Source organism: Hermetia illucens, chromosome 3 (genome assembly GCF_905115235.1).
Source record: "Hermetia illucens chromosome 3, iHerIll2.2.curated.20191125, whole genome shotgun sequence".
Taxonomy (NCBI): domain Eukaryota; kingdom Metazoa; phylum Arthropoda; class Insecta; order Diptera; family Stratiomyidae; genus Hermetia; species Hermetia illucens.
The window spans coordinates 144,081,524-144,225,702 of record NC_051851.1 but is presented as its reverse complement, the minus strand read 5'-3'; positions in this window follow the sequence as shown (position 1 = coordinate 144,225,702).

Below are 144,179 nucleotides of genomic sequence, written 5' to 3'. Positions count from 1 at the left end.
ACTGATCGGGACAGACGTAGAGTATGCACCTTCGCCAGGAAGAGCCTACAATGTCCGGAGTTTAATTCCATTGACCTAGTCGTGGTCAAACTGGAGCAGGGGGAGTGGAGAACGTGCATATTTCCTCGACTTACATGTCTCACTATCGACCAGCTCCTCCAAAATAAGTGCATCATTTGACGTCCACTATTGCAAAAAAGATGGCCAACCTATTGATAGCCTGCATCAATGCAAGGCATACGTTTTGGGTCAGCTCGGAAAGCTTCGGACTGAAGTCATAGGTCGGGGCACCGGAAAAGTATCGTGCCCCGTTAAATAGGGTAAACCGATATCATGACCACCGAAACCTTAAACATAGCTTTAGGCAGGAAGTATAAGTATAAGTTTAGGTCAGGCGGCCCTGGTTGGACTATTGCCAGAACATTGAAAGCACCAGCAAATCTGCGGGATTCAATAACACTCTGCGGCAAGAACATAGGGGTTCACCCTTTCTTAAAAATTCGGAAGGCTTTTGGGGGGAATCTCCTGGTGAAACCCTAGAGTTGCTGGTTCAGACGCACTTCCCCGCCAGTAAGGGGGACTGTGAGTTAGAGTCTTGCTTAAATGGTATGCAGCCCAAATCGTGTAAGACTACAGTATCGATAATTGCAAGGATAAAATCGACTGGGCTATAGAAGCAAGAAAATGCTGTCGAGATTTAGCGGAGCTGTATCTCTTTTGGATATGTACTATACTCCTGGACACGGACACATTGTTTTCATACCGAAAGCGAGTAAGCGTGGGCATGAGTTCGGGATGGATTTGCCATCCTGTTTGATGTTGAAGAACCTAGAACGCCTTTTGGACATCGCCCAAGCCATACCCTAATGTTGAGAAGAAGCTTGTGCGTCCACCGGCCCTTCGAAGGCTCGTTGCCATGGATTATGCGAATCTGACCTTGCAGCATTCCCGCATTCCGTGTGCTCCTCCATACTTCTTGCATGGTATAGCACACTCATTTCTTTTACCAGAATGTCGACAAGGATCATGCCCGCCACCAGCAATACTGCCTCATCTGATGCGGTTCTTAAAGCACTACAAACCCTCAAAGCCATCAGCCAGTATAAGAAATTCACCTGCTTCCATCGTTGAGAGTTTGCGAACGCCCCCACCCATACAGGGATGGATCGCACCACTCCGGCTAGAAGCAGTCTTCTACAGTGGCGTGATACTAGCTGCCTATTGACAGGAATACTCTAAGTACTTCCGAAAACTTAGTTTGGCGTCAACTAGCATCCCCAGATACTCATAGCCGGCTTGCAGATAACCTTATATACACCGACTTCCACCTTTACGGTGTCTTTTTTCTACGGTTAGTTATTAAGACCGCATCCCTTTCTTCTTCCGCCAGGGTCAATCTGGCTTTTTCTACCCAACTCTTTACCGCCCTCACCATTTCGCTGCTGGGTGTTTTGCTGCAACAACTACAGCCAGGTCATTAACCTAGGCTACAGTCGTAGCCTTCTTTATGATGGTAAGCATAAGTACTCCATTATACATAATATTCCACATGAAGGGACCAATTACCGAGCCTGTGGTACCCCCACTATGACGATGTATTTTTTAGGACCCCCATCCGTCCCGTACCAAAGAGATAGGTAATTCCCGACCAGACTCGCCAAATATCTGGGAACACTATGTCAATCAATGTGCTTCGAATTGGGCCCAATTGGCGAAATTGAATAATTTTTTGACATCCAATATCACCAGAATTTAGTGCTTGTTTTGCCAGGCGCATCACCACGCTTATTACATCCGCCGTAGAGTGGCGGCATCGAAACCGATACTGGTGCTACGACAGGTCATTGTCGCTTTTGATGAAGGATGAGAGCCTTTTATATGCGACTCTTTCGATCACCTTCCTCATTGTATCCAATAGGCAGATCAAACGATACGACGCTGGCTTTCAAGGTGGCTTATTAGATTTGGGAAGCAACACCAACTTTCGCTTTTTCCACTGGACAGGGAATAATACTTCTTTTAGACACGCCTCGAAGGCGTTGGCGTAAAAGTCGGGCATAGTCTTTACTGCCAGCTTCATATTATATCTCAAACAAAAATCTAGCTTTAGCTTAGCTTAGGCTCAAACTATTGACGGTTTAAACTTGAATATAATTCCCACCCTTGTCGTGGTTTTGCAATTATATAAAGAAGCGTTTTCCACCTGTTGCCATTTTCGGTCACGCTGCTCCCAGGGCAGGGCAGGTGAGGCAGCGTCGAACGAGTTGTCTTTGTCCTGGACAAAACCGTTAGTAATTCTTTTTGAATACTTAGTATAGCGTTAGTATTTTTTTTGTATACTTGGGTGGATCCGTGGACCAAAAAAATTTAAAGTTCTGAGAGGAATATCATCCAAACCTGGGACCTCATTGTTACCAATCCTACCATGGGGGGTTAAGAAGGCCTATATCTATGCCTGCAAAAGGACCTTTGCAAGGAAATGAAGTCCCCGACCGAGGATGCTACTCTGGATGTACACAATCGTGGTACATCCCATCCTAACCTATCATCCTGGTGGAAGGCACTGAATAAAAAGTACAATAGAATAATATAATAACTAATAATAACTTAATGCAGGTGCCACAGGGGGTCTGCACTCCTACAAGGCAGACGTTCACAATGTACTCCTACATCTCCTTTCCCTAAACCACGACATTAAATACGCTGTAGCTTGAGATGCTGGCAGACTACGTGAGTGTGGACGTCCAACAGCAAAGACATATGGTCAAAGTAACATTCTAGGTGAAGTACCTCAAGAACTTTGAACATTCTTCACGAACTACAGCACACCCAAACGGAACTTCACAAGAAATTTTACTGTGGGCTTTCCAACTAGGGCAGAGAAGAAGACGAAGGCGAAGTGTTTCAAGGCTATGAAACAGTGTTCTTCACCGACGGATCAGTGATGATCTGTGGAGTTGATGCGGGAGTTTTCTAGGATACGTGTGGCCAGTGTATTCCAAGCGAAAGAACTGTCAAAGACTGCGACAATATAAACCTGAAGCGTAACAAAGTCATTTTAACCGAAGCATGTAGTCAGCGACGACGTCCTCCAGACAGGTAGGACAGTATAGAAACGAGCTGAGCAAACGTCATGATCCTCGGGGTCCTGGTTATACGAACATACAAGGGAATGAACGAGCGGCAGTTCTTTGCTAGGCAGAGTCGGTATCCCGCTGTGAAGGTTAAGGGTGGAATCTACTAGCACTACATAGCAGCCGCGGACCTCAGATGGTAAAGGCTCACTATGCGTGCCAAGTCAAAGAGGATTTGACCTGCCTACAACATACCCCGATCGCCAGAACCCTTGTTCTCTTCTTATCCCTCGTGAATGCTACGATCTGGCTGTAAAGAACTGTAAAGAACTGAGCCCGCTGGACTCTGTCCCCCTGAGTGTACCACAGCAGTCATGGCCTTAGGAGTTTGTTGCATCAAAACGGGCGACAATTGGACTCCTTGGGGCGGTTACTGATTCCTAATCACCTACCCCTAGAGTATAAATTTCTAGTTCCGTTAGTCACCTTTAGTGTAAGCAGGGAATACTTGAAAACTTAATCTTCACCTCATAGATGAATAATTCTTTTAATGGGGTAAGAATGAGATCAATTAACAGTAAAAGCCTCCCCTTCTCCCGGAGACACCTGGGTGTTCTATGTCTTTTCAGACCATACTAACTGCCCCCTTTCTCAAGTAGACTTCGGATAGTCTTTAGAGGAGTTGCTTTTGGTTCTGAAACAGAAAATATCAATCAATATAAAGTAGTTGCGGATCGGTTAATGTTGATAAGGTGTGTTTCCTTTTGCCGTATGCCATCCTACCCCTCAGCTGGATTTGAGTTACGGATTCCGTATTATTGAAATGGAAGTGTCTAGTTAATTTGTACCTATGTCAATTCAACAGGAAGAAACAACCGTGATGTAACAAAAGCCGGAAGAACATCTAGCTGAAATTACAGAATATTGTTAGGAGGACCAAATTTAGGAGGTTCTTCCTAACATGAAAGGTAACAATAATGGCTAAGTCCTCCGGAAAACGCCACTCAGTGATATAGAAGGAATTGATCCAAGAACTTCTAACGGAGGTAGGGGCCATGCTGATCTAGATAACCGTTTTTCTCTGTAGAATATCTTATTTGAATTATATTCTTAATCTTACTTTTTAACTATAACAAGCATTTACATAACAACGACTGATTCTTAAAATACTGAAGACGGAAGGATAGCTCTTGCTCTGAGAGGCCACAAGCGACTAAAAAATTTGATGTGTTTATTTAGTTTCACCGCAAATACCACTAGTTACCACGACTTGATAAGTTGAAAAGTCCAACTCTCCATGAGAAATGAACAACCTGAAATTTATTCGACTCTATCTGAAGAACGACTGCTATGACTGGTTGGCGGTGCGTATAGATACATCTATTGGATGAATGTACCTTTCACAACTCTACTTCACGAACAGGAAGACGGAGCCCAGAATTCCAAACAAAGCTGCATAAAAAACCAACCCACTTACATGTACACAGTGAACCGTCAAAGGCTGGCGTAAAGGCATTCAAGGAGAGTCATCGACAGGATTATATTCCAGTCAGATATTCAAGTGAGTTACACGCCAGGTACAGCAGTTGCGAAGGTTCCGTTTGAAATCCCGATTGATATAAGTTCAAGTATCGATCAAGTGTTCCGAACACCCAAGTGAATTTCCAAGGAAATTTACCAAATTTTTCCTCCGTGTCCGTGCCCAAGTTCGCAAGAAGCAAGTACAGAGTTCAGACTTTTCAACTGAACGTACATTATCTGCTTCTTTTGTATCGAACTCGGTCCTCCTTTCACGGGAAAATTTAAACTGGGAATTCTCATTGTGAATGAAGTAACGGGTGATGGAAGAAAGGAGGAATCCTTGGAGAGAAGTTGTTTCGTGTCTTTCTATTCACTAATTCAATTCAGTTTATTTTCAGGCGTTTCGAGGAAGCGTCTCCGATGGAAATCTGCGAGAAATTGGTATGGAGGAGGGATGGCTTATAAATCAGTAATAAAAAGAGTTACTTCCCTGCCTGACTTGAGAACGAACTGGACGGACCGATAAGTAAGGAGATGCCGACTATTGTACTATTTCAGATAATCATGAAAAGCTTGATAAGTAATTGACTTGAGGAATAAAGTGACTCTGAAGCCCTGACAGCGTCGCAATTTTGGAAAATTAAGGATGAGTGAAATAAACGAAATGGAAGCTGAACCCCCTCGATTTTGGTGTAATATTGATGGAGACGTGTGTATGACATTTTCAATAGTAACAAAATATATTGTTTGGAGGGGTAGCATTTAATTTTTCTTCACGGCTAAGCAATTTGATTCATCCTTTCGTAGCGATTGGCCAATTGTCTGGACACATTTCGATCCTGACTCCTCCGCTCTCATATATAAAAAAAACCACAATTACCAAACACACGTTAAGCACGAAGAAAGTAATTAAAGCTACTTTAATATTAGGCAACGAAGCAGCGGACGAACTAGCCAAGAAGGGAGCAGGGGCGCCTTTACACGGGCCAGAACCCTTCTATGGAATCGGAAACGGTTTCATGGCTATGAATCTAAGAAATGAAGAGGAACGGCTGAGGAACTATACTGGGCGGGCCTACCGGGGATGGAGCAGTCCAAGGGGCTTATTGGGGGATACGAACGAAAGGATTGCTTAAACCTCCGAATCATAGTGGGAATTCTCACTGGTTATTGCCGGCTGAACTATCACCTAGGGGAGCTAGGGATATCTACGGACCCTGCTGCAGGTCTTGTGAGGAGGAGGGCGAAACCTCTATACACGTCCTGAGACAGTGTCCGGCACTTGTGCAAAGTAGGTCGAGGCATCTGGGAAAACACTTACTACCAGATACAAGCTGAAAGATCTGCAAGTAGGGAACATACTAAAGTTCCTAACGGTTATAGGCCTGCTTGAGATACTATGATCACTAGATACACTATAACCAGTAAAAGGGGCACAATAGTTCTTCAAGGACGCGATGCGACTTTCCCTTAACAGAATAATAATAATACTTTAATATTATGGTCTCCAGCAAATATGCTGTTATTTTCTCCTACTCAATGTCATCGGTTGAAGATACTCTTTGCTTGTTAAGGTCTCAATACAATGAAAACGCCAGGTTTCCCAGAAAAAAACTCGCATTGGCAAGATGTAAACCCTCACATGGCCAAATGTCTATTTATTATACATACATTGAGTCACCTTTCCGAATTGTTGACATTCAAAGTCTTGAATTTGACAAATTTGACCCATTATAACTTTGTTAGTAATAGTGCGATTTACACCAAACTTGGTAGGATCATCATCATCAACGGCGCAACAACCGGTATCCGGTCTAGGCCTGCCTTAATAAGGAACTCCAGACATCCCGGTTTTGCACCGAGGTCCACCAATTCGATATCCCTAAAAGCTGTCTGGCGTCCTGACCCACGCCATCGCTCCATCTTAGGCAGGGTCTGCCTCGCCTTCTTTTTCTATCATAGATATTGCCCTTATAGACTTTCCGGGTGGGATCATCCTCATCCATACGGATTAAGTGACCCGCCCACCGTAACCTATTGAGCCGGATTTTATCCACAACCGGACGGTCATGGTATCGCTCATATATTTCGTCATTGTGTAGGCTACGGAATCGTCCATCCTCATGTAGGGGGCCAAAAATTCTTCGGAGGATTCTTCTCTCGAACGCCGCCAAGAGTTCGCAATTTTTCTTGCTAAGAACCCAAGTTTCCGAGTAATACATGAGAACTGGCAAGATCATAGTCTTGTACAGTAAGAGCTTTGACCCTATGGTGAAACGTTTTGAGCGGAACAGTCGGATTTCATCATCGTAGCTGTTATCGGTTGTGAATTTCGACCCTAGATAGAAGAAATTGTCAACGGTTTCAAAGTTGTATTCTCCTATCCTTATTCTTCTTCGTGTTTGACCAGTGCGGTTTGATGTTGATGGTTGATTCGTCTTCGGTGCTGACCTTCATTGATGGGCAGCCCAAGATCTCGCGCCGATCGTCGTCTGCTCGATCTGGATGAAGGCAGTTTGTACGTCTCGGGTGGTTCTTCCCATGATGTCGATATCGTCAGCATAGGCCAGTAGTTGGGTATACTTGAAGAGGATCGTACCTCTTGCATTTACCTCAGCATCACGGATCACTTTCTCGAGGGCCAAGTTAAAGAGACGCATGATAGGGCATCCCCTTGTCGTAGACCGTTCTTCATGTCGAATGTTCTTGAGAGTGATCCTGCTGCTTTTATCTGACCTTGCACATTAGTCAGGGTCAGCCTAGTCAGTCTTATTAATTTCGTCGGGATACCGAATTCCCTCATGGCCGTGTACAGTTTTACCCTGGCTATACTATCATAGGCGGCTTTATAGTCGATGAACAGATGTATATTATGTTGTCCATATTCCAACAGTTTTTCCATCGCTTGCCGCAGAGAGAAAATCTGATCTATTGCTGATTTACCTGGAGTGAAGCCTCTTTGGTATGGGCCAATGATGTTCTGGGCGTATGGGGCTATCCGGCCTAGCAAGATAGCGGAGAATATCTTATAGATGGTACTCAGCAACGTGATACCTCTATAATTGCTGTACTGTGTGATATCTCCCTTTTTATGTATGAGACAGACAATGCCTCGTTGCCAATCGTCAGGCATTGATTCGCTGTCCCATACCTCGACCACAAGTTGATGAACCACTTGGTGTAACTGGTCGCCTCCATATTTAAGCAATCCGGCTGTAATTCCATCGGCTGCTGACGACTTTTCTCCTAAACTTGGTGGTGGCAGTATTTGTCCGTGGTCTTCGGTTGGCGGGACCTCCAACTCGCCGATGTTCTGGTTGTTCAGTAGGATGCTGCTCTATATTATAGCCTACATTACTGCATTTCGTGGTACTAGGGTGAACGTCTTGCAGTCAACTACTGAAAATTATAGTAATTAACTGTTATTAACTTTATTTGAAAGGATATCGGTATGGGGCGTATTTCGAAGCCTAATCACCAGTATAGTGGCCCCCTCTTGATTTTTTCAGATTTTTCGGGTGGGTAGTTGCTGAGAATGGGTCCGTTTAATAAATGATCATTTTCGACCCGCCACACTCCCAACCTTTCTAGCAAATATGAAAACTAAGGCCGGCTTCGGGAAGTACTATTTGAAGCCTTTCAATTGATACCCCACATGACTATATTTGGTGAAAAAAAATTTGCGCTCTCCTGTTCCCCCCTTAAATTCGACGTAAAAATATGTAACTCGCTGGATGCATGAGCGTCGACAGTTCCCATCTTTCTACCAAATTTCATGTCAATCGCTACAACAGATTCCGATAAAAATGCGTGTGACGGACAGACAGGTGCGTTCTATTAGGGCGACGTTCTTTAAGGCTAAAGAGGACGCAAAAGCACGTGAAGAAGGTATTCTGGCGAAGAGCCAACGCAAAGTGATGGTTACCGTAGCAACACAAACTATGCTGAACACATCTCTACCCAAGAAGCTTTTTGACAAAGAAGGTATCCAAGGGACATCTCAGCAAAGCGCAATAAGTGACAAAGAGATTAAAACGAAAAGGTGCCATCACCCTTACGGACAGCAAAACAGATACCTTCCTGACTGAACTAAGTGGTAATGTCACGCGTATCAGACATACGCAGAAAGGCAACATTTGTTGCTGGAGCTTAAAGCGGGTGAAGATATAGGCGCAGACCTACGGAAATATCGGAATGTCATTAGGCGAGACTGCGGCCATCAAAATGAGCAGAGATTCAGTGGTGATAGAATGCAAGGACTTGGATGAAGTCGCTACAAAGTCCGAGATCTGTGAAGCCTTGGAATCTCAGTTAGGGCTACAATCAATAAGCTAGGCTAACGTGCTACGACTTAAGAAGGAATAGTACGTATTGAATGGGTGGTGCGGCGGATACGAGAGGAAAGTCAATTGCATAAATGTTTTTTGTGCTGGCAGTCTGTGCCGCAAGCGCGGAGAACAAGGCCATTTTGCGAAGGATTGCGAAGGAAAGGCCAAATGCGTGCTCTGTGTCGAGATGGAAAATAGCAACGACGCCCACATTGCAGGAAGAGGTAAATGCCCAGTGTTCAGAAAGGCGATCATAAATAAGTACAAATGAAATTTATGCAACTAAATCTGAATCACTGTCCAGCGACCCAAAAGCTGCTCTACCAGAGCGTGTTCGAAAATAATGTCGATATAGCCATTGTATGCGTACAATATGAAAATCTACATAGTGAAGTATGGGTAGCAGACAAAAACAGCAAAGCCACAATATGGAGCTGTGGAAGTTGAGCTATAGAAGATGTGAAAAAAACATCCAGAGGACGGATTTACATGTGCCAAGATAAGAGGTATATATATCTATAGCTACTACGCAGACCCGGGCCTCACGCTGGAGAAATTCACTTGTAGCGTCTTGCATTATTGTTAGATGCAACAAAATAATTACCGGCGATTTCAACTGTCAAACTCTACATGGCCATGAGAGAATTTGGTATCCCGACGAAATTAATAAGACTGACTAGGCTGACCCTGTCCAATGTGCGAGGCCAGATAAAAGCAGCAGGATCACTCTAAAACCATTCGACATCAACAACGGTCTAAGACAAGGGGATGCCCTATCATGCGTCCTCTTTAACTTAGCCCTCGAAAAAGTGATCCGTGATGCTGAGGTAAATGCAAGAGGTACGACCCCCTTTAAGTCCACCCAACTACTGGCCTATGTTGACGATATCATGAGAAGAACCACCCGAGACGTACAAACTGCCTTCATCCAGATCGAGCAGGCGGCGTAGGCCAGGACGCCAGACAGCTTTTAGGGATATCGAATTGGTGGACCTCGGCGCAAAACCCGGATGTCTGGAGTTCGTTATTAAGGCAGGCCTAAACCCGATACCGGTTGTTGCGCCGTTGATGATGATACTCATATACATATCTAATTAAATCCATCCAAGAGTGTATGGCCACTGAAATACCAACAAAGAAGCATAGTCCAGTCGGCTCTGACCTTCAGAGCCAGCCCGTGGCATTCACGAAGGAAATCATATCTCATCAAGGTCCTCAAAGGATAGTTTACCTAGTGTCCGTAGCCAGGATCTAGCTAGAGAAGGCAACCGCAAAGGAAGTGCCTAAGGGCTTCTCCCTCTTCTCCGCAGCTTCAGCATCCTTCTTAACTTGGCACAGTTAGTAAGACTTCACTATCTGTGTTCTGCAGGCACTAAGTAGTGTACGTAAGTTTCACTCTTAGCAGTCACTAGCAAAACACAGGGTGTGCCCACCGAAGGACTGCCAAGTGCCGAGCCCACCTGGCCCGTCTATTGGTCTGCTAATTCTATGTTCCTATAACCGAAAACCCAGAAGAGATTGACTTTAAGCTTACCGCTCAGGCTATTCAGCACGTTCCTGCACTGCCCTGCCAGCCTAGAGTACAAAGCCTTAATGGCCGCTTGGCCAGAATGGCAATGTTGCGCTTGGGGTCTAGATCATATCCCAATCAGCGACAGGTTTCCAGTATTGCCAGTACTTCCGCTACACTACACTACACTAGTGAATCTTGGGAGCCCGTACGTCTCAGATACACTGTATATATCCGAGAAAACTCCTTCGATCAAGAATACTATCTCATATCCTTGCACACGTCGCCGGACTTTCACTTCGCCCCGGTCGGACAACCCACGGGAAAGTTTCTCGTGAAACTCGGCCTGTTTGTGGAATAGCCCATGGAAATTGCTCTGATTTCCCGAGGTACTTGATCTAGGATGTTACTGTACCGCATCATAACTAGCAGTTTCAGGGTTTCAGCTGAAGATTACGTCCTGAAGCCTTGCAATTTTTTAAGAAAGATTGCGTTTATGGGTGTTTGAACGTATTTTGGCAGTCTTGATGGCCGATTCGTTAATGCTAAAGGTCTCGCTGGTCAGCTTTCTAAGGCTGAGCAGATCTTTATTCCACCACGATGGTAATGGCTTCTTGCTGTTTTTAGCAGGGCACACGATTTTGCAGGCCATTTCGAAGACCATTTCCAGGGCCTCGACCTTTGATTCTATTTCGTTCATGATAACTTGATGAAACTTCCTCCAATCGATCCTGGAGCCTCTAAATGGGTTGGAAACCTCTGCAGCGAGATCTTGACTGAAAGATCTCTGGTCAGAGACTCCCCAGTTCTTCACCCTAAGAATCCGTTTGTCAGTTAGTATAGTGATATCGAAGACATCCTCACAACCTTCACAATTCTCCGAGGTAGGAAAATGGAAGGTTGGTGTAGATTTGTGTTAATAAAAAATTATTGACTCACCTCTATCGTTGGTCGAAGAGGAGGTCGGTCTTTAGTATCGAGATTGTAAATATAATACCTTGGACACCTTCAGTTTCAATCAAAATCCCTACTCAGATGGGCAGATTTTGCCTAGATTACCAGTGAGACTAAAACACGAACTATTCAAAAAAGACGGTGAAAGAAAAAGAGGTGATGTCAGGCGCATAGTAGGAGGACGACCGGCTGACATACAGCCCAAAAGTAGTACGACGGAGGTCAGTTGTAACAAGCCTAACCTTAATCTAACGCCAAGGATCTCCGGCATTGAGTCAGCAGTAGCGATTTGCAGTCTGAAAGCCACTGTCGTCGAATTGCTCGAAATAAGTATCTGCACAGTATTGTCACCCCGAAATCGCCAACGTTTTTTCCCCGGGAACGAAGATACCAATATCAATATATTACCTGCAAATTTTGAGATTTTACTGCTTCCAAAAAGTCAACAACGCCTCTCACGCCGGTAACCTTTGGCAATCGAGAACAGCTTATGATTAATTTCTGGAATATGCGCACATTACTCGTCAACGGTAACTAGAGTCCCGCTTACGCCCGTTCTCCAGCGAGAATTCCGACAATGTAGGCTTAACATTCTGGGCTAAGATGGTGGGACTCTGGAGAAAACTCCTTTCCCTCTCGTGGCAATGTAGTCTGGAAAGCCAAGTAGTAGCAAACCTGAATCGGATGTCAGATTATCACTAGCGTCTACTAACGTCTTCTCTTAGTTTGTTAGCCGCCTTTTCACAGTATACTGGAGGACACATGTCGCAAACACTTGATGGGAAGCCACGGGGGCTCTGATGACTTGTAGGCCCATAGCAGCCCGAAGATACTACTTTGGGTATATACTGCAATAGTAAAGCCAATGATCAGCAGTAATTTAGACAGAAAGAACCGAACTCAGCACACAGGCCAAGGAATTACACAAGCTCCAAAGGCTGGCTTGCGTGTGTATCAGTGGCGCAATAAGGACATGCCCAACGGCATCCCCGGAGGTCCTTCTGGGATTCACCCCTCTCCATCTGCACAGATGCAGGCAAGGAGGGCAATATTCAGGATGGACATAAATCAGTGAGGCGGGGAGCTGCCTAAACCAAAGGAAGGTTGATATCATGCCAAAAGGGTTCACTTCGATAAAAAGTTTGAAAGACGTTGGAGTAACAAGGCAAACTGGGAGAGCGTGGCTGCGGCGTACGGCTTAAACCAGCAACTGATTACTTGGTACATTGACGGATCCCTCACAGAGGAAGCAGGTGCCGGTGTCATTAGTCCAAGGAAAATGTACTTCGAGCCAATGGGCAGATACACTAGCTTTCGTTTATTTTCGCTTGGGCGCAGTCTCCATCGCTTCATAGTCTGCAGAGCCACGCCTCCCTCAGTTCAACACTTACCGCTTATATGATCCAGGTGTCGCTCGACAATAGACGGCAGTTAATCCGGACGAGGATATCGATGAGAATTGGGCCACATCAAAAAAGCTACTTTATCAGGTGCTACTAAGTAGCCTGCCAAGTCCCGAAGGGGTTGCATAAGATCTGGTTGACTCTCCGCAGTCAACCAGATCTTATGCAACGGAAGAGATAAACTGAAGAGAATGAATCATTGCGAGTAATGGCGAGTGTGATGCGCACGAGCATTCCAACGTAATATGCGCCATGAAAAAATATGGTTGCCCTTCACCCTTTGGTAGAAAATAGCGCATCAACCGCAACCAACGCGCGATCGCAGTTACCTTAAATGCGCTTCTGTTGCCCCCACAACTTCCCGAGACGCTCACACTCCTCCTAAACTGTTCCGCGCCAAGTGCCTTTTGGACGATCCATCTTCCGACCAGCGCTGTTAACGTGTAGGGCATCTTCCAGTTTGGTGCCGCATTAGACAGAAACCAGTCATCCTAGATTACAAATTGATCGGCGCCGACGATACTGTGCCTGTTAACGCAGATAGGGAGGGTGCGATAATCCGTTAGACTGAAAACCTCGTTTTGTTGGTGTCTATCTTTAGTCCAACTTTACTTCTCTCCCCTTCCAAATCCAGGGCCAAGGTCAATGACCACGGAGAGAGCAAGCAGGTGACATTAGCCTAGTCGAGATGTTCGAGGAAAAATGTCATCGTCCATGGAATTGCTACACGTCTTTCCGAGCAAGACAGCACGAAAGACGTCAGCGATAACAAAAAGAAATAATATCGGTGGCAAAATGCAACCCCGGCAGACCACTTTGGACCTCAAAATCCTCCAAGATTTTACACCAGTACAGCACGTGATGTTTTGCTCATCACATGACTCTCTGATAAAAGCTATTGGTTTCTTCGGAAAGCCCCTCAGCACATGGAGCACTCCAGATACCCTCCCTATTTATCGAAAGCTTTCTCGAAGTCCATGGAGGAAAGAGGCAGCGAAGATATGAATTCCGCGCGATATTGCAAAATAGTCCCTGTGGTGAACGCAGGAGTATGCGGAGCGGAAACCAGACTGCTCTCTGTTTATCAAGATTTCTAGATGTTCCTTGATGCGTTGCAAGATTTGCGAAGCCAGGGAGCGCGCAGATACCCCTCTAATTGTCATACTCAAAATGGGTTCCCTTTTTTGGAATCTTAACGATCATCGCCTTCCTCCACTCTCTGGGAAAGGTCTAGGATTCTCAAGATTCCCGTACGAGTGGAAGTAACAGACCTGCAGTTACTGCAGGTGCAGAATCAAGTAATTCTTCGGGGAGACCGTCAAGCTCAGCGGCTTCACTTCATTTGAGTGCATTGGCAGCCCAGATGATACCTCTTTCTGCTTGGAGGAGCAGTCCGTATCCGCATGTTACGGTGACTAACCATTTCATCCACAAGAGGAGGAACCTCACCGGATGTAATATAGTCAAGAAACATGGTGAAGTGTTCTTTCCACCTATTAAGGTGTTCATCATCGTGAATGAATCGACCGTTGACGTCCTTCAAAGGGCCATCGAAAGATTTGCGGCCACATGCAAGCTCTTGATTATAATTGTTTGAGCGCAATAAGAAAACAAATACTTTTGACAGTAGTCCAGGAGTCACCAATATTTTCGGAAGAATTGAATTAGGCGATTGACGATCAGTAGCTCTGCGAACAGATGTAGTCCTTGGCGAACCTTTTCTAGGATGATATCAGTTCGTCTTCCTTCGTTACATACATTCAGAAGACAATTCCTAAAGACACTACTCTGTTTTCTGGCTGATGTAAAGTTTGGATTGCAGTTCCGCCTTCTTTCCGACAATATTTTACACCAAATCCCATCTGAGGACTTCATATGCTGAGAATTCATTACGACTCCTTGTCTTAATTCCAACTTTTCGGCCTGAATTTTGCGAAAGTGTTTCATTTCTTGAGAATTTTATCTTCCTCTAGCGCAACTTTAGAAATTAAATCCTTATAACAGTGACAGCAGACTCAGTGACAGTTGAAGCGATCCCCTCCTTTCGCTACTACTCCTAGTACCCCAATTTTGGATACCTTACAACCTCTACTTTGCATCCAGGGCAATCAGGTTCTTAAATTTTACCAGTCTAGACTGTCACTTTGAAGTCGTCCAAAGGAGCAATACCGCGTTCTGCGTTCATACATTTGTTACCTCACAAATTTTAATCACTCACGTCTTCGTCCTTAATTTTCCCACATTGTGTCGCACTCGCGAACTTTCGCAAGCATTCAGTCATAATGTAATGATATTTATCTTCATAAAGTGATAATCTGCCTACAAGGACACATCTCCTAATGATAAGGACTCCCGGTAGACCACGGCTTTAGTGGGACGGGGTGGTTTCATTAATTTACACAAGTTTAAGTGAAAATTACGTAATTTAATTATTTGAACTTTAAAGTGTGCTTGGGAGATAGACAGACAAGAGGATGCTGAGCTGAAATGGAACCAGAATTGGAATATATTGGGAGACAGTTATGAGGGTTTAATGCACGGTATCTTTCGAGTATTTATGGATCATTAGTGACGTCTCAAGTCGCAAAATGGTTCCATAAATTCACTTGACTCGTGTGAAAGTTTTATAATTACATAGTAAAAAATACACGACCGTTTAAGGGTTTTATTTCGGTAAAATGACCTTGGCCACAAAACCCTACTTGTCCTTAAAGTTCAATTAACTAAATGAAGGAAAGCCTTGATTCCTAAACCACTGCCGTCGAACTATGATAGATGTAGCGAATAGCAGTCACATTATTTCTACCTCGAAAGTGCCTACGTCAGGAGTCCCAAAGGAAAAAGGTCAGATCAACTCGGTTCCCGGAAGCTAGCAGAGAAACGGAGGTCCGCTGGCAGAAGGCCATCCATATTTTGAGCGGGATTGTAACGAATAACGGCGGCGAACGTAAAGTCGACGAGCGAAATGAAAGAGAACTCACTTAATACCAGGCTCCGGAGAAAGCAGCCGAAGGCAATTGATCTTAAGATAATGTCTAAAAAGGAAGCAAGATTAACAAAGTGTACAAGGAAAACAGAGGGAATACATCCCATCCCCCCCCCAGGATGATAAATCTGTCGAACACCAATTGCGCCTCAGCTAATCTGCTGGTTTTCCTCCGAGAGACATCGACACTGAATTAATACAATAGCTCTGAATTTGGCTAGGCCGAACAATCAAAGGGCTCCAAAGTAAATCTAACAATTTATTCCACAACAGCAAAGGCACTGACCAGGATAATTCAAGTGCATTGATCCAAGCTAGAAAGAGCCTGCAGACCTGTCCGTGTCCTGATCTAAGTTCCAGTGGCCTAATCGTGGTCAAACTGGAGCAGGCGGAAGCGTAAAACGTGCAAATCTCCTCGGCCTACAAAGGGTAAAACGTATGATAGGCTGCAGCGCCAATGCGCGGCATGCGCTTTGGTGCAGCTATGAAATTGCCGAAACAGGTAAGCCACTAATTGATTTTTTTATTAATCCATCAATGTGTACGTAGGTATTAGTGGCCGCTCCGAAGAGCCCAATCAGCGCTGTGGTGCGCCGTTTTGATGCCACAAATTCCTAAGACCATGACTACTGTGGTAAGAGCTAGGGGGTAGACCCAGCCGGCTCAGAACTTCTGAACCAGACCGTAGCATTCAGGAAGGAAAGTACCTTCCCCACCCTGCAGCTAGAGATCTCTCCGAGGCCTTCAAAGAATAGTTCATCCAGTGTCCGTAGATTGGCTCTAGCTAGAGCTGGGCAATCGAGAAGGAAGTGACTGAGGTTTTTTCCTTCTCCTCCGCAGTTTCAGTAATACGAATTGCAGGGTATGCCCTGTATAGGCTGGTGCCTTATGCAGACCGCCGCAACCGTGTATGCATTTGCACGTGTCTCACACAAGAGTCTCGCGATCATTTTGTTATAGGTGGAACAAATCCTTCTTGACTTGGCATAGGTGGTGAGTCTTCGCTATATTAAGTCCGCTTCTAAACAAGCTAGTAGCAGAGCTCCGTCTGTCAGCACGCTCATTCCTCACTATCTTCCTATGACCGGAAACCCAGAGGAGGATGACCTTCAATGTGCCACCAAGACTGTTCACCGCGTTTCTGCACTGTCTCACCAGCCTGGATGAGTACAACGCCTTAGTGGTGCTTAGGGTTTAGATCATGTTCCTGCTATTGACAAGCTTCCAATATCACCATTATTTCCCCTTGGAATCAGTATGTTACAGGGATAGTATACCAGCCTATCATTCAATAGCTGGGAGAACTATAACTGTGAGGAAGATGTCCTTGATATCACGCTACCTAATACCCTAACTAACAGTGGAACTTCCAAGGTGGAGAACTGGACATTGTCTAAATAGAGATCCTTCTCAAGTCACAGTTATAGTCTAAACTTCTCTAGTGCCCTGTAAAATATAGCAAAAAAACATTGCCACCAGGTTAAATGAAGGACTGCCCTATCTTAAGAGGCTGGCCAGCAAGCATAAATGCTGACCACCATACAAAGACTGAATGAAGAGGTACAAGTCGGCAATGAAGATTGTCAGGAAGTCGAATCGATGAACGAATGAGAACGGAAGACGGTTGGACTATTTAAGAGGCTGGAACCTTTGACTTGCTCCTTTTGAGAGAGAGCATCGCTGTGCTCACATCTTCGTCAAAGCATATTTTTGTACTAAGGATGGCAACTACCCCATCCGAATCCCGTGCCAGACAGTGTTCTAAGGCTTGGGAGACACCAAATAGAAGTTCCAAAGATTCGAACGGAACTTAGCTTCAAACTCCAGTGAAATTTCGAATCCCATTCATGTGAAAATACGAGGCCTTTTAGATCATGTTGAGAAAGGGAGGCTCTTCGAAGCCTCGGCACTTACCCACCTCGAGAACTAGATTAACAATGTGCAGTTGTGATCCAGCCAATGGCACTGATTATGAAAAACAGCGCCTCGGGTTCATAAAATGTCATCCGCGCATTGCAACAATGCATTCTGAATAAGCCAAATGAGATGTCAGTTTTTCATCTTCAAACGACGGTGACGCTCTCCTGAGACTTGATACAGTAGAAGATAGTATTATGCAATGCAGATGGATCAGATGTGGCCTGCACACTATGGTGCGATTTCCATGTCGTGCTCTAGCATGGAGAAGAAAAATGAGTTGAAATTCTCTTGACAAACCGAGCAGATGGACTGGGGCACTTATCGACAAGATAGGTCCTTTAACAATAATAATAATCTTTGGCACAACAGTCCATATTGGATCAGGGCCTTCAAGTGTGTTAGAGCACTTCATTCAAGACCGTAACGGTACACTGCAGAACACTGTAGGAGGCAATGTGGTCAGCATTGCGCTGGCCCGAGATTATCACCCTGATTTGACTCAGGTACTCATTCACAGCTGAGTCGACTGGTATCAGACGTCAAATCACGATACAAATCCCACTGCCACCAATGAGATTTGAACCGCGACCTTCCGTACGACCGCCTTGTGCTCTAACTACTCAGCTATCCGAACATAGGTCCTTTGCTGAATCGGAAACTTGATGCGAATGAACCAGCTTTCCAACGGTTTTCAGTCTTACCTTACCACTATCAGGGAGCACGTGGAAAGCTAGCAGATGGAGTTATGCGAACAAGATAAAGCTCGACCCGTAGAGGGACTGGATGAGAGATGGTTCCTTGAACTAACAACTCCCTTCGCCCTCTCCGAACCCGTGTGTTAAAGGGCTCCGGGCTAGTCTAGATTTTGGGTTGGGAGACGCTCAAGTCAAACCAAAAGGCAGTCTCCTCAAAATTACAAAAATTCAAAGTGAGCTACTGACGAGGGGAGGATCGAGTTCGAATCATGAGTTTTTTAGTGCATAATTGTACGGTACTTCTGAGATGGCAGCTGTGTGCCTCAGCACCATAAACCGCATTCACTACCTCCATAACAGTATCCACCATGGATTTCTCTGCTTTGAACCTAAACCACGTTGGCGATAAGTTGCCGATGGCATAGATGGCTTTTCGAACACTTTCCCAGCCTTGTCAAACATACACAGCAGATGGTACGCAGAGGGTAGCCCAGGATCCCTTTTTCCTTTGCTGATCAGCGTGAGCCTAGCTCCTGTGGCAAGGCTAAATGCTCTGTTTCAGGCAAGTGTTAAACGCCCTCAGCAACCAGTCTGACCGTTGGTGGAATATCAGCTTATAAACTTCCACTGGGATACCATCAGGACCTGGTTCACTTTTATTTTTCATGGTAAGAACTGCTTCTACGAGTTATGCCATTTCGAAAAGGGGCAGTACTCAACGTCTTTCGCACTATTAACGGCAGTCCGTCTGGTTGGTATTTAATCTGCAGGGTTTCTGATGGGTCCTCATTTACCTCATTGACTAAGTTCTGCCAGTGGCGAGCTTTGCTTTTTTTTATCGCGATGCAGAGTCTCCTCTTCGCTGATCTGTACTTTGCCTTTATGGCGCATACCTCCTTGCAGACGTGTAAACGTTGTGCCAAACGACGGAAATTTCTACCGTCCACCAGTGCATAGAAAGCTTGTTGCGGTTGTAGTCCATCCAGGGCATTGAAGCTTCACAGGCTATTATCAGGTTCATCATTGAATTTACAACAGTGTCAGCTGCAACGTTACCACCCTGCGAAGTGTCCTCCAGCGCGCCCTGCCTGTTCCAAGAGCTTCAGCGAATCGCCCGATGTTTACCCTCATGACATACGACATGCAAGGGAGGCGCCGGTTTGGTGCAAGCCGGCAAGTAGCGTCAATCACTTCGCAGAAGTCTTCAAGAGCTCACCAGCCATCCATAGACAGTACTAGAAATTCCGCCGCAAAATTTATTTCAGGGATGCTTCCTTCGCCATCTGGGCGTGGATCCGGTGGTTAAAACTACAAGCCCGGTTCTCGCCGCCATTTGCAGAATCCGTTTCCCTCTGGAGTCTGGGTAGGACATACCTCATTCAACGGCAATAGCATTAAAGCCACATCCTATCAAGCCTTGCCCCTCCGTCTCCTGAAACGACGTCCTCCAGAGCATTAAGTTTGCGTCGAAATCCCGGTATCGTTTCATTCGGAAATAAGTAAACGCTAAAAAAACGTTATCCGTGACCACCGAAAAGACAAACCCCTTTCCCTCGGCCTTAGGCAAGAACTCGAAATTGAATGTCGTCCAAAACCCGGACGGCAGCGGTAGCCGATAAGTCGAGATTCCATGAGGGTGGCTCCTTGTTCTGGTATTTCTTCCTGAATAGCACTAGGTCAGCGTTTTTCTCCGCAACGAATTGTGCTAGCCGCTCGTGAGCGATAACACTCCGGTACATACTGATTTGTGATGTGGATCATGCTAGTCGTGTCCTAGACCCTTCCAGTTCCATCCTGAAAACTGGACACCGCTCCGAACCCGCAGTGTGTGCTGCTCTCACTACAAGCGCCACGACCTTTGCAGATTTTCGCGATTTTTACTTTCGTTGAAGACCTTTGCATAGTGACCAACCTGACCACATCTGCGGCATGCTATCCTCCTCTCGAGTTGCTTGCAAGTTGTTGACGTGTGTTGACGTGTGTCCAGACATCTCTAATACTTGATGGCAGTTACCAGTTAGGATTAGTTGAGATTTGTGTTTTCTAAACATCACATAGGTTCTAGACTAGAAGCGAGAGCTTTTTCCTCCAATAGCCCCCTTGACCGTTTTTTAGAACGCACCCTTCTAGTCTTCTGGCCTAATTCAACGAGGATTCCGCCTCCCTTCTTGTTTCATATGGAAGACTCTTCTGCTCCACTGTCTTCCATTTTCATCTTTGAGCGGATTTCACTGAGGACCTCCGCAAATATCTTACCGTCTGCCGGTTTAATGAACAGCGTCGAAGTTCCTCTTCGTTTCCTCGTTTTTCTATTAGTGGATTTCTATATGAAGCCTTTGGACATACGGTTTTCTAAAAGCGTAACATGTTCTTGCCTTTCGTCCTTCTCCGCCTTTTTTGGACCCTGGAAACTGCTTGGATAAAGTATCTTTCAAGTGCATCTTCCTCTTTCCGCTTTTTCTCCAGTTCACTTTGCCATAAGTTACCGGTAATCCGTTTGGCGCTTACAAGGGCACTGTTCAATGTTCGCTTATATAAGGAATTGGGCTCCAGTGGTTACTCGTTTTTTACCCTTTCGCTGACGTTCTTCTGGAGGATCGTTTGCGATCGTATATGCTTCACCACTGTCGCACATTTTCTGATGAGCTTTCCTTCTTCAGCTCTAACTAGTACGGTTGGCCGCACTTCCCCACGGTTCATGTCCGAATCCGCCCACTTAGGTCTGACAATTTTGACTGGACTTCTTTCCGAAACAGGAACCGTCCTCGCTCCGGACACCGCGTCGCTTTGTGAGGCATCTTTTTTATTTGGGCGACCCGATGTGACAGCGGGTTTTTCAGCCCTCGCTGCCACTTTGGCCGGACGTTGCAGTTAAGTTTTCTTTCTTCCCTAATGTTCCTTGGATTTTTTTATTTCTTTTTACTTTTATTCTTTATGGTGATTTCACGAGCGCATCGTGGGGTAGGGAGCGGCCGCAATAATCGGAGGATTAGCGCTCACTCGGGGAAACGTGATCTATTAACACGAACTCAATGCACAATGTCCCCCTCGGACACCACCTTGTCGTGGTGGGGGAGTTTGTGGTAGTTAGTTAACTATTACACTAAGAGTATCCAAAAGCACATGAAGATGGAAACAAAGGATTGTAACTCTCCAAGTAGTAAGAAGTCACAGGTTTAGAATCCACTCGCAACTCTGATAAATGAGAAATCTGTGGAAGACAGGCTCTCCACTTCAATAGAAAACCTACACCCGGTGTCTACGACGCGGTCAGCTAAACAGGATAGTACAGTAACTCCCTTAATGAGAGGTGACACTGTTACCTAACTCTTCTAAAATACGGGGAAGGAAGGCTCGGCAGAAGGAAACTTCAGCCGCAAAGGAGAAGGAACTACAGGCTTGCCTGTGAGAACCTTCTCCTCCGCCTTTACCCGAAAAAACGGAAGAAAGGGAAACTGGTAATGTAGACGCAACTGGTCTAATGCCGGTATGCGAAAATAGATCCGTGCAGCCCCGACTCCGTGAACCTGGGGGGGCTTCTAGCAAGCCACTGCGAAAGAAGACGAAGTTTCTTGGGAATAAGGATATGGAAGTTTCTACATGGCTGGCGATATTCAGAGAAATCGGACGCAAGAATGCGGAACTTTCAGTGGAAGGTGAGGGTAAGCTGGTAACCCCAGTGAGATCCACACTGAACGCAGCAGACTTTTCAGTTAGTGGCGGTTTTCATATTATATTGCACTTATGACTACAAACATAAGAGTTAGTCAAATCAACCTGCAGCATGCCAAAGCTTCTTCCTATCTACTGGCGGCAAAGCTGGCAAAGCTGTAGGACTATCCTTATATATTTCTGGTTCAAGTGCCATGGGTTCATTTTAACAAAATGTGATATTGGATCAGTCAAGAGGACCAGGATCTTCTTCGATGGAAGATCCTCGAGACCGAGGGCCTGCGTTCTAATGTCAAAATTTTTAGAGGCAACCATGCTGAGACAATTCTGTTCCCAGGACCTTGTTGTCAACTTACAATTCCAGGTTAATGGTAAGAGGGGAAACGTTATAGTTGCCTCTGCCTACTTACCCTATGATTCTTTGCGCTCTCCCCAATGCAAGAACTAAGGGATCTGCTAGTGTATGCAGAATCAAGTAGCCTTGAACTTTAAATAAGTTGTGGTGCGAACGCTCAGCATATTTGTTGGTGCAGTAGCAAATGTAATCCTAGAGGAGAGAAGCTGTTTGATATTACTTCAGCTGGTCTGATGATCGTGAACGTAGGGTGCTTGCAAAAGTAATAAGAGCGAAGACTGGTTAAATTTCAGGTACTCACAGCGTGAATATAAGAGGCTCGTAAGTTGTTCGAAACGAGACTCCTTTAGAACGTACTGTGAGGAACTGGAAGGGGAAGGAGAGATTTCAAGGCCGTGCAGAGTCCTCAAAAGGGATGCCAAGTTGAACTCTCTTAGAAAACCCGACGGTACTATCACGAGCTCCAGACTGGATTCAGTACAGACCCTCCTGGAAGTGCACCACCCGGGAGAACGGGTGAGAGAAGTGGTAAGAGGAGAGTTGACGGTTCTTCCAACCCCTTCAACACGCAAGTACTGCAACACTGCGAAACCGGTTGTCACCAATGAAAAGGTGAGAGCTGCCATACTGTCCTCTGAACATTTCAAAGCACATGGCATAGATGGCATCTATCCGGCAATGCTAAAGGAGGGTATGGAGCACTGAGAGCGACCTCTAAGAAATATTTTTCGAGGATGTCTTGGTCTGGGCTACGTGCCTTCCTCTTGGAAGAAGGTTATGATAGTCTTCATACCGAAACCTGAAAAAGATGACTAATCTAATCCAAGGAACTTCAGATAGATCAGCTTGACTTCATTCATGCAGAAAGGTTGGTGGAGTGTCACATTCGTGGAGACGCGCTGAGGTCGCACCCGCTTAATGAAAACCAACATGTTTACCAGCATGGAAAGTCCTGTGAGTCTGCTCTTCATTCTTCGGTCACAAAGATAGAGGGTCCATCTTTGAATAGTGAGTACGCGATGGGGTGTTCGTGGACATTGAAGGGGCTTTTGACTGCGCACCTTTTCAAAAACTTTGTGATGCCGCCAGAGAGCATGGTGTTGATGATGCTTTAATTAAGTGGATCCATGCTATGCTAACGCAAAGATTTTTGTGCGCTGAGGTAGGGGTGGATCGCTACCTGACTACAGAAGCAACGAAGGTCTGCCCCCAAGGAGGCGTGCTTTCGCCGCTTCTGTGGAGTATGCTGATCGACTCACTGCTATGCGAACTGCAAAATTTGCCAATACACACTCAAGCTTATGCTGATGAGGTGGCTGTACTTGCTGTTGATCGGGATCTTGGAACGTTGTGTAGGAATATACAGCGTGCCGTTGATTTGATAGACAGCTGGTGCCTTAGACATGGTTTGTCAGTTAATCCAAATAAAACCACAATGGTTTTATTCACAAAAAGGAGAAAACTGGATGGACTTTGTCTCCCTGAGATGAGGGGTAATACCCTTCAACTCTCCGAAGAAGTGAAATATCTGGGGGTCACTCTAGATGAAAAACTTCTTTGGAACAAACATGTAGAGGTAAAAATGAAACGAGCTCTCACAGCTTATGGGCTGTGCAGACGGACCTTTGCCTCGACGTGGGGACTCAGGCCTCATGTGGTAATGTGGATATACGTTGCCATCATTAGGCCGATGTTCGTATATGCATCCGTAGTGTGGTGGGTTAAGGTGAGACAAAAAGGTTTTCACCGTAAACTAGACGCACTGCAAAGAACTGTTTGTCTGGGTATCACTGGTGCCATGAGCACGACATCCGGCGCAGCTCTGAATGCACTACTCAATTCACAGCCACTGGATATATTTATTCAAAGCACTGCAATGAGAACAGCTCATAGGCTAATTCGATTAGATCTATGGGAAAACAACGGATGTGGGGGGGGGGGGGGGCACAGAGCACTGGAAGAGTTACTGCGAGGACTGAATCCAGTTCTTACAATGCCTTCCGATTCTTGTGTCCCCATACATCTGTTTGGCAGAAGATATGTAGTTACCCTGAAGCGTAGAGAGAACTGGGAAGACCCAGAGGAATGCGTGGCAGGATATACGGAAGTCTTCTACACCGATGGCTCAAAAACAGAAGAGGATTCTGTAGCCGGAGTCTACCTCTCGAATAAAAACGAGAAGTGGGCTTTTCCTTTGGGACAATATGCAACGGTTTTTCAAGCCGAAGTTTATGCGATCCTAAGGGTGGCAAACTGGGTAATTGACGAGCGGTTGAAGGACAGGCGCATCGCAATCTGCAGTGACAGTCAAGCTGCACTGAGGGCATTGAGCAGTCCTTTGATCACCTAGAGGGGGGGAGGGGGGAGACGAGTGCAATGGGCCAACACGGCCTGAATGCTCAGAAGATATAGCTTCTCCCCCACCACATACACACACACACCCGTCCAGAGTCCAGAAGGGGCTGGCTCCAATACACACCGCAACTACCACCTTGGCAGAGCTAGGCTCACATCACACCATCGACGTTGACTGAGAGCTGTCGGTCGTCCGAGCACTCCCAGTGTGTCTCGACGTGTATCGGTCAATTGTTCTTCGCTTTTCACTTTTGGCTACTACCTAGGGTCCAGGTACCAGGTAGAGGGTCAGACCAACTTACTCGAGTACCTCGCCGCTCTGTTGATGACCGCAGACGACCCATGATGGAGACGCCCCTTCGAATCATAACGCCAAATTAGAAACCTACCCATAAGGTAAATGTGGCATGAAACAAGAGGAGGAGAGACCGGAGAGGGCTTGAATTGGTGAGAATCTCTCCTCTGTTTTAGCATAAAAGTTTGAGTTGAAGCAGCCATTTTTTCTGACCTACCTATCAAAAAAAGGCCCTCTAACGTTAGCATCCTATGGAGACATATTTAGCGGTGGCATAGTTTGAATAAAACACCCTGATCTCTATTTGTCTTGACCATGCCACCATGGCAAGAAGGACGACGTTTCCGCCTTATGAACCTGCCTGCAGGTACGAATTTCCTGAGATGATACAAACGCACCTCTCTCACATTAAAGCCTCACCCCTTAAGAATCGTGAAATCCTTCCATTCCAATGACATTACAAATTGCCATTCCCGGATCGAAAGATCGACTGGTTCGCAATTAATTTTGTGACGGTCTTTCAGTGAAAACTGTAACCAAGACGGCAGCCAGGCGGATAGCCTCCCAGCAAATGGGATTACTATTGCAATGGAGATTTCATTTCCAGCAGCGAAATGAAAATAATTTGACAAAGTGCGAAACTCGTTCTGTGCCATTTGACCTGTCAAAAGGAGTCTCTAATTAAATTTTAATTAAACCAAAGCATCGAGGACTGTTGGTGATTTTCTGTGCTGGATGCCATTTTGCTTTATTGGCTCCGGGGCTCGAGTCTTCTTGGATAGTTAATGGTAGTTAGTCAACACGGAAGGGTGGAATAAATTCCAAATATTTTCTGTCTAGATATCGTTGTCATTGAGAAAATGAATAATTGTTTGTGCTATCAAACATTTGTTGAGTCATCTTGCAGCTGTTGCTGGTAGGATAAGTCCTTCATCTGCTTTGATTCGTTCTTTGATCCGAGGGAGCCAGCCAGCGCTGTTCTTTGTACCATAGCTCCTTACTGCAGCTGCAGTTGCTAGATACTATTCAAAGCGTTTGCAAGGCTAATTACTTCCAGATGAACTTTCGAAGATATCAAACAGCTCAACTTCCAGAAATTCTTTGAAAATTGAGCTACATAATTTCCTATCTGATATCTATCGATCGACAAACTTTTCCGGAGGAGATTATTAAAAACAGATTAGATATTTTAATCTAGCCCAAATCCCTGATGAAGGGAGCAGCAGTTAGGTGGCCCGGAATTCCGCCTGTTAATGACCACCCCCGCCTTCTTCACAGCTAAGGAATAAGCTTCCGCTGTCTGTCCTGCTGAGTTTCCTCGGACAAAGGAAGCATTGAAATTTCTCAGCATCTCCCAGCAATTCGATAAGGAACATAAAGTTCGAGGACGAGTAGAACACAAAAATTCTGAACACAGACAAAATGAATGTCTGTGGGAGCGAGCAAGGATTTGCGGATGACGGGCACCACGGGGCTAGGTGACTATAACAAAAAGTTCAATTAGACGAAATCGTTTGGCTTTCATGATGGAAATTACTTTGGTGTATCAAAACTTCAGGAATTGCCTCGTACCCTGCCCTGGTTCCATTCGCTCTTCCTTGACTTGATCCGTCGTCTTAATTCGATTATTGGACGATACAGAAAGAAATGACTACAAGATAAATACAGACGGAGGAGGAGGAACCGTAAACTTGAAAATATGTGACCAACCACTGATAAGGCAAGAAGTTCCTCAACAGCAAGGAGACTGGGGACAAGTGAACAATTCAGAAGTTTTTAGAGCGTTAGTTACTGGTTTTGTGCCCACAAAGAAATAAGAAATCAATGGGAAAGCTCTCGTTGATTGAGTTCATTTCAGGAGTCCTTGTTGTCTTCTCGCTGGAGTTGTTTGGATTTGGGGCGGAATCGCCGAGCGAATCAATTTGATAATTATTGAAATAGCGATATTGAGGCTGTGTTGCCTTTAATTAGGATAACTTCGCCGAAATTAAAACGGAATTAAAGCCAGGGAGGGTGAGGCAATGACTATAATTAGCTGGAATGAAGTTATTACGCAACGGAATCGAATTAAAAGCAACCAAAAGCGTTTGGGGGATTTGCTAGCTAAAATTACTTTTTATAATGAAAAATAAAGAGATCTTATGGTTAGAATGGGATTTAGTGATTTTCAGAAAGTCTAGGTTGAATTTCATGTTCTGAGAGTGGAGGAAGTGAAGTGTAGGGAACATTACGTACCCTTAGGCTGATAGTATCATATAAATAGAGGCCATGGTAGATATCGCCTTCAAATTCCATATCTACATTGAATAAAGGCCTGGACACGCCAGCGTATGGAACTTTTACCCACTAAAACCCCAGTGACAGAATATATTCTCATGGTCCACAGGGAGTTCATCGCAATTTGGAAAATCAGGTGAGGTATCCAGTTTCAGCCGGTGGTATTGGTGATATCCTCCATGCCCCGTGAAAAACTCGGTTAGAGTGCAGTTGATCTCATGGTACCACCTCTCCAACTACTCCTTCATAACAGAGGTCAGCCCATGAGCCTACTAACTCCTTCCTAGGCGCTCCCATTGCTCTAGCCATCTTTTCACATATCGACGTTCGCTAACGGAGAAATTGACTTCGAATTGTATACTTCGTCATCTCATTTGCTTAGAGGCGTCATTGCCAAGATTACGACCGTGGAATCATCTGCGATAGTCCTGAAGACAGAAATCTCCCTTAGGGTTGTTCTTTAGTAGACTGCACTGAATTTGTTAGTGTTAAATATAACCTGGAATGCCTTTCCCTAATCTGGCGCTGCGTAGAGCAGAATCGAGCTCAATATCCTGACTATAAGCTACCTGTAATTATACCGTGGCACTCCCACGTTCGACATCATCCTTGCCCTTACCGTACTTGCGGTGGATGATCTGTTACAAACACACTTCATATGACTGAGTTTCCCGTCTGTCATCACTTCCATGATGATATGATTTCCAATTTGATTGCCGGTATAATTTCTTTTACAGCGCTTACTAATGTGGACCCCTTCTGATTTTTACTCCGGCAATGTCAGACAAGAACTCTCTAGCTAACTCTTAAAAGCACCGATTACTTCCCCTGAGTATAAATCGGCATCTTGGCGCTTTGCAACCGCGACAAGTGCTATGTCGCGCGTAAACAACGAACTCCTGAAATCCATCATCGGTTCCGTACAGGAAAATCCGTACTGCTAAATAACTATCGAAAATAACTGAGAGAGTCAGGAATACCAATCATCACCATTCTTCATGTCCAGGTACTGGTGCTGCATTTTCCGTGAATTCCCATTTCGGCCAAGCCAATGGTTAATCTGGCTTTACGCAATCCATACTGTCATGCCACCTTCGCTCTGAACAACCGGGCAGTACCCACTGCTGCAGCTTCCATATATATATGGTTGTCTTTCACTCCTTGGTGAGGTATAACGCGTCATCCACACATACTTGAAATGCCCTTCATCTCGCCCGCCCCCCCCCCCCCCCCCCCCTACACACACAACTTGTCGAGACGCTCGCACTCCTCTGCAACTGTTCTGCGCCAAACGTCCTTGGGATGACTCATAACATCGTGAGAGAGCAAATAGATATCATCACTGTATTCGAGCTGTTTGAGGAAAGATGCCATCGTCCATTGAATTCCTCCACATCTACGGGCAAGGCAACATGAAGAACATCACCGATAACAAGAAGAAATGATGTCGGTGACAGGATGCAACCTTTGCGAACTCTTCCTTCAAGCTCAAAGTCGTCCGCGATTTTGCCTCCATGCAGGACGTGCCATTTTGCGAAAGCATATGTCATTCTGATAACAGCTATTAGTTTCTCCGGAATGCCCCTCCTGATATATTCTCTGTTTACGCTGTCGAAAACCTCCTCGAAATCTGTGTAGGTGCAGCGAACATCTTAACTCCCCGCACTGTTCCAAAGGGATCCGTAAGGTGTTGATGTGCAGGAGAATCCGGAGCGGAAACTAGCCTGCTCTCTGTCAATCAAACTGTCGAGCCGTTCTTTGATGCGTTCCAGAATTATTTGAGCTATTGTCTTTGCAACGGAAGGGAAGCACGCAGATCATCATCATCAACGGCGCAACAACCGGTATCCGGTCTAGGCCTACCTTAATAAGGAACTCCAGACATCCCGGTTTTGCCACGGGGTCCACCAATTCGATATCCCTAAAAACTGTCTGGTGTCCTGGCTTACGCCATGGCTGCATCTTAGGCATGGTTTGCCTCGTCTTCTTTTTCTACCATAGATATTGCCCTTATAGACTTTCCGGGTGGGATCATCCTCATCCACATGGATTAAGTGACCCACCCACCATAACTTATTGAGCCAGATTTTATCCACAACCGGACGGTCATGGTATCGCTCATAGATTTCGTCATTGTGTAGGCTGCGGAATGGGCCATCCTCATGTAGGGGGCCAAAAATTCTTCGGAGGATTCTTCTCTCGAACGCGGCCAAGAGTTCGCAATTTTTCTTGCTAAAAATCCAAATCTTCGAGGAATACATGAGAACTGGCAAGATTATTGTCTTGTACAGTAAGAGCTTTGACCCTATGGTGAGATGTTTCGAGCGGAACAGTTTTTGTAAGCTGAAATAGGCTCTGTTGGCTGACAACAACCGTGCGCAGATACCCCTCCAGTTGTCACACTCATAACGGGTCGCCTTTTTTGGGATCTTGGCGATTATCCCCTTCTTCCACTCTCTGATAAAGGTTTCAAATTCCCAAGATTTCCATACGAGTGGAAGCAGCAGATATGCAGCGATAAATAACTCTACGGGAGACCATCCCGCCCAACGGCTTTACTTCATTTGAGTGCATTGATCGCGCGTTACAATGACTAGCCATTTCATCTAGAAGAGGAGGAACCTCACCGGATATAATAAAAGTTAAGGACCCTGGTAAAGTGTTCCCTCCACCTCTTCAAATGTTCATAATGATGGATGAAAAGTCGACCGTTGGCGTTCTTCCCAGGACCATCCAAAGATTTGCCATCACATGCGAGCTCTTTCATGATGCAGTATATAGTTCTGAAATCATTGCAATGTGCGGCATCTTCCGGTTCTATGATTAGCACAATAAGAAATCCTCTGTTGTCACGATCTGCACTGTTCTGCACTTATCATAATTTCACTCAATGTCGCAGCGGTCAGTAGAGCCTTCAACCCTTTCCGTTAATCGATCCGTTTCTACGATTCCGCAGTCAACTATACCTTATAGCAACCCTTCAAGACGTGGTCGACGACCTGTATAGCACCCGAAAAAGACGCATTTTTAATGGTGATATTCTCAGGCGCATTACTCCGTTTATCTACCTTCAGATCTGAAAGATAACTTTCCCTCTGTCGAGCGACAGCTGGGTCATACAAGCGGTCGATAATGAACTTCGAAAGTTGCAACTTCTCAACCCTGCAAAAAGTTGCGGACACAACATGCAAACGAACGTAAGCGGCCATCAGATGGTGATTCCTTTCGGGGTATATGCCAGCACCTCTCCTGTTACCCACATCCAGCAGACAACTCCTAAATCTGTTGCTGATTGCGAAGTTTTCGATCTGATTGCTCGTACGGCGTCGGTCAGTTGAAACCATACAGACCATATGTGAAGCTCTGTGCTCAAATAATGTGTCACCAATGACGAGCCAGTGGAAGTTGCAGAAAACGGTGGCCAAGACCGTGTTTCCCCATCACATGCCCCAGCAAGGTGTTGTCAGAATCCACCTTGGCGTTCAGATCACCCACCACGATCACAATATCACCTTAGGAAGCCTCCCCAGAACTGCGTTTGATTATGCGTATAAAGCATCATTCTCCACTACATCCGAAATCTCCATTGGTGCGTGGCACTTTACAATTATGGCGTTCCTTAACCTGGACCGGAATCCTGCCGAAGTCTGTCCGCAATCAGCTCCCAGGTTATGAGAGCGCGCGCTGTGGTAGCCGTCAGAAGCAAAAGATACCGGATCCACTACTACTTGGCTTTCTCGAGTACAAAAGCACATTGTCGCAAGAGAGTGAGGAATACAGGCACAGAATGTCCAGCTTGTATTGTGGGAATTCCGGCTAAAGTTGAAGAAATTGAGCATTCTGAGGACCCCCGCTGCCGCTGGTGAGAAGCGTGCACATATTCCTGAAACCAATCATGGTCCGTTTTCGATATCCAAAGGTCGTTGTGTCCAGATTGCTGAGTGGTAAGAGCGCAAGGCTGTCGTACGGAAGGTTGCTGTCAATGAGCACCTGAGTCAAATCAGGGTAATAAACCTGGGCGTGGCAATGCTGACCACATTGCCCCCGATAGTGTCCTGTAATCCTGTAGTGTATCGTTACAGTCTTGAATAAACTGCTCTAACAGACTTCAAGGCACTGTTCCAATTGGATTGTTGCAACAACGATTATTATTATTAAAGGTCGTTGCTTCTCGTAATTACAGTTAAGATCGAAGTGTAGCCGCTTCCTTACTACTGAAGGTATCTCCTCTGTCACACGTACTTAGAACAGCTCAGCGCCCACGTTCGGTCTGAATTTCGCGGCGTCCTTAAAGACCTTATCCGGTCCTCCATCTAGGTCCGGGGTTTTACTGCCGCCTATTCTACCGTAGGTTTCTAACAGCTCATCACTGATGACTTTGGGAATCGCCATCATTTTAAGCGATCGCTGCGCGCTGTCAGTATTTCGCTCTTACTGGGGCAAAAACCACTAGAAGATTTTCATTAAAAGGTTGGACATGTGATCTGCGGAGATGAACAGCCTCTGATTTGACCTACTAGGATTATCTAGGCGCTCCCGGACTGTTTTGTGAACTTTTTTATAGGCTCTGTCCTGACTCTGTCCTGATCGATCCTACCTACATATTCCTCTTCAAAATGGTCCTTGTTATTATTTTAGAAGCAGCTTTTGCAGGTGGAGGTTTACCTAGGGTATTTTATTTGCGGCAATTCAACATTAGAATATCGTAGTCCTCTTCCAAGGCATCCCCAAGATTCTATATAGTGACAGCCAGATCTTTTTAATGAGTACCACCTCCTTAGGCACTACTGTCATTTCAGTCTCAATAATCCTGACGAATCCTTTAGGTAAATATTCCGGTTTGATTTCTCCTTGGACAAGTGGACTATTATATTATCGAATCTGTAATACTTGTTGATTTTGATTACCTCCAGAGACTGTTTAGTAATCGCGACTGTGAGGTATTTGCAACGGTTAAAAATGGGACAAATTGTACCAACTGGTCCTCCAGGTTGGAGGTAGGGGTAGGGGTAGGGCTGACGATCCTACACGGAAAACCGACGTTACCAAGTTACGAAAAAAACCTGGAATGTGCGCTCCCTGAACAGACCGAACGCTGGTCAACAGCTAGCCGACACCCTGTCCAATTATAAGACTGATGTAAGAGCATTGAAAGAGGTGCGTTGGACAGGGACTAGTTTCGTGGAGAAGAATCTTATGTGCTCGGAGTAGGTTTCCAAGTAAGCCAACAAATTAAACAAATTAAATTAAATGATAGCTGTGTGATACATCCGAATAGATGAGTGGTTAGAGCACAAGCCTGTCGTACAAAAGGTCGCAGTTCGAATCTCACTGGTAGTAGTTGGGTTTGTATCGTGATTTGTGGTCGGATACTAGTCGACTTAGCTGCGTACCTGCGTCAAATCAGGATAATAATCTCGGGTGAACGCATTGTTGACCACGTTGCTTTCTACAGGGTATTGTAATCCTGTAGTGTGCCGTTATGGTCGTGAATAAAGTGCTCCAACACATTTCAGGGCCCTGATCAAAATGGATTGTTGCGTCAAAAATTATTATTATTATAATGATAGCATAGTCACGGTAAAACTGTACACGCCATGATACAATGATAAGACCGATTAGACTGATCCTGACCAATATGCGAAGCCATATAAAAGCAGCAGGATCACTCGCGAGACCATCCACCATCGGCAATGGCCTAAAATAAAGGGATACCCTATCATGTGTCCTCTTTAACCTGGTCCTAGAAAAAGGGATCCGCGATGCAGATATTAATGCAAGAGACACCATCCTCTTTAAGTCCACTCAACTACTGGCGTACGTTCACGATATTGACATTATGGAAGAACAACCCGAGATGTACAGTCTACCTTCATCCAGATCGAGCAGATAGCGCGAAAAAGGGTTGCACATTAATGAGGGCAAGACGAAGTACATGGTGGCAACGTCAGCCCCAAAAAACCAAAGAACAAATAACATCAAATCACAATGATCAAACGAAAACAATAAAGATAGGAGACTACAACTTTGAGACCGTTGAAAATTTCCCCTATCTAGGGTCAAAAATCACAACCGATAATAGCTAACAAATACGATGATGAAATTTGCGCACGGTTGTTGATAGCCAACAGGAGCGATACCATGACCGTCTAGTTGTGAATGAAATTCGGCTTAATAATCCGCATGGCTGAGGATGATCCCGCCAGGAAACTATGTAAGGGCAATATCTATGGTAGAAAAAGAAGACGAGGGGGACCCTGCCTGGGATAAGGCGTTGGCTTAGGTCAGGATGACACACAGCCCCGGAAGCTGATATCGGATTGGTGAACTCGACGCAATGCGGGATATCTGGAGTTCCTTATTAGGGCAGGCCTAGATCGGATATGGATTGTTGCGTCATTGATGATGATGATGCGCGCCCTTGGCAGCACATGCTGGCAGTTTAGTCCCTTTCCAGCATGTTAATTCAGTAGCGCGTACTCTAGCAGCAAGGTGGTCTATCGTTTGCATATCTACCCGACCGTAGGCTCCTCAATGATTCCTGCTCCTTACGAGTTATTTACATTATTTACATTTCTGGTCTAGAGAAGACATTTGATTGTTGCGTGCCACACGAGCTCATCTGGTATGCTCACGACAACACCTAGTGCCAGAAGAACTCATACGCTGGGGTCAATTGCTCTATCATGATCCGAAAAGAAAAGTTCAAAGTGTTTATCAACGAAGCGGCTTGTCATCACTCCTCTTTGTTCTGGTTATGGACACTGTCGCGTGGGATATCCAACGTCCAGCGCCCTATACACCGGTTTATGCAGGTGACGTTTTCCTACCGTCTAATAGCAAAAATGATCTCGAACAACCTGTCCAAAAACGGAATGATCGCCTCATGCAACACGGTTTCAGATCGAATCTGAATGAAACTGAATTTTTGGCGACCGATCCCCATGAAACAAGCACAATCATTGTCAGTGGCGGTGACCTGCCCAGAACTGAACGATTGAAATATCTGGGATCAATGCCATCAGCTCATGTTGAACTGCGTTATAAAATTGCTTCACGCATCAGCGCAAGGTGGATAAAGTGGCTTTCCACAACTGGTGTTTGTTATTGACGTATCAACGGACTTTACATGTCAAAAATTTACCGCAGTGTTGCCAGACCTATTCTCCCGCATGGTTCTGAGTGTTCTTCGATGTTGACAATGAAAGACAATGAACGACATCTCGCGGTAATAGAGGCGAAAATATTGCGTTAGACTAGTGGCATGACACATTTTGATTACATCCGAAATGAGGATATCCGCGGTCGATATGGGGTTGCAAAGATCTTGGAAAATTTGGGAGAAAGGTATCTTGCCTGAACATCTAAGTCGATGGCGTGATATGCTGGATGGTGATTTGAAAGCCTCTGGGACAAAGGTTGAACAAGAAGAAAAGACAAGTGAACGTTCGCTCCGGGAAGGATCTGAAGAAAACGGAAGAATAGCATACCCTTCGTAGCCTTTGCATACCTAACGCCGGGTCGCCTAACTCATACCTTCGGCTCTAGAATGTTCAGGTTTGGCAGCATTCCCATCCTGTGAGCTGCTCCCTGCAGCTACTCCTCTTTTTCGGTTCTGCGACTTAAAAGTTCTCCTGAATCTAAATCTAAGTCGCCTAAATTCAATAGCTGTAGGAAAAGTATAAATGGATAATTTTAAAGGATGTGCAGTCTGATATATTAAAGCCATAATGCATTTACATACTTGCTTCTAACTTTCGTTACTCTTCATTAGTCAACCTTTCATCCATTACAGTCGCCAAACGTAAGTATTATTCGCAGCCAGAGCCAGGATTCAATTACATTACACCTCATACAAAATCCCATCAAATCTGAATCTGAAAGAAATGCAATTTCAAATCCTATCAGCACTTCACCGATTTCTCCCTCATGCGACATCCACACTAACCGACATCCGAGGTTGATTCAATAAAGTGTCAAGTTGTTCCCAAAACTCACCTATACGTGCACAGACGACCCAGGTCCCAGGTCCCAGGTCTATTGCAGTAAAGACTGAAATGAGTGTTCACGTAAATACCCACTTTAATACAATAATCGAACACCGTCCAATAGCTCAGAGGCAGGAGAGCCCAAGGATATGTGACTGGGAGAAAGCGCTGTAAAAAAGCAAGCGAGGAAATAACAGGGAAAGTGCAAAAAACTTTTTCCATTTCTTCAATTTGAAAGCTGACACAGAAAGGGTACTAGTTTGTTGACGCTATTCAGTTGAACCAGCGCCTGGAAAGGACGTGTAAGTCTATCGTCCAATTCATCCTTGTGAGATCTAAGCAAACAGTACCGTGAAAAGAGGACGAACCTGGCGAAAAGAAGGAAAACTAAAGCGAAAGATACAAATTGAAGTGAAAGAGATAAAGTAGAATTGTCCGCACCGGGAATTCCTTTCAGGTTACCAGCATGTATGGAGAGCAAGCTGGCTGTGCTTCAGCAAGGTCCTCGTAATCTGACTAATCATTTTTTGTCACTTTTTCTTTAGTTTTCAGCTTTAGAAGAAAATCATGCACACCCTGCAAGACTGAATGAATCTCTCAGGATATTCTGGGAAAATAATTGGTATTCGCGTTAGTCTGAAGTTTCCCTCAATTGCAACCTATTCATATTTTCCGCAGGCTTCAGACAGGCCGTGACTTAATTGGAATTTTTCCAATACGCTACACGGAGCTTCGAAAAATTGTTGCGAATTTAAGCAATTCCTTCCGGAAGTTTCCATGGATTTCAATCATCGCATCGACGTTCGACCAAGCTCCTACTGAACTCTGTATGTCCCGGAAGGATTATACAATTGGTAACTAGCCTACATGCATATATTGACTTCGATCAAGCACCGTATCCTCTTACTCAGCAGGTTTGGCGCACATGGGCTAAATTTGCTTTAACTCTCCCTAGTTCCATGACTTCCTCTGAAAACGCTTCAACTCCCTCAACCCCCAATATTGGAGGCTATGAACGCATTCAGGCAAAGCTTACCTTTGAGCATTTAACACGAATGGTCATCCTTTCTCCATGCTTTCCGCCAGCAGGGAAATGCCAGGCCACCTTGTGGTGACTAGTCAGGAAAAATGTGGAATTCGAAAATCGAATTGCAAATGCAAGACCACAATTGATTGGCGTATCCGTTACAGTAAAGGACGTCGGCAATTTACTGCACGGAATGGAACCAGGCGACGATGAATAAATTTCCATGTGTCGTATGGGAGTACCTGGAAAAATGTGTGGTTTGTGGAGCTGCAAAAATAGCGAAGAGCACGGAAAAGTTCATTCAATAAATGCAGAATAGACGAATTTCCTAGTTTCCTAGATACATATTTTTTTGCAGGTATAATACTATCAACAGGACTAGCGCTTTTTATGTGGAGTATTACCGTAGAACGGAGCGTTTAGGTAATACAGTTTAGGCACATCACAGAATGTCGCTATACAGAGTTGGTCAGGGACAAAATTAGCACGCAAATATCCCCCGATTTAACCGCTTCAAAAAGAAATCCAGTGGGACAAGATATTTCCCAGTGAGACTTCCTCTCTCAGTGGATCCTGATCATCAGTAGATCAACATAGACTTTTTGGGGAATCTGCAGAAATTGTCATGAAAGAACTTAGTAATAAATCACGCGGCTTAGATAAATGCAGAAATAGGGCCCCAATTTCACAGTGTGATGGTCGACATAGTGAACCTCAGTTTCTAGAGCTGGTCATCGATATTTGGCGGGTTTTCGCTCAAATTTATAAAATATGGTAATATGCTTTAACAACTTTATTTAATCAGATATCAGAATGGAATGAATTTTAAGGTCAAGATTTCGTATGGATGCATCATTGTGACTTTTTCCAGATTTTTCGGTTGGATAAGTTCTGACAACCAAATCTGTTACACTTTTTGGAGCACACATTTTGAGCTCTCATTTCCCTGTATTTCAACCAGTATCAAAAACATTATCAGTTTCTAAAACTACTAATTGAGCCCTTGCATTTGATACTCCATATGACACATATTTTCTGAGAAACAGAGATTTAACACCCCCGTTTCACATGTATGGGGAGCCTCCCTTAAGTTCAGTGCAAAATAATGCGCCCATTGTTTGTAAAGGTATTTCCAAACCACACGTTCTCACCAAATTCCGCGACAATTGGTTCAGCCATTTCCGAGTAAGTGGGTGTATGACAGACAGACAGACTTGTGAGGAGCTGCCAGATCTCTCATCTGGCGTCACCCCCACCGGCGGATAGGGGCGTACCTATTGATGTGTAAATATTTGTTCATGCACTTTTCTTTTCTGACTATGCATGGGATAGTTTGTGATCATTTCTGGTGCGTGGACCAATATGGCTATGAGAAGGATACCCAGAGCATAAAACCACTATGGAAGACGTGAAAAGGAGGAAAGGAGGCTCGGAACCCCTGTACTGGCCACTTTTGGGGGTGAGCAAGCCGGCTACCGTGGCATATAATGCTACAAGTGTGTTAGATTTGGAGAAGGAAGTGTTTAAATGAAACAAAACTCTGCCAAGAACACCAATTGTAAAGACAAAGAATGAAGGGCTAAAAGGAGATAGCTAACCAAAAAATGCGATTTTGACACCCATCCTGCAGCAGGAAATAGATCCATTCAGGAGAAACTTATCAACTTTATGATCTCCTCCAACGCCAAAGACAGCAAAAGGGAAAGCTAATAAGAGGTCAGCAATTGAAAAGATATAGTAGTCTGTGAAAGGAGTAATCCGGCCAAGGCTCATCGAGAACAGACCAAGAAGAACTACCTTTCATGCAGCTTGGGGTTAAGATAGTTGAGCTGTCCGAAGTGATCAAGGACAAGCTAACGTGCACCAAGATCTTAAGAACATGGTGAGACCCATCAGAATGCTGCGCAGAATGGTCCGATCAATGTTGAAGATGTGAGGAGGAAGGACATAATGGCAATAGGGACCGCAAATGCATTTTGTTAACTGCAGTGAAAAATTGAAATGAATACAAATAAATCTCAATCATTGAAGGGTCACACAGGATTTGCTTGCGCAGATGACTTACTAAACCGCGATGGAGATTACCATCATAAATGAACTGTACAGAAACCTTAACGGTAGTGTTTGGGTCATAGATTCGACTGGTGGGGTGGCGATATGGTCATGTGGTCGTGAAGCCATACAGTATAGCATTGGTCAGGCGGCTAGTGACTTTTTGTTGGCAAAATAAGCGGTATATTCGTATATAGCTGCTCCACAGCACCGAGCCTCACACTGCCTGAGTTTGAAGACCTGTTAGACGATTTTCTTTGGGACGTGAAGAACGAGGTTCAGACGTGATAACCAGTGACTTAAATGCATGGGTCATCGAGTGGGGCAGCAAAGAGACTAACACAAGGGGGCGATATTTCTTAGAAGCATTCGCCCATTTGGGTGGCCAAGGAAGTTGATGCAAATACCAATTGAAAAGGCAGATCCGGTTCAATTTTAGATCTGACTTTTGTCAGCCCTTCGCTGGCACATCATATGTCCTGGCTAGTTAGCAAGGATTTCACGTACGGTGATCACCAGGCAATCAGCTTTAAACTAAGGACGAAACCACAGAGCAACCCAGCAAAGCAGATACCTCCACCAATAGAGCTCTCCATGCCACATGTGCCGCATCGATGCTTAGGAGATACTCATCCCCCCCTAGAAGACCAAATTATTGGTGGAATAGTGAACTGGCTAACCTTCAATCCATTTGCCACCGAGCAAGACGAATGGCTCGAAGGGCAATAGGTAAGATCGTTTAGGGGCAACAGTAGTATACCTATAGGGAAGTCCACAAGAACCTCAAGCTCGCCATCCAGCTGAGCAAAAAATTATGTTTTAATGAGCTCTGCTCGCAGGCGGATATAAATCCATGGGGTAGCGCCTATAAAATTGCGACAGCAAGATACAGAGGCGTTCATCTCCGCAGATCACGTACCCTATGCTCTTGTTAAACATAATTCAGGAGTTATTTCTCCAGCAAGGAGAGTACTGACACCTTCCGGGGAACCGTCCTCCTATAGATCCATATGTCTTCAGACACTATGTGAAAATGTTGGAGCGTGTAATTTATAATAGATTACTTCCAGTCGTCTAGAGGGAAGGAGGCCTTTCAGATCGGCAGTATGGGCTCCGTAAAGATAGATCAACCATCGACGGCATCAAAATGGTTACTGAATTGGTCGAAAATGCAATTCGCCGAAGAGGTTTTACCAGCAACTATCTCGAAGATGCTTATTCTCAAACGCAGAAATCAGTTCTGTTAAAGTTTGGTTAGGGAGTGCTGGACTAGCACTCCCGGAGTAATTACGGGTAAAATCCCACACTCCAGGGCCGTCCAGGCCGGAGTTGTTTAAGATTTTCACCTCCTTAAAATAAGACAGACAGACAGACATCGAAACAATTCTAATAATGTTTTGTTTAACTCAAAACCTTAAGAGTCAGTGCAATATGCTCCATAAAAGAAGCTAAGCTCAACCGCTCAATAATCTTGAACAAGAATAAGAGGATATTCTATCTATATATGCATACGAATTTTGACCTGTAGCAAGTGCGGAGGTTCGTTCACTTAGTATTTATTTGGAAAGCAGGTAGGTGAAATGAAAACAAACACGTGGGAATAAAAATGGCGCGACTGAGTAGAACCAGGCTCAAATTCAAAGGCAGCCCGTATCTTTCATGAAGGATAGCAGCACCTTTGTTAAATAACCAGGTATCCTTTCGAGACTCTCAAAAAATTGTGCTCCTAGTGTCCTTGGCATTCTAAGTAATTACAAAACAAGTGCTTGAGGGTTCATCTTTCCTCTCAGCGAAAAATGGCTACAACGCGAATGGTGTGGTATGCCGAGTCTGCCGCCATTGTTCCGTATAGGACAGTGCCCTATGCAAGACACCATTATATTGAACGTCTTTATGCCCACCTGGATCAAAGTCTCTTGTAAGCTTAGAAGATGTCGCCACTGAATAAAATAACTTAATGGCAGATTGGCTTTTGTCCAAAATGGTTCTGTTTCGTTTCTCCTTCTTTTTCTTCTTCAGCCTTTGTTCCACTAAGCGGGCTCTACTTGATATGTTTTACCATTTTGCTCTGTCAAAGGCTTGATCTGGATACAGACACCAGTCTTTCAAACCAGTATCCCACCTATTTTGATGTTCAAACCAACCTTGGCAAGTGAATTCTCGTCAGCGTTAATTACGTAACCAGACGTCTCTCTCGCATTTTTTCTATGATTGGTGCAACTTCACATCGATCGCAGATATCCTCATTTTGAATGTGACCATGACACGTTACGCAACTGGTTCATCAACATCTTCGCCTCTATTACCGCAAGGCGTTGTTCATTATCTTTAACAGTCGGTTAGCGCTCAGAACCATGGTGGGCGACAGCGCGAACGACATTGCAAGGAATTTTAGTTTTGAAGCGTTCGTTGGCACGTCGATCACAAAGAACTCCCGTTGTGGAACGTCACTTCATCCAGGTTGCACTAATACGTGGAGCAACTTCATAACGCAGTTCACCATAATTAAGGGGACCTGCTCTTTTACTGTCATCCTGTTTTATTTTCAAACACCATGAGAACGATGTGGGAGAGGATAGTAAATAACCGCCAATACAATTTTCGGCATAGAGTTTTCGCGTTCACCTGTGATGACCGATGATCACAACGGTCCAGGCATGTGAAAAATTTAAACCTATTTTCCTGAAGCGTCCGGGTGCTACCAGGTACCCACAGTAGCTTCATGGTAGTCAACCGGTTCAATTGGTTTCTACATTCTTGAACGATTCTCGAAGGGATCAACATCCTCAAGGCATTCAGTCCATTCGGTTGCACACCATACGAAGGTCCATTTCCTTAGTGTACAAAAATAATAAAATGGTGAAATAATGGGCGACTGGGGCAGTACAAAAATCCGTTAATCACTAGGGGCTGAAAGAGATAAGAGTCTCTAGGTTCTTATCTACAGCCAATTTGCTCTCTCAAAATCCGAGCTCTTCACTGCCTCCCAGAGAACATCGAAGTGGCCGAGATTATTAAGAGTGAATGTCCAGAGGAACCCAATGCCCGGATAGATATCAGCTCTGTGAATTTCTAGGTCGAAAGTCGCTGTAATGGAAGCTGCTGAGCAGCACGAACGAAACCTTTTAACAGTAAGAAAATCAGAATGGGGTGGGTATTATACAGAATAGAACTGCCTTCCGTGTGGGGATCGTGGCATCTTTTGGAAGCTTTGCCGCACTGCGGGTTCGGGCGGAGTCCCTGTTTAGAGCGGAATTAGAAAGGGTTAGGACGTAGTGCGGCGGCTTACAAGTTACTTGCATGGTTCGCTCCAGCAGCTAGCTAATGTAGCGAACAGTATCGGTGGAAAGACCCAAATTCATGGCATGCCGACTTAACGGATGCAGCAGCCTTCTGAGTTCGGGAAACACCAGACTTTGGTTTCTTCCCCAAGGTCGAGGGGATGGGTTGGTCTGAATTCGGTGTTTAAGAATAGCGTATTTTAGCGTTTATCTGAATGAGACAATGCCGGACTTTTGTGGCAGACCTGATGTTTTGGAAGAAACAGTTTTGTGAACGAAGAGGCAGATCCTGGTAAGAGGCGACTTGAATGCCAGAGGGCTTAAATGGAGAATGCCTCACCTAGATTTCGAAGGGAAGCAGATCGTGGTGTTGTAGTTTAACACACCGAACCCATGTCAACGTTCTAAACAGACTGCCCAGACTGACAAGGGAGCATCCCAAACGTAATTTTTCCTCTGGAATCACTTGTGCCGAAGATGCACGGGGCGAGCTCTAAATAACTTTTCGGCAAGTGACCATCAATATATCAGGGTCGAAGTGATTGGTACTATTTGCATACACAAGCCTGGTGCTTTTCCAGCACCTGAAACGTCGAAATTGTTGAAGCGGACAGAGCCGCACTGGAGTACCCAACCGTGCCAGGCCTTTTATGTATTGGGGGACCGCGCAAATTGTCGATTGTGAACCTAGCCGACAATGTGAATGGGGATCCGTGGCGACTTGGTTATAAACTTTTCAACCGGAAAAGCACAGGAATTTATCCCATGATCGAATCTCTGCAATGCTTCCAACGAAAGTCTGCTAAGACCCGATATGCCAGAAGAGTCCCACCTGGTTGATTAGATAGATAATGGCACGGCTGTTGATGTCGGACGCACTGTTGAGTATGTTCAAAGCATATTTGGCTGTCGGTGAAGGGCAAACGGGTGGTTTCCGCCCTACGCTAGAAAAAAACCGAAGTAGTCATATAGGTCCTCCATTGATGAGCTAGTTGAATAGAGAGTCAAAATAGACGGTTAAATACCTCGACTCGGGTATGGGCCTTTTCAAGCAAGTCGAAAAAACAAAAGCATTGGGGGTCCTACATCTGCCCAGGGACATCTTCTTATGAGCACAAGACAGACATATCCTAAGCGCCTTGCCCAAGTGCAAAGATGGAGGGTGACGTCTGCCTATCAAATTATCTCAGAACCGGCTCTGAAGGTGATCCCGGGAGTGGTGCCCATTGCTTTCCTTACTAAGGAACGTAAAGCTATCTACAATCACAGCGGAGAACACTCATGAATGAGTTGAAAGACTGTTGGTAAAAAATTCAATAGGCAAATGAACTATGCGAGTCATTGGCAATTTAGATTTGCGGTTGAATCGAAAGCATGGTGAGATTAATTATTTTGCTTACCTAATTTCTAAGTGAACGAGGAGGTTTCTAGTCTTACTTGGACTTAATGGGGAAGGCCCAATCGCCTGGCTATTGTTTCGCAATGTTGTTGAACGATGCCAAAGAAATCTTTTTCTACCTTTCCACAAGAGAAAGGATGGGATCCGTCATGACTTATATGCAGACACAGGGTAGCTTTTTCTGAAGAGTGTTGTCAGAGAGAGCGCAGATTGGTACAGTTGTACTATGCATTACGTTCGGGCTCTTCCTGTTGGGAAGTATTATAGATTGAGCTCAACGAATGGAAGGACCAGATAGCAAGAGGTTCCTTGAACTAAGAATTTTTCGGCCAGAATTCATCATCCCAGAAATCATTGTGAAAGTGGCAGCTGAAACAATGCTAGGTTTGAACGAGATAAGCGATCGAAAAGAGAATTCCCAAGGAAAGAAAACTACAAACATTGATCCTCATTCCAAAATGAAGTAAACCATTAGAGATCCCTTCTCATGCAGAGCGATATGCCTGGTCAATGTTGGGCCGATCATATTTCCAACAACTATCCAGGTTTTAATCTAGGTCCTTTTCTGTGGTTAATTACGCATGATAAAATATGGACTCTATACCTCCCCAATAGCGCGACAACATTGGAATAGCACAATACCTAGATGAGACCGAGATTGAAGCAAACGAATTCTTTCTCGAGAAATTCGCCTACCCTGTATCAAACTTGTATATTCAATTGCTGGGGACATCACATTTCAAACCCACTTTCCCACTAAAGTTTAGTATTGACATTGATGCATGTAAACTTCAACTTTAGCAATTTCTGCATACTACCCTCAACAAGTGACCAGGACGAAAGGATAAGAAGCTTTACATCACATATCCAAGAAATGCAACTCCTAACAGCAATACGAATTCACTCAGTATCTCCATGTACTCAAGCAGCTCCAAACTCTCACCAATCTCTTGATATTCCGACCAGGAAGTCCCAAACCTCCAGTGCATCCTCTCAACAAGGAGATATTAATTTCGACCATTCAACAGGTAAACGACTGTGCTTGTGACCAGGAAGTCTGCTTCGAACCACTCCACCTGTAATTTAATCGTCAAATCACATTCCAATGTTAATCTTTCATTGAGGTGTCGAGGCTTGAATGGGGAACGGAGCACATGAATGCTAAGATGAACAAAGTCCGGCCAAGTCTTGCAGACGAAAAGTCCTCTCTGAAATGGATTTGTCATCCAATGATCTGCTCCTGGCTATATGCTCGCATTCCTTTTGTCCGAGTTGTGTGATGTCGAAATGGGAATTCGGGTGTAGTTATGCAAAATGCATGCCATTATGGCAAATTCACAAGGGTTGAATAGTTAATCACCATAGCTTCGGGAAGCCTTAACTCAGCTGGGAATTGGAGCTATTCAGTGTAAGCTTTGCATTCAGTGCTTAATGATTACGCTTTTGAGGATGCCTTTGATTCAGGTATATTTTAGTATTGTCTCTAGAATGCCCTTTTGCAAACTTCATAGATCCTAAATTAAATCTGAATGTCATTGCGTTTAATGAACTTAACAGATGCATTGACTGAAAACTGCATCACATTCGAAATTATAAGAAAGAGGAAGAACGTTTATAACACTTTTGAATACAAACATGGTTCCTTGGATCCCTTTTCGACGTTGGAAGCTGGAAATCTTCATCGATGGATGCTACAGACCTCCTTATCTTGTAGAATGTCATATCATATCAACTAAGACTGCCTCCTCCCCTCACGGGTCGTTAGCGATTTTTAACGGGTCGCTTACGATGCGAGAGGTAGGTAGTAGGCATGAGCCCGTTCCTGACTATTGCGGCCCGCTTCCTTGCATACGATGTGCTGGAGAAAATCCCATGAAGAAAAATCATAATAACAGAAAAATGGACAAAATATCTGGGGAGGAGGAAGAGCTGACTGCGTTTGGGCGCGGCGCAAAAAGTGTCGCTCAGTACAGCCATCAGCGAAGGAGGTAGCGAGGGCTGGAATTCCCGATGGGACACTGGGACGCCCAAATAAAGAGGAAGCCTTACCAAATGGCGCGACTAATAGTGCGGGGACTGCAACTCCAATACCCTACAGTGACCATGTTCCGGAAAAAGCCAGTCGGAATCGCTAGTCCTGAGCATTGGATTCGAACTTGAACCGAGTGGGAGTGAAGTCGACCGTCCTAGCCGGAGTCGGAGACAGGAAATGTGCGACAGTGGCGAAGCATACGCGGTGGGCAACGTTGTTTCAGAAGAACGTCAACGAAGGCGTGAAAACCGGGCTGATGCAACTGGACCGCACCTCCTTCAACAGTCAAACGTGGAAAGCAGCGGAAGACCCGCAGAAACAAAAACAGCCGCACTTCTCGCTGAGAACACTACAAGGTCTAAACGTATCGCAGATAACGCACTACAAAGCTAATTGTGAAAAAAGCGAAAAGAGGAAAACTTTATCCCCGTAGCTTCCAGAGCCATAAGAAAAAAAAAGCAAAGAAGGATAAAAGCAAAGAACTGAATACGCCACCAGAGACCCGTCTGTCCAAAGACAAAGAGACTACAAACCAAACGTCAGCAACAGAAAAAACAAGGAAACGAAGAAAGACTAAACTGTCGGCTCTACTCATTATGCCAACGGAAGGCAAGACATTTGCGGAAGTCCTTAGTGAAATCCGCTACTGGATGAAAGCCGAAGATAATGGAGCAGAAGTGTCTTCCATACGGAAAACGAAGGGTGGCCGGGTCCTCGTCGAACTAGGCCCGAAGACGACTAGCAAGAGTACATTCCGCAAAGCGGATAAGGGGTTACTGGTGAGAAGGCTTTCGTTTCTAGTCTAGAGCCCATGTGCTCTCTAGAAATACGAGGAGGAGGTCATAATGCGCGAATGTCCAGAAGGAACCAATGCTCGGATAGGTATCATTTCTATGAATGATCCAAGCCAAAAACCAGCGAGCAATTTGCGAGGAAACTCTTTAGCAGCGGGAAAATCAAAATTGGATAGGGACTATACAAGGTACGAATGCAGATAATCCCCATCAGGTGCCTGGACTACGGACACACGTCAGGAACTTGCAAGAGACCCAGCAGAAGGACAGCCACAAATGCGGTTAGGTAGGTCATCAAGCAAAGTGAAAATTGCGCTCTCTGCATGGATCCTGGCGTGTCTGCTGAGAGCATTGCATGCACGGCCGGGGCGATATTCAATCCTTAGGGCGGAACTACAAAAGGCTAGGGCGCGACTAGCATTAACCGCACCCTACAAGTTAACATTCACCGGAGTGCAACCACTCACCAATTGCTATCGCAGTTCGCTGCGGAAGTAAAGGCTGATCTAGTGTTAATCAACGAGCAATACAGGGACAGGGACCCAGTTGTATGGCATCTCGACTTATCTGGTCCCGCTGCCATGTGGTTTCGAGATGGCGTTCGACTTCGTGTTCTTGCTCAACACCAAAGGAATTACTAGGTGAGGATTCGGTGTTTAGGGATAACTCTTTCTGGCGTTCACCTGATGCCGAATGAGACGAAACCGGACTTTCGTCGCAGCTTGATGCTCTGGAGGACGCCGTTTCGGGCACGAAGCGACGAATCCTAATAGCCAATGGTTTTGATGTTAGGGGCCTTGAATCGGGCATGCTTCAGCCAGACTCAAGAGCGAAACGAATTTTGGAAATGGCGGCAAGAACCGAGATCGTAGTTTTAAACACCGGTGGCGCACAGGCTGCGAAGGAAGCATCTCTCAGTAGCTCGTTCTATATTTTCACGGTTGCGGAGGAAATCACAAATCGATTATCCTTTGAACTCAACATCTCCGCAGTTATTATATATTTTCCGGGCACACGCTCCTTCACAGCACCTGACTTATATTCCTTTTCTCCATGGTGGTCGCCATTCCGCTCGCCCGAGATTATTACCCTGATTTGTGTTAGGTACTCATTCATAGCTGAGTTGACTGGTATCCGACCCTAAATCGCGATAGAAATACCATTGCCACCAGTGCGATTTGAACCAGAACCTTCCGTACGACAGCCATATGCTCTAATCGCTTAACTATCCGGCCTCACTCGATGCTCAGGCAAAGAGGATGCTGAAAGTGGGAAAGCCGCAATATTTTGGTCAAAGGGTAGTATAGGTCCCAGGGCGAAACGTGGATTGGTACCCACGATGGAGCATAAAACCTGGGAAATACCTGCTGAGCCATCACCAACAGCTCTACTACCAAACCCTATCTCCACCTCCACGCGGTGACCGCTAGGATCTCTTACTTAACGAAAAGTTGAAGACGGAGAAGGATGAAGGCAAGTCTCCCGCGCCTAAAAACGGGACAAATTGTACCAACTGGTCCTCCAGGTTGGGGGTTGGGTAGGGCTGATAACCCTACAACTTGATATGAAGCCACAACAGGAGCCTCGGACTGGACGGATAACACAACTACGAACCCGGTAACGACAACAAAATAACGATTTACGCATTTTCTCATGGAATGTGGCTCCCTGTACAGAGATGAAGCTGCTGAGCAGCTAGCTGATACACTGTCCCAATATAGGGCTGATGTAACAGCATTCCAGGAGATGCGTTGGACAGGGACCGGTTTCCTGGAGAAGTGTCGCTACACCATATATTATAGTGGCTATCCAGTAAACCATGTGCTCGGAGTAGGTTTCTTAGTCAGCCAAAAAATGAAACCTGCTGTTATCGGCAGCATAAGCGAACGGCTATGCACTCTGCGCTTGAGAGGCAAATTTAGAAATATAAGCCTCATTAACGTTCACGCCCCTATAGAGGAGACTGCAGAGTCGGAAAAGGATACCTTCTACAAGGCAGTTGAACGAACCCTCGAATCCTGTTCCAGATATGATATCAAAATCATACTTGGGGATTTTAACAGCCAAGTAGGGCAGGAGCCCGTATTCAGGCGATACGTTGGCTCTCATAGCTTACACCAAAATACAAATGATAACGGACTGCGGATTATCGAATTAGCAGTGCCACACGAAATGGTTGTTGGAAGTACCTGGTTTGCGCGAAAGCAGTCCACAAACATACATGGGCCTCTGCAGATGGGCCCACTTTCATTCAAATTGACCACATGTTGATCGAACGCCGCCAATTCTCAGCCTTGATGAATGTCAGAACATATAGGGGGGCCAATAGACTCAGACCATTATCTCGTTGGCATGGTGCTCCGAGCTCGAATAACAACACCACCCAGAATCCCCTCTGACAATCAGGTGAGCGTTGAGACTAAAACCATCTTCAACATAGCCCTCCGCGACACCTATAAGAGGGAAATGGATGCCGCAATAACCGCAGTCAATAGAGGACCTGGAGATGAAGCATCAACAAATGATCTTCACAACCACCTCAAGAACGTTATCATTGGTACAGCCACAAACATACTTGGCCCCAGTCGCAAAAGGAGTCGGAGCAGCTGGTTTAACTATGAATGTAAGCTGGCAATGGAACGGAAGAATGTCACATACCGAGTAATGTTGCATTCTCAAAGAACGCAGGCACGTGCAGAGACTTATCACGAACTCCGTCGAGTGGAGAAGCAACTTCACAGACGGAAAAAGGAAGCCTGGGAGAACCAACAAGTCTGTGACCCAGAAAAGTACAGGGAGCAACCGCACCAGGCGCGAAAGTTTTACCAACAAATCAGCAGGATGAAGCCTTATACACCTCGATGGTCACCCTGACGAGACAAAGAGAGAAATCTGATTTGCGACAGACTGGGCATATTGGAGCGATGGGTTGAGTATTTTGATGAGTTGCTGGGCAACCAGAATATCGGCGAGTTGGAGATCCCGCCAAATGAAGACGACGGACAAATACTGCCAAGTACAATTCATCGGCCGAATTGGTTAAATATGAAGGTGACCAATTACACCAAGTGGTTCATCAACTTGTGCTGAAGGTATGGGGCAGCAAATCAATGCCTGACGATTTGCAACCAGGCATTATCTGTCTCAAACATAAAAAGGAAGATATCACACAGTGCAGCAATTATAGAGGTATCACGTCGCTGAGTACCATCTATAAGATATTCTCCTCTATCTTGCTAGGCCGGATAGCCCCATACGCCCAGAACATCATTGGCCCATACCAAGGAGGCTTCACTCCAGGCAAATCAGCAACAGTTCTCTGTGCGGCAAGCGATGGAAAAACTGTTGGAATATGGACATCAGTTGCACCATCTATTCATCAACTTTGAAGCTGCATATGATTGCATAGCCCGGGTAAAATTGTACTGGGTAACTGGCCATGAGAGAATTTGGTATCCCGACAAAATTGACAAGACTGACTAGGCTGACCCTGACCAATGTGCGAGACCAGATAAAAGCAGCAGGATCACTCTCAAGACCATTCGACATCAAGAACGGTCTACGACAAGGGGATGCGCTATCATGCGTCCTCTTTAGCCTAGCCCTCGAGAATGCTGAGGTAAATGCGAGGGGTACGATCCTCTTTAAGTCCACCAACTACTGGTCTATGCTGACGATATCGACATCATGGGAAGAACCACCCGAGACGTACAAACTGCCTTCATCCAGATCGAGCAGGCGGCGTGAAATCTTGGGCTGCACATCAATGAAGGCAATACAAAGTATATGGTGTCAATCTCAGCACCAAAAACAAGCCAACGGACAACATCAAATCGCACTGGTCAAACGGGAAGAATAAAGATAGGAGTATACAACTTTGAGACCGTTGATAACTTCTCCTATCTAGTGTCGAAAATCACAACCGATAACAGCTACGATGATGAAATCCGCGCACGGTTGTTGTCAGCCAGCAGGGCCTATTTCAGCTTACAAAAACTGTTCCGCTCGAAACGTCCCACCATAGAGTCAAAGCTCTTACTGTACAAGACTATGATCTTGCCAGTTCTTATGTATTCCTCGGAAACTTGGGTTCTTAGCAAGAAAAATTGCGAACTCTTGGCCGCGTTCGAGAGAAGAATCCTCCGAAGAATTTTTGGCCCCCTACATGAGGATGGACAATTCCGTAGCCTACATAACGACGAAATCTATGTACGATACCATGACCGTCCGGTTGCTGATTAAATCGGCCTCAATAGGTTACAGTGGGCGGGTCACTTAATCCGTATGGATGAGGATGAACCAGTGCGGAAAGTCTACAAAAGCAATATCTATGGTAGACAAAGAAGACGAGGCAGACCCTGCCTTAGGTGGAGCGGTGGCGTAAGTCAGGACGCCAGACATCTTTTAGGGATATCGAATTGGTGGACCCCAACGCAAAACCGGGATGTGTAGAGTTGCTTATTAAGGCAGGCCTAGACTGGATACCGATTATTGTGCCGTTGATGATGATGCTGATAGAGCATTCGATTTTGCGCTATGCAACCCCAATTTGGGAACGAGACTTCAGATACCGTCTAATGCGCAACACATGAATCCAATCTGCAGAGGGACAGTCCTAAAAAAGTGTTCTGCCTTAATGACAGTCTGCAGGATACGTCATCTCGGAAATGATGTCTTTTGACAACTGGGCCTGTGAGATGACGAGTACGTACAGTCTAAAGTCCATCTCTCCTTGAGCGCAGCGAAAGTATGCCGAAATTGAGGCATCTATAAAGAGATGGGAAAATGCTTAGACAAGTAGAATGGTTGAGGAGACGACAAGATTAGACTAATTATAACTTCATCCATCTTCACAGAGGGCATGAGGATACCGCTACAGATTTAAATTGACCCAATAGTCCAATCTGGAGCCTCCGAAGAGCCAGAGCACCTGTTTTCCATTATCCAATATTTATGGGTCCGAGGAGAAACGTAGTCAGTCAGTTCAGAGAATTCTGGTATGCCAGGAAGGGTGAGATACGATCAATCCCAGAGGAGTTTTTAGGATAGTTTCAGTGAGTAAAAACCACATACAGTGATTCTTTCAGACCAATATCTTTAGAAAACTTACACCTCCCAAAAAAACAGATTGAAAGGGTACCTTTTTTACTCATATTAAAAAGGTAGCAAAGGCGGTTGTCGACTTCAGGTGTATATGTAGTTAGAATTAGTTCCGAACTCCAGAGGTGTCCTAGTGTTCCTGACCTAGAAAACTATCCCACCTTCCAGAAACTTTGTGGCGATCGTCCCAAACTTTTCGACCCGTACATGTAATTGGTGAGATTTAGAAATCGTTACTTTGATAAGAAAAGGAAAAAAAATTCCCAGAATATCCGAAATATCAAGCCAAAGTGAATAGCAGGGTTGCAGACTAAAATGGTCGAGATAAAACAGAAACAATTTCCTCAACTTTGTTTCAATGATTGGTTTCTAGATAAAAGGACACTTTCGAAAATACTATCAAACACCAGCTTCCTCCTTTTAAGAACTATTTTCATGCAACAACCATTGATATGAGTATCATCGTGGTCCTCCAAATGCATCTTCAATGGGGGGCAATGATTTATTATTTTCCTCGAACCGCCAAGTTTCCAATCAAAAATGTTATGGCCCAACCAGAAAGAGTCGATGTAAATTTATACGTTGAGAATATCCTTGCCATATGTCAATTCACTACTGAGTCGTGTCAAACTGAAATCAGTTTGCTGCACGTTTACGTCTATTCAAATTTATGCAAAATACGAGAACAAGATGACCGTCTTGAAATGGCTCCCCATAAACAGTGTGTAAAAGGAACAAGCACAGAAAAGGACTTGAAAGTTTCACAAATAACCCACTAAACGCAGGGAGTAATTTATTGGATTAAGGGGGGAGGTTCTGCGTTTATAGAAAATAGAGTGCTAGTGCCGGAGGGTGTGATACTATCATTTCGATATTGATTAGAAAACATAAGGGTAAAAAGGAAGGTAACCACTCTGGTTACTGATATTTAAAATATCTAGTGCAAATCGCACCTTCGCAGAGACCAAATATATGACGAAAGATTGGAGAATCTAAAGTATTCCATGGGATTAATGAGGTTAACTGCTTTATCTGAACAGAGGCAGTATCTCAGCATTCTACCTGATACTATCTCTAGAAGCGGTAAACTTCAGAAAATGATTCCAGTAAAAGATAACCTCATGCTCCTCTCTTAGAAATCCTTTCAGGATAATACACCACTTAAAACTTCGAACAAAGGCCTGGAACGCCAGACTAGGACTTTTATCTTCTCACTAGATCCACGCAAACTTTCACCAAACGGAAACATTAACAATTTCCCGAAAGCGGAATGAAAGCATTTCCTTAATCCCTAACGGGCTCATCCGTTCATCGCATCTAAATAAAAAGGATCACAAAAATAAAAATAAAATAAAACGAACATGCCATCATATGAAGACAGCCACACGCCATAATGCAAAGAGTTGCTACTCCTTTTGTCCCATAAACCGTCAACAAGATGTCCTTATAAAATTTTATGTTGGTTAAATTTTCATATACATTACAGGCCAATAAATAAAAGTGGAGAGAATACTGTTGTGTTACGTCGTTGTTCGGTCCGCCCAGTGAAATTACCGTGGCGAATGGTAGACGAATTTATCTACGTAAATTCATGCTTTCTTCTGGTTTCGCTGGTATTCTTGGCTCGAATTCTTTCGCTTGGTAAAAGTGAAATTCAATAATGACTTGAAATTTATTGTTGTTTGCTAACGTTTTGGCTGTATCCTGATGGTCTGGAGGGAGGATGCGAAGAATTATATTCTAGGAAGGGTTGCACTGAATATGGTAACGAAATGTTTTGAAGAGGATTCGGTTCTTCCTATTTCCTAAATGGGACTGCGTATTCTGTGAAGTACCCACTGAATTTCATTTTAAAACCATGCAACCATGACATAAATTCCTTCTGTATATGACGATTTGCCTTCACTATTAATTTCAGTATTGGCTTACGTTCCGCTTTCACTACCTTCACAGAAGCTGCAAGCAGCTGAAAGTATTGGACCATGTTGTTTATCTAAATTCTCTAAACAAAGTAGCACTTGTCTCACTAATCGTTTCAGAATTCTCAAGAGATCATTGACCGTGCATAATTCCCGGAAAGTTGCTGGATTGTATGGGCCTCGCTCGAGGATCCCAAAGGCGCTCAGAACTTGCCCGACTTCCTTGAGCAGACCCCACAATCCACGGACATTAGGACCCATGCCTTATTTAAGGTACAGGGTCGATGAAAACTCTCAGGAGATCGCCTTATACCTGCTCCGGGGGCTTTCCACAAATTCCTCGCAATTGACTATCTGGAGGTCAAGTAGGACAAGCGAGAGGACCAAGAAAAGTCGTCTTGGGCCATTATAGCGGCTTCCTGTGTTATCTTTAAAGCATCCCGTCCATGAAAACTAGGAATATTTTGCGGTGACTAACCGATTTGTTGTCCGGAATCCCGCTAAATCGCCCGTAGTATGTGGTCTTGGCTGCTTGTCTGAAATTTCGCATTACACACTAGATGTTGAGCCATAGATTCGAATCTTCACAATTGGCTATTTCAAATTATCGGTAGCGGCTTTGGGCAAGAAACGACGATACAAGTTTATTATGCCCAAGTGTCAATCAATCGGTTACAGGAAGAGTGACACAGAAAATTATCCCTTCGAAGCCAACCTATCTATCTTTGAAGGTGATACGTAGCCTACCAGGATCCAAGCCTGTCGTCTACCATGACCGTCAATAGCTACGACCATGACCGTCAGTGGATACGACACCTCCGTATATCCAGGGTATCATGCAAGCCGTGCCCATTGGATAGTTTGCAGTCGGGTGTAACTGACTGTATTCAAACGAAGCCCCACTGATACCTGGTCACTTCAGTGAGTAAGTTTGACCTTGCCGTGCTATGGAGGCTATGGAACGGCGGACTTTCTAACACCCTTACTCGTGGGAACTATATGAGCACTGCAATAAAACAAACCAATAAATCGAACAACAAACAAGTTGGACCCGGTACGCACACAAACTGGCCCACCAGGCGAGGCACATCACCGTAACTCTAACAGTTTAGGGAATGAAGGAGTTAAGGTCAACACTGCTTTACGCAAAGATCGCAACCAACAAAGGCCACTGCTCAAAAAACGGAGATGAGCAAAAGGACGTCTGAGATCAATATGTCAAACATCAGGAAGGAAAAAGGCCTCAGTTGCGCAAATGCTAAATGGTACCCGCTTGCCCCTAAGAATGCTCAGAATAGACCTAAGCGTTCTTTATCGCAACCAGGAAAGCTTGGAAATGTAGACACCAGCCTACATGCGGGAAATGCTTCTAAGAAACCCAAACCTGAACCCAAGAGGAAGGATATCCCCAGTTGGTCAGGCGTGAAGGCAGGAGTCAAGAGGCCCGTCGTTATCTATGCTAGTACGGTCAAAGACATTCGACTGGTCATACTACTGGACCAGGTCATATTCTGGTGGAGTGCGCAACGAAGGACACTGCGGAATGACTTAAGACTATATTCCCTAAATTGCCGAGCTAGAAGGAACCCGAATTATCAACATGCACTGACATTAGTATACCAGGGGCACACAGCGCAGTGTTTCTCTTCAAAGCGACAGTTCTAGAGACGGGGGATCTTACAGACCTCCTAATTGTTCAAAATACTGCTCCCATACGCGATTATGGAGAGTCTTCAAGTGAGGCAAGATGGAGGCTAATTCGTCACGATCGGGGGTGATGACCGACCCCTGGAGGCAATCAAACGATAAAATTGCCCTATCAGCTATAGATTTAGCAATATAACTGTACATGTGCACAGGGAGAAGCTGAAAGAATAAGAAGGCGCGGCATCGCGTGGAAAACCTACCAAGGTCCCCGAAGGAATCTTGGAGGCCATAAAGGATTCCAGGACAGTAACAACCAGGAAAGTAGACCTGGATCGACCTAGACCTGGATCTTCTAGGGCTTAAGGTGGACAGCAACATACAGGAAAGCGTCACGTCGGAGTAGGAGAGTGATACTCCGACACTGGAGTTCAGAGTCTGCCTCTACACAAACGCAGCTAATGCCGAGGACTAAAATAGCCCAGATTAACCTCCACAATGCAGTGGCTACATCTCGCTGACTCTGGATGTACCGGAGGCTGACTCCGGGTGTACCGAAGGCAAATTCAAACCCTGCAGGCGAAAAGTGTGCAAATAGTTTGGAACTCCTCTTGCGAAAACCAAGAGCTTGCATCACTATTAAAAGAAATTTAAAATGTATATATGTCTTCCAGAGCTCCTGGCTGGCAAACATTTGCCTATCCAAATTTTATTGGAAGTCGAGGGGAGAACTCGGGAGGCAATCCCGGCATCACGCTACTTCCCAGGAGACAACATCCGGAACCTACCGGAAATAGTCGCTAGATTGGCTCTATCAAAGAAAGGCGCTACCACTTCTCCTCGGCTGGCTGCCACAACACAACACAAATTGAAGAGTTGAGTACCTTCTAAAATTTATTCTTAGCAATAAGTTAGAAATGTGTAACATTGAGTACAGACAGACAAGGTATTAGACACAATTCAAGGGAATGCTTTGATGAACAGACTGGTCAAGAATTGAGGAGCATGGGATGAACCTTTCATTATGGATCACAAAATAGTCAGATTGAGACACTTTGGAGAAAAAGAATAATAAGGAATCCCAGGAGAATGGATTACGACTCCTATGTAACGCACCTAAGCAGCAATATGGCTCATGTACAAAGGAGCGGTGATATCAGGAGCGAACTGCAACTGGAAACAATGGAGGAACACCTCAAGAAGCTCGTCTTTGTCGCGTATGAGGAGAGTTATCCGACTAAGACAGTCAAGCCATCAAGGAATGCATCTGATGGAACAGAAATGTAGCCAGAATGAAACTGACTAACGTATAAAAATGCATTGACCACGTATGGTAATGCAATCAAAGAACTGTTGAACAGAAAATCGAGCTAGGCAAGGTATTCTTCATTTAGATTGTGGTTAATATTGTTGAGCTGTCGGGATTTATTAAAGACAAGAACAACGTGCGCCAAGCAATTAAGGATATGGTAGTAGCCATTAGGGTTCGGTACATCAAATTGCTAGAAGGATCGCATGCCGCCCAATTTGAGGAAGGGAACGGAAACCTCGGTAAAGGGTGGTACCCAAACCCAAAAGGCCAGCGCCAACAACCGAGCCAATATTCAATAAAAAAGAACATAACGACGGAACTAAGATTCAGCCAAGACTGACAAAACAAGAAAGGATGAACCAGAAGAAGAGGAAAATGATCAGAGGCAATAATAACCTCCGGCACCGGTACTATATTCTACGCATTCTATACATATCAAGAGCGGTGAAAGCTGTACCCAGTCTTAAATACGTAGGGATAATTGTCAACAGAATTCAAAAATGGATCTCATGCTAGAACTGAAAAGGTCCGTCGAGAACAAAACCTAAAATCTACTTGGCGAGAGTACTACATTGCGTACTCTAAAGTATGAAATCACTACCAAATACAAAGATTTAGACAAAGCCACTTCTAATGAAAAAATCCTTACTGCTTAAGTAGAACAGGTTAAGCTGGACAATTTGCGGGAGGCATCCATAGTAAACCTCAGAAAGACGTGTGGAGACACATTGCTGCCGATCCTATAACTACCAGCTGAACCAGCGCACAAGCTACTGGACTTTGTGAAGGTTAATTTGGATTGGCAGTCTGTTGGTTTGTAAAACAGGTCTCTTGGAAAAGATGAGCTGTTTCCACGACCTTCTGAAGCGCATTCCATCAGGATCTGATGCCTTCTTACTTTTCGTAGGGGGGGCACCCTCATCAAGCTCGTGGTAAAGCTCACTTAACAACACTATCCCGCTGCTGCCATCAACCTGTACGGGATGTTTAGGGTATAGCGCTCGTAAAATGCTGTCCTCCAGTCGGTATTAGGTACGCAGAGTTTTCGCATAGCCCCGATTTTCCGGGTGGCAAGTCAATACCAGAGTCTCCACGGAACCCCATCCAAGGCAAAACCGAACTTTGCTGTTCGTTGTTGAGCTACGGAGTGTTGATCTGTACTCTACCATTGTGGCGCATGCCTCCTCTCACAAGTCGGTAATTTCCGTTGGCCATGAGTACAAGGAAGGGCACGCTCCAGGGATGGGAGCTTGACAGACTGTCATTATTACATTCATCACTGAATTTACAACAATGGTAGTTGGAACAGACCCGCCCCCAAGCTGCCTAGTCGCTTAAACGTTGGTGTGAATACTGTATTTAGAATTTCAAGGCCGGTTGTCTCAGCAAATCTGGGATCCATGTCCCTCTGGAGTCTGGGTGACGAATACCAGAATCCGCCCCTTCGTGCCAGAATGGCGTCGTCCAGAACATCAATCCTACATTGTCTCACTCGGTGTTTGATAAACACTACAAAATGTTATCCCTAAACATTGAAACCAGACGTAACCATCGCCTTGGAGTTGGGTAACAACTAACCCGATAGGTCAAGATGCCATGAAGCCAGGTCCTTGTTTTGGTATGATCCACTGATTAGCACTAGATCACTTCTTGCCTCGCAATGAACTGTGCTAGCAACTCCTGAAAGGTTGCACTACGGTACATGTTAATTTTTACGACGCGAATCATGCCAGTCACGTTCTAACTAGCCGTTTCCAGCTCTGCCTTGAAAACTGGATACCGTCCTGAACTTACAGTACGTGCAATACTCTCACCAGACGTACCACAATCCCTGCAGAGCACGCTATTCTCTTTTCTCCTACCCCGTCTGCTCACCACTAAAGTTCACAAAAAACTTCGTCAAAAACACACTGCGAAGACGAAGTTCCTGTCTTCTAAAACCAATGCTGACTTAGTTTTTTTCAAAATTTTCCGCTCAAATCCTTAATACGTAAGTCTAGAAACGAATATCTGACCAGTGTTTAAGACACTGAAGCGCGAGAACCTCAAACCATTCTGATCCTACATTCGCAACTCTCGCTTTCCTGCCCAGCTATTCCCTCCATCCACTAAATTCTCTGGCTCCTCAGCTGACTCTCACAAATTTCCCTGTAATTTTCTCTGCCGCTACTTTTCCTCAGTCAATGTTCCCTCTCTACTGCTATCTATTTACTGTAGAAGGAGACGCAGTCCTGTAGTTTCTCAGCCCGTTTTTCGAAGCCTTTGGTGACATTCTTCTGGACGAACGTTGCCGACCGCATACACTTCACCACAATCGCGCATTTCTTGATGAGCCTTTCTTCTTCGGCTTTAGCTAGGGCTGTCGACTGCCATTCCATTCGGTTCGTATCCGAATCCACCCGCTCAAGTCTGGCCATTTCGGCTGGTCTTTTTCTGGAACAGGAACACAGCAGAGTACTAGAGTTGGCGTCGTGACACCAACAGCCGCATTACTCTGCAATGTTTCCTCTTTATTTAGGCGTCACTAACCAAGCAGACTTCCGAAGGTACTGGCTTCCAATACACGTCACAACTACCACCTTGGTAGAGCTAGACTGACATCACCACATCACAGACGTCAGCAGAGAGCTGTCGATGGCTCTGAGGACACCCAATGTGTCTCCACATGTACCGGTCATTTGCGGCTCGCTCTTTACCGACAGTTTTTCTTAAGGCTACTACGCAGGATGCAGATATACACAGGGACGTCACTCGCCATATGGTTTAAGATCGCAGACGACCACCGTGTAGCCCTTGGATTTATGTTTTCAGAGCACTGCAGTGGGAGCTGATCATAGATTCGTTTAGATCTATTGGGAAACAACGGACGCGAGGAGCACAGAGCATTGGAGGGAGTTTTTGGGGAACTGAATCCAGTCGCTGCAATGCCTTCTGAATCTCAAATCCTCATACATAGAATATATGAAGTTATCCTGAAGATGGAAATATGAAACTATTCTGAGACACGAAGAAAACTAGAATGAGCCAGCAGAATGGATAGCAGAATATACTGAGGTCTTCTACCTTGATGGCTCACAGATGCATCAGGTCTCTGGAGCAGAAGCCTACCTTTCGGATAGAAACAAAAAGTGGGCTATTAGCTTGGGACAATATGCAATGGTCTACTGAAGATTATCGCTCCAAAGCGAAGCAACTGGGGCGATTGGCGAGCGGTTCAAAGTCGGTCACATCGCAGTCTGCAGCGACGGTGGAGCTGCACTCTGTTCACTGAACAGTCCTTTGATCATCTTGAAAATTGGTCATCAATCTAGAAATCGTTTGAACTGCATTTCTGGATTAAATTCGGTGGAACTATTCTGAGTACCTCTGAGTCACTGAACTGTAAAAGCAAATGAAAACCAGAATGCCTTTGCAAAACAGGGTTGAATTTCTCCCATGCCCGGGCCAGAACCAACAATTGGAGCCCAACGTAGATGCAAGTATTCATACTTAGCGGAGAGTATTGACACTAACTAGGACTGAGGGTGTCACCAGGAGGCTGTTCAACGAGCGGTATCTCCCGGTTATTGTTGAATACTTTTTGTCATTTTACTGCTCGAATTCCTTCTCGTCTACCTTAGCTTCCCCTCGTGAATCCTTCGCTAATGGTGTATTTTCATCAAACTTGCGACATAGCAAACGTTTTCACCCTGGCCTAATTGATCCTCTTTTGTTATCCTTTTCCAGCGCATTTGCTCAAACTTATTTTTTTTTTGAAAACATTAATGGTATTCCATTGAGTGCAGCTCGAGGAGATGCTCTTCAGCGCTACTTCGTTTCCTCTACTCTTCTCTTTTCAACACTGACCTCAGATTCGCCCTTAAGGATGTCATCTTTTCTATACATGTATGATCTTCAATCAAGTTATTTCCCAAGCTTACTCTAATATGAAAATATGAAGAAAATAAACATTTTAAATAGTGAGAGAGGATCCTTCTCGGAATAAATCCTTTTTCAAACGGAATTTTACTGGAAACTTGACTAAAATTGAGAAAATTAATTAATCTTTTCTAAACTGTCCTCAACTACGCTCTACAATGTTACATGAGCGTCTAAGGAAGAGAAAGTCAATTAAGGATTAAGAGCCCTTCCTAGAATTTAATAAAAATCCGTCGTTACCGCACTGTTAATCTGCATCCCCTCCTGCCAGAAATAAGAAAATAAACGACCCCCAAGTCTGCAACTTTCATATCGTCAGTTCCACGTGAAACCATATGTACGTAAACCACTTATGACTCCTTCGCAAAGAGCATGTAAATTGAAGGGTAAACTCCATAAAGCTTCATAAATTTCAATTTGATATTGCGAGGATGTAAGGAACTCACAACTGGCGAGTGGTGAAAACGGTGGAGTGCAGCCATCAACTTCATTTTCCTCGTACGACGAAACGCTTTTCCTACGCTGCGGTATGCCAGGCTGTATTGAAATTTAAGGAATTTATGAGCCTAAACCGTGCGTTGAAGGAAAGTTTTAAAGATACCGAAATGATTTCTGGTGGAAAAGGTCACATGAGACGGGGCTGTCGTTGCGGTGTTTTCTATGGCGTTCATAATTCACTGGAAACTTGTACGGCATGTTTTTTATATTCCTCATACAGCCTGCAAGGGGTTTTGATATCCTGGATGACAGGCGATCCATCATATTCCTGCTGCTGGCTTGTTGGTTCGGTGAGTAATGGTATTCTCATAATGTGCAGGGAGCATCGTGCGGCTAATGTTTCTCAATGGCACTCGTAGGAAACAGAGCTGCATTCCCTTAAAAGATCCACCGTTAAGTTCAGAACAAACGGAAGACCCAAGTCGGAGCTATCCAGAAAAATGGCTCATCAATCCACTTTTGTTTCAGGGATTATGGTCCCGCTTAAAATATCAATTCCGACTGGATTTCCAACTCGCTTCTTTGGTTAAGACGTCCCTCAAAATTTGAGTAAAACCCTCTCTTTCCAGCCACCCCCTCAAATAGTTATCCAAGGGTTTGCACTTTAATGCCAGCTTACCATGTTCCCAATCCATCTTTGCCGGCTAATGAATGTGCTTATTCCAAATAATCATTTTCCGGAGGAAATTCCATGTCGGTAGCTTTTAGCATTGTATGCAATATGGCAGAAAAACAAGGTGAAATACTACAATACTTTCCGAAGAGGCGGATAATTTATGGATGTTTGTCTCAGGTCAAGGAGCAATTAGGCGAGTGGAATACATTGCGAACAATGCGATCCTGGCCTCTTGTATTGCATTATAAATTTTCTGTAGAATGGTTCATTTAAGCTCGGAATAATCCCAGGCCTGGCGCATGCAAGCCTAAAAGGACGCTCTCCGCCTCAACTCCCACCGCTTTGAGGAGGAGGTGATTTAATTCCATTTTTAATTAGTCCATGCGGATTCCAATACGGTCGTTTCCACTGACGTACGGCCATGAAGGCTGTGTGGTGTGATTGCAGGACTCTAGCAAGATTAGAAATCAAGGATAATATACGTTGTACTCAGTTGAATTTGTCGGGAGACAGCGGGGGCAGTGGATGGGGCGGAGTGACTGGTACTATCTTCGGGCTGATTTATTGTGACACTTTTATTTAAGCGTGAAAGAAGGATGTGCTTTTTTGCGGAAATTGTACACGCTCCAAACTCACTTGGAATGCTGTCGTGGTTACGTTCAGGCTGCGAGACGTTTTAATGGCGGCTGTAATTGAAGATGTTGAATTGTTGATCAGATGTGAGACGTAGTTAGATTGTATAATTAGAGGATTAATGGCGCTCTCCGAGTAAATGATGATTGGATTGCGTGGAAAAATAATTGGCATCGTTCACAATGCCGATTTGAATCCTTCTTTGCTCTTACAACTTACGAAAATGACTTCGAAGAGTTCAATGGGGTGGAAAATTAAAGCTGAACATCTTAAAGGGGCATGAAATCTGCAATACAATGCAGATATGAAAATGCAAGAGGGCCACGTTCAACCACGGGATACTGGCGTAAAATAAATTTAGAGTTCAAGCTTATTTAAAATCTCCATTACGATGGTGGTAAGACGAAAGTAAAATATAAATCATATTGTCGGCCAAAAAGTGGTATAGGTCCCAAGGCGGGAGCGTAGGTTGGTAGCCACGGTGGACCACAGAACATGAGATTCGCCTGCTAAACCAACAATAACAATTCTGCTGTCAAACCCTATCTTCGTCTCTACCGGGTGGTCGCTAAGAAAAATCAAAACGAGCTGGAGTATCTGAAGGAGAGTTGAGTCAGATACTCTCCAGTTCTCAAAACGAGAAGGTGAAGGGATAAAAGGCAACAACACTCTGCGTTATCAGAAAAACTTCCGCCATCAAACCCAAATCTCTGGACTAACCAATGTCCGGATTGGTATCACCTCTGTGAACTCCCGACGACAAAAACTCGCTGAAGTCGAATTCGCGGAACAATGCGCGAGGAAGCTTCTAAACAACGGGAAAATCAGAATTGGTTGGGTAATGTATAGGATACGAATCCGGGCCGCCCCAACCAAATGTTACAGATGTTTGGATTATAGGCATAAGTCTGCAACCTGTCGGAGACCTGAGAGAAGAGCAACATACCGCAAATGCGGTCAGGCAGACCACAAAGCGAACACCTGCAACGAAAAAGAGAGTTGTGTGTTATGCAGGGACCGCGCCGCATCTCATAAGAATGTTGCACACTACGGACTCGGGCCGGCGGTGTCCAATCTTCAGTGCAGAACTGGAAAGAAGTAGGCCACGGTCAATATAATTCGCATCCTACAAATCAATATGCACCGGAATGCCACCACTCTTGAGTTGCTAGCTACACCAAAATTCATCAGTGAGCAGTACCGAAGTAAGGATCCAGCTTCATGCCACCCTGAAATATTATATCAGGTACCGCTGCCATCTGGGTTCGGCGCGGCACCCACCTCAGAGTTCTTGTCCAAGCCCGAAGGAACGGTTTTATCTGGATTCGGTGTTTAAGGGTAACGTACTTCAGTGTCTATCTAACACCGAAAGGCGTGATGCTCTTGAGGGCATATATCACAGTACAGATCAGGCAAATGATGACACCGCAGCGCAATAAACAAGAGTGGTCGACGAGGTGAACGGGAATCTGTGGGAACTCAGCTACTAACTGGTAGCTGTAAAATATCGAGGCTCTGCGGAAAACCTGTTCACTTAAGGCCGAGCAGATGGACCGTATTGTGCGGGCGCTATTCCCTGCGCGCCCCGTATGGGATGATGACGTCGACTTTTCTCTATAGAAGAGTTGCAACCCGACCCGATGGAGTCCAACATCGCCCACAGCTACTCTTTGGTGCATTTAACGCTTGCGCTGATCAATCAAGCGAAAGATGACCCTGAGTTGCCGTCTTCATACCGCCCACTTTGTATGCTTGACACTGCTGGGAAAGTGCTCGAAAAGCTCATCAGAAATAGACTCGCTAAAGCGATACGTGCTGGACGACTCGGTTTTAGAGGAGGGAGATCCACAGCTGATGCTGTTATGAAAGTCGTGGATACCCTTCATCAAGTGGAGGCACACAGGCGCAGTCGAACAGGTGCAAAACAAACTTTTCATATTAGTGCGATAGGTAAGCGGATGGATGACTGATCATGGTTTCAACCTTGCACTGGCAAAAACCGAAGTAGTCATCCTGAACGAACGTGTATGTTTCCTCGCCTCATATGCCCCCCCCCCCCAACCTTCCATTTTTTCGGCTTGAAGAACTTAGTTAGAACTGAATAGTGCCTCCGGTACACAAATTGTTAAGATTGGCACGGCAGATTACAGTCAAAGGTCGGGACTGTAAAAAAGGCATTCGATACCGCATTTAAAGGCTCGTGCCCTGCTAAATACAACAAGAAAACACTACCGCCGTGGTAGAATAAAAATCTGTCCAGGCTCAGAAAGCTAATCAGACAGATTTCAACATCAGCTACAGGCACAAATATTGACACCCATACAAGGACTGCCTGAAGAATTACAAGTAGGCCATCAAGATTGTCAAGAGTCGGAATATTGAAAACACCAGCAAATCTGCGAAGCTCAGTAAAATTCTATCCAAGAAACACAGGAACCCATACTCTCTTAAAAAGTCGGAATCTTCTGGTGAAACTTTAGAGCTTCTGGTTCAATGCACTTCCCTGGCAAAGAAGAGGACCAATCAGCCTGACGCGATGCTTTGCGGGGCTCTGGCTAATAGTCGCCGAAATTTTACGGATCCTGGACAGAAGCGGGATGAAGGTGGTAGCGTATGCCGACGACTTGGTGATATTGGATTTAGAAATGTTTTCCTCCGTAATGAGTGAATGAACGTTGGCAAAGGTGCGCCTGTGGGCCGAAAGACGCAGACTCTACCGAAAACTAGCCCTAACTGAACTGATATTCACCACCAAGACAAAGGTACCTTAATTCCTCTTCTCACGGCTAAATGAAGAAAGATTGGTTCTTACCTCCAATGAAAAAAATCTTTCTGTAATCCTGGATTCGAAGCTAAATTGGAGATTGAACATGGAACTGCGGGTTAATAAGGCCTGTATAGCCTTATATGCCTGGTAGAAAATCGACATTAAATGTACTCTAGTGTGCTGTGCTGTGCTTCGTCATAGTGGGACCGTAGAAAGATTTGCGACAACATTTCAACAGTTCTTTCGTGATACAGCATGTCCCGCTTCCTAACCAGCGCAATAGCAAATTCCGTTTCGTCACGGCGAACTTCTCGAACATCTTGAACTTCTCGGGATTTCGATTCTTTAATTTGTTTTTCGAGTTATCACAATCTCGGCAGATGCCGGATTTTACCTAATACTAGCACTAAGTGCCAAGCATTTAGGCTCGGACGATCCTACCTACTTAAAAACTAAAGGGGCACTGGTGGTGGTGGCCGGTGGTAGGTCAGTGGGAGAATCCGTCGAGTACCCCCCGCAACATCGAGCACGTATGCAGAATGGTGTACTTCTGCATGGTTTGAACCAGACTGTGCGAAAGTCGCAGGACATCAAGGGAAGCCGTGAGGGATTTAGGTACAATACCTGTAGCTGACAATATTATGGGAACTACAACAACCCGCTCGAGACGCCAAATTTCTTTGATTTCCCGAGCCAATGGCTCATAGTTCACCTTCTTCTCCACGTATTTCCGTTCAATGTTGCTATTATGGGGGATAGCAACATCAATAATATACGCGGAGCGACCCGTCTTGTCAACTAGCAGTACGTCAGGCTTGTTGTGTGCGGTATGGCGATCAGTCAGAACTTGCCGGTCCCAATACATGCTGTAAGCAGAACTATCAAGTACTGCTTGCGGCTCATATCGGTAAACCGGACATGTTCCCGTGATCAGCCCATGCTTATATGCAAGGTTTTGATGGATAACCTTACATACAGCATTATGCCTGGTGATGTATTGCACCGGTGCCATAACAGTACAGCCAGAAATGAGATGGTCCAACGTCTCTAACGCCGAACCACACATTCTGCACTGGTCGTTCTCCACCCGTTCTTTCATGATGAGCTTTTTATAAGCTCGGGTGGCGACCACGCCATCCTGAATGGCACACATGAACCCCTCCGTCTCAGCAAAGAGCTCCCCAGCACACAGCCACCTGTTCGACAGATGCAAATCGACAAATGGCTGCCAAAGACAATTCACGTGTTTACCGTGCATTGCCTTCGACTTCCATTCCTCGATCCGCTCCTGGTCCGACTTCACCCCACTCAGAGGATTGAAAGATCGATCCTTCAAGTTAAGTGGAGTCAGTCCACAGTCTGCCTTACAGACAGCCGCATGCAAGGGGCTCGCCTGCTCTTTACTGTAAAAATAAGTGCGCAGCGAGTCGACTTGGCGATGATGTTGTGCCGCCACGTCAACCACGCCCCTACCTCCGATGTCACGAGGCAGGTTCATCCGCTCCACGGCAGACTTTGGGTGATGCATTCGGAATTTGGACATAGTTGTCCGTATCCGCCGCTGGACGTTTTCCAGGTCGGTCTTCGTCCACGGCAATATTCCGAATGCATAAGCCAGTGAAGGGATAGCGAATACATTCAACGCGCTTATTTTATTCTTCCCCGAGAGATGCGATTTCAGCACCAGCTTTACACGTCGCAGGAATTCGGACAGCAGAGCTTCCTTCAGATCACCAACTCGAGCATGGGTTCCTTGCAGAATTCCTAGGTACTTGTAGAAGTCTGTCTCGGTCATAGCTTCGATGTGGAGGTCACCAATGCTATGTCCGGCATGCGGCTCGTGATGACCTTTGCGAATGGCTTGGATTCGACATTTGTCTAATCTAAACTCCATCCGAATATCACGGCTGAACATGTCTATTATTCGCAACAGACTTCTAAGATGGTTGTCAGTACCAGCATACAGCTTGATGTCATCTAGGTACATCAAGTGTGTCAGTTCGCAATTAGCACGTAGGCCATATTTTATTGCAAAACCATGCCCTCTAGCATCATTCAGTAGCCATGAAAGGGGGTTCAGTGCCATACAAAACCAAAGAGGACTCAATGAATCCCCCTGGAAGATGCCCCTCCGAATACGGATGGGCTCTGAGGTATTAGCACCCTCAGATGTACGGACTGACAAGGTGGTATGCCACCCTTCCATGACTGTCGCCAAAAACTTTATTAATTTCGGATCAATGCGATACAGATGTAGGATGTCGATTAGCCAGGTATGCGGAACGCTATCAAAAGCCTTGGCATAATCGATATAGCAACTGTTGCTTGTCCTACAACTACCGAGTCGATAATGAGTTGCTCTTTGCAACTCCTTGACCCAACTCGGCAGCCCTTCTGCTCCTCGGACAGAATGTTGTTGGCCTCGAGGTGCGCATTGATCCTTCCACTAATAATGGACGTGATGAATTTGTAGAGGGTTGGTAAGCAAGTGATCGGTCTTGTGTCTGCGGGGTCCTGCACCGTGTCGTTCTTAGGGATAAGGTAGGTAATTCCCGCAGTGAGGAAAGGTGGAAATTCCTCCGGCCGACTCATGACCTCATTTATACTGCGTGCCAACCGACTGTGTACGCTGGTAAATTTCTTATACCAGAAATTCAAAATTGAGCCCGTCACATCGGCCATCACTCGCAGCGGCCAATGGAGCCTTCAACTCCATCCGTTCATCGATCCGTTTCCACGATTCTCTATTCGACCAGATCTTATGAAGCTTCTTTAGAATGTGGCCGATGACCTGTATAGTACCTGAGAATAGAAGAGAACAGAATATCCTTAGGCGAGTTACTCAGTGCCTCTGCCATCCGACCAGCAAGTTCTCCCATTGTGGAGGAACAGTTCCGTTTGTATGATCCATACAAGCGGTCAAAGTTAAATTTGGAAGATCGCAGCTGACCAACCCTGCAAAAAGTGGCGAACGAAACTCGCAAGTGGAAACAACTGACAATCAAATTGTAATCCCTTTCGAAGCCGATGCAAACGCCCCTCTTGTGACGCACATCCAGAAGACAAGTCCTAAATCTACCACTGATTGCAAAATATTCAATCTGATTATCAGTCAGTTAAAACTCAGCTGCTCTTATATCAGGCATGGTGCTCGAAAATTTTGCTGATGCACAGCATTGAAATGGTTTTTAACCCCCCGGAATTTTGCAGTCAGATGTCTGTCAGAAACCGGGACTCAGGTTGAGAGAGCGCGGCTTGTGGTAGCCGTCAACACGACACTGTGTTCACGTCTACTACCACTTGGCTTCCCAGTGTACAAAAGCACATTACACCAAGAGTCCAGAGTCCCACCACCTTACTTCCGTTAGGCCCAGAATGAGCAGCTTATATCGCTGGAATTCTCGCGCTAGCTGGACATAGCGAATATTCTAAAAACCCTAGCTACCATTGCTGGGCAGCCTGCATACATTTCCGAAGATCATAATCCGTTTTTAATAGCTAAAGGCCGTAAGCGTAAGGTAAGTTCCTATCCTTTGTGTTGTTGGTCATCTTCTTGGTAAAGTTTAAGTATATAAGTACACAAAGGTACTTCGATTCGTATCCCACCGTAAGCACCCTGTACTGCTCCATTACTGATAAGTTAGCCCAGTATAGTAACCTCAGCCATTTCTCTTCATTTGTTAATGTCGTCACCTCGAACTCGCTTCCAATTCTACAGAAGGGTTCTGATTCGCTTAGAGGCGTCCCCACTTCCTTCCAGGCCAGCTCTTCTGCTGCCCTATTGCCTTCTAAACCAACATGACATGGAACCCAGAGCATCCATTTCTTATTGTCCGAACCAAGTGTGATCAGTCTCTCAAGGCATTTCCATACCGGTTAGAGTTCACCTGGTTGGACCAAAGTACCTTAGTCGCGACTTGGCTGGCAGTCAGAATATCAATGCTCTGCCCCCTATATTTATATTGGAGGTTGAAGACGGAACATAACATCGGTACTTATTCATTAGTTCAAAGCACGTTTTTCTTGGATCAAATACCTCGACTGCCACTCCCTCCGCTGTGGTACCTTACTAGTTTCATCTCCCTGCCATGTAATCTAATGGCTTTCAGGTGATCAAGCTTACACTTCCTAGTGAATGGTGTTTTGGTAGTTTTGGTTGGATTAATGCGCAACCCCGCTTTCCTGTAGCAGGCACTAGCAACTCTTAGTCCAGGATTCTATCATATAGGGTATCCTCATATTTGACCCATAGATTAAAACAATCTTGTTAGAGTAACTCTGGGGTGGAATTCCAGTATAGCTCTTTGAGGAGTTCATCTAATACCATACTGCACTTAAGCGGTGATAGTATCCCGCCCTGTGCGCAACCTTAAGTAGTAATCAGGACAATAAAATTTGTACCTGTCGGTACTTGTGTTTGCCTACATTGCCTAGGCAAACTGGTCTGAAATATTTGCCCACCTCGTATTTATTCTAACGCTATCCTGTCCCCTGCCACCCTAAGAAGAGACTGAAAGATAATTTCTAGGTCTCTCTGGAGTACTGCTGGGAAGATGTCATCTACTCCGGCTGATTTCAGTGATTTAAAGACTCCCACTACCTTCCCTTACCATAGCTTCCGACCATACTTCTTTTACTAGTTTCTCGTTCTTCTTTCTTCTCATTTTGTTCGTTGTCGGGGTGTCAAGCAGAACAATATTGCTATCTGCGATGGGGTAGGGTGACGGGAAATGATTTCTGAAAAGCAGATGTACCTTTCTTTCCATATTCTCGGTAAAAGTCCTATCTTCCATTTTCAGACAGGCAAAAGATATTACTTTGCCCTTGGCAATAGCTATACCAAGGCTTGGTTACTTCTGTGGTTTATTCCATCCCTTTACAAAATTCCCTGAAACTATTTCGTTTTGCTTTTCTGGTCGCGTTGCTATGCGCTGTCAGTGCGTTGGAGAAGTGGCAGCATCCTTCTTTTACTGGACTTTACGAGTCTAGCGAATAACTCCGGTTGGACCCGCATGTCGTATCATGCGAAGTAGCCCAATGCCACGACTATCTCTCGAGCTCTCCTTCGGCTTCTAATAAGACTTAACCCGCCACAAGGTCTCCGGTCAGAAACACTGAAAGATATTTGTAAGTATTCTTAATTACTTTTCAAAAAGACGCAAGCTCTTGGTTTTTCACAAGAGGTGTTCCAAATTTCCTGCATGCTTCCTCCTTGCCAACCAAGAATCTACTGCAGATGCCGCTTTTGCATAGTGGAGGTTTACAGGGGCTATCTTAGTGCTAGCCATTGGCTTCGTTAGTGTTTAGAACTCTTCTTCACTGCCAGAGTAACACGCTCCTCCTCCAACATGACGCTTTCTTGCATGTCACTGTTCACCCCGATTCATAGAAGATCCAGGTCAAGGCCTTCGAGATTCCTTTTAGTACCTCGGTAGGTATTCCCTCCGATGTGGCACGTGCACAGGTATGTTCCCAAATCTATAATTGATGTGGCAACCTCGACGTTGGATTGCTCTCCACCTTGCTTGTGACGGCTCCGATGGGACAATTTTGATACTGGTGAACTTGCACGGTTAACTTTTGTTTTAGGGATAACTTCTACCTGGTTAACTACGGTCATTTTGGTTTTTATACCGAGTGCAGGATGCCACAAACACTACTTACTTAAGTTTCTCAAAAAAATGAGAGGACACCGCTCCAATACATGACGAAGTGCATTCTCAATAAACTACAAAATGAGGTTTCAGAAAACTAAGCATGATCCAGAGTTTGTTTAACTCTATGTGTCTAATTTATCCTTCGGATCTTCCTTTTTACAATTCATACGCTGCTCAGGTTTATTTCAAACCGTCCAAATAAATAAATTATTTGAAATTGTATTCACACTAGGACAAGAAAGGATTCAAGGGAGACCTATTATTCCTCGAAGAAAAACCGAGAAAACTGCAAATTACCTTAATGAACGAAAGAATATCTATTGGGACGGAAGCAAATGCAATCATTTCTAACCAGTTTAATACTTTCATCTGAACAAGCTTAATTGAATTATCTAATTTGTAAATAGTGTTGTCCGAGAAGCAACTAATTGCATTTGCAACATTTCACTCTAAATCAGCTACAAGTCGCTGCGCCGTCAGTCCGCTCCCTCAGCTACTCCAATTAATTTCACCCTTGATACTCGCCCCTCATTCAAAGCACACTGCAGAAAACTATTATCATCCTTTACGATTTCCATCCAGTTCCGCTGTTCCCTGCACTCCCGGGTCCAGGGGCCTCTAAAATGTGCGCCGCTCCGCTTTCGGAAAATTAAATCCTGCAGAAGTGACACCGTAGCGAAAGCAATTTGTAAGACATCGTCAAGCTTGACTTGCATCTTCGTCCGTTATCGTTATTTATATGCTCCTGGGAATAAAAAGGAACAGCCTGCAAAAAACCAGGAGCCGAGTGAAAGTCATCCCACGCTTTGCAGCTTGAGGACACTCGGCGAGTGAGTGGCTTCAGTCCCGGCAAAGTGTTGAAATTCGCAAGGAATGAAAATGAAATGTTAAAGGAGCAAAAACTGATGAAGAAAAATGTGTATGCGACCCAACAATGTATCCAATACCCGCTGTAGGATGCATGCAGCAAACGGGACAGCGTGGAAAGGATGGAAAGGATTCATATCAGGCAATTTGTTGTGGAGCAATTTAATTAATTCATTAGGGCGCCCTTCGTTCGTAGTATCCTTGTCTAGGACATTAGATGGATGTACAGACGTGTCAGCACTTCCAAGGTCTCACAATCATCTACGCTTCTGATGCTATTGCAGTGACTGCTACCATCATTCAGATGGCCAAGGGCGTTCCTGCGAGGATCATGTAAATATACATACAACTATATAGGTATATTACACAGCTGCAAAATGCAGAAAGCTATAATTGCAATTAAAGAATTATCTAAACAATTCCGAGAAGCAAGCTAGTGGCGAAGACAAAGTTCATTCTGTTTTGGTTCCAAAATATTGAATCTACCAGTTGAGTGGGAAATGTCGTCAAAAGTAAGATCGACGTTAGCGACGAAAAATATTAGTACCGGCACCTTGTTAGCCTCCAATTTACGGACCTAGGGAAGGTGAATACATTTATGCCCAAAGTGTTGGGCTTTCGCAAAGGTATGACGTCGGGCTACTAAGCAAGCACCTCCCTATTGTCAGAGAGCAAGGCTGGAACCGTTTTTCACTTTACTTCTGGTTTGGCGAGGATGAAGGGAAATGCTAGTTCAAGGAACCCCTTGTTATTCGGCCCCTCCACCAATTGATCTTTATCTTCTTTGTAACAATAAGAACCGGACCGTAATGCGTCGTAATGCCTCCGTAAAGAAGTCTCTGCATACTTCCGATTCAACCGCGCATCTTGGTTGCCAATGAGCTGCGAAGTCCATCCGCCTCTTGTCTCATTTACCACGAGAATTGGCACTCATTTAGTGTTCGTTGCTCTTCTTCACAAGCACCCACCTCCCTTGGCTCTTCTTCCTTGCACTGACTTTACGCTACTTAGCAAGAAGGGCAACAGAATCACTCATGCAAACACCATCGCGGCTCTGCCCCTGGACAATGGTGCAGTGCACTGAGGTTGACGGGGCGGCAAACCTGTCGGCCAAACCAAAACCAAGTGGCCGAGGAGAACCTCCATGGTGGTGGCACCGGGAGACGCTGTACTCACTTTAGCTTGCCGGCCCTGATGCAGTAGGCGAATGCTCCAAAGGCCTAATCAGGGCGATGAGACTCGAGTCTGCACGGGGACTCATCTGAAGTGGCAAATTGGTCACGAAACCTTACCAAGGGTATACTGGTGCCATGGGAACCAAGATAGCGCCTGGACTCTCATACTTCGGATGAACTCCCGTTGTATGTGAGTACAGCTCGGTTATTTGCGGTTGACCCCCTAGTGGGAACTTCATGGGGGTTGTAGGTTATGCTCAAGCGAGAAGAGATCATCAGGCCTCGGCGTGGTGTTGCGTTTCAACACGGGTGCCGTACTCCTTAGTTCGGTAGAGATTTAGGTAAGTCTTGCATCCACCAATATGAATACTAAGCCAAGCACTTGGTATAGACTGGTAGCGTTGTTGCTTGTCTCAGCGGAGCTCTGATTGTGGTCACAAAATCAATCCGTGTCTAAAGAAGACCGTGGGATTAAGTCGTCCAGACAGGTGCTCACGTTAAATCCTCAATGACTTAACTGTCCCTGGACAATACGATAGATGGGCGCCACCGGCAAGACTCTCTATACTTACGCGAGGCGCTTACGTTACACGTCTACACCAAGAGCATCTGACCAAAACTCCACACTCTAAAACAGAATAGACTGCATTGTATTGATTAGGAAACGTCGCCTGCCTCTGTATCGACATTTTTTTTGGGGGAGGTAGAGTAGGTGAATGCGTTTATGCACAGAGTTTTGGACTCTCGTAACACTATACTATCGGACTACCAACTAAACACCTCCCTGTTATCAGAGAACTAGCCTGGAACCCTTTCACACATTACTTCGGGCTAGCCCTCCCGCTCTCCCGGCTTTGGGAGCCTTCAAGTAAGGGAATCCCTTTCGCCAACGAAAGGGAGTTGTTAGTTCAGGAAACCGCTTACCCTCCGGTCCCTCTACCGGTCGAGATCAATCTTCTTTGCAGTAAGAAGAGCCCGAACATAATGCGCAACACAATTTCAGCTGCTAGCGCTCTTCAGCATCTCTCTGACAATAGTCTGGAGAGAGCGCCCCTGTGTCTGCTAACATAAGGATAGTATATATAGTATAGTAGATATAGAGCCTCCAACATTCGCCATCAGCCAACTCAAGGTCGCGACTTCAGCTGCAACCCTGTCTGGTGCTACTTTGATTTGCTCGAAGAAGATCAGACTGTATAGTCAACTCGCCGATCGATATGGAACCCAGGGTCGGGATTCACCTTCTGGTCAAGATGATTTTTTCCAGCGCACGGCTGAAACCGTGAGCAGTCATCCATCTGCTTACCACCTGTTCAACAGTGCGTCCGGGAACAAGTAGCGCAACGTCGTCTGCATAACCGACCAAGCGCGACTCTACGGCCATATTGAGTATCAGTAGACTATCGTTGGAAGTGTTCCAGAGGTCCGACCCTAGGATAGATCCCTGTGCTACTCCTGACGGGATTTCCATCCTCCTTTGGCCCTCTAGCATCTCATAGAGCAGGGAGCGGTCTTTCAGACAATCCTTCAATATCCTCAAGAGATACCTTGGCAGGTGAAATGAGTTTCCAATTCTGCATAGCATATCTGCCCATCTTACGGAATTGAAGGAATTTCTAATATCAAGCGCTATGAGGAACACTATCCGTCGATGAACCGCATCGACGACCTCCATAATAGCATCCACTGTGGATCTCCCTGTTCTGAACCCGAACTGCCTGCAGCGCGGATTGCTTCTACGAGGCTACTGCTGATAAGCTTCTTGAACACTTTCCCGTCCGTGTCAAGCATACACAGCGGTCGGTATGCAGACGGGACCTCCGGGTCTCCTTCACCCATGTTGATCACTGCGAGTCTGGCTACCTTGCAGTGACAAGGAAAAATTGACTCTTCAAGCAAGCGTTAAACGCCTCAAGCAGCAAGTCTGGCCGTTGGCAGAACACTAGTTTGTAAACTTCCGCCGGGATGCCATCAGCACCTGGCGCCTTCGTGTTTTTCATAGTGCGAATCGCTTCTTCGGCCTCATTCATTGTGAAAAGGGGGCAATCCTCGACACTTTCCGGGCTATTGGCATCAACCAGGATGTCTGGGGAACAGTGCCCGTGCTTATGACACTCCCTCCGTAGGTCGGCAATTTCTGCCGTCCTTCAGTACAAAGAAGGCGGCTGGGGCCCTCCGGGGTATGGAAGCCTCACACGCCGCCGCTATCAGGTTCATCACTGAATTTACGACGGTGTCAGCTGTGATGCTACCACTCCCCAGAACGTCCTCCATTGCGGCTCTGCCTGTCCCAAGAGGTTAGACGAACTTCCAGATATGCACCCTCGCGACATTCCACAGACAGGGGGAACGTCGTGTCGATGCTCGCCGGCAAGTAGCATCAACCACTTCAAACGCGATGGACTGGTGACCACTTGACTAGAATTCTTCTAGGACTCGCCACCCGTCCACCGAAGATGCCAGAGATTCCGACGCAAAAGTGATGGCAGGAATGCTTCCTTCACAGTCTGCCGAAACGTTAGTGTGGATCCGGTGTTCAAAACTTATCGTCGCCATTTCCAGAATCCGTTTCCCCTTTGGAGTTTGATTGAGGCATGCCCCATCCAAGAGCTTGGCATTAAAATCACCACCTACCAGGATTCGCCCCTCCGTGCTCGAAACGGCGGCCTCCAGAACATCAAACCGGCGCCGAAAGTCCGTCATCGTCTTGTTTGGCGTCAGGTAAACGCTAAAAAACGGATTCACACAAATCCATTTCCTCGACCTTCAGCAAGAGCAGGAAGTCGAGCATCGTCCCAAACCCAGATGGCAGAGGTTCCCGATAAGTTGATATGCCATTAGGCCGGGTCCCTATTTCGGTATTGCTCGCTAATTAGCACTAGATCAGCATTTACTGCCGCAGCGAACCGTGCTAAAAACTGGTGAGCGGTTTCACTCCGGTGTATGTTAATTTGTAAAATGCGGAACATGCCATTCGCATCCGAGTCGTTTCCAATTCCGCCCTAAAGATTGGACACCGTCCCGAGCCCGCAGTGTGCGACGATCTCACTAGACGCGCCACGATCCTTACAGAGAACGCAACTTTCACTTTCATTGCAGGTCTTCACTTGATGACCTACTTGGCGGCATCTCCGGCATGCTGTCCTCCTGTCCGGTCCTTTGCTGACAAGTTGCTGACGTATGTCCTTAGTCCAGACACCTGTAATATTTGGAGGGGACTATCGGCATTTGTACCCTGCATACTACCCATCCAATTTTGATTCTCCCGCTGCTAAGGAGTTTTTTCGCATGTTGCTCGGGAACTTCCACCACGGCGAGTTTTTGGCTGCTCCAGCATTTACAGAGGTGATACCTATCCGGGCATTGGTTACATCTAGACATTCACGCTTCATCGCCTCCTCCACTTTGACCTTTTCTGTGAGGCAGACAAGATCCCAGATTTCTAGAGAGTACATAGACTCTAGGGTGGAAACAAGAGCCTTCTCCCCCAAAAACCTCTTGACTGCTTCGCGAAATGTACTCTTGCTAGTGATCTTCGGGCTCCGTTTGACGAAGACTCCGCCACTCCTCGATTTCCGTATAGAAGACACCTCTGCTTCGTTGTCTTCGGGTGTCATCCTGTAGCGGATTTCACTAAGGACTTCCGCCAATGTCTTGCCTTCCGCAGTGCCGACGGTCTAGTCGTTCTTCGTTTCCCCGTCTTTTCTGCTGCTGGCTTTTGGTTTGGGGGGTTGTAGTCAGTTGTTTCCTTTTTTCCTTGTTCGCCTTCTTTTTTGGGTCCCTGGAAACTACTTTGATAAAGTCTCCTTCAGGCCCGTCGTTCTCTTTCCGCTTTTTCCCAGTTCGCTTTGCAGTGGGCTATGACGCAAGCAGCGTTCTCAGTGAGGAGTGCGGCTGTTTGCGCTCTGCAATGGTCTTCCGCTGCTCCTGTAGAAGGAGATGCGGTCCAATAGTTCCTCCAATTCCATCAGCACTTTTTTTGACGCCTTTGCCAACCGCATTCGCTTCACCACTGCTGCGCATTTCCTGATGAGTCTTTGCTCTTCGGTTCTAGCTAGGACGGTCGACTGCAGTTGCAGGTGCCCCGGATGCTCCTTTCCCCTCAACTTTGGCACAGCCCATGAGTTTTTATTTGCCCGGAGGCGGTTAGCCTACAAGCGGTTTACCCACGGGTAGTTTTACCGAAGGCTGTATGCTATCCGAGGACAGTTGCTTACTCGTGGGCAAGACCTTAGTCTAGCATCGGCGCCGATTGGAACCCCAGATCAGGAGTGTTAGCAGAGGGGCCTGCTTCGGCTCGTCCGTTAAAGACTGGGTCCCAATCGGATAAGTTCCCACTCAAACAACTATAGAATCTGAGTCTAGACTCAAGTTCTCCATTGATGCGCTATGGGTTACTCCTTCACCCCTTCAATTTCTTTCTGGAAAAAGAACCATTCCAATACTCAGCTGGTATGCATACGTGCAAGAAATTGAAAAATGGACACCAATCTTCCCATGGCATGCGAAAGAGAGAAATTTCCCCCAGTCCCCAATTTAAACTTCATTATACCAGCTCTCGGGAAAATATATTTTATCTTGTCATCTAGTTGTTGTTAATTTCGAGATAGCAAAGCTAGCATCGCTTTGCCATCGCCTTTCCAAATAATTTCGTTACGCTTTCCCAAGCAATTTCCATTAGCAATAGGAAACTATAAAAGACAACACAATCCTATCTTCTCTATCCCAAACAGGACTATTTTCACACGAAAAAAATCAGGAATGGATGTTTAATCAATTTCGATATCTTATCACCATTTTACAGTCCATTTCCTGCAAATGGTCTCCGGTAGAAGACCTGACCATTCATGGGTATCTCCACACTAGTTTAAGTGACCTGTCCCATAGTTCTTAGCCCCTCCCCTCCCCCAATTTCACCCTTGTTGGAAACTATGCTCGTATGCATGCTATGCCAACTGGTGTACAAAATTTTCCTGGTGAATTGCTAAAATCCTTGTTTCTCTGTTTGTTCAGATTCGGCCCGAGTTCGGCCAGAAAGAAATTTCCTTTCTCAATTTAGCTCTGTAACTTCCAACTGAAACTTGAGATTGTTGTTAGCTATCGCACAAAGCCAATCTCCCCCCAGCCGGGCCCTCGTCGTTTCATCCCCATCCCTTATTCTCATCAATAGTCAGGCCACAATGGAAAAAATATCTTTGGATAGGAGAGCAAAATAAAGGAATCTGAATGGCTTAAATATTAGATTATTCTCGTCAGCATTTATCTCGGGGGTGGCGGTCGAATCAGAGAAAAATGAAAGAATTGAGAAAACTGAAGCCTTTTTTGTGCCTCTTTGGCAAAGGAAACGATGCAGAGATGGTGTCGAAGCATTAAAGTCCTTTGATATTTTCTTTCACGACTAGAAAGCATACAAGCCAGAAGGATATGCTGATATCTTTGTCTGCTCCAGGATTTTAATGACGAAGGAAATGGGGGAAAGTTTTTGTGTTCTCTCCAGTTTCTTCGTTGTTTTTCTATTCATAGGACCTAATGGAGAGTAGGTCAATGTTATCGACCGGGTCATTAAAGAGGGTCGATTTTGTCTAGGTGAACGGATCGAAGGACACATCATTAAGATACCAGAGGTATTGTCAGCAACTTAATTGACCTTGAAGGGACTTTCACTGGAGACGTCTGATCCAGATTGACTTTTTTAATTCAGTGACAATGTCATCGTTATGGGTGATTTCCATGCTTATCCTTACTTCTATGTGATATTATCTCCAGATCTGAAACCAAGTTGTGCTGCTGTGGTAAACTGAATTGAAGTCGCAACACAAGTGGAACCCCCTCCACTATTTTGTCGCATGGGAAGGTGGTCATAAATTTTGAGCAGTTGGACGCACAGAAAAACTTTGATTTCAATACAATTGACTTCGACACAATTGCGACAAACGCAAGGCGTCGTCCAATACATTAGGAGCGAAATAGCACAGAGCGACTCCAGCGCTTCTTTCATACAGGACGACTTCCGCTAACAATGGTGGCACTAAATGTCCAGAGCTTAGCCCACATGTTTCATTTCGGGATTTCAGGAACTGCACAAGAAAAGCAGTGCGGAGAAATGTCGCCTTGCCGCAATGTCCTTTGTGCCTTGTTGCCTCCCTTCATACCACAATCTCTTGTCAGGGCTTATGATATGGACCTCCTTCTTCATCCCCTATTTCTTGGATCTACCGAACCATCTCCATTCCATACAAGGACTTTTGTTCTGCTGGCGTTAGGCCAAAACTTTCCCGGAAGTTTATAATTTTTGGCTAAGTGTGCACATGAGATTGCTTCCATGTGTAACGGAGTCAGGACTCGAATGTGACACCAAGGAGTTGCTCCCATGTTTCGCCGAACTGGAGTTTGGAATTTATCTCGTTACACAAGCACCACGGCGAGTCATTGCATGGCATAAAGTGGTATGCGGCTTTTGGTTCATTGGAGAAAATGTTATCCTTTCTGGAAGATAGCTGCAATGGTGGTGTTCGGCAAGAACAGTTTCATGACGGGATGACACCACGGCTACAATCACCATTGGGAATTCTGTCATATGTCGCGTTAAAAGTTAATTTGGATAGTTATAATGGTTATTGTCAGGATGAATGGAATGAGTGGAGGAAAAGACTCTTAGTGGCAGTTGTAGTAATTTGAGAAATTCCCTTTATGGGAATGAAGTCGGAAAAATTGGGGACCGGATTCATTGTTCTGTAGCCATTGTGGATGAAGTCCAAAGTTATCTCAATGGAATCTGTTTGGGAAAGCAATGTTTGGTATCATTCTTCGATATTAGAAGTTACGCTGTAATCGTCTTGAGTTGAGTTGAGTTTGCCTTTCAAATTTAAGAATTCAATCCTTCAAAGGAACCTTCTCCATTTGGTTTGCTATAGACAAAAGGGTGATTGAAACCATTCCTAGCAAATACGGGACTACAATGATCCAAGCAGCGAAATTTGAAGGCCAAAAAATAGACAACTCTATCGCGGTGTAAATGGAATACTTGGTGCACTATCAACCAGCACATCACTCGAATAGTGTGTCGAACTCAATCCCCAAGATTACAGACAAAGTGCGTCTCCTTCTCCACCTGGACTCTCCTTCCCCAAAACGCCTTCTTCATTACTTTGTTGTGCCTTCAATTCTCTGGGCCTACCGTACCTTTATTTTCTAATCTAACTCATGTTTGGGCTACCGTTACCGTCTTCGATTCCAATCTTCTCCTTCGAAACCCTAGTTTAGTTAGCTTAATTAATTAATTAATTTCCTATTTTTTTAATTTTTTCTTAAGGATTGAGGGTTTGCATCCCCTTGAAGTCGGACCAGACCAACTAGGGAGCAGCTTACTCCTTCTTTTTTTGGTCCAGGGACCCCTCGTTTAGGCCGACGACGGTATTACGGTTTCCTACCAGGGCAAAGGCAAATCGTCAGATGTTGCCTCACCTCTTTCCTGGGAGCAGCGTGATTGAAGCAACTCGCAGATATTAAATGCTCCTTTATATAATATAATTCGCAGAACGCGGCTTGACTGTAAATTATATTAACCGTAAATCCGCCAATAATTTGGGCCAAAGCTTGGACAGAGCTGAACATATTTTTTTTTTAAGGATTGCCGAGTCCTAAGTCCGCGTCCACTTCTGCTGCTTCCATGATGTAGGAAATATCCTTCAGACATGCACGTTTCGAAAAATTCAGCGAATATGTCCGGTTAGGATTTCACGGCAAGTTTATGGGCCTTATTCGGTATTCTATTCCGGCCCGGGGCTTTACTTTCGCCCAGTCTCCAATAGCTCCTCTCCGGTAACTGCTACAATCGCCGTAACATTCAGAAATCATCAAAACTCGTTAATAACCGGTTGATGATTTTCAACAAGAGAGTGGAGCACGTGACCTGCGAGGATGAGTGGCCGCTATACCGTGCCAAAGCGCTACCCCACGGGTTTACATCCGCCTCTGAACAGAGTTCTTTAAAGCATTCCACCTTGCTTTTCGCCTCGAACAATCCTGCATACTGTCCCCTGAGCCATTTCTGTGATCCGATGACAGGATGATCGAAGGCTGGCCTATTCATCACTCTACGAGGCATAGACGTGTCACATACTTTGATGATGCATTGTGCCAGGTGGATAGCTCTTTCTGTAGAGGCGCTTGCTTTATTAGATTGGTCTACCCACACTCTTTGAGGGTCTGCTCATTCAGCTTTTGCAGACCAGCCCGACATCTTTCTCGATTTCGGGCATGATAGTTTCCTGTCCTGTGGCTCCCCCGTAGTTCAAAGAGGATTGGTGATCGCTGTGGATGTATTTCTCGCTGACTCACCAGGACATCCAGTGCAGGGCTGACGAAGGTCAGGTTTACGATTGAGGAAGACCTTACCTTCCGAAAAGTGATTACATTACCCTTGTTGGCTAAGACTACATCCAACTGCGTAAAGGCCTCCGCTAGACTACGCCCCTTTGCATTTGCATTGAAGTCACTGGCAATCACCTTTGAACTTCGTCCTCTAGCGTCGACAACAAAATTGTCAAGCATTTCTTCGAATTCAGACAATGTCACCGTTGTTGAGGCGTAGCAGCTGTAAACATATACACCACTTATTTTTACACACGCGAAGTCACTGGTTGCCTGATTCATAGTACGTTGTATGGATTGTCGACTGCACGCCCATATCCCTTCCCTTTCCCTTTCGGTGTCACTTCATCGAGATCCTTACACTGTATGTAAGAATGCACATATTAAAGCATTCTCCTAAGTAAGCTTTTATTAAGCTGTTAGTTTCGCCCAAACTGTGTTTTTTCAGCTAGAACATGACAACCTCCCTGGGTTCTACAGATTCTGTTGACATTTCCGCTCAGGTTGTTGTCGGGATCAGCTTTGACATTTGAGTGTCTCTGCTTAGGATAGATTAGAGACAACTATGGCCTTTCGACGAATTCGAACTTTTGCTTTCGTTTTCGCCTTTGTGTTTTCAAAATTGATTCCCCTTGGATTCCCCTGCACTCGCCGACGTTTGCACTTTGGCCATATGTTTCCCCCCTTTGAATTGAAACTGTCTGTCTGTACTCCTATCTTTTGCTTAGGGGATTGTTAATTCGCTAGGTCCCCGTACTCTCTTATTTGGTCATAATTCGATAGAATCACGATTGGACGTCACTTGAGTGGCATGTAACACTGCTGGGATAGCAGGTTTCGACTTCTCCTTGGAATTTCCATTATAGAGGACTCTGATAGCTCTTACCATATTGTTAACGGTTTGCGTTGTGCTTGTCCTTGATAAATTCTGACAGCTCAAATATCTTTGCCCCAAACTGGGTGAAGGGTAATTCCTCCGGCTCAAAGATCTATTCTTTATGGGCCCCGACGAGATTCCTCCTTTAAAACGCTCTTTTGTACTCTTTTGTTACAGTCTTTGGCGTTGACGGAGACTTCAGAGTTGGCGAGCTTATCCTGAATGGGTCCTTTTCCTGACCCTGGAGCACTTCCTGTTGCCGCCTTTCCTAAACCAACGCAATAGATGTTCTTACCGGTTTTGTAGTCCAGCGATCTGATTTTAACTCGTCTTTCTTTGATTTTATTACTGATGTTCTCAGTAAGATGTAACTACGCTTGAACACATCTTTCTCCAAATCTGACAGCATCGATACCATCTGATAGCACTAGATACCAAGGCGCCAAATTGTCCACCACCAAGGCACTACGGTCGAATTATATCCACGCCCGGGAGCCCTCTTGCTCACCTCCAAAAGCCGCCGGTACTGAGGTTCCGAGTCTCAGCACCGTAACTCATAATCACGTCTTCCAGTGGTGGTTTTGTGTTATGGGTATCCCTCCAATAGCTACTTTGGTCCACGCACCAGAGAAGAACAAACACTAACCCATGCACAATCAGAAAAGAAAATGCTTGAAGACATATTCATACTTCAATAGGTATGCGCGTAGCCGCATCTGGATTTGCACCTAATAGAAGATCTGAAACTCGTCACGGTTACCTGTGACATTGTCATTGGACCTATTGAGCACTGACGGTTAGATAAAGTGAAGTTTTGAAACCGTTCTCTATTGCTTCTATTTCTTTACAGATATGCATATTTCGGCGACTACTTGTCGCCTTCCTCTTTTCCATCTTTTCTCTTTACTCGTCCTTCCGATGAACTAGATATTACAATCATCTCCTCAAGTACGTCTTTTGATCAATTTGAAGAGTCTGGACAATCCGTTACTTTGATCCCTGTTAAAAAACTGCAGCTTAAAGGTTCTGTTAAATTCTGAACTTTCGGTCAGGTTTAATCCTTTTACATCCTTTATGTTTATCAGCAATGTCTTTCCTTCGAAACGACGTGATTCTTCAGACAATTCGCTTCGCTATCTTCGATCTGGAGTCTGAGGCTTCTTTTTTCCAAGCCATCTCAACATCTTTCAACTTCTCTCCGAGCAGGCTCATTTTCGATGTCACCAGACTGAACGGGTACACCAATCAGACCACGGGTATCAGGTTCATATTATGCATTTCTGTAGTAAGTTCAAACAATTCAAAAAGTTCATCACAGAGGTTCTTCTAGGTCAAACTACCGCTTCTTAGTCAGTTTCTGAACCGCGTGACCTTTTGTGTATAGGTATTTAACGAACTGCCCTGTGCGATGTCTCTAATTGCTTACTATCCTGGAGTGGTCGCACAAGTTCCGGACACTGTCTCAGAAAGTGTACAGATGTTTCGACACACTCCGCACAGAATCTGCGGGCACTGTTGGTAGATATCTCTGGCTTTCCTAGGTGATAATTTAGTCGATAGGGGCCAGTGAGAATTCTCACTATGATTCGGAGGTTCTTCTTAGTGAAGTTTAAATAGTCCTTTGTGCTCTTGGGTTCGTATCCCTTAATAAGCACCCTGGACTGCTCCATCCCTGGTAGGCTCGCCCAGCATCGTTCACTCAACCGTTTCTTTTCATTTTGTAATGTCATAGCCGTGAAAACTTCTGCCCGTGTGAAGGCGTCTCTGCTCCCTTCTTGACCAGTTCGTACGCTACCCCATTGCCTTCCAACCTAACATAACCTGGCACCCAGAATATCCACACCTTATTATGCAACCCGAGCATATTCAGGCTCTAAAACCACTCCCATACCAGTGATGAATTAACCTGGTTGGACCTAAGTGTCCTGATCGCCGCTTGGCTGTCAGTCAGAACGGCAATGTTATGGAGATTAAAAAACGCACATCTGTCTATGGCGTATATTTCCGCCTGGAATATACTAGCGTGCTTACTCATTGGCTCCAAGTACATTTCCCTAGGCTCAACGACCCCGGTATCCGCTCCCACTGCTGTAAGGAATTAGTGTACCAAGTAATCAGTTGCTAGTTTAAGTCATATGTTGCAGCCAGGTACTCCCAATTAGCCTTGTTACTCCAACATGTTTCAAACTTCTTATCGATGTGAAACCTCCTTGTCATGATATCCTTTGTTATCAATAATTCAGGGTACCACCTAGAGAGAATATCAATCTTCCTTCGATTTAGGCAGCATTTGCCTTACTATTGAAGTGTATATCCAAATTAGTATCTTCGAGGTGCAGCCCATTTTTTCCCCACTTTGGACCAGCAAGTCATCAGAGCCCTTGTAGCTTTCTGACAAGTGTTTCCGACATGGGTCTTCCAAAGTAATTTTTGGTCTAGCGTCATTCTCAAGTATTTGACCTTATGGCTCTCAAGTAATCAAGCCTACGTTTCCGAGTGACCATGGTAGTTTTCGCTGGATAGATACGTATTCCCACCTTCCTGAACCAGGCACTAGTAACCCTTAATCTAGTTTGAATTTTATCACATTATATATCCTCATATTTGCCCCTACAAACTAAAACAATGTCGTTCGCATAGCCCTGGACCTGTATTCCAGAATTTGTTAGCTCATCCACTACCATACTCCAAATAAGAGGACAGCGCCGTGTGGACAACCTTGAGTAGTATTCATGGTAATAGAATTTGTGCCTGCCGGTACTTCTATTTACCTATTCTCTAACATAACAGGGTGTTTCCCACTCCCTTGCGGATGAGGCCATCTCGCATCTCTGTGTCCAATGTGTTATCCAATGCTCCTTCGATATTCAAAAATGCACACAGTGTTATTTCTTTTGTTTCTATAGCATCCAGTAATACATCCATCAGCTGATACAGAGCAGTTTCGGTTGACCTTCCTGCCCGGTAAGCAAGTTGAGGCTGATGTAGGGGACTATGTTGCCTGTGACCTTCTCCACCGTTTTGTGTACAAATGGTGTTAGGCAAATTGATCTGAAAAATGTAGGGTGAAAAGCATCCGTTTTACCCGCTCTCAGAATAAAACCCCCTTTTGCCCGCCTCAATGCTCTTGGTATATTTCCCGGGGCTATGCTCCCCTTTACCGCCGAGATTTCTAGACCTTTCCGGATTAGTGCTGGGAAGGTGCAATCGGCTCCGGGTGATTTGAGTGGTTTTAAACCACTTCCACCTTACACTAGCTTCCGCGCATACCATTTTTGCTAGTTTCCAATTCTCTTTTCTTCCCATTTTATTCGTTGTTGGGGTGTTAAGTAGAATTTTGTTCTCTTTCGCGGTGGGTTTGGACTTCGTGAAATGACTTTTGAGAAATAGGTATACTCTGTCCTCCTCAGTTTCGGTAAATATCCTCTTTCATCGGACAGACAGAAGATACTGTCCCGTCTTTGGCTATATCTTTGAAAAGCCTGGTTGCTTCTGTAGTTTGTTCGATACCTTCGTAGAATACCCTAAAGCTGCTTCGTTTTGCTGCGCTGATCACGTTTTTATAGGCAGTCCATGCATTGTTGGACCTAAAGCAGTCCCCGGTTTATCTACCTGGTTGAAGAGTTTTCGTACCTCTGTTCTCATTCTGGTTAGGTTAATATTCCACCAGGGCATATTCCTTGACGGCTTCTGACTTAGCCGGACAACTGGCCTCACATGCGTCAATGACGACTTTGTTGAGGTTTTCTACCACTGTTTCTAGTTTCAATTCGCTCCTGATGTCACCACCCATTTGAAGGTGAACTATGTTGTCGCTCAGATCCCTTCTCCTGGGATTCCTTATTATTCCTTTTATTTCGGAGTTGCCCTCAATGTCGCATCTGATTATTCTGAAAGAAGATATAGAGGGCTCATCCGACACCCTCCAATTCCCGACAAGACCGTTCAACCAAGTATTCACTTCAGTTATGTCTAGTACCTCTTGTCTACTACTGGTCGCGAATTTGGAATGTTCCCTGTGCTATATATATCTAACCTATTGATAAGAATAAATTCAAAAAGGTATTCACCTCTCCGATTGGGGACGCTGCCTCCCCAGATTTCGTGATGAGCATTGGCATCGCAGCCGAGGAGAAGTGAAAACCCCCTCCTGTCACAATAGTTTACCAATCTGACGACTAGCTCCGTTGGAATCCAGATGTCATCTCCAGGGAAATAGTTCAATGGCACGCTTGCCTCCCCGGCTTCCAGTGAGACCAGGATAGCCACAAGGTCCTCGATCAGAAACTCTGGAAGACATATATATTTTAAATCACGTTTAAGAATGATACAAGCTCTTGGTTTTTCGCAAGAGGACTCCCAAATTACCTGCATGCTTCCTCCTTGCAGACCGCGAATCTGCCCCCGGTATAACCAGGGCTGCTAAGCCAGCACTATTCCAGTATTTTCCTTGGAACTTGTCCTTGCAGTTACCGTGCAGCTTTTGCATGGTGCAGGTTTATTTAACTATCTTAATGCTAGTCGTTGGCTCCGTTATTGTCGGCAGCCCTTCTCCACTGTCAGAGTATCACCCTCGTCCTACGACATTGCGCTTTCTTGCACGTCGCTATCCACCCTAGGCCCCCCTTCTGTTCTTTACTGGGCAGCAGGTCTACTTCCCTCATTGATCCAGTTCTTTCAGCCTCTATGGCCTCCGAGATTGTTTCGGGGGATCTGCTTCCTCCGAAGAGTCTTTCCTCGGCTTTTCCCTGTGCCCGAATGCCCTTGATCACTTAAGTAATGGTTGGCTTCCTGATTCCTGTCCTCACCCCTGCCTCACCCCTCAGTATGTGGGAGATGTTCCTTCGTCTGATTGACATTTTTTTCCGTACGGGGTCCCGCTTGCTCGGTTTTTTTTTCGTGTGTTTTTTGTGTATTAATTCGTGAACTGATTTGATTTTCACGAGTATGGAGGTTAGGAGGTCCGTCGTGCCATAGCCACCGTAGCCAAACTTACTCACTGAGGTGACCAGGTATCAGTGAGGCTCTGTTCGAATACAGTCGGTTAACCCCGATTGAAAACTATCCAATGGACACGGTTTGCATGACACCTTAAATTGGGGGAAGTGTTTTCCGACTTCCCAGTCTAGATCCGTAGCGTTCGTTTTGTTAATAGTAGGATCACCTCGTACAGGGTGTAGCTACCACTACTCGCTAACGGTTTTGGTAGACAAAAGGCTTGGCCCCTGGAAAGCCACAGATCACCCTAGAAGAGAGACAGCTAATTCTCAGAGAGGGGTAGGTTGGCCCCACGAAGCCGTGTTCTGCATCAGTCTATTTTGCAGTGCATTGGTTGACACCTTTAACTAATACCCTCCATTAGCTATTCTTTCAAATATCCTCCTAGACTCGTCCGTTTATTGAGAAGACTATTATTCTAGTTGCCATAGCTATATGAGTTTGGAAAAACCCCGCTCGAGAAACGTATTAAAAGTTTCGATTAAATATCATATGTCCTTGTTCCTTTTCAAGCTTTGAGCCTTGAGCCATATTTTATTTCCTTAGGCGGACAGCAAATTGGTTTCTCGATTATCCCCTTATGTTTTCGTTAGTGGTAGGCCTGGTGATATGAAGTAGTGTCAGTGATGTCGCCTTGGCACCTCCAACTCCCAACAGCTGTTATCAATAGTGTTACTCACAGTCCTTTTCACTACATTCTGCATAATAACAGATCCACAATAGTAATTATGTAATACGAGTATGTACCCGAAGCAATCAGTCATGTTTCACTTTGCAGCCATGTCTATTCGACCATTATCACCCCTTGCTACTAAGGGTTACGTTTCGAGTTCAGGTTTCGGATCTGGAACTTTATGAACTCCCTTTGATGCAGTAAAGTACTCCGTGTGTGCTAAACTGTTGATCCTTTTGAGCTAAATTTACTTGTAACAGTTTATGTCGATTATTGACGATAATTTTCCTGGTGCAGTGTTCCCTGGTATACTAGCATACAAAATTGCACCATATTTGGTCACAGTCCATCCAATTTTACTACACACGATTCGTCCGATTGGCTTACAAATGCATGCCTACCTACATAAACTGAAACCATAGTGCAGTCCCTGATATAGTACAAACCGGAACCGACAAAGGACCTAATTTGAAATTGTTGGTTAAGAGAATTGCCGTGACTAAGATAATGAGCACGGGGACCAGCCTATATGGATGCAAGTCCCAGCACGGATGGAACCATGCTCGCCATTTGCGCAAATGGTTTATAAAGGGAGATCCATTGAATTTTCAATTTTCCTGTGTGAAATATGTGTCGGCTGCAAACACTTTCCGATAATTAATGTCTCGTCGGTTTTTCCCTAAGTAATTCATGGAGCTCGGATTAGACTGGGTGCTAGCCCGATGGATCCTGCGATTCTGTTTTAAAGTCCACTATGCAGTGAATTTCTTTGCACGGTCAAGTGGGGGTAAATATCCTTTCTGTGAATACAGCAAGTGTCCCTTTAGGTGCATGCATTCGTGCGTTGTTGACCAGATAGAAGAGGGCACGAGGATACCACAAATAATCGGGAATATGGTACACAGGCTGCAGGATATCTAATGTAAACCCGCTTTGACACTCGAAACGAATAAATTTTATGGACCTTGCGGGTCGTGGCTAATGTGGCACTGGGAAAATGCTACGATGTTGATTACGGGAGCAAGGGATTTTGGAGGAGAAATACAAAAAGGATGCGTTAAGCAAAAATAATATCATTTTTCCTTGCTTGATAGTTGGCTGAATGAAAGTTGTTAGCAAACACAATTAGCCCATGGGTTAAATATTACTGGTGGTACAGAAATTAGCATCGTGGCAAGATGAGTACTAATCAGGGTTATAACCCCGAGCGAACATAGTTCTAACCACATTCCTCCTATATGTGGTTCAGTTCTAACTTAAAGTCGCATAACCATCATCCACAGTTTGCGAAATAGCACTTCAACTGACTCCAGGACTTCCCGCCAAGCTTCCACTCCTCCACCATGGTTATTTGAGACGAACCAGGCGACTACCCCTTTCTTAATGTGTGACCTGCTTACTGCCACTTCCGACTTCTCATCAACACGTCCACCAAGGCCCTATGCGCCTGCTAAGTTGCTCGAAATTTCATCAGGGCAGGATCAATAATTTTTTGCGCCGTGTTATCGGTTGGAATCACATGACGCAAGCAAGTGTCGAGGATTCTATCGACAGGAACGGTGCATCCAAAATATACAAACTGAACACCACCTTCGATACGCTGTCCATAAAAGAGGATATGAAGGGTGCGATGACTCCTCAGACTTAGAACCTTGGTTTTGTTGGCATTTATCCTCAGCTGAACTCTACTTGCCTCTTTTTCCAGATTTACAGCCATCTGACCAGAGTAGAGAGAATACACATGGCAAGGAAGATGCGACAATGTTCCAGGGAAGGAATGTTAAAGGCGAGGCCGTCCGAACCCAATGTGTCATTGAATGAATTCCTATGCAGCGTGACACACGTAGCTAATGGCGTAGAGGTATTTAAGGAAAGATATCATAGTCTCTTCAAGCCCCCACCTTCTCCAGACGAGGCAACGTGAGGAACCTCACCGATAGCAAAAAGAAATAATATCGGTGTCAGGATGCAACCCTGGGAGACTCCGTTTTTTGCACATCAAATTCTTCCGAGATTTTAGCTCCCTGCGTTGAAACCACCAAATACCGTCCTTGTTGGCACTGTCGGAAGCTTTGTCGTAGGTTTCTCGAAACGAAGATTTTAACTCCACGCTATCCTCCTCGAAAATTAACCGCTGGCTGTTGATGTGATCCGTACATGGGGATCCAGAACTATACCCAACTTGGCCTCCGTAGATCAAGCTTCCGATATGCGATATGCGTTTCAGGATTATTTTAAATATTATCTTTGATAACGGGGAGCGTACAAACAAAACAGCCCTTTTTCAGAATCTTAACGACTATTTCTTTTGCCATCCTTTGCAAAGATCTTAGATTCCTAGTATGTTCGTATGGACAGAACCAGCAGTCCTGCAAAAACTGCAGGAGTAGCAATGAATAGCTCCGCGGGGATACCGTCAATTCCAACGGCTTTCGACTAAGTGCATTGACAGCCGAGATGATTTTGCTCCTATTTAGAGAGACAGTGTGCGCTGCACTCTCAGTGATTCATCGTAGGTTTGATCTCTAAGGTGTATCTATTCGCTTTCATGATACCTTATTCAACAAGATCTTAGGACGCGCCGACACCGGGAAAATAATTATTTTTCCCCGGGCAAAAATGCTCATCAGTTTCCGGCGGGCAATTCAAGGCATCTCCCGTTCAAGCAGTTAAATAAGTCCCCCGCTGTCGTTCGACAGGGTTCGCTTTGACCCTGGATGGGGGAGGAAGGGGGACTCTTAGCGTTCCAACTGTAGGAGAAGCAGTTGCCGAAACGCTCAGGCGAAGGTGAATGATCATACGTTATTGACCCTTTTCGAGGCGCATGTCAGCACCTTTTTTTGAGTACTTCAAATTGAGAATTATCTCAATTTACAGTCGACCACAATGTGGTCAATCTGGTGACTGACCTTATTGCAGGCTCCGTGCTCGAACAATGTGTCATCGATAAGGAGGAAATGGAAGTTTCAGAAATCCACAAGCCTCCCACTATTATCTTTACAATCGTCAAACCGTATTTCCCCATCACACGTGCGAGCAGGGTGTTGCCAGAGCACATTACCCATCACGATCACAATGTCACTCTCAGGAAGCTTTTCGTGAACTGCGTGTAAATGCTTATATAATAGAAAGCGTCCCTCTGGACATAATCGGAAGTTTCTGTGTAAGACCAGACCAGAGAAAACCGAAACCCCACAGCGAGTATCCTGTCCGAAAACAACTTTCAAGTAAGGAGGACGCGCGTTTGCGTTTGACGAAAAAGTCGATCCAATACTGTATTCACGTTTCCTTTTGTCAGGCTCTCTGTAGTAAAATAACTCAGTCCCAGTAGAAGGAGTAATGTGCTCCACAGGGTCAAGCAAGGTTAGATAGTGAGACCCTCCCAATGTACTGGTTTTTTGTTCTTTAGCAAAGCCACTTCCCTCGTAGACACGATGATCGTAATCGCGAGATTTTCTGATGCTACATGATTCCACCCTGCACCGTCCTTTTTCTCGGTCCATATTTGGCTTGATATCTGAGTATCCTTCCCATGGCCAATTTTAATCCACCGGTGGAAGCAAACGTTTGCTTCCATCTTATACAGCCTGCGCATGAACACACCCATAACACATTCCCCGAGCATTCTCTCATTCGCACGAAAGGGCATGCCTAATGAGAGATTTGACAACTCCAATTAGGTAGTAGGCTGGTCTTTTTTTTTTTTTTTTTTTTTTATGGATGGAAGTGGAAATCTTAGAAAGACACTGCCGCGCCAGGTTGCAGCAGCGTGTGGGATTCTCACCCACTAAAACCACCCCCACTTTCTCCTTTTTCCTTCCCCGCCGGACCGCCGCAAAGCATTACTTCGCGGGGTGGACTGCGCTTTACGCGACCACGCCTTCCGTTCTTCGCGTCCTCCTTGCGCGCTCCGCTCTTGCCAGTTCCTCTTGTATTTGTTTGATGGCGGTGTTCACCGCACACCAATTTCCCTCCGATTTCAACATTTCCCCGACGATATTCTGCGGGCTTAGAGTGGTTTTCAGGGAGTTTTCCAGACTCCTCCTTTCTGAGAGAAATCGTGAACAGTGGAACATAACATGCTCCGGGTCCTCAGGTGTGCAACCACATTCAGGACACAAGGGAGAATCATCCAGCCTGAATTGGTGCAGGTACTTCCTGTAACCACCATGTCCTGACAGGAATTGCGTCAGATGGTAGTTAATCTCACCGTGTCGTCGCTGGATCCACTCTTCAATACGGGGAATCAAAGTGTGGGTCCAGCGACCCCTCTGCGAGTCATCCCACCGTTTCTGCCACTTTTCCAGCGACTCTCGCCTTGCCGCCTTTCGGTATTCTGCATCCTTTTCAAGAGGATTCCTCTTCCTTGCCTCGTACAGGCAGCGTGTCTCACTTGCCAGAATGTCTATCGGGATCATTCCCGCAATAGCACACGCTGCCTCGCCTGATATTGTTCTGAAGGCGCTGCACACCCTTAGCGCCACTAAGCGGTAAGTCATATTCACTCTCCTACGATTACTCTCACACGCTAATGCTTTCTCCCAAACTGGTGCCGCGTATAATAGTGTGGAGCGAACCACTCCGGCTACAAATAATCTGCGACTGTACCTTGGACCTCCAATGTTAGGCATCATTCGCGCTAATGATACGCTGGTATTTGCCGCTTTCTCACAGGCATAGTCCAGATGTCCCCTGGAATTGATCTTAGCGTCAATCATCACCCCCAGGTATTTGATAACCGGCTTCGAAGTGATGACGTGACCACCAACGCGAATATTAATCGTATTCCTCTTCCTACGATTGGTAATCAAGACCGCCTCCGTCTTTTGTTCCGCAAGGTCAAGCTGAACCATCTCCAGCCACGCTTTTATGGCGCTAATGGTTTCGTTAGCGTACATTTCGACGTCTTCAGGTTCTTTCGCGACGACAACCATAGCTAGATCATCTGCGAAACCGATTATCGTGGCCTCCTTTGGCACGGGAAGGACAAGGACGCCATTGTACATGACGTTCCACAGAAGAGGACCCAACACTGAGCCCTGTGGTACTCCTGCGGTGACGGTGTACTGCTTCGATCCCTCATCCGTGTCGTACGACAGTGTCCTCTCCGAAAGGTAACTGTTGAGGAGCTTAGTCAAGTAACTAGGGACACCCGTGTTAGCCAGTGAACTTTTTATCCACTCCCAGCTTGCGGAATTGAACGCATTTTTGATGTCCAACGTCACTACGGCACAGCATTTTTTAGACGACATCGCGTCTCGAGCCAGCTTCAAAACAACGTCTACGGCGTCGATCGTTGAGTGGGCTTGACGAAATCCAAATTGTCGCTCCGATAGTCCATCCTTGTATTCGATGATAGGGAGCAGTCTGTTGTAGATGACCCTTTCGAGCATCTTTCCTGCCGTGTCGATAAGGCAAATCGGTCGGTATGATGATGGGTGTCCTGGGTGTTTATTCGGCTTCGGGAGCAAAACTAGTTTTTGCCTCTTCCACCGATCGGGGAAAATTCCTTCTATCATGCATGTCTCAAACACGCTGATAAACCAGTCGGGTCTGGTCTTAATAGCGAGTTTAAGGGCTCTATTGGGAACAGCATCCAGACCGGGTGCTTTGTTATCACCAATTCTCCAGCAAATTTGCATAAGTTCCTCCTCAGTTACCGCAGGTATGGTGTAGACGTCCAGTGCTCGCTTGTGTTGTTTGCGTTCCCCTTTATCCGGGGGGAAGAGCGCCGTCACGATATCGAGCAGAAGATGCGGGCAGGTCAATTGTGGTGTTTGCCCTCTCATCTTCTTCATAACTATCCTGTACGCTGTTCCCCAGGGGCTTTGGTCTGCCTCTGTGCAAAGCTCCTTGAAGCATTCTCGCTTGCTGGTCCGTATAGCCTGCTTAAGCTTACCTCGAAGGTTCACATATGCTAGCCGTTTCTCGTCGAAGTCTGGTGTTGCTCTAGATCGTTGGCAGATCCTTCTAGCACGAAAACATGCATTCCGTAACACCGCGATCTCTTCATTCCACCAATAGTTTGAGCGCCTTTTTGCGAGAACTCGTCGTCTCGGCATAGCAGCGTCGCATGCTCTTGTTATGCGTCCCATCATTTGCTCTACCTTTTCGCACCACCGGGACTTTGGCCTCCCAATAGCATCTCTATGAATGTATCCTCCTCAAGCCCTTTCACGGACCAGCCCCGGTTTCCAGCCTCACGGGAACACGTATCGCCGCATGGCCCATATTCGATCTGGAGGAAAATCGCCTGGTGGTCGCTGTGAGTATAATGCTCACTGACAAACCATGTCATTCTCCTCGCCAATGTGGTACTCACATATGTCAGATCGACTATTGAGCCCGACCCTGTCCCACGAAAAGTGGAAACGTTTCCCGTGTTGGCAAGAACCAAATCTAGCTCCGCGAAAGCCTCGAGCAGGATACGGCCCCTGGTGTTCGTAGTGCGACTGCCCCAATCCACGGGCCACGCGTTGAAATCACCAGCTATGATCTTGGGGTTTCGACTTCTTGCATCCGAGACTAGCATACCTAGCATTCCTTCGAATTCTGTTATCGTCGCGCTTGGTGGAGCATAGCAACTATATATATAGATACCAGCTATTTTTGCCCTGACGAATCCAACTTCTGGAAACTCCATCACTTCTTGAATGGCCTGATTTCCACGCGCCCATATTGCCGCCTTACCAGTTTCATCTGCAGTCCAGGCACCGCTCTTATTGTTGCGATAAGGCTCGCTGATTATGGCAGCTTCGATTCCCTTCTCATAGATGGTCTGCGAGAGAAGGTCTTGCGGTGCCTCGCAGTGGTTGAGGTTGATTTGTATCAACCTCATTTTTTTACTGCATTCAAGGCTCGCCTAAACACTGGGCATCTGCTGCTGCCTCCAACGTGCCGACAGTCGACGCCCTTTTTTTCCTTGCAGAGCATGCATTCAGGCTCAGCCTTGCATTCCCTGAACATATGGCCTTCTCCCCCACATTTTCTGCAACATTTTGACCTGTCACAGTCACCGGTGCATTTCGCCGCTATGTGGCCGAATTCCAGGCATCTAAAGCAACGCTTAAGGGATACCTGCTCCCTGCTATGGGCTAATAACTGACCAGTTTGTGCCCCATCTTTTCTTGGGTTTTGAACAGGCGTTCTCGGGAGTGATGTACTCCTTTTAAATGCCTCTTTCTCCAGGCTACTTGTAATATTTGATGCAACGGTGGCCAAGTAATCCACCACCGAGGCACTGCAGTCGAGGGATATCGACGGCCGGCAGCCTGCTTGCCTACTCCCAAAAGCCGCCGGTACTGGGTTTCCGAAGCCCTGCACCGTAACTTTATTCTCCTTCTGTTCCTCCATGTTTGGTTTTATTTCTGGGTATCCTTCCCATAGCCAATTTTTATCCACGGGCGGGCGTTTACTTCCCACCTACCCGGCCTGCGCATAAGCATGCCCATGCACGCACACCTGCAAATGCGTATATGTGCATATTCCTACGCATCCGCCGAGCATTCCCTTATCCGCACGAAGGGACGCGCCTGATGGGAGATTTGGCAACTCCGCACAGGGCAGTAGGCTGGTCTACAAAAGCTTTTGATTACCAAACCTTCATTGAGGTGTGGCTAGATCTGCCCTCGAAACCAGGCACCACGATAAGAAGAGCTCTCAATGTGAAATCATGCATTGCCAAAGCATGTGATGCAAACATGGCAAGTGCCAACTATTGCTGGAATGACCAGTCTTTAATTAGACGGTGCAAAAGAATGGCGCCTATAAAGATGACCCCAAAAACCGCAAACCGCAAAATCAGGGAAACAAGGTAGGAAACCATTGCCGGTTATTTCCACGGATCACATGCCTTACTCCCTTTTTGGAAATCATCCAAAGGCTATTCTCCCTAACATGAAAGGGCACTTATACCATTCCAAATGGAAATCTGCAGTAAAATTGGGCGACAACAGTAGCTTTTCTGCGGCCTAAGGCTGTCAAACCTCCTACAGCCACTTATGTTTTCTAATCACTACAAACATTACGGCGGGTAATCTTAAACAGACAGTTACTAGCCGCTGATAGCTAAAAGGCCTTTGAGGTCGGGGAGATCAACCGATTATAAGTTATGCGGACTATATAACACTAGTTGTAGTTGTCAATCAACTAGAAAATACTAAGTGGTACTCATGCTACATCTCGGATTCTAACTCTGCAAGTGGTAAGAAGTTACAGAATATTTTGGAGGCCTCGCCAAATTTATGACCCCCTACGGAGTCCTTTGTAGAAGGCATGATTTCCGACTCAATGCAAAACTTGCGTTTAGTGCCTATAGTGAAGCCAGTCAGAGAGGAAGTCTCAGCTAGAGAGACACTGGAAATCATACAATGGCCGGCCCGGCGGGATACTATAGCTCAAATCTACCCGTAAGCATAAGAGAAAGGTTTGGCAGAAGGGAACCTCAGGTATTATAGAGCGAGGGGAGGGGGCTACAGGCCTGTCAGAACCTCCTCCCCACTCCCTTACAGTGGAAGAAAGGAAAACTGGTGACGTGTTCACTACTGCTTTAACGTCGGTTTGTGAAAATGGAACCAAGCGGCTCGAATACCGTGAACCTGGGAAGTCTCCAGACCACCGGTAGAGGAAGGCGCTGCAGAAGAAGTTGAAGTACCTTGAGAATGAAGACATGGGCGTAACTGCCCTACTCGGTGCGGTATTGTGCAGAGAAATCGAACGCAAACTAGTAACCCCAGTGAGACCGTCACTGGACGTACCAGACCTCTCAGTCAGCGCCTATGCGAGTAAACAGTGTGACATCAACAAATCTGTGGCGGGCAAGCCTTTGGGCTACGTGCCTACCTCTTGGCAGAAGATTGAGGTAGTCTTCATACCTAAGCCTGGGAAAGATTACTATTCAACTTCAGCTTCTCTCATTCTTACTGAAAGGTTTGGAGAGACGTCACATTCGTGGCAAGACGCTGATGACGTGGCTGTGCTTGCTTTTGATCAGGATCTTAAAACTGTGTATAGAAATACACCACATGCCGTTTATTTGATTGGTGCCTCAGACATAGACTTTCAGTTAAACCTAATAAAACCACAATGGAGTTATTTAGAAAAAGGAGAAAACTGGATAGACTTTGCATCCCAGCGACTGCCTCCCTTCCTCAGCAGAAGTGAAATATCTGGGAGACACTCTGGATAAAAGGCTTCTTTGGAACAAACATATGGAGGTAAAGTTTAAACGGGCTCTCGCAGCCGATGGGCTGTGCAGACGGACCTTTACCATGACATGGGGACTCAGGCCTCATCTGGTAATGTGGATATACGTTGCTATTATTAGGCGGATGATCGCTTATGCAACCATGATGTGGTAAGACAAAAAAGTTTTTACTATAAACTAACGGTACTGTTCTTTGTAGTGCCTGGGTATTACTGGTGCCATAACCACGATATCCGGGGCAGCTTGGAATGCTTTACTCAATATGCAGGCCCTGCATATGTTTATTGAAAGCATTGGAATGAGAGCAGCTCATAGACTGATTCGATTAGATCTATGGAAAGATAATGGCCGTAGGGAGCATAAACATTGAAAGAGTTATTGGGAGAACTGAATTCAGTTTTCGCATTGCTATCTGATTTTCGAATCCCCATACATCTGTTTGATAGAAGATATGTAGTTATCTTGAAAAGAAGGGAAAACCAGATGAATGCCCGTCAGGATTTACTAACTTCTTCTACACCGATAGCTCGGAAATAGAACTGGGTCCTGAAGCAGGAGTCTACCTCCCGAATAAAAATGAGAAGTGGACTCTTCCTTTAGGAAATATATAACAGGGAGGAGGGGGGGAGGCTGGGTGATTGACTAGCAGTTAAAGACAGGTGCAATGCAATCTACAACGATATCCAGGCTACACTGAGGACATTAATGACCTCGAAAATCCTTCAAAATTCAGAAACCATTTGAACTCTATCTCTAGATTCAATTTGGTGGAACTACTCTGGATACGTGGTCACAGTGGTGTAAAAGAAAATGAAATCTAGGATGCCTTAATAAAAGAAAGTTCAATCTCCCCCATGCCAAAACTGGAATTATGATAGTAACTGAGGTTTCAATAGCATTGTCTAAGGCTGCTTTATTAAACTGGGAACAAGCTTCCTAGACTGGCAAAAGTATTATAGTCATTCTTGTAAGCCATAATTCATTAGCTGGACATATATTCAAGATGATACGTGTCTTTCCTTTAATGAGGACGCGCAATGTAGTGACCAGACATCCCACGAAATACCGTATTGCAACGGACGGACCTGTGATTGTTAGCAAACTTCGGCACTTCGCTTGCGGTCACTTTATCACTGTACGCAAGCCGACAGCCGTGATAGCACAATTTAGCCTGTTCGTGGCACCATGTATGACTTTCTGATTGCATAATAGCCAGTTTCGTTCCATGCTTGAGGGACACGACCTTATGATTTTTACAGATCACAACCCGCTTAACATAACCTTCAGTTAGAAGCTCAACAAACTTCACCAGGCCGCACTCGACACTCGGCCTTCACCAGTCAGTTTTCGACAAACATACCATATATTGCTGCAAAGACATCACCATGGCCGATGCTTTCTTCTGCTGTGAGGAAGTGTCAGCACCACTACAGCGATTGCACGAGTACAACGTGATGATGAGGAGCCGAAACAACTGGTCGCTTCTTCATATTCACTCCAACTGCAGAAAGTGGACATTTCAGTCGGCCTGCGATCCTGTTTATAGAGACGGCATAGGCTGACTCGCGAATACGGCCACAAAGGTGTATCCAGTAACTTTTAACCGTCATCACCTCGGTCTTCTTAGTGAACTGCTTACGCCGTCAAATACCAACAACGGGGATCCGGCCTCGAACTGCGCCTACATTTCGCTTAACTCAGGCCAAACACAAAAACATGTTCATCTTCAAGGACTTTCCTTCTAAATAGCATATATTCATAAGACCCAAGGCTTCCCAAAGAAACTTTCCATTTCAGCATTCAGAGCAGACAGTCAAACATCTCCATTGTCCGTTTGAAGCCTGTCCACACTCTTGGGGAAAAACCAGACGCGAGCAACAAGCTATTCCAACCGTGATACACAACATCGACAACATGAAGAACAGCAACCACGACAATCTGGGCGGCGAGTCCGATGGACCGAATCATTGAGATCAATGTTATAAACTATTCCATCATATTTGATAACGAAAAATAGGCGGATCTTCAGATTAAGCTAAAGAAAGGGGAAAAGACCATAGAGGAATGTGGATTTCGCTTTGGAAAAGAGGATAGGAAGGGGTCTCTTCATCTGAACTCTGAAAACCGTATCAAAACCAGTAGATGCGAGGCCTATCTAGCATCTCCGCCGTAACTGAGAGGTAAGGCACCTGAGCTGTACATTGCAACTCCGCGCTTGGGTTTACAAGGACCTCAGCCCGCGGTATGAGTGCAAGCACAACTTCCATGAAACCTCTTCCATAAAGAGTCAACCGCGAAAACTCGGGACGAGAACAGATTGCCCAGAAATTCCTGAGTGGTAAGAGCCATCACAGATGCTTCCCCTGCAGACTCGGGTCTGATCGCCCTTATAAGCTTTATAGCACTCGCCTACTTCATCGAAGTCCAGCAAGTAGATGTGAATATACCGTTTCCCGGTGCCACGCTTTGGATGTTGGCAGCCTTTAGGTGCTTCCATAAGCTCAGTTCGGCCAGTTGTACTTTTATTTCTCGTTTAGCTTCAGTTTGACCACCTAAATAACAACGCCTGAAGAGCAAGGTTGAAATCATTTAAGGTCTATCCTCTCAACTTAAACAAATATAACTTCAATATGTGAATCCCTATAGACTACAACTAACAAAATGCTAATCCGATGAAATAAATGGCCCCACAACTCATTTTCGCCTATGATAATCATAACATCACCAATTTAAGGAACAAATGCGAAATATTCAAATTTCCATCTGGCTATGTCCTTCTCAAGTGCGACGTAGTTCAACTTTCATTAACGCAGCTCAACCTGCAACAGTTTCACGTATACTTTCCCGCTAATTGGATGTGTAAAGTGGACGCGTGTACAGGAAACAGGCAATTAATCCTTGGTGCTCATTGTATCATGGGACAAGGACGAAACACGCACAGCAATTAACAACGACGATAATGGCGGGCAGCCACGTAATGCAACTATCTGCATAGCAATGACACTGGGAGAATTCATGCGAGAAAGTCGACGGTGTTCAGCTGAATTTCGTCCTGCAATAGGTTAGAAGGGCAGCTTTTGGATGGAATGGAAAATGCATCTGAAGAGGGGTAACAAATTGTCATGCTGTTGAGATCCTGGACAGAGTGTGCAAGCCAGCATGATCTAATTGCTAATTTTGAATACTGTGTAATATTATCCAGAAGTGATGTAGGTGAATTTGTCTATTTGTCGGACTGTCGGTCAATTGGTTTGCCTTTATTTTGAAAAGGACAGAACGCTGGAATCCCGCATGTGGGAGTTTAGTTTAATTAAATTTCTTGTCTTTATCCTTACATCTTCCTTCCTATTTATAGCTAGTTTGTCTCACATTACGGTGAAAACCAATAGAGATAACCGTAGCTTGCGGATAACTTCCGCACTTGTTCTGTTTTGGTACTTTCTGGTATATACCATAATTGAAGAAAGTCCTTAAAAGTAAATGTACAGGTCATTCCTACACACTTCTAAGTGCATATACACTCAATCCGAAAACCTTAGAAATTCCTATCACAACAACTGCACTACATATCTTAAAGTTGAAGTTCGTTCGTGCCCTTAATAACAGATGCCTTTTCTACGAGTGGAGGTGGCAATCTCAGAAGATATCGCTACGCCAGATTACAGCAATAAGTAGGATTCACACTCACTAAACCCAACTCCTCTTTCCAATTGCCTCTATCCCCACAAGACCATTGTGAACATTATTTTACGGGGTGGCTTAGCATGTCTATTCCACCTCACATTCAGGACACACTCTATTTCAAGTAGCTTGCTTTGTATAGCCATATATTGCTGCAGCTGCCACGATCAAGCTCTCTTCTTAACTCAGTAACTTAACATTCAAGTTGCGAGGTTCAATGTCTTTATAAATGTTAATGCGTAACCTTCTCTTCTCCTCACTAGGCCTTAAACATTGTAATCCTAAATTAAATAGAACCCCTACAAAGAATGGGCACCGCGACGGTAAATAGATTGTGATGGCAATGGTACGTGATCTTGGGTAAGATCTGCATTCATCGCATTGATCATCATCATCATTAAGGGCGCAACAACCGCTATCCGGTCTAGGCCTACCTTAATAAGGAACTCCAGATATCCCGGTTTTGCGTTGAAGTCTACCAATTCGATATCCCTAAAAGGTGTCTGGCGTCTTGCCCTACGCCATCGCTCCATCTCAGGCAGGGTCTGCCTCGTCTTCTATTTCTACCATAGATATTGGCCTCATCCATGTGAATTAAGTGACCCGCCCACCACAGCGAGTTGAGCCTGATTTTATCGAACAACCAGACGGTCGTGGTATCGCTCATAGATTTCGTCGTTATGTAGGCTACGGAATCATATTGATGCAATGATCAAAGACTAGTTGAAGGTTTGGAGTGGAACATCATCACCGACTCCGAAAAAAATCAGGTTTTAAGGTCTACGAAGTGTGTTCGTAGCCTGGCTCTAGCTTAAGCTCAGCAATCACAAAGGAAGTGCATGAGGGTTTCTCCTTCTCTGCCAAGTCTCCTGCCATGGCCGCTTCTAGGCCAGTGTAACTCGCCGCAGTCCCGTACTCATTTGTTCGCGTCTGACCCAAAGTTTTTGCGATTAGGTTTTGTTGTGTCGCCAGCAGAGCACCGCCTGACCAGTCCATCTGGAACTCATTCCACTCTATGTTCTTACGACCGGAAAAACAAGGAAGAGTGACATTGAGCGTCCCGCCCAGGCTCTTCAGGGCACTGTATACATGAAGTCCTCTGAAATAGATATGGAATCATCGTGATTGATCACTTGAAATTGAGGGTGGCCATAACCAGCCCTGACTAGGCCCAAGCAGATAAAATTGTGGAAAGCCAATAAAAAGAAACGGCAGAATCAATTGCATAACCCAAGTCCTCGAAAAGTAGAAATTGCGGAAAGTGGGGCAGGGAAGGTTGGGAAAGGGGGTAAGGTGAGACATATTCCATCCAGTTGCTTTTCATAGACGCTCTAGTCTTCGAAGGTACTCCTAAACGCAGCTGGTGGGGCCACTAATTAACTTCTTGAGATTCGAATATTTACCGAATTATGGTCCACTAACAAACTTGGTAGGCACGAAAAGTACACGTTTCGTGTCGTCATATTTATTTAGATATTCAGGACAAAAGATGGAATCGTCATATCAAAAAAACTGGACGCGAGAGAGATAATCCTAGCCCATAGTAAAAAATATGTGGAAAATGGGCCCCTGGATGAAAATTATGCAGGCCCCAGTTATTCGCATTTTCCATCGGAATTTCTCTTCCGGGCCCCCAAGGAAACTCGGAGCCTAGGATTAATTCGCCCCTTTCCACCTTCCCGCTCATCAGGCCTGCGAAAACGATGTAATGCACTGCACTGTGTATGCACTATTGAAATTTAGTAGTGATGGACATCTCCATAGCCACGCATAATCCAAAACTGAATCTTTGGAATCAACCTGCGTGTCCACTTCTCCTTTTAAAAATTATCCCAACGTACCTGTCACAGCCTAGTTGAGAGCGTTTTCTCCTTCCATTGTCACTCTTCAGTGGTCTAGTCACTGCATACTTTCGAGCTGTACAGTCTTAGTACCTCCTCAGCTAAAATATAATTGGATGCCATTTCCAGAACCATGAATGCTGTTTCGTCTGACGTCATTCGGAATTTACTGAGAACTTTTAACGCGTTCAGACGGTATACCGCCGATAGTTTTCCCGTATACACCGTAACAGTAAGTGTCGTCCAAGCTGGTGCTGCATATAGCAGAATAGATGTGGACAATCTGGCTAGTAACATATCATATCATTTAGCGTAACAATAACTTTCCCTGCATTCCCGCTTGCCTAAGTCAAGTGTTCGTTGAAGTTTAACTAATGATTCAATATGAATACGAGGTATTTCATGAACGGTTTGGACCCTATTCCTGTTTCGCATGAAACCTTACAATTTCCTTCAACTTGTCACTGCTGAGTGCTACATCCACAGTCTTGTGTTCCGCCAACATTAACTTAAGTAATACTAGCCATTCCTTGATCAACCCATGTCTCACATGCCCAGAGATGTCATCAGCATAACCAATAGGGGTAGCCTGTCAGTTGGCAGTTGTTTTTTTGGTTACTCAAGCAGTGTGAAAACCTTTTTATTGTGTAGACATGACCGCTACTGCCTCTGCAACAGAAAGCAGCATACTGCATATAATGCACTCCAGCAAGTTTGTCTGCTACAAATGAAGGCCACGGTGCGACTATGGTTCATCCGGTGGTTTGCCACGTTTTGGTAGCAGTACCAGTATTTGGTTTTTCCACTATGTCGGAAAGACGCCCTCTTCCAAACAGATATTTAAAGTAAAAAGTCTTGCTTTTACCGCAGCCTTCAAAGTGAAGATCAGTATTCCATCGAGTCCGAGAGCTTTGTTAGGTGCTAACATTTATAGACAAGCTGGTCTTCCATTATAAAAGGAAGATGCTCTTTATCAATCGCTATAGTGCATTTGCTTCCAATAAAACTAAAGCGCTTACTATCTTTCGTAATAAAAGTAGTTACTCGATCAGTGCTGTCTGAGGCACCAGACATTTTCCGCATGGTATGTTTCATCAAACCCTACATCCTTGAACAATATGAATTCAGGGGTTTCCATGTAATGTCTCGCCAGGTGCCGTTTTCAGTATTATCAACTCTATCGTGCTTGTGCAAAATCCGTAATTCAGACCTCTGAAATAGATTGCAAAAGATGTTTGCTTTCCAACCCTACAGACCAGCCATTCGATTTTGGCTCTTCCAGCTTCAAGCAACTGGTTTGCCCAAAAACCCAGTAAGCTGATGGTTGCTATTTGTGTGACACCACATGATCTTTGTTGCGTCAACACTCAGATCCGGAATTTTGAAATTGGCGCACCTATTCCTTCCATATATTCTTTTCTGTCATAATTTCGTCAAGGTCTTTGCACTCAACAGCTAGATCGTGGGCCGATTACCAATTAACAATAGTTGAGTGTCTTCACCCTTTTGTCTTCTTTTGATTCTTGTAAAATTGTCACCTGGCCGCTTAGCGTCGGATCTTCCTTGACCTTTTGCAAAAGCTTATCATAAGGAAGGTCACTGTTGCTTTCAATAAACATCGCGTATTGTCTATCTCAATCTGGTAGCTACTGAGTTTCTTTTCCAAGCAGGTGGAATCTGGAGACTCGCACGATTTTAGGTATTACGCCACAATCATCATGGCCTAAGGCGATACTTCTAAAAGACATTTCAGCACAATCTTGAACCGAAGTCCTCTTTCAAGAGTGGAATGCAAGCTTCGGTGTGCAGCTGTTGTAATTGCCGACCAGGAAATGTAGTTCAAATCTTTCCTTTTCTCGAAGTTAACCAAATTCTTCGGCTTCAAACACCACTAGACAATCGACTACTACCCGCAGTCCAATGGGATGCTTTGAAGATGGCTTAGGGCACTGAAGGGCATTAAAATGGCCCAAAATTACCCCTCTTGGTTGCAAGGTCGCTCGTTTTACCCATACTATTTTAGCCTTGACATTAAAAGCGCGATCAGAATTGTCCCCTGACCTGGCTAAAGCATTTCTTTTAGGAAGCGTTTCTTTTAGGAAGAAAGTGCATGCCGAGCTGAGAGCGCATGTATCTAGTTCCTCGCTGAAACCTCCTTTAGTTTCAGATGGGGGTGGAATGCTATGCCGAAGCAATTGTGAACGGTCTGTAAAAAGCCGGCCATGACTTCCAATTTGATGTGCACTTGCATTTGTTCTCTTAGAGAGTAGTAATTTGACATGAAAGTGAGAAATTTGACCTACTATAACTTTGTTAATAGTAGTTGGCCCAGGCACCAAACCTTCCAGTATGCTTCCTGACATTAAACCTATACTAATGCAAAATTTTACCGATTTAGGACGAACTTAAGGTGATTAGCAGTAGATTTTAAATATTATTATATGAGCAGATATCGTAATGGGGAGTATATCGGGGCCTGAATACTATGGACCACACCTATTTTTCTTCGCTTTTTCGACTGGGTAGTTTCTGAGAACGACGTAATTCACCCATTTTGGACACCCGCATTCCTCTCGTTTGCTAGCAACGCCAAAAGTAATATTTGCCTACAATAGTACTAAGTAGGACCTTTGATTTGATGGCTATAGTCGGCGAAAAAAATGTTGGACCCCCTGCATTGGGACCCCATGAAACTCAACGTGCAGTAATGTAATCCACCGCATGCGTGGGTGTTCATAATTCCAAGCTTTCTGCCGAATTTCGTGTCAATAGGTATAACCATTTCTGAGAAAATTGTGTGCGATAGACAGACAGACATCCTATGTGTTGCCAGATTTGCCCCCGTTTGTGGATAGGGGCATACCTTTTGATTTGTAAATATGTGTTCAAGCACTTTCTTTTCAGACTGTGAATGGCCAAGTGTTTTCTCATCTCTAGTGCATAAAAATGGATATGGGAAGAATACTTAGAAAATGAAACTAACATGGAAGACGAGAGAAAGAGGAAGCTTACGATTCAGGGCTAAAAACCCCAGCACCGGCAGCTTTTAGGAGTGAACATGCGAAGCCCCCGTCGTTGGTTTCCTTTGCCAGCCGTGCCTTGATGGTGGACAACTTGGCATCTAGCGCTACAAGTGTCTTAAATTTGGAGAAGGAGGTGTTTAAGCGAAGTACCACCTTACCAAAAACACCAGTATCAAAAAATAGAACTAAGGGAAGGTCAATGAATACCAAAGGAGAAATACTATACAGAAGAAGTGATCCTATCGCGACACGGAGGACAGAGCCCTGATCCCGAGGAATTACCCCTCATACAGCTTGCTGTCAAAATAGTTGAGCTCCCCGAATCGGTCAAGGATAAGTCGAAACTTGCGGTCCCAGCAGTGACGCAGGCCACCCAAGTGACACCTAATCGAATTATTATTAACCTACTACCAAACAAAAGAGTGCAGAAAAAGATATGGATCCTCTAGGAAGTCAGCCGGCGCTTAAGAGGAGAAAAAATTTACTAGCAGTTCCCAAAAACAGAACTAGAAGCACGGAAGGGAGAAAGGATATCCTTTATGCGCGAACTCTGGCAATTGAAGCGAAATGCAAGTTAAGCGGAAATGGTGGTCGGAACAAGGTCATAAACAACAAAAAAGGGAATTGCAGCGCGAATTGCGAATTGCGAGCAATTGTTATTTCCAGGAAGGGCAATCTTTCAAACGCGAAGATATTGAAAAAAGGCAAAGCTGACCCCGACTTAAAAGGCAACCTCATTTTGAAGCTTAAGAAATCCAGTTTGGCGGCTTTCGCATCCAACTGAAGACCTCACTTGGGGAGAATGTCACAATAGAGGCCCAAAGCCAAGAGGTCTATATATAGCACAAGCATCACGACAAAGTGACATCCACATTGCGACTACCAGTGAAAGTAACGCAGAAATTGTCGTCAGCCGGAAAAGTACAAATCGGGTGGGTTATCTGCCGTCTGAGAGAGCAAACTTCATTAAAGAGGTGCTTCAAACGCTGCATGTTTGAACAGTTCGCGAGCGCATGAACTAGCCGCATTGGTCGATTCGATCGATGCAGAAGTTATAGGGAAAAAGGTCATACCGGCTAGGAGTTTAATAAGGACCCTTTATACTTATTTGGCGAAGGAAAGGAGGGACCTGGATTTAGGAAAGAGTAAACTGCAATAAGCACACCACTTATGACACTAAGATGGAAATTATCATCATAAGTGAACCCTACAGGCTCGACTGGTGGAGCGGCCAATTAGGTTTGCGGTAGCCAAGATATATAATGCAGTCGGCTAGTGGCTCTGTATGGTTGAAAGTAAGCGGTAAGTACATGTACAGCTGCGACTCCTCACCAAGTCTCATGAACTGAGTTTGAAGACATGTTAGATAGCCTGGTTCACGGCACAATGGGACGACGTCCGAAGGTGTGTGTCGGTGCTTTTAATGCGTGGGCCATCGAATGGGGAAGCAAATAGAATACTGTATAAGGCCAAAGTCTTTAAGAGGCTGGAGATAGTTATGGCCAACAAAGCTAACCTAAGGAAAGGGGAGTCCGGCACAGTTGTAGAGTTGACCTTTGTCGACTTGTGCATGGTATGCACTGGCACGTTAGTAAAGAGTATACCCACGGCAGCTATGGAAGCGACATCTCCATACCAAAGAGATCCCCCATAAGAAGACATGGCTGGAACTGTGAGCTGGCCAGCCTTCGATTAGCTACAGAATGTCTCAAGTAAATCAATCAGGTGCAAAAAGAGTATGTACATATGGAAGCCCGCAAAAACCTCACACTACGTTCCCTACCGTTCTGTTGTAAATAAACCGGGGGTTATTCCCCCACCAAGAGCGGGACGCTGATGCCTGTCAGAGGTCTCTGAATGTGGCTGCAATGCCACTAGTAACCATTCACAAGATTGAATTAGAAATTAGAAATTTGCGAAGAATAGGTGGCAAGAAAGCTTTGGAGCTGCACGGAATTTCGAACAGGGCCCCTAAGCTTCCCGTGAAATCCAAACCGTAAACTTTCACTAGGTAGTTTGAAGCGTACTTGTCTGAGGAGATATTCCCTGCAGCATGGAAGCGGCAGAAGTTAGTACTGTTACCTAAGGCTGGCAAACCTCCAGCTGAGCCACTCTCCTATAGACCCATATATCTTCTAAACACTATTGGTTAAATTTTAGCGTGAGTAATCTGTAATAGGTTGCTCCCGGTTGTTGAGAGTCAAAGAATCCTGTCAGATCAGCAGTATAGGCTACTTGAAGTTAGATCAACCATCGACACGGTCAAATTGGTTATTGGCTTGTACAAAGATTCAATTCACGGAAAGGATAATTTCAGCAAAAATTGCGTGGTAGTAACTCTAAATATAAAAAATGCATTCAATTCGGCTGGCTACGATTGGTGTTCCCACTTATCTCGTGGCCATTGTGGGTAACTACTTATGAGAACAGACGGTATGACACCGATGATGGAACCTAAACGTTGTCTCCGCGAGTGCAGCACAGGGAGCTCACTAGAGTGGAACGTGATGATTAATGATGTACTTAACCCTTCGGTTCCGGAGGAAACTACGGTGGGGGTTACACCGCCGATATTACACTGATTCTGGTAGCAAGTTGCGCGAGTTGTACTGATGCCAAGCAATCATTTCTATTAAGACTTGCTTGGTAAGGCTGGGGTAGCACTTGCGGAGAATAAGACTTAAGTGATTCTAATTACCAAGCGGTAGAAGGTAAATTTTGCCCACTTTCGAATTGGAAGGCATATCGTCACTGGCGGGCTGCTTATAGCCAAGGAGATGTGTTTCATCTGGCTTTACGTATTGCCAGTACAGCCTTCAAATGAACAGCCGCAAGAGTGTATTCTGACATCAGGAGCGTCTCAGATGAGACCGTGTTCTTCGGCTCGTGAATGGTGTGATTGTCATCTTGGCAGACGAAATGGCGCATATATACAACGTCAAGCTCATCTCTCCTTTTGTTCAAATCTCCCGCTTCTCATCTCATCTTATCTCTGCGTTAGCGCTGACTGTGTGTGTAAATTTACAGCGGTTCTCTTTCTACATCTCCGCTTGACGTTTATCATATCATTTTCACGTGCAATTCGCTGTTTACTGTTTTCTGGTTTTCGTTTTCTTTCTTCTCATCGTGCTTTGTGCGGGCAATAAAACTAATCAAAATTATTTTTTTTTTTTATATCAACTCGTTCTCACCCAACCCGGAATTTGGTTGAATGTCGAAAGAAGTCCTGTCCCAGTATTTTCTAAGAACGCGTTTTTCAGACATTATTTTGAAGCGTTTCTCGAACACCTTTATCGAAAATAAAAAAGCCACCTAAATCTTCTTGCTGATATCACTCAAGCCATGAAAAAGAAACATACATACGTGCACATTCTGTAAGGTCCATGGTGGACGTTCCTTAGTCTCGCACACGGAGGCATATTGAAATTCCTTGTTATCAAATTTTGATTACGTAACCAAAGAAGGAGCGACATTTAGGCGTATGGTATAAAAGACCAAAGATAAAGGGATACGTCTGACAACGTGGTCTAATCCCTTTTGTGGAGTTCGCGCTTTTACAACTGTGAGTGAATACTCGTTTCCTTATCACATTATTCCTGGGAACTTCCTTTAGACTCGTTAAAGGTAGACCAATAACAAATTCCGATTTCCTCTTTAAACTCTCTTCACCTGTTGGAACACAAGGATCAACTTTCAGATTTAAAGGAACACAATGATAACTATCTGTGCAATTGCTAACAAATCAGTTCGAATAAATTGCAGTGATAAGAACAAATAGTAAGATAATCTTGTGAAATTCTAGATATTTCACGGTACTTCTTAGATTACGCGGCTGAGTAATTTCATTTTCCAGCAACTTGTTCTCTGCTCATCCCCTTACACTCAATTGTCACCCCAATAATTTGCGGTCTTTTTCGTGTCACCGCATAAAACTGTCTACACTCTCCTGCAAGAGAAAAGATGCTCACTCAATCGGGGACCCGAATTTATTCGATTTCCTGAAAATCCAATTTAAGTTTCGTGATAAGACCATTAATCGGGGAGTCCTTACAATTTACTCGGTTGCTTTCCGGTTTTGCTCTAGAGAACACTCACGTTTACATGAATATTGAACAAGATAGCAAATGTAGGACATGTTTTACTACTATCACGGCAAAGCGAAACAATTTGCTTTAAATCAATCGCATCCTCAGTTGCATCGATCTGAAGAAAAAAGATGCAGCGAAATGGCGATATCCTGTGTACATGCACTAATGGAGGGAATAAAATTTAATAAAAGACGAGAAGGAGCTCGAATATTGTGCATAATAAATGGAAGGAACGAAACATTTGCCTTGCCGCGTGCCTCTTTAGAAAGCAGTGCACCTTGGATACTCCTTTCAGCATCCAATCCTGCCTTTGTCCTTTCTACCCAGTCTGCCTGAAATTCTTACCGTAGAATTTATTGTCAATACTGCATAGTTTGTGAGGGCATGTGTGGTTCGGAGAATGTGAAAAGCGCTTTAAAGAAGGGAAAATGCAATATTCACGAATTGATAGTATCGAAAAGGACATTGGTGCAGGATGTCTTAGAAGATTATGCATCCGGTGGAATGGCTGCAGAAATCTGTGTAATATTGAAAGACGACCGGGAGAAAAATTATTTGTATATATTCAGTGAATGTCCTTAGTTTAGTTTAGTTTAGTTTAGTTAACTGGGGGGAGCCGCAGCTCCGAGCACTCAGGCCATTGTTAGACCCATTGTACTATCCCCGTAAGTTGCCTATTCAATGGCTTCCCGCCTACGGTGTTCGCAGGCTTTAGCGAATCTTAGAACATTCTCCAGAGGCAGAGAGTGTGCAGATTCTTCATTGAAGAAAACCTTGCCAAGATGTCTTCGTCTGAGATCCGAGGATGCCGGGCAGCTTCATAAAAAGTGCAGAGTCGTCTCCTCCTCCTCCTCACATTGGCTGCACACAGCCGAAACCACTACCCCAATCTTTTCCGTATGGTAGTTTAAGGGGCAGTGTCCCGTCAAAAGCCCTACTAGGGTTTTCATGTCCCACTTCTTAAGCGACAACAAAAACGCCGCTCTAGTGGCCCTAGGCTCCTTCACAAGGATTTTCGCTTGCCGGCAAGAGTCCAAATTTCTCCACTCGGTTGCGTGAATCCTTGCAATTTCACCCTTCAGAGTAGACTTGACAGTAGATGGTCGGATTCCAAGAGCTGGTTCTGCCCACCATTGTGGATTCAGACCCTCGGCGAGTCAGTCTGTCAGCCTCCTCATTACCGGCGATGTTAGAGTACCCCGGCACCCACATCAGGAATGTTTCGTTCAGTCAGCCAAGTTTCAACAGCACCTGAGGACAACTCCACACCAACTGGCTTGATATGTTGTTGCCATTTAGTGCTGATAATACCGCCCTACTGCCGGAACAGATTCGAATGGTGCGACCCCTCCATTTTTGTCGCAGACATTCTTCTGCTGCCAATGAAATGGCATATATCTCCGCCTGGAATATGGTCGTCATTTTTCCGAGGGGTCGGGCCAGTTCTATAATCGGATTCTCCGAGAACACACATGCTCCCGATCCATCCTCCGTGACTGACCCGTCGGTTCAGATTATTAGGTCTGTAATCTGAAAAGACTCATGGCCACTTGTCGATCATTCTTCTCTTTCGGTGATTACGACAGTGTATGTCTTTTCAAAGACGAATCTGGAAACCATATGATCGGTCGGCATCAGGGCTACCGGATGTTTTTCAAGGAATTTCCATATAGACGCATGCCCGTTGGATTGGCCGCCTTTCCACGCCCCAATGGTATCGAGCCTATATGCGCCGTTGGTCGCTTTCCGTTTCACCTCCAAGTGAATGGAGGGTAAATCTAGCTATCTAGCTATCCTAACTTCAAGTGCCACAGTCGACGTAGTACTCATTGCTCCAGTAATACTTAGGCAACCAAGTCTCTGAATCTGCGTTAGCAGTTTCCTGCTGTTAGCAAAGTTCAGTCTTGGCCACCAGACGATGCTTGCATACATCAAAATGGGTTTTATTATAGATGTATACATCCAGTATATCCGTTTAGGTGAAAGTCCTCAGGTCTTACCTATCGCATTCCTACAGCACCAGAGTAATCTGCAGGATTTCTGATATTGTTCCTGGATATGATGCTTCCACGTTAACTTGGAGCCGAAATGTACTCCTAAGCACTTGACTGTTTGTGCCTGCTGGATTTCCGCCCCTGCTAAGGTGGGTAACGTATAGCTGCTCCTACCTGACGTTCCTAGTAAACATAACCAGTCCAGTCTTCCTAGCGTTCACCGTGAATCAATTGCGGAGGCACCAGCTGCGGAGAATTGCATTCAAGCGGTCACATACTGTGTCCGCAAACTTGCCGGTAATTATTGCGACTAGATTGTCCGCAAATGCTTGCGCGAAGACTTTTTTGTCCTCCAGGAGCCACAGCAGGGTATCCATTACCAAGAGCCATAACAGTGGAGAGAGAACCCCTCCCTGTGGGCAGCCCCTGAGACATCCTGCTTCAATAGACTTCTGGCCGACCGATATGTGATTTTTTCTTCACTCTAGCATGTGAAGGCTCCAACTGATTAGCAGCGGTTCGATTCCATGCTGTCTTGCCGCATCACAAATTGCCGCAAATGAGGCATAATTGAAGGCACCTTCGATGTCCATGAATGCGCCTAAGGTGTATTCTTTTTCGGACATCGCCTTTTCAATTTTTGCCGTAAGTTAATGGAGTGCTGTCTCCGTGGATTTGCCTTTCTGGTAGGCGTGTTGCCTATGGTGAAGTGACCATTTAGGAATGTGTGTACCCCTTATGACCCGATGTACAAGTCTTTCTAGTCCTTTTAGCAGAAAGGACGTTAGAGTGATCGGTCGAAAGCTTTTTGCGTCTGTGTAGGTGGGTTTTCCTGGTTTGGGAATGAACAACACCTTCACATCCCACCATTTAATTGGAATATGAGCATGTGCAAGGCATGCACGATATATATTCCGAATGTGTAGACCCAGGGCATTCATTCCTTTTATTGCTAGCGCAGGGATGATGCCATCCGGACCTGTAGACTTGTGTCTATGGAACGAGTTAAATGCCCATTTTACTCGCTCCAGTGATACTACTTTGCATGCCAGATTCCAGTCTCTCGGTTGAGGGCTGTATGCACCTGTTGGCCCCGAGATTAGATTTTGGATGCTGCTCGGGAAATGTACTTCAAGCAAATGATATGCCGTTTCTTCCTCGCTTTCTGTGTACTTCCCATTCTTTAAACGTAAATAACCCAGTTTCTGGCTACGTTCTTTGACCAGAATTCGCTTCAACTTTGAGGTTGCCTCAAGAGAGTTAGTCTCTTCGCAAAAGCGTCTCCAAGATGATGGTTTAGCCGATCTTATGCGCTTCTTTAGAGCCTTCTGTGCCTCTTTATAGCGATTCCAGCTAATGCTTGATTCACCCTTCAGAGTACGATTAAACAGCATCCTTGTCGTTCTCCTCTGTTTTGCCAAATCCGAGTCCCACCATGGTGTTTTACCCTTTTTTGGCATCTTGAGTGGACAGCTTTCTTCGAAAGCTTCTCTCATGCTAGTTGTGATCATCTGGGTTGTCTTCTCAATTCCAGCAATGGATTTGATGCGATGACTCGGGCTCTCAATTCTATTTGATACATAACCGAATCTGTCTTCCTCGGATTCCGAAATGGAGTGGGTGGAGGTGGATCCATGCCCATAACGAAATCAATGCGTCTGTGATCCGAAAATGTGATATCGTTTGATACTCTCCACTCCCTGATCAGAGCCGCGATGTCAGGAGATGCCACCGTGATGTCGATGACCTCTCGCCTGACCACGTTGAAGAAAGTCGGTTCATTACCCACATTTAGGATCTGCCAATCGGTTCCTACTAGATACTCCAGTAGTCTCGATCCTCTTGCATTGATGTTCGAACTTCCATAGCATATGTGGTGAGCGTTGACATCACCTCCTGCTATTACCCCCATGCCTCTACTTTTGGCATATTGGATAGCTCTGATGAATGTTCCACTGGGAACGTCTTCTGCATCGTAGGGGAAATATGCAGACTTTTTAAATGAATGCCCTTAGTTCTTCTTCGTATCCTTGCTACTGAGTTCGTTATAAACGGAGCGGCCAACCTGTATCAATTTGAATTGCAAAAAAGACTCTTTATTCAAATGAATTTGAATTGCAGACAATAAAATGTGGAAGAATAAGAGCAAAAGCTGATTCCTACCATTGGTCGAGGACTAGCATCGGTCTCACGGCAAAAGCATACATTGGTACCCACCATGTGACACAAGCCAATGGAAACACTTGTTAAAGTAACACTCACTAAATCCTATCTCCATCTCCACATGATCATTGCAGGGAGTTTCTTCTTAATGAAAACTACATGAGGGAGCGATTAAGGCGAGTCTCCTGCCCCAAATGGGCAAATTGTATAAACTGATTTTCCAGGTTGTGGGTTGGGTAGGGCTCACAACTCCACCCAAAAATTGCCCGGAATGAGCCTCGACCTGGGCTAGCAGCACAATGACATATCTGGTGAAAAAAAAAGTTTTACCAATTTATACATTTTATCACGAAAACCCACGCAGTTAGTATCCGACATCTAGTCGAATATAAGGCTGGTGTCATAGCATTACAAGGTGAGCACTGGACAGTCACTGGTTTCCTGGAGAAGAATCACAGTGGTAAGTGCGTTTATCACGGCGGCTATCCAGTAAACTATGTGCTGCGAGTAGGTCTCTTAGTCGGCCAAAAAATAGAACCTGCAGTTATAGTCTTTGAAAACATAAACGAACAGGCATGCAGCCTGCACTTACGAGGTACTTCCCTGCACAGGAGGCTCCAGAGTTAGAAGAATCCCCGAAGCCTTTCCAGGTATGGTATCAAAATCATACTTGGAGATTTTGACAGCTAAGCAGCATATTCAGGTGACTCCCTGGCTTCCATAACTCATCAAATTACCAATAGCAAATGATCATTGGAAAAACCTAGTTTTGCACGGAAAGTATTTCAGAAACACAAGGGACTACTTTCAAGCAAATTGACCACGCGTTACAAGGCCGGCATTTCTCACCCTCGATATCGGAACATGTAGGAGAGAGGGATATATAGGCTCGGTTCTCTATCTCGTCACCGTGTTACTCTGGCTCCAATAAATACACCACCTCAAATCCCTTCTGATAATCAGGTAATACTGGTACTGCGCAATGCGTGAAAAATATTATCATTTGGACGGCATTAAACATATTTTTCCATAGTCATAAAAAAGGTGGGAACAACTGGATCCATGATACTTATAAACCAGCAATGGAATGAAATAATGGTGCATATTGGGCGATATAGCAACTTCAAAGGACGCAGGCACCGACGAGCGGAGAAGTGACCTCATAGACAGAAGGAGGAAGCCTAAGAAAACCGACAGTCTACGTACTGGAGAAGTACGAGAGAATATGGAACAAGCGCACCAATCACGTAAGTTTATCTAAGTCAGCAGCAGGAGAACTCGATCCTCATCCTGCTGAAACAAAAATGCAAATTTAATTTGCCATCGTATGGACATATTGGAGGTATTCTGTGATCTGTAATGGTTCTCTCACGATACGAGGTGCCCCAGTAAGTGGTTCTCACCTCCTAGCTAGCAGTCTATCTGCGTCCGTATACGTTAATACGACGTGAGCCTAACTCTGCCAAGTTGTATCGTGTATCGGAAGCCAACCCCTTCGGTATCCTGGTCGAATAGTATGCATTGAACTGGTATTATTAAACCGCATCACCTCGAGCGAGTTTTGATCCGTTCGTGAGTTCCGGCTTCAGTTAGCAAATCATTATCAACAAATGGACGACAGTTGTCGTCAACGTTCCTCGAGAATAACGTCAAGGGGCGCTTGGAACTGACAGAACTCCTGGACCGCATTGCATTCGGCAGACGACATTAACGCACGTTGTGCTGACATGTTTGAAGTACCCTTTGACTCTGTCTCCTTCTCTAGTTTTAAACGTAAGGCAAGTCATTTACTTGTTACTGCCTCTGAGGACGATATTAAACAGGGATTTTGTTTTTTGTGTATCGTCTTCAATAAATAAACAAATAAACAGCAGCGGAAGACGTGCCGCACTTTCTACTAGGAGCACGGCAAGCAAATTGCAGACAGACCGCTGCAAAACGAACTTGTTAAAAAGCGGAAAGAGGCAGGCATGTCTCGATAGAACCGCCTGCAAGTAGTATCGATTGCCCAAAGAAAGAAGGACTAAAGGAAACAACAAGCTACGTCGTCTAAAAAACCGTCTGTCCAAAGGCAAGCGCGGTTACGAATGGTAAAGCACCAACAAAAAATACGAGGAAACGATAAAGGACCAGATCGTCAACTCTCTATCTCATTATACCGACAGAAGGCAAGACATGTGCGAAAGGTCTCTCTGAGAACAGTAGAGCAGAAGCGTCCTTCATACAGAAAACACGCAGAAAAGGAAATTCATCAAGCGTGAATGTCCAAAGGTAACCAATGCCCTTATAGGTATCGCCTATGCAGATTCTCGAACCCGCTGAGGTGGAAGTTCCCGGGTAATAGGCAAGGAAACTCCTTAACAGCGGGAAAATCAAAATTTAATGGATAATATGTAGGAACAAGTGCCACAGGTGCTTAGACTACGGACACGTGGCTATAACTTGCCGGGTATCCAACGAGAAGACACCACGCATTAGATAGAGCCAGGTAGGTCGCAAAGCTATATCTCGTAACGAAATGTTTTGAGAGCTTTGGGAGCACTGTGGGCTCGAGGCGATGCCCAATCTTCAGGCCAGAGCTAGAAAAGGCTTAGACGCGGCTACAAAGTAACATGCACTGGAGTGTAACTGCTCACTACGGAGGTAAAAGCTGATTTAGTGCTCATCAGTGAACAATACCAGAACCCGGACCCAGATTCATGACATCTCGACTTATCGGATAAAGCTGCACCTGGGTTCAGGACCGAACTAGACTTCAGGTTCTTCCTCAGACCGAGTTGATGGCTTTGTTCAGATACAGTGTTTGAAGGTACCGTTTTCTAGCGTTTATCTAACAACGAATAAGACGATGACAGAATTTCGATGCAGCCTTGTTGCTCCGGGTCAGAACATTTTGGGCACGGATGAGTGAATCCATGGCAGACTTTCCATGTACTGATAGAAAGCGGTAATTGCCAGCCTACAGAAGGACTGACCAAGGAGAGCCCCAAAGTTCCACCATTAGGCACAGCATTTAAAAGGCCGAGAGGAGAAATGTACTGTATGAGAGAGTACAGATCAGCTTAGAAGAGACTCCGATGCGATAAATGAAAGCAAAGTTTACTGGTAGGACCAAGTCGACAAAGTAAATGGAGATCCACGAGAACTCGACTATAAGCTTGTCACCCGGAAAGTCGGAGCTCTGCGGACACTCTACAGGAAATGACAGCGATGGCGTATAGGTGTAGTTGACGCGCTATGCCCCGCATAAGGGTCTAGAGTAAATATGTCGGAAAATTGAAAACGATCTAGCATGAGAAAGTGAAACCCAATCTACAGTTCCAAAATACACATAAAACAAACAATACTCACCACTCAGTGGAATAGGAAAAGTCAGCATCACCTTATTTGCATGTAATACACAAATCAGAAAATAGCCACCTAAAATTCCCTTTGAAAGACTTTCATATTGAAACGGCGAACTCTCTCCTTCCACCTTCCAGCAACTGGTCTCTCGGAAAGTGTACTTCCAAGTGAGTCTGTACTGACTCAACTCTGGAATTTGTGAAAGTTACATCGGGTTTTCTAAAAGAATCCAACTTGGCCAACTCATTTTAAGGACCGCCTTGAAATTCCTCTTTCACCTTTTAGTTCCTCACTGCATGCTTTAAAGGAGTAGGAGTGCTTAACGAACCGCTTGTATTGACGCTATGAGTTCCTGACGTTTCATCAGTCTTCATTGTCATTTTTTTTTACAAACACGACTAAAAAAAAATTTGATTGATTCCCTAAGTTTTTTCGATTTTCGGTTTCACCAGGAAACCATCTTACCACATTTGCCTCGGGTAACGGAACAAGCCTGTTCAAAGGACTCTAGGAAAATACCATTGAGAATTCCTAATTGATCTTCTACCGCCACGGAAGTCCGTAGTTGTTGTCCAATCGATTTTTCTAAGATTCGATCTTTGTATTACATTCTGCTCGCCAGCAATATTCAGGTTGACTGTCAGTATCGTGACAGTGAGATTTCATCTAGCACATAGCTCTAATCAGTTCGAACATCTTTGAAGGACTGATTGTTCAAGACACAGAACTTTGGCTTTATAGTTCTTCCATAATAAAGGTCCTAAGTTAAGGGAACTAACTTTCCCAATACCACAGATGCCCCCCCAATACGGGGGGATATAAAAACATAAGTGCCCATCTTTTCAAAATCCAGGAGAGATACAACAGCGACACCAGGGAATCCAGACCACGCGGCACTCTTCAGTTTAGAATTACGGGAGAGGTGAGATACTAAAAATCAATACAAGCCCAAAAATATATTGAAAAAGGTTTATGTGCAAGACAAATCAATGGAAGAAGCGAAAGTCGGAAGATATAATATTAAAGAGCTTAAAACATAAGATATTAACAGAATCCTCTTCTAGTTCTCTAGGTTCTTACCTAAGTTGGTTCGCAACGGACATCATTAATACCATCCGCCTGAACCACGTATTTCGAAAAAGGTTGCCGGCTTCTAACAATGGCGACGACCTAGCAGATTTCAAGGCCATGCGCTCCAGTGTGAAGTCCATAAAATATACTTGTTGATCGCTGAGGCTGCAGTGCCCGCAGTAACTTGGAATCGTTTCGCTCCTGCAGTCGCTATTCCTGCAACCCCACTCAATCTCCTTCCATCCTTCCACCAATTTCGCTGGGTCCCCTGCCAGCCACCCAACAATCCTGCGACCTTCTCTGTTCTTACTTTGCTGCCGTATTTACCTGATCACTGCGTCTTTTACGCCTCTTCTAGATGCCGATTGTTCCGAATCTCTCGTCATTCCTCTGCTTACGCCATCTGTAGTTGATTTTCTCATTATTAATCTTGACAACAGTGCTGGACCTAGTCCTGATCCACTTCCTAACCTCTGGCTTGTTAACAGCAGCAACACAGTTCTCTCCCTCTATGCATTGTCTTCAACTAAAGCCTAACAGAAAGCTACCTTGCCCATCTCTTTTTTAGCTGTGAACTACCGTCCCATTTCTCTTCACTCCTCTTGCTCCATAATCCTCGAGAGATACGTTGCCGACAGACTGGCCGTGAACTTCGGTCTTCTCATTGTCTAAGCGCAGCACCTTTTGGTCTATACCAACTTCTTGCTAATTTGCTAACTGCCTTAATTCAGGACAGGAGGTACACGCTATTTACACCGATTTCTCCGAAGGCTTTGATACCATTGACCACAATATTCTTCTCTTCAAATTCTGTCTACTCAACTTCCCCCTTGGCTTTCCTCGAACATCCCATACCCTCATACCCTCTCATACCCCCCTACAGAATTTCTTTCCATGGTTACTCATCCCGGTCCTTTTCTCTTTCCTCTGGTATTCCCCAGGGTTCCATATTTGGCCCCCTATTATTTCTGTTTTCAAGGCTTTGTATGAGACAAAACGCCCTGTGAGTTGGGACTTAAGAATACACTCAAAGTTTTCCCTGCTTGTCATAAGAGACGGCTAAAAGGGATAGAAATTTGTGGGCTGGCAACCTGAAGCTTTATTACTACCGAAATATCAACAATGCCCCGAACAAAGACCGACTTCACGGTAACGACCTTTAGCTATCGAAAACGGACTATGATTGTTTTCTGGAAAGTGCGCGAGCTCCTGAATAACGGCAATGATGGTCATTAGAATGCTCGCTTTCTCCAACTTGAACGGCAATTCAAACTGGATATTCTGGGCCTAAGCGAAGTAGGATGGTGGGACTCTGGAGAGTACTCCTCTCCCTCTTGCGGCAATGTGGTTTTAAACTCTGGAAAGCTAAATGGTAGCAGATACGAATCCGGTATAGGGTTGCTCTTGCTACCACAAGGGAAGACTTGGCCCAGGTTAAGGAGCATCACAATTGTACAATGCTACCCACCAACGGAGGCTTTCGATGGAGTGTAGAAGGATGCTTTCTGCGAGAAATTACGCGGTTCAGGGGAAGCTTCTTAAAGATGACATTGTGATCGTGATGGGTAATCTGAATGCCAAAGTCGGATCTGACAACACCGTGTTCAGACATGTGATGGGGAAACACAGTCTTGGCGACCGTAACGGTAACGATGGGAGGTTCGTCAATTTCTGCAACTTCCACTGCCTCGTCATTGGTGGCATATTGTTCAAGCACAGAGGCCGCCATTCGGTTGGGTTTCAAGTTTCAGCTGACCAACGCCGTACAAGCACTCACATCGGCTACTTCGCGATCAACAGTAGATTTAGGAATTATCTTCTGGGCTGCGTAACAAGAGAGGTGCTGATATCAGCCTCGAAAGAGATCACCATGTGATGACTACTTGGTATTGCGTCCGCCACCGTCCACAAAGTTGGGGAGCAGCGACCCCCAAAGTTCAACAACGACCGCTTATGTGAACCAGCTGTCGCTGGGTGGGAGGGTTACTATGCTGATCGGGCCGCAGATCTACTGAGTAATCCGTCCGAAAATATCGATGAGCATTGGGCCGACATCAAAAATGCTCTTTTCTCACGTGTTGCACTGGTCGTCGGCCACATCACGAAGTCGCGTTCACGGAGCTCGACATTTATTTACACTCCCCAGTCCCGAAAATATCCCGGTGCTATAACGTCCTTGGTCCTTTGTTGGTGCTTTGGCTCTGCGTCTTTCCTTAATTTGAAGCGTATGTTAAGCTGCTTAATTGCTCCTTGCTCCAAGGACTTTACTTTCCGTGTATTGTCATTAAATAGAAAAGTAAAACCCGACTTGCTCTTTGTCGGTACCATATACTTAAAAATTACTTTACATAACAGCTGTACGATGCATGCAGAACCTTTAACCTGATTTACACGAAAACTAAAGATACTTTCATCGGCCCAGTATTTAATAACACTCTTCGGAAAATGATTAAAACTCCATTTAATGTTGAACTTGTGACCTCCAATCTTAAATCAGTACAGAGTCAATGTTTTTCGCAGCTCCTGTTCCAACAACTAAATACTGTGCTATCCAGTTAGCCTGCGAACTCCTGCAAATCTCTTGAGCATTCAAACAGGGAAGACCCTTTTATATTTCTATTCAACATGGCTTAAAACTGCTGTCCATAGTGAAATCATCATCAAGGAAATCTACACATTGCACCGTATCATTTATCGACATCAATATCTAAAGTTCCTCCTCAAATCACATGTAATCAAACCCATTAATAATAAATAAATATCTACAAAAAAAAATCAACTTTCATCTCCCAAATACGAAATTAACTTCCGCTCCAAGCCACGTTCAGGCTGAAATTTGTTCTCCAGTATCGGCAAAACTTTCGGGCGTATATCCTTCTTGTCATTAATTAATTACCGTCTGCTTGCTTTTAAGTCCTTAACGTTCATTTTCCCTCCGGTCGGTTTTCCCACGAACTCTTTCAGAATTCACGCTGAAATCGGTTACAATCTCGTGCTTCGTCCTTGCCGCCATTTAATAACTAACGACCTTTGCATTATATGGAACATATCGTATCCCATAAATACTGCGCTGCCAAGCACAATTGGTCTACTTAGCTTTTGGTGTCGAGATTTTGGCAACCATAAATTCAGTCTAGAAATTACTACGGAAAGGACGAAAAGGGTATGCGGGCTAGAAACAACACTACTGGCATGAAAGTAAACCCCGGAATCCCGTTCATGTCTGCCTCGCTGATGTGAGGCTTTGTTTCCGGAGGGCATGGAATTATGACAATTTTATATTTTACAGGATGTATCTGTAGCCTGGGCTCTGTAAACATATTAAGGATTCGGTAATATTGACCTGACATTTTGTCATTTTAGTGTCAACTATCTTGTGTCCTCCCAACATAAAATGGCTGGGAAGTATGAAAGCAGGTGGATTTGTGCAGCGATCCCTCAGATAAAATTGGTCTAGTTATTAAGGTTATGGTGCCGGTAGCGGAAGCAAATGTTACCAGCTTCTGTAATCCTAAATTAATCCGAGCAAATATTGGAAACTCTTGCTATAAACAAAGAGAATATAATAAGAAAAAATTGTAAATGGAGCATATTTTGGCGAACTTCACCCAAAGTAATCTTATGTTCCACGAACATATAAATTCCCTCTTTCAATTGAACTATTTAACTCGGCCCCTATTAGATCCTCCATAACAGCAATTTTCTTCGCTTTGAGGCGTTCTTCTTTATCCTTTTAAGGATTCGTGGAAATACTCCACTAAAATAAGGACCATTTCTTTTACTTTCTCTCGCGACTGCTACCAAACAATAGTCCCCAGAAAGGAATGCGCATGGTAGGTGTCAGCGGTCGTTCCGAGGAGCCCAATTAGCCTATGTTGCGCCTTGTTAATGTCACAAAACTCCTAAAAACAGGTCTGCTGTGGTAAGAGCAAAGATGCAGAGTCCAGTCGGTCTAGATCTTCAGAGCCAGCCTGTAGTATTCACGAAAGAAAGCAGCTCTCCCACCCTGCAGCTAGAGATGTCTCTGAGGTCCTCAGAGTATCCGTAGCCAAGCTCAAGTTAGAGTAGGGAAAAGAGATACGCCTTAGGGATACCCCTTCTTCCCCGCAGTTTCGGCAATGCGAATGATAGGGCATGCTGAGTCTGGCGTCATGGTCCCATACAGACCAATGCCCCGTGCAGTCCGCAGTAATCTTGTATGCATTCGCACGCGTTTGATTTAAGAGCTCTCGCTATCAGGGTTTTGTTATAATAGGGTCCTTCGTTCTCTTAGGTCAGCAGCAGTTAAGTAGTGCAAATAGATTCTCACACATACTATGCCCACCGAAGGACTACCAAGAGCAAAGCCCTTCCTGATCATTCCGGAAACCCAAAGGAGGGTTACATTGAGCGTGCCGCCCAGCCTGGAAGACGCCGCTGCTGACTACAAGGCCTTAATGGCCGCTAGGATGCTGAACAGAATAGTTACGTTATGCTTGAAGCTCAGATCATGCCCTAACCATCGACTGACTTCCAATATCATCATTATTTCAACTTGAAGTGCACTAGCGAATCCTGGGAGGCCGTATGATTCCGCAGACCACCATTGACCCGTCGGCGAAGAATACTCTGTCATAGTCTTGAAACACATTGCCGGTCTGCCATTCTTCCCTGGTGGGAAACTCAATACCAAAATTTCTCGTGAAGTTCGGCTTGTGTGTGACGTAGTCCATGGGGGCGAAGCATTAAAATATTTCCCGATAGTTCTTCTGCGTTTACTCTCTGTTAGTATGGAGTATCACCCCAATTAGTGTTTCTTATTTGCTTTCTGGATTCTAGACATGCTTCTTCTAGAAACCAAAAGTAAATCTACTTTTTCTCATTACTAAGTCAACCACACCAAATTTAATCCTTCTGGAATTTAAAATTCCTCAGTTGGATTGTTGAATAACAAGCACGTCCGTAATTATCAATAGGTAGAATAGAAGATTAAAGCTGGTCCAGAAAAAAAGTCGCACCGCGGCGTTTTCGTGATGGCGATTGGAAATTGTCTTCTAATTGGCCGGTTTCCTGGAGAAGAGCCACTACACCGTATATTATAGTGGTCATCCACTAAACCATGTGCTCGGAGTAGGTTTCTTAGTCAGCCAAAAAATGAAACCTGCTGTTATCGGCTTTGGAAACATAAGCGAACGGCTATGCACTCTGCGCTTGCGAGGCAAGTTTAGAAATATAAGTCTCATTAACGTTCACGCCCCTACAGAGGAGACTGCAGAGTCGGAGAAAGATACCTTCTACGAGGCAGTAGAACGAACCCTCAAAGCCTGTCCCAGATATGATATTAAAATCATATTTGGGGATTTTAACAGCCAAGTAGGGAAGGAGCCCGTATTCAGGCGATACGTTGGCTCCCATAGCTTACACGAAAAAACAAATGATAACGGACTGCGGACTATTCAATTAGCAGGGTCACACGAAATGGTTGTTGCAAGTACCTGGTTTGCGCCGAAAGCGGTCCACAAACATACATGGGCCTCTCCAGACGGGACCACTTTCAACCAAATTGACCACGTGTTGATCGAACGCCGCCACCTCTCAGCCTTGATGAATGTCAGAATATATATAGGGGGGCCAATATAGACTTGAATCACTATCTCGTTGGCATGGTGCGCCGAACTCGAATAACAATACCACCTAGAATCCCCTCTGACAATCACGTGAGAGTGAACACTGAAGCCATCCACAACACAACCCTCCGCGACACCTATAAGAGGGAAATGAACGCCGCAATAACCGCAGTCAACAGAGGATCTGGAGATGAAGCATCAACAAATGATCTTCACAATCACCTGAAGAACGTTATCATGGATACGGCCACAAACATACTTGGCCCCAGCCGCAAAAAGAATCGGAACGGCTGGTTTGACGATGAATGTAAGCTAGCAACGGAACGGAAGAATGCCGCATACCGAGTAATGTTGCATTCTCAAAGAACGCGGGCACGCGCAGAGACTTATCACGAACTCCGTCGAGCGGAGAAGCGACTTCACAGACGGAAAAAGGAAGCCTGGGAGAACCAACAAGTCTATGAACTAGAAAAGTACAGGGAGCAACCGCACCAGGCGCGCAAGTTTTACCAACAAGTCAGCAGGATGAAGCCTTATACACTTCGATGCTCATCCTGCCGAGACAAAGAGGGAAATCTGATTTCCGACAGAATGGGCATATTAGAGCGATGGGTTGAATACTTTGATGAGCTACTGAACAACCAGAACATCGGCGAGTTGGAGGTCCCGCCAACTAAAGGCGACGGACAAATACTGCCACCACCAAGTTTAGGAGAAACAGTCCGTGCAATTCATCGGCTAAAAAATCATACGTCGCCAGGAGCCGCTGGAGTTACAGCCGAATAGTTAAATATGGGGGCGACCAGTTACACCAAATGGTTCATCAACTTGTGCTCAAGGTATGGGACAGCGAATCAATGCCTGACGATTGGCAACGAGGCATTATCTGTCTCATACATAAAAAGGGAGATATCACACAGTGCAGCAGAGGTATCACATTGCTGAGTACCATCTATAAGATATTCTGCACTATCTTGCTAGGCAGGATAGCCCCATACGCCCAGAACATCATTGGCCCATACCAAAGAGGCTTCACTCCAGGCAAATCAGCAACAGATCAGATTTTCTCTCTGCGGCAAGCGATGGAAAAACTGTTGGAATATGGACAGCAGTTGCACCATCTGTTCATCGACTTTAAAGCCGCCTATGATAGCATAGCCAGGATAAAATTGTACCCGGCCATGAGAGAGGTATCTTGACGATATTGATAAGACTGATTAGGCTGAGCCTGACCAATGTGCGAGGCCAGATAAAAGCAGCAGGATCACTCTCAAGACCATTCGACATCAACAACGGTCTACGACAAGGGGATGCGCTATCATGCGTTCTCTTTAACCTGGCCCTCCAGAAAGTGATCCGTGATGCTGAGGTAAATGCAAGAGGTACGATCCTCTTCAAGTCCACCCAACTACTGGCCTATGCTGACGATATCGACATCATGGGAAGAACCACCCGAGATGTACAAACTGCCTTCATCCAGATCGAGCAGGCGGCGCGAGATCTTGGACTGCACATCAATGAAGGCAGACAAAATATATGGTGGCAACGTCAGCACCGAAGACGAATCAACCAACAACATCAAACCGCACTGGTCAAACACGAAGAAGAATAAGGATAGGAGAATACAACTTTGAGACCGTTGACAATTTCTCCTATCTAGGGTCGAAAATCACAACCGATAACAACTACGATGATGAAATCCGCGCACGGTTGTTGTCAGCCAACAGAGCCTATTTCAGCTTACAAAGACTGTTCCGCTCGAAACGTCTCACCATAGGGTCAAAGCTCTTACTGTACAAGACTATGATCTTGCCAGTCCTCATGTATTCCTCGGAAACTTGGGTTCTTAGCAAGAAAAATTGCGAACTCTTGGCCGCGTTCGAGAGAAGAATCCTCCGAAGAATTTTTGGCCCCCTACATCAGGATGGATGATTCCGTAGCCTACACAATGACGAAATCTATGAGCGATGCCTAAGATGGAGCGATGGCGTAGGTCAGGACGCCAGACAGCTTTTAGGGATATCAAAACCGGGATGTCTGGAGTTCCTTATTAAGGCAGGCCTAGACCGGATACCGGTTGTTGCGCCGTTGATGATGATGATGATTGGCCTAGACTGTCTGTGGACGAGCAGGAAGTAGGTTTATCTAAAAGACAGGAATACACTTGACTACTGCTAATGTTTTATTAGCAGGCTGATGAATTAAAGTGACAGCACGAGGTCGAGCTCCTTGCAATGTTAAGGCCTAAGGAGGTATAGTATACACAGAAGGAGGGCTTCCAGGATTTCACAGAGTCAACATGTTTGCTAAAATACTTCTGAGAGGAAACAAAGACTCTACTCTACAAATAAACGAAAAACGAACCGAAAACCGTTAGCTGGAAAGTACGTAGGAGCATCTTCGAAAATATCGAAAAATAAGGAATTCCGCAGGAGTGGTTTTAAACACCCAGTAATAGAAAATCTCAACACAGTTTTCCCCACCGGTAAAATCGGGAAAAACTAGTTTTGCTGATTAGCCTTATACACGCGGTGTGTGTGTCTGGTGGGGGAGAAGTTGTAGCTTCTATGCACTCAGGCAACATGTCCATTGTACTCCCGTTTCCGTTAGTGGATGTGATGCTACCCATCGCAACTGGAGAACACCGGCGCCCAAGCTAGTGAATTATAGCCTGTCAGAATGACCACAATACACCTGCAAGTCCTCCTGCTTTTCGACAGGATAAACTTTGCAGTACGCATGTTCGGTTCCTGGCAGGAAAAGTGTCTAGCAGCACTTAGACTCTGCCACCTGTCATTATGGAAAGTTTGTTCCCCGGTTTTGAAAACAGCCTTAGCCAATGCTACTGGTACTCCAATTGCCAGTTCCGACCCCGGCATGGGGGAGATTGACCCCTCTTTCGCTAAAGCATCTGAGATTTCATTTATCTCTATGCCACACTCTATGCCACAGTGACCAGGTACCCAGAGTAATTCCACCGTATTGAATCTGGAGATTCGAACGGTTTCTGCATACCAGGACGATTTTCGAGTTGATCAAAAGACTATTCAACGCCCTAAATGCAGCCTGACTATCATTGCAGATTGCGATGCGCCTCCCGTTCAACCGCTCGTCAATCAACCAGTTTGCTGGATTGCATAAACTTCTTCTTGAAAACCCGTTGCATATTGCCCCAGAGGAAAAGCTAGACTAGGTAAGCTCCCGCTCCAGAACCCAGTTCTCTTTTCGAGCCATAGGTATAGAAGACTTAGGTATATCCCGCCACGCATTCCTCTGAGACTTTCCATTTCTCTCTAGTCTTGAGGGTAACTTCATATCTTCTACTAACAGATGTATTGGGACAAGAGGATCGGAAGGCATTCGAAAAACTTGATTCAGTTCTCCCAGTAACTCTTCCAATGCTCTGTGCCCCCTACATCCATTGTTTCCCCATAAATTTACCTACTGTCATTGCAGTGCTTTGAATAAATATATCCAGGGGCTGCAAATTAAGTAATCCATTTAGAGCTGCGCTGGATGTCGTACTCATTGCACCGCTGATACCCAGACACATAGTTTTTTGCAGTGCGGCTTGTTTACGGTGAAAACCTTTTTCTCTCACGTTAACCCACCACACTACGGATGCATAAACGAATATCGGCCTCATGATAGCAACGAATATACACATTACCACATGAGGCCTAAGTCCCCATGTCGCGGCAAAGGTCCATCTGCACAACCCATAAGCTATGAGAGCTCGTTTCATCTTTATCTCTACATGTTTGTTCCAAAGAAGATTTTTATATAGAGTAGCCCCCAGATATTTCACATCTTCTGAGAATTGAGTACCCTTCAACTCCCCCTCTCTCCTTTCAGGGAGGCAAAGTCCATCCAGTTTTCTCCTTTTTGTGAGTAATACCATTGTGGTCTTATTTGGGTTAACTGAAAGGCCATGTCTGAGGCATCAACTGTCTATCCGATCAACGGATAGATCGCATAATAGTGAGTCGATCAGCATTCTCCACAGAAGTGGCGACAGCACACCTCCTTGGGGCAACCTTTCGTGTCTTCTGCTGCTAGGTAGCGATCGACGTCCACAGTAATCTTAGCATCTTAGCATAGCAAGGATCCACATAGTTAAAGCATCAACAACACCAATTTTTGAAAAGGCGCACAGTCAAAAGCCTCCTAAATGTCCACGAATACCCCCATCTTGTACTCCCATTCAAAGTTGCATCCTCTATCTTTGTAACCAACCAGAATGAAGAGCAGACTCACAGGATTTTCCGCACTGATAAGCATGTTGATTTTCATTAAGTTGGTGCGACCTAAGTGCGTTTCCACGAATGTGATGCTCCACCAGTCTCTCCAAACCTTTCAGCAAGAATGAAGTCAAGCTGATCTGTCTGAAGTTCTTTGGCTTAAAATTGTCATCTTTCCCAGGTTTCGGTATGACGACTACCCCAAACTCTTTGCCAAGAGGAAGACACGTAGTCCAGAGCAAGACATCCTCGAAAAGTATTTCTTGCATATGGTACCAGATCCCTAAGTTCGCGCGTCGGTGGAGGGTACAAAGAATCATTAGGTAAATAAGCGAAGGCAACTATGATGATTTTCCTCTCGCCATTAATTTGATATTGTACAATGACCGTAACTAGGTATTGGGGACAGAACTGTCTCAGGATGGTTATCTCTAACCGTCTTGACATCAGGACACAAGCTTTCAGTCTTATACGTCTTTCATCGTAGAAGATCCTGGCCCCCTTTACTGATCCAATGCCGCAGATTCTGTTAAATCGAACCCATCGCCCTTGCACCAGAAAAATTTAGGGGCCGTCCTGCAGCTTTGCCATGCTCCAGGTTAATTTGACCAATCTTTATGTTAATGTGTTATGGAAAACAGTTAGAAGCGTATGCCGCAGTCCGCGTGTAACGGGGTTTCCCCTACACCGTACCGCCAGAGACTCGATGTCCTCGTGTTTGATTTCTATGAGAAAAACTGCACTTGGAGGGACCGTAGTTCCCATCCCCCTTTCTTCCGCTTGTTTCTTGAAAGGTGTGGAAGAAGTGACTAGCAGGAAGGATTCACTCTGTAGTCCTTCCACCAGTGCGAGCTCCATACGGGGGTTCCGCCACTGTATGCACTATCCTCCCCGGGCAGCCCCATTGTTGGAGGGCGCACCGAGGATGCTGCAATTTACTCTATATTGCGTAAGTCCAAGACCATCATTGTTCTTCGCTCTCAAAATGGAGATGATGCTCTATAGTTTCCTGATATGATTGAATTTCAATCTATTTACGAAAAAGTGGAGCACCATATGGTAACTTCTCTTGAGCACATTCAGACTCTTTTGGTCCAGTTCGAATACCAAGTTGAAACCATCCACGTTCGTAGATTCGTCCTTGCTGGCACTCATGAACTTTACCCTCTAGTGTCCAAAATCTATGCCGGGTTCTGTTCACCCAGCATGCTGATGATGTCCTCCGCCTCCATTCGAGGGCCCGATAACAAAGATCCGAGATGTTCTCTCCGATGCAGCCCAGTGTCCACAAGAGTGAACTCGAGCCGACCGCCAGAACTCAAAGCTGGGATTACCTGCTAGAACCACTTTAAGGCGGCCTCATCAGTGCCCTCCAAATGGAGAAGCCCATCGCGAAAACCTTGATTATTAAATTTTGGCTCCAACATTTTGCCACAACCATTCCCGGAGGATGATAAATTGTCCCTCTGACATTTTACCATCCTTGGAGGAAACTACCACGGCGTGCCCGTTTTCCAATGGGAGGGACCAGCTTGATTGAGATCGCTCTCGCTGATTTGATAACCTCCTGGCACACCGGTCCTAATTCCCGCGGGACACGTAGATGTAAGCCTTGGTGCGGAGCGCAATAAAGCGTTGGCCACAAGAAATGTATTGGTGTTACGCTTCTTGCTCGCATTGCCGCGGACAGAAGAATCTGGTGCGTGCAGTGCAGATCTCACCGGGGTTGCCAGCTTACCCCTACGCCGAAGATTCCGCTTCTTGCGTCCAATTTCTCTGGACGTTACCGCACCTAGTGGTACACCCACGTCCATGTTCTCATTTCCGAAGTGCTTCATCTTCCTTCACAGTGCCCTCTTCTGCCGCCTGCTTGAGGCCTTTTCAGGTTCACGATTTCCGGGCCGCTTGGATCCATTTCCACATACCGACGTTAAACCAGAGCGTAAACGTCACCAGCTTCGCTTTTCTGACAAGTAAACTTCAGCCTGTAGTCCCCCCTCCTTTCTGGCCGAAGTTGAATGCCGGATGAATGTGGTAAGGACACCAAAATCCACGCCTCGGCCGCGACATGACTGCTTATGGTCGCGGATAGATTCAAAGTCTGTGCCTCTTTACCACTTGGAGAGTTTAAATCCTTCGTTTCCATATTCAGGTTTTGGACACCCTTAGTGCAGTAGTAGACTACTACAGGGTCCCCCACCGAGGGGAAAGATGCTAAAAAGGACCATCTATAACAGATTTTTCTCTATCACAGAATATAGGGTTGGGCTAGTGGAGCGACAATTTGGTTTTCGTGTAGCTCATTCAACGATACGATAGCACTGAGCATAATGTCACTCGGTGAATGCTTAGGTACTATGCCCCAAACGATGGATTCTTGAACCAAAACCGTGGAAGTAAGTAGCTTTCCATTTGGTCCGGTCCAACATTATGTGGATGTGGACTTTGGATCCCCCATATCCCAAACAATAATCACTCGAAGATTTAACCGCACTAAATCCACCTTCGCTCTTTTATCCAAATCCGGAAATGCAACTATCTTAACACCAACATCAAATTGAGACTGTTACAGTTGAGACTGTCTGTGCAGTTATATGGGAGCAACAAATAGGAAATAACTACTACTGTTGCTTAAAGGCTCCAAGCCTCCCACCCCTGTCTCTGTTATGTCACCAGCATACTCTAACCGGAGAAAATCTCGAAAGAAGAGCCGAATCAAGGTGCGAACCAGATACCTGTGGACGTGTTAATAAGAAAGAAGAAGTGGCAGTGGATAGGCCACAATTTAAGAAAGGGCGTCAATTCCTTTCCACTCTGTGTCATACAGTGAAACCCACTATCCTAAAATGGCTGACAAATGGATGACCTTAAAAACACGTTGCGGGAACAGTAGAGGAGGAGAGTGGCCTTGTCAGGAAGACCTAGAGAGGGCTGAAGCGATTTCGTCAAATCGGTAGCGATAGCGAACAGGTGTAGTTGACCCGCTATGCTCCATTTATGGGACTTTTTTTATTTGAAAGGTCGTCCTGAGGCCATCATCTACTTGATGATGGGCCGCATTAATTTTAAGGAGCAGCCAGCTTTCTTTCTTTCTGGTACACGGAGCACTCCTTTTGGAAAATACCCAACTTTTCAAAGAATTTGCTGACGGTTTCGTTCATCAGGGTAGAGGCAAACTCATCAAACGTTGCTTTGCTTTCACCCTGCCAGTCAGCGTGACCGAGAGGGGCCAGAGATGTTATTTGCTCCGAATATATTCATGCAAAAACCCGACATGAGGGGATAGTGCCTTACTTTCAGGGCGGATTCAACGTTTTCATAGTAGAGTTTATGACCCAGTTCGAAATCTTTAGCGGATCTACTTTTCCGTAGCTTCCAAAGAAGAGCTCTCTCATCGATTACAGGAAGGATTAATTAAATATGATGCCTTTGGAAGTGACGGCAACTCTACTCCACATTTCATAGACCTACACAACCCGAGTGCCAATTCAAGGATCCCGTCACAAAATGCAATAAGGTGAAATCGTAAATACCTTCGCTCTAAGGCTTCCCACTCTAGGCATACCGAAACTTTCAAATTACCTCGCACTTCTCGAAGGAACAATCTTTCAGGACGAGGATGTTTACGTATACATAAATCTCACTAGGATTGTTTACTCCTTGTAATGAAACACGTGGGAATGCAATTTCGTTAGGTGGAATTGGATAAATGCAATCTTCGGAGTTGAAGTTAATTTGCGGAGCAAGATACTCACTCATCGTAGTGAAATTTACGGGGAATCAATAGGGAAGGGATGTTCACCAGAGCGTATCTAAGATCATGAAGCAAAAGGAGAGTAATTGAACTGATTCAAGTGCAGCACAAAGTGTTGGATTACCGTACACTTACCTACTCAGAGTTATTAGTTTGCAGTGCAAGCGTCTGCAGAAGCATTCACATTACGAAGAGCAATTAAATCAATGCCTGGAGGAGGTAATGGGTGGTAATAGATACGCACTCCCTGAACTAAGCACTCAGCCAGGAGATATTCCAGGGAAATACATAAACTAATTTAATGAAGGAAGAAGCAAGGATGAAACCAAGCAGCGGAAACAATATTCCTCGAAAATTTACGAGAAGCAGGAGCTTACTTTGAACGTACCGGAGTTTCTGCTCAAATACGGATTAGTTATTTTACTACTTTCCAATAGAAATTCCATTATTCTCTCCTCATCCCTCGCTCCTCAACTCAGTTCCAGGGCTTCTAATTAAATAAAGAATCTTCCTCAGGACCGTTAACCTAAACTTCTTTGTACATTCTGTCCGAAATTCCATTGAGCCTTTTCATCTTTTCCACCTCCGTAACTTTTAATTATAATAAATATCGCCTTCCCCAGCAGACAATACACCCCTGGGAAGTAAATTTCCACATCCAACCCTTTATCACGCTCCTTACATCCCATTCTCTCGATACTTCTTCTGAAAATTTAATTAAGGTAAGAGTGAATTCCTGAGGCAATGTCTGCGTCCCTACGAGTCGTTTTCATGGCCAATGAATTTTGATTTCTGCATTAAATCGACGTAAAACCAATCTTCAGTGTCCTGTATCCAACCACGCATTATTCCGTCCAGGTGACAAAAGACTAACCAAGGGAGCAGTGAATGAAAGGAGTGAGCCGGTAGGGATGCTCCGAAGCCAACAAAAGATGGTGACAAGGAGCGAAAAAACGTGTCTTTGGGAAAACATTTGAAACAGGAGAATCTGAAAATGAGGATAGCGACGGAGATGTATTACAAACGGGGATCCTTACAGAGCCTTCATAAAGTCTGAGCTGTCCCATTTTTACGCTTATCGCTGAGTGAAGGAATGGCTAAGGAAGTTACCTCGACGCTCTTTTCCTATTTCCTTCTACCGCTCCACACTCGGGAAGATATATTTTCATTCAGGATACGTGTCCATGTCCTGATTAAATGAACGAACGAGGAACTTAATGTATTTTATATGATGGCTAAAATGAGATCCAACGGCCCCATTTATATGTACACGAAACGGAGTAAAGGATGCATATAAATTAGGTATGCAGCAATGGAGCCATCATCCACTGAAGGATGATTACTTCCTCCGTTCAGCAAGGATAGTGATGAACAAATAAAGTGGCAAAATATCACTGTAAAATCAAAAAGCACAACTTTAGAGTCCTTCACTCGTATCTTTCCCGTGATCCTGTTCTCAACGCTTAGGTAAACTTTCAGGTTCTCCTAGATTCGGCAATTCTGTGCTTACAGCGAACAATTCAGTTAAGTGTGATCCTTGCTTAGCGGGTTGTAAACGTTTGATCCTGTTTTACAGATGGGAGTGACTATTTCCATTTTACTGTTTTCCGCCGGTGTGCATTTTATGTTTGATTAGCTGGGATTGCGAACAGGAAAGTGCTGTCAGAGAATTTCGGAGCGGAACTGCTTTTTCATGCATTTTAGCGTTGCCATTTGGGTGGATGTGATAGGGTAGTAAAATTGGTCGTCAGGACTAACAAGTGAATCGCACTCTTACGTGATTTAAGCACCAGCCACTATCAAAGGTGTATGCGTTGGCGGTTGTTTAGTATCAACTTCAGCTGGAGACTAACTCTTTCGAAATGAAATCCTGTAATCTAAGGCTTCATGAACAAGGAAATTGTAGCAAATTTTATGCCATCTTAGTTGCTTGCCAAAAGAGTCCTTGCAGGCAATATAAAATGAATATGGATATCATACCTGCTGGAAAATAAATGATTTAGATGTGATTTATTCTAGATCTGGCGAACACAGACGGAGGGACATTTAAATGATGACCCAAATCAAAAGTCAACAGGAGGGATTTCCAGTATAAGGATTCATCGAAATCAAGTTTGATAATAATTTCAGGCTGCAGGTCGACTCCGATGAAACTGTCGAAGTTGAGTCAGCATCATTAGGTTGAAAATTGTTTCACTTTACTTTAAGCTACCATGAGGACAGCCATCAAGAGTTCCAAGCCACATTCAAGCTAGGTCAGTGGAAACGAAGATAAATAAATATTCAAAGTCCGAACCACGTAGACTAGGATCAACTCAATAGGCAACAAGCAGCGATCATCGCAGGACAGAAAATCCCTTCAATTGTTGTCATGGAACCCCTGAAAATTGTACGGCCCCAAAAAGTCCTATCCAAATCGCTGAGAGCTCATTTGTTAATAAAAAAATCAGGAACCCTAACCACCAAATACTTCCCAACTACAATGAGGACAATATAGCGACAAACAACTTTCTCATGGAGAATAAGTCTAGTCTAATTCTCCGTCTTTGTTAATTCGCGGCCTAGATCACACATGCTCCGCAGAGATTATCACTGTAAGTCTGCAAGGCATCACCAACGAACTATCGGCAAAATCTTTCAGCAAAAGAAAAGTATGAGAACTGTAAGCTGAACGCATTGTGATTACCCGTGGCTTAAACGGAATGCGACGTCGCAAGAGGATTGGCTTGGCAAATTTCTCTTATTCGAGTGTTTTTTTTTTATTCAAAGCTCTTTCATTTTGATTTAAAATTTTTCGCGTGCGCGCCACAAGCCTTCAACGTGAATCCCATTTTTTATGCCAAAAGCACAAACCGAAATCTTCCTTCATTGTAAGCAGTATATCCAGATCTCACGACGCGACCATTATCTTGCTCAGAAGGAACTCAATTTTGAGCTCTCCCTCTTGCAACGTTTAAGTCTATTACAGCTTTAAAATATCCCTTGACGCTAAAAGTAGGAGGATAAAATTACCACACCCTTTGAACTCTCTCTAGAACTCCGCCCAGCAAGGATTTGAGCCCTACCCTTCAATGTTTACTGTTTATTCTTCAATATGCTGCGAATTTTTGAATGGGATGAATTTTCTCTCTGCGGCAAACGATGGGAAAACTGTTGGAATATGGACAACAGTTGCACCATCTATTCATCGACTTTAAAGCCGCCTATGATAGCATAGCCAGGGTAAAACTGTATATGGCCATGAGAGAATTCCATATCCCGGCGAAATTGATAAGACTCACTAGGCTGACCCCGACCAATGTGCGAGACCAGATAAAAATGGCAGGATCACTCTCAATGCCATTCGACATCAACAACGGTCTACGACTAGGGGATGCCCTATCATGCGTCCTTTTTAACCTGGTCCTCGAGAAAGTGATCCGTGATGCTGAGGTAAATGCAAGACGCACGATCCTCTTCAAGTCCACCCAACTACTGGCCTATGCTGACGATATCGACGTCATGGGAAGAACCACCCGAGACGTACAAACTGCCTTCATCCAGATCGAGCAGGCGGTAATCGGCGCGAGATCTTGGGCTGCACATCAATGAAGGCAAGACAAAATATATGGTGACAACGTCAGCACCGAAGACGAATCAACCAACAACATCAAACCGCACTGGTCAAACACGAAGAAGAATAAGGATAGGAGAATACAACTTTGAGACCGTTGACAATTTCTCCTATCTAGGGTCGAAAATCACAACCGATAACAACTACGATGATGAAATCCGCGCACGGTTGTTGTCAGCCAACAGAGCCTACTTCAGCTTACAAAGACTGTTCCGCTCGAAACGTCTCACCATAGGGTCAAAGCTCTTACTGTACAAGACTATGATCTTGCCAGTCCTCATGTATTCATCGGAGACTTAGGTGCTTAGCAAGAAGAATTGCGAACTCTTGGCCACGTTCGAGAGAAGAATCCTCCGAAGAATTTTTGGCCCCCTACATGAGGATGGATGATTCTCTAGCCCACATAACGACGAAATCTATGAGCGATTCATGACCGTCCGGTTGTGGATAAAATCCAGCTCAATAGGTTACGGTGGGCGGGTCACTTAATCCGTATGGATGAGAATAATCCAGCACGGAAAGTCTATAAGGGCAATATCTATTGTAGAAAAAGAAGACGAGGCAGACCCTGCCTAAGATGGAGCGATGGCGTAGATCAGGACGCCAGACAGCTTTTAGGGATATCGAATTGGTGGACCTCGGCGCAAAACCGGGATACCTAGAGTTCCTTATTAAGGCAGGCCTAGACCGGTTACCGGTTGTTGTGTCGTTGATGATGGTGATGAATTTTTTCAAAGATAGGCTGCTTTTCCTTATACTGGTGACATCGATGTGAATGGCGATTCGACTCGCTGGCGAACGATTTAAAACACAACGGGTATCGGCATGCGTCCTTTGCTATCTTGCCAAATGAACGAATACATAGCCGCCATCTTTTCCCAGTGTTCGACGACCGTGATTTTAACGGCGAAAAAAAAAATCGGCGTCATGAATGCTCAAGGAAACGACTCCTCATCATCTTATCCGCCTGGCATCTCTGTTTAACGTAATGACGCCGGCTGCCTACAGGATTCAGTCATTAGCATCAATCAATCTCAGGGGATCGACAGGCCGTCAAGCATCTTCATTCGGTTCCTTCGGAAAACCGAACTGCACACGCTTCTTGAAGATGGAAGCAGCGTTCAACATCGATGTCATCCTTTCGTCTCCTTTCTCGACATCGTCTAAAAAGTCACCAACGTTCTCTTGAACACTTCCGAGATCAACAGATACGCACATTTGAATGCGGGTACTCACCGAAGTGATGTTTGGCGAGAAAAAGCAGCTCCCCAGATAGTCTTGAATATCATATTAGCAGGAACTGCTATAACCGACGACACACTACGAGCGAAGAAGCGGGACCTACCCAACGCTCTTTTACCGTTGCTGCTTCCAAGGCCTCAGCATGCCACTCTGAATTCAACCGATGACATGTCGATCGCAAATCTCGGTCCGCACACGATTGCGCTAATTTTAGGCCTGCAACGTCCGTACGGCGGAAATGCAATTAGCAATCGCCGGCGCTAGATTCTTGTCCAAACTCAGCATCAACATCATAAGTAGGAAGTTTCGTAATTCGTTTACAGGCTCATAAGACAGCGTAGAACCTACTTCCAGCATCTTCATCACTTGGAGGGTTACTACACCTTTGCGCAAAGTAAGACGGCGCAACACAATTCAGTTACTGAAATGCAAAGGCCCCTCCCGCACAGCACAGCCGTCTCGCCTCAGGACCGGACTATATTCATACAAGGGGTTTCCCATTCTTCGGAGGACCAAACAAGCTGACCGGGCCGCGCGTTGAATCCTTCAAAAAGCATTTCACCGATCTACGAAGGCAGGGGATCGTTCAATAATCAGTGGATTACCCGACTCTACCTTGCATCAAAGAAAGAAGCGTTCAACCTGTCATTATCAGTTTGCACGACCACGATCAATATCTTCAACATCTGTGACAGCTTCTCTCCGACCTGTTTCCTGCATCAACCTGAACTTGGGCCAAGACAATATGGGATTTAGTATTATGGTGCCTAAAAGTCAGTAGCTGCCATAAACAAAAAATGAAAGCCAATCGCAAGTCTTTAGATGGTCCAGTCAAGGACATCTGCCATCATTGCATTTTAGTGGTACAAAGTCACCAGCCCTTTCGATCTCACTACCGGTGATACATTTGCTGCCTTGACTAGAGGATGTGAAAGCGTTCAACGGATTATGACATATCTCCTCAAATATCTCGAGGACGCTGGTGGAATCTGCTGACACTCTTTCCAAATCATGAACCTTCGCCAGAAGGGCACTTCTTTCACTCTGAAGTCTGTCAATCCAATTTTCAAGGCAACTCAGCCATTTTGGGTGCTGTTTGAGACACGTTTCCATTTTCATTCCTGCCTGTCCAATGTATACTTTCGAAATTTTATATATTCCTGATTTGAATATTTGAACAATTGGTTCAATGCGTGATCCTAGAAGAAACTCCAGCGCTACTCTCACTTCGGGCTGGTGATCTTCCTGAGCTCTTGCGTTTGAAGAGCCATCTTTAATCTTGCAATCTTAATGATTACAATGCTCGGAAAGTTCCCAGTCAACGGCAGCGGAAGGTGCTGGGAAAAAAGGTGAACTACCTTGAGGTACGGCCATTGCTCTTCCTCCAAGTATCGCAATATTCAATATTCGATCTTTCACTTACATCGTAAAGCGTAAAGGAGTCTGGTTTTCCAAAATCAGTGGAGTTGGATAAGTAAAGAGAGCTAGGGTCTTGTCCGAGGAAGAATGTAAAAGACCGAGAGCTTATGCCTAGACATCAAATTGTTAAGAGCCTTATGCCTAGGACTTAATCAGTGTCATCTTATCAAGTTAGCTATAGGTTAATAGTAAGAGACAAAGCAATACACAAACCTTTCATTTTCCCAGGTCAGAACATTGTAAGGGTTGAGAGGAGGTCCTTGATATCACCCTACTAATGGGCAATGAAACTTTCAGGGTGGAGAGCTGGGAAGCGTTTGACCAAAGATCCTTCTCGGATAACAATTGAATACTTTTCAGTCTAAATCTCAATGTAGAAGCTTGAACTCTTTCAGAAACTCCATGCCCTTCGACTGGAGGAGTTATCAAGAACAAATTGTCTAATACTCTAATTGGTAGCGGTGGCACAACATGAAAGTCCTGGGGGTTTAACGTGAGTACCTGCCGTGTAGGCATAATTCCACAGTCCTCTTCAGACACGGATTGATTTTGGGACCATAATCAGAGCCCCCCCATGCAAGCACAACGGTCCTGGTTTACACTGAGTGCAGGCTCAGCATTCATACCAGTGGATGCGCTTGAGCTCCAAGGAGCTCTGCCCGCGATGTAGTCATAACCACAACCACCATGAAACGTGGGGGCGGAAGCAGTGGCACGATAGATAAGCAGCTAGAGACAAAGATTATTGCTTTGGAAAAGGCATTCGAAATCGTCTGCAAGGTCGTGTACGCTGCTAAATCCAATAGCCACCGTAGTGGAATAAAGATTTCTCCAACGTTACGAAGCTAACTAAAGAGGTCTTTAACATCTGCTACAAGTACAAATACTGGTAGTCATATAGGAACTGTATGAAAAAGTGCAGCGAATCTGCGAAACTCAGTAAAATGGCCATCCACTTAAAGACGATTATGAAGAGAACTCCCTTCTCCAAGTCTCAGCATGCCTAGCTCAAAGCTCATCAGGTAATTAGCACCGTTAAGCGGTCCTTACATTACAAGCAATACACTCTAGCTGACTTCCAAGCAAGTATTTATGCGATGAACAACTATAATTGAGCCTGATCTGGGAGCCAGTTAACGAAAACAGTGAACAGAGGATACCTGTGGTCAGCAAAATGCGACCTACCTGTGGTCAGCAAAATGCGTACTCCAACAAAATCGAAGTTGATGCTTTTCACCACCAAGTCAAGGGCACCCGAATTCTAATTTCTAAATGGGCAAAAATTGATTCTTTCCTTCAATGTAAAGTGTTTAGGTTTGTCTGGATGTACACAACTGTAGCACCTCCCATTCTAATGTAGGCAGTCCCACCCGACAGATGCTCTCAATTTACTTCTACACCTCCTCTCTTAGACCTCCACATTAAATACGTTGTAGCATGCACTGCTGTCAGACTACCTGAGTCCGAATGCTAGATAGCAAAGACCTACAGCCCTAACATTCTAGACGAAGTACCACTGAAACTCTGGGCATTGCCCACCAACTACGCCTCACGCAAGCAGAACTTCACGAGAAACTTTGCTGTAGATTTTCCAATCAGGCCAAAGAAGGCTTGGGGGTGTTGCAAGGCCATGACGCAGTATTCTTCACCGACCGATCAAAGCTGGTCCGTGGGGTTGTCGGCGCAAGACTCTTCTCAAAAACAATGTGTATCGTACGATAGCCCAGGAATCGCCAATGTGTTCCAAATCGAAGTACTGGCAATACTGGAAATCTATCGATGGCTGGGGCATAATCCGAGCCCCAAGCGTAATATAGCCAATCTGACCGACAGCCAAGCGGCTCTTAAGGCTTCATACTCAATGAGGCTATTGCCCAGTGCTGAGGCGCGTTAAACTGTCTGGGCGCGACCCCATAGATGAAGACGAATGAGCGAACTGACGGACTGGCCAAGTAGGGATCTGCTCTCGGCAGCACCCCGGTAGGCACTAACTGTATCCCGTAATGACAGTCAGGAGCAAAAGCTCATCCTCCAAGCCAAATGAAGGAATTTTTGGCATGTCTGTAACAACGTTAAAGGTTTTGAGCTAGACACGTGCAAATGCGAACAAGACAATAGCGAACTGTATGGAGCACTAGTCGAGAGAGGACTATACCGCAGACTCACCGTACCCTACGATTCCAATTGACGATGATGCGAAGAGGAGGGAGATGCCCCCCAAATATGTTGTAATAAACGTATCCATATATGGCTAGCCATTGGGCGGCTCTGTTCATTACCTGTCTCATCCAAGGATCAAGGCGTTTGGCCATCCATCCATTGATTGTCTTACACAAAGCGTGTAGCACCAAAAGAAGAAAGGTTATACAAAAAATTCGTCCTTGTTGGAATAGAGAAATTGAAATGTAGTCGGTATCTTCCAAATACTATTCTTCTAAATATTGGCCGGTCAACAGGACAACAGGTAAGGAACTACTATGACTTCCGAATGAAAAATTTCGACCATGCAGTCGACTTTATAGGGATGATTGAAAGAAAGGGTCTTACTTTTGACCAAAGTATAATGTGTCAAAAGAATAACAACATCCAGAAGAACACCAATAGGGAACAGTCAAAAGTCAAGTCAAAAGTGAACGTCAAAAATAGTAGACAGACTTCATACCATCTTCCCATCTCTATGAAACTTGGTATTACTAAGTAAACTTGTGTTCCCGCATTTAATTGGAAGCTGACCTCGACGCCCCCCAGGCCAATAGATACAAAATCCTTCTCCAATCTGTTCCTGTCTATGTAAACTGCATCCCCAGAACAATTCTTCCATTCTCATCGTCATTTCACGAAAGCATCACTAAACCCATTACCAACTCCACCATGATTGCCCTCGACTCCCCATCAAAAATTACACCGCGCCATTAACGCCACCGGAACAATCGCTTTCGGTCCATATTCCGGATTTGAGGGACTTCGATGAAATTATTTCTGCGCTTTCAATTTTCATTGTCGTAAATTGCTCGCCCCGCAGTTAATTTCGAGTTAATTGAAAATTTATGTCAGTCGCGTAGTCAAATAACTGGCGAAAAACACCCCGCGTTCTACCCCTGGAACACTCCAAGAGACAGCAATGTTAGTCTGAGGCTTAACGAATCAATGCGACGAATATTCATTTTCGCGCTGTAGACACTATGGTTGATTGGATTCCGCCGGAAGGGAGAAGCTCATTTTGCTGATATAGGAAAAGTGGTGAAGGTTATGCAAATACGTAAGTGTCAGAGTATATCTGTGGAAGGAATGGCTGCAAGGGTTGAATATTTTTAAATTGGAATGCTTCATAAGGATTTGACAGCTACATTAAAGAATGTCGGTTGAATGGCAACAACTTTAAGGCAGAATTTAGTGGATTTCAATGCATTCATAGAGAGTTATCAAGGTCAAAAAACACACTATTACGCTGGAGTCAATTGAAAACCATAAGTATCTCCTCAAAGCCACATAGCTCTGGCTATGTCATTCTAAATACTAAGCTCGGCCCCAGTTTCTAGTTTAGGAATATTTATCATATTTAGGAATCAGATTATTGACTTGGGATTATGTCATCTGTGATTCCAAAGAGGAGCAATTACTTCATGAAAAGTTAGAACACTAACGAATAAACTGGTCAGGTGAGTGGTTGAACAAATAATCTTTCAGACGTTCCGGGCACGGGAACCGAGGCAGCCCTTGGAAAAAAATCTTTTCTACTTCTAGCCCAGTTATTTGAGACAACACAGAGCCACCGTTGTGAAAAGAGGAAAGTGCTCCGCGAATGTCCTGAGAATATCCATTATCCATCTGGAGATGTGTGTGCAGGGGCATGCTTATGTGCAGCCTGAGTATATGTTTTTCGGGGTTAGGGTAGATGACTGTTTTGACATATGTGACGCTGCCATCCGGAACCCCACCAGCCGAGTTCAATCTACTTCGTAAAGAGAAGAACCCGAATATAATGCGCAAAACGATGTCAAAGTTGTTCCGGAATTCAATCCCAACTCCCACTAAAAAAAAGTTCTGATTGACGTCATCCACCATCTCCGAGAGGACACAGTCAAGGGGTCGCGGCTTCCTAAACTTGTGCAAATAGGATTGAAAACATCCATGCCCTTTTAGAAGATGGGTAAAAGAATAATCACTCCCACGGACTCAAGTTGCCGATAAACCCTGTAGTCCATCTGCCTTTTTACTCGTTTCGCCAAGAGAGTTGCCACTCATTTAGTGTATGCTATCGTTCTTCACGCGCAACCATGGCACACATTTTCCAAAGCGAGGATAATAATGGGAATCACCGCACCGATCAGCATCATAGCCGGTTGTGAGACGGTTCGACAGGCAGGCGCCACCCACAAAGCTTCTTCTCTTTACTTCAGGGCGAGACGTTTGCAGACGTTTCCCTGCCAAAAGTATCAGCCCATACCTCCACGCAGTAGACTGCGCTGCACTCATTAGAAAACGTCCCCTCCTAGATAACCTTTAATATTTTTCGCTTAAGGAAGAAATTTGCAGTCTTGTTCACAGCTGCTTTAATTTGGTCGAAAAAGCTAATCTCGAATCTAGCATTACTCCAAAGTCCAAGGTAGCAAGCGCCGCAACATCACCTGCATGACCAACCAGGAATGAATCCCCTGTCATGTCGAGCCCTAGCAGACTAGCGTAGGTAGTGTTCCAGTGGTATGGCCATAACCCTGTACTACTCCATACCCCAAGCACCTTCACTCTCCTCTGGCCTATCTGGCGAAATTAAAGACGTTTTTGATAAGTGTTCCAAGGAGCATTTTTTTATCGAGATCGGGGGCTGTATGGTAGCATCCACCGCAGATCTTCCTACTCTAAAACTGATCCACTTCACGGAGCCAACTCCTAACAAGTTTTTCGAGAACTTTCCAAGCCATGTCAAGCTTACAGAGTAGTCGATTTACAGCCCGTATGTTTCTCTTTGCTGATCGGCGCAACCCTTATCATTTTTCAGTGGCGAGGGAGTATGCACCGATGATGAAACAGCAATTTATATACCCTTACTGGGATACCATCAGGACATATACATTGTTGCCATTCACTCCTTGGTGGGGTACAGCGCGTCAAACAAACCTAAGCAAACCAGAAATGCAATTCAGCTCCCCGCTCCACCCCTTAAACATGGCTCCCTCTTATTTTTCATAGAGACAACTGCCTTTTCAAGCTCTTTCATGACGAAAGACGGTCATTCTCATATGTTTAAGGAACAACGCCCATACATTGCGGTCCATCTGTTCGGCAATAAGTGAGCAGGGTTTCCATTGAAGCCCGATTTTGCGAAAAATAAGTTGATAACCCAAGTTCCTCGAGGAAGGACCTGAACTCGAGTACTGTCCCAAACCGAGAATGTGGTGATACCCTACGGTCATGCTCGCTGATTAGCGCTAGATCATCTTTTACTGCGACTCTTCTACTGTAACCTCTTCTGTGAGATAGTCAAGATGTCGGATGTTCAGTGAGCACAAAGGCTCTAGACTAGAAGCCAGAACCTTTTTTCCTAGTGGCCCCGCAGTCTCCCTGTAGAACATATTTTCGGTTGCGAATCGGTTTAATGAGTGTTAGATGGCTAGTTCTCTTATGTTCCCCGCCGGGTCCACAATTTTTTTTCACTTTGACAGTAAACGGTTTTCTAATGGCGTCATGTGTTGCTCCTTCTTGCCCTTTTTTGAAGCACTTGAGAGTAACTAAATGAAATCTCCTGCAGGCGCGTAGTCTTTCTCTTTCTGCTTTATCGGCAGTTACACCTCAAGGGCTTTATAGACCGCAGGTTCTCAAGGGGAAGTTTTAGCGATATTCTCTGAGCTTGTAGAACGTTGAGGGTGAGAAATACTCCTAGTGCATATGCTCTCAGAAGGACATGGTATCAGATAACGTCCGATGAGGCTTGAGTCCCTTGCAGACTCCAGGCCGATCCCCCAGGTTGGAAGGAGAACACTTCCTCGGATTAAGTGCAATCAGCCCGGTGCTGGGAGCTGCTACGAAATCTTTCTTCCAATCAACTATCGCTCTGGGTACAGTCAAGGGTTAGAAACACTTGCTCGGGGAACTAGACGACGCAACTTGCTATGTCGTTAGCAACCAGTTAATGATCGCACATGACCCCTAAATTGAGACCGGGTAGATGGAAACAAAACTCTTACCCGTGGAAGAAAAGCTGGATACTAAAAAAGTAAACCAAATATAAAGAATGAAAACTCACCTGCCAAGATTGGTCTGAACATAGAAGTCAAATGGAAATAACCAAAATTCCATCCGAAACAACTTTGGCTTGATACGTTACATGGTCATTCGAGAACCTCTCGACTCCATCCAAATCAGGCAAATGACCAAGCAAAATGGTGTAACCGATCAAGACAATCTGCCCCATTTCTGGACAGGAAAAAGGCGGAAGAAGAAGATGACTACGAAAACCAAATTTGGCAACTTTCCAGTAAAGGTTTCAACACCGGGAAATTTGAAGACTTCCAGGGCCGATCAATGAAGGAAAGAAAGGAAAATCTTCCTAGAAATAATAACTATTTCGAAAAAAGGAAGTATATCCTACGCGGACATCCCTCGATATCGGAGATTAAAGCCTAAAACTGAGGGTGACAGTCGAATGCGCGACGTTCGCGTGGCTTCAAGTAAAGATATCTGTATTGTCCTACAAAAACCGCCCAATCTTAATGGAATAAAGTGGGTTGGACCAAAGTTAAGATAGGTTGGACCATGTATTGACCTAGCGTGCAAAAAACTCTAAAGAGGTGCTAAGGATACCTCCATTTCGAGCATTATGAAAACAGGCTGTCTCATCAAAGGACTGTGTAAGGGGAAAGAGGATGTAGGTAGTCGGTTGTAGATGATGGCAAGTATGCATTCGGAAGACAGAAACTAAGGCTCATACGAGCCAAACTCAACCACTGT